Source organism: Cucurbita pepo, chromosome LG15, assembly GCF_002806865.2.
Source record: "Cucurbita pepo subsp. pepo cultivar mu-cu-16 chromosome LG15, ASM280686v2, whole genome shotgun sequence".
Classification (NCBI taxonomy): Eukaryota; Viridiplantae; Streptophyta; class Magnoliopsida; order Cucurbitales; family Cucurbitaceae; genus Cucurbita; species Cucurbita pepo.
Genome location: NC_036652.1, coordinates 6,993,157 through 7,128,321, shown reverse-complemented (window position 1 = coordinate 7,128,321; position 135,165 = coordinate 6,993,157). Strand labels below are relative to the sequence as shown.

The 135,165-nt window shown below is 37.6% G+C and overlaps 28 protein-coding genes across 42 annotated transcripts; 18 read left to right on the top strand and 10 right to left on the bottom strand.

The window, feature by feature from the left end:
- Nucleotides 1–1,073: 1,073 nt before the first annotated feature.
- On the top strand, nucleotides 1,074–4,569 carry LOC111811714 (probable serine/threonine-protein kinase PIX13). 2 transcript variants are annotated; one of them, XM_023698728.1, is made up of 7 exons: nucleotides 1,074–1,457; nucleotides 1,564–1,650; nucleotides 2,377–2,687; nucleotides 2,771–2,906; nucleotides 2,972–3,114; nucleotides 3,595–3,718; nucleotides 3,809–4,569. In XM_023698728.1, exons 2-7 carry the CDS (start codon nucleotides 1,584–1,586, stop codon nucleotides 4,258–4,260), a joined length of 1,233 nt encoding a protein of 410 aa, XP_023554496.1. In that variant the 5' UTR covers nucleotides 1,074–1,457; nucleotides 1,564–1,583; the 3' UTR covers nucleotides 4,261–4,569. The 2 variants fall into 2 exon arrangements, with proteins under 2 accessions (XP_023554496.1, XP_023554497.1); XM_023698729.1 differs by lacking the exon at nucleotides 1,074–1,457 and having other exon boundaries at nucleotides 1,566–1,650; nucleotides 2,388–2,687.
- A 647-nt stretch (nucleotides 4,570–5,216) lies between these two features.
- LOC111776435 (probable serine/threonine-protein kinase PIX13) lies at nucleotides 5,217–6,224 on the top strand. The gene is made up of 2 exons (XM_023655870.1): nucleotides 5,217–5,373; nucleotides 5,464–6,224. The coding sequence occupies exons 1-2, from the start codon at nucleotides 5,217–5,219 to the stop codon at nucleotides 5,913–5,915; spliced, it is 609 nt and encodes a 202-aa protein (XP_023511638.1). The 3' UTR covers nucleotides 5,916–6,224.
- Nucleotides 6,225–7,281: 1,057 nt separating this feature from the next.
- On the top strand, nucleotides 7,282–15,806 carry LOC111811646 (pentatricopeptide repeat-containing protein At2g17140). Of its 9 annotated transcripts, XM_023698616.1 has the most exons (10): nucleotides 7,282–9,872; nucleotides 10,490–10,719; nucleotides 11,213–11,265; nucleotides 11,827–11,885; nucleotides 11,952–12,259; nucleotides 12,886–13,112; nucleotides 13,262–13,340; nucleotides 13,654–13,766; nucleotides 14,670–14,903; nucleotides 14,999–15,806. In XM_023698616.1, exons 1-2 carry the CDS (start codon nucleotides 7,375–7,377, stop codon nucleotides 10,614–10,616), a joined length of 2,625 nt encoding a protein of 874 aa, XP_023554384.1. In that variant the 5' UTR covers nucleotides 7,282–7,374; the 3' UTR covers nucleotides 10,617–10,719; nucleotides 11,213–11,265; nucleotides 11,827–11,885; nucleotides 11,952–12,259; nucleotides 12,886–13,112; nucleotides 13,262–13,340; nucleotides 13,654–13,766; nucleotides 14,670–14,903; nucleotides 14,999–15,806. The 9 variants fall into 9 exon arrangements, with proteins under 9 accessions (XP_023554384.1, XP_023554383.1, XP_023554382.1 ...); XM_023698615.1 differs by lacking the exon at nucleotides 11,213–11,265 and having other exon boundaries at nucleotides 12,024–12,259; XM_023698614.1 differs by lacking the exon at nucleotides 11,213–11,265.
- A 1,286-nt stretch (nucleotides 15,807–17,092) lies between these two features.
- Nucleotides 17,093–18,186, bottom strand: LOC111811764 (zinc finger protein ZAT3-like). Its single transcript, XM_023698790.1, has one exon. The coding sequence runs from the start codon at nucleotides 18,063–18,065 to the stop codon at nucleotides 17,175–17,177; it is 891 nt and encodes a 296-aa protein (XP_023554558.1). The 5' UTR covers nucleotides 18,066–18,186; the 3' UTR covers nucleotides 17,093–17,174.
- A 1,030-nt stretch (nucleotides 18,187–19,216) lies between these two features.
- Nucleotides 19,217–23,778, top strand: LOC111811679 (ubiquitin domain-containing protein DSK2b-like). 2 transcript variants are annotated; one of them, XM_023698674.1, is made up of 9 exons: nucleotides 19,217–19,483; nucleotides 19,565–19,812; nucleotides 20,640–21,389; nucleotides 21,854–22,062; nucleotides 22,157–22,270; nucleotides 22,627–22,685; nucleotides 23,036–23,067; nucleotides 23,149–23,238; nucleotides 23,330–23,778. In XM_023698674.1, exons 2-9 carry the CDS (start codon nucleotides 19,569–19,571, stop codon nucleotides 23,476–23,478), a joined length of 1,647 nt encoding a protein of 548 aa, XP_023554442.1. In that variant the 5' UTR covers nucleotides 19,217–19,483; nucleotides 19,565–19,568; the 3' UTR covers nucleotides 23,479–23,778. The 2 variants fall into 2 exon arrangements, with proteins under 2 accessions (XP_023554442.1, XP_023554444.1); XM_023698676.1 differs by lacking the exon at nucleotides 19,217–19,483 and adding an exon at nucleotides 20,104–20,147 and having other exon boundaries at nucleotides 19,705–19,812.
- Nucleotides 23,779–24,470: 692 nt separating this feature from the next.
- Nucleotides 24,471–30,727, top strand: LOC111811694 (protein LAZ1-like). 3 transcript variants are annotated; one of them, XM_023698690.1, is made up of 9 exons: nucleotides 24,474–24,938; nucleotides 25,910–26,123; nucleotides 26,215–26,271; nucleotides 26,825–26,933; nucleotides 27,154–27,338; nucleotides 27,422–27,510; nucleotides 28,096–28,354; nucleotides 29,292–29,552; nucleotides 29,966–30,727. In XM_023698690.1, the coding sequence occupies exons 2-9, from the start codon at nucleotides 26,007–26,009 to the stop codon at nucleotides 30,314–30,316; spliced, it is 1,428 nt and encodes a 475-aa protein (XP_023554458.1). In that variant the 5' UTR covers nucleotides 24,474–24,938; nucleotides 25,910–26,006; the 3' UTR covers nucleotides 30,317–30,727. The 3 variants fall into 3 exon arrangements, with proteins under 3 accessions (XP_023554460.1, XP_023554458.1, XP_023554459.1); XM_023698691.1 differs by lacking the exon at nucleotides 24,474–24,938 and adding an exon at nucleotides 24,953–25,219; XM_023698692.1 differs by lacking the exon at nucleotides 29,966–30,727 and having other exon boundaries at nucleotides 24,471–24,938; nucleotides 29,287–29,486.
- A 570-nt stretch (nucleotides 30,728–31,297) lies between these two features.
- LOC111811730 (glycerol-3-phosphate acyltransferase 9) lies at nucleotides 31,298–35,669 on the bottom strand. Its single transcript, XM_023698751.1, has 11 exons — nucleotides 35,323–35,669; nucleotides 35,145–35,202; nucleotides 34,867–34,985; nucleotides 34,644–34,743; nucleotides 33,693–33,788; nucleotides 33,484–33,580; nucleotides 33,189–33,276; nucleotides 32,990–33,086; nucleotides 32,743–32,828; nucleotides 31,887–32,006; nucleotides 31,298–31,753 (listed from the first exon to the last, which is right to left on the bottom strand). The coding sequence occupies exons 1-11, from the start codon at nucleotides 35,439–35,441 to the stop codon at nucleotides 31,606–31,608; spliced, it is 1,128 nt and encodes a 375-aa protein (XP_023554519.1). The 5' UTR covers nucleotides 35,442–35,669; the 3' UTR covers nucleotides 31,298–31,605.
- An 11,960-nt stretch (nucleotides 35,670–47,629) lies between these two features.
- On the top strand, nucleotides 47,630–51,711 carry LOC111811649 (nitrate regulatory gene2 protein-like). Its single transcript, XM_023698620.1, has 4 exons — nucleotides 47,630–49,661; nucleotides 49,781–49,980; nucleotides 50,272–50,495; nucleotides 50,566–51,711. The coding sequence occupies exons 1-4, from the start codon at nucleotides 48,371–48,373 to the stop codon at nucleotides 51,308–51,310; spliced, it is 2,460 nt and encodes an 819-aa protein (XP_023554388.1). The 5' UTR covers nucleotides 47,630–48,370; the 3' UTR covers nucleotides 51,311–51,711.
- A 2,118-nt stretch (nucleotides 51,712–53,829) lies between these two features.
- LOC111811765 lies at nucleotides 53,830–55,240 on the top strand. Its single transcript, XM_023698791.1, has one exon. The coding sequence runs from the start codon at nucleotides 54,218–54,220 to the stop codon at nucleotides 55,103–55,105; it is 888 nt and encodes a 295-aa protein (XP_023554559.1). The 5' UTR covers nucleotides 53,830–54,217; the 3' UTR covers nucleotides 55,106–55,240.
- A 2,588-nt stretch (nucleotides 55,241–57,828) lies between these two features.
- On the top strand, nucleotides 57,829–58,781 carry LOC111811774. Its single transcript, XM_023698801.1, has one exon. The coding sequence runs from the start codon at nucleotides 57,957–57,959 to the stop codon at nucleotides 58,779–58,781; it is 825 nt and encodes a 274-aa protein (XP_023554569.1). The 5' UTR covers nucleotides 57,829–57,956.
- A 2,075-nt stretch (nucleotides 58,782–60,856) lies between these two features.
- Nucleotides 60,857–61,711, top strand: LOC111776434. The gene has a single exon (XM_023655869.1). The coding sequence runs from the start codon at nucleotides 60,857–60,859 to the stop codon at nucleotides 61,709–61,711; it is 855 nt and encodes a 284-aa protein (XP_023511637.1).
- Nucleotides 61,712–63,392: 1,681 nt separating this feature from the next.
- LOC111776433 lies at nucleotides 63,393–64,235 on the top strand. Its single transcript, XM_023655868.1, has one exon. The coding sequence runs from the start codon at nucleotides 63,393–63,395 to the stop codon at nucleotides 64,233–64,235; it is 843 nt and encodes a 280-aa protein (XP_023511636.1).
- A 1,414-nt stretch (nucleotides 64,236–65,649) lies between these two features.
- Nucleotides 65,650–66,504, top strand: LOC111776431. Its single transcript, XM_023655867.1, has one exon. The coding sequence runs from the start codon at nucleotides 65,650–65,652 to the stop codon at nucleotides 66,502–66,504; it is 855 nt and encodes a 284-aa protein (XP_023511635.1).
- Nucleotides 66,505–69,925: 3,421 nt separating this feature from the next.
- LOC111776429 lies at nucleotides 69,926–70,555 on the top strand. Its single transcript, XM_023655865.1, has one exon. It carries the CDS (start codon nucleotides 69,926–69,928, stop codon nucleotides 70,553–70,555), a length of 630 nt encoding a protein of 209 aa, XP_023511633.1.
- Nucleotides 70,556–73,251: 2,696 nt separating this feature from the next.
- Nucleotides 73,252–74,106, top strand: LOC111776428. Its single transcript, XM_023655864.1, has one exon. It carries the CDS (start codon nucleotides 73,252–73,254, stop codon nucleotides 74,104–74,106), a length of 855 nt encoding a protein of 284 aa, XP_023511632.1.
- Nucleotides 74,107–77,599: 3,493 nt separating this feature from the next.
- On the top strand, nucleotides 77,600–78,442 carry LOC111776427. Its single transcript, XM_023655863.1, has one exon. The coding sequence runs from the start codon at nucleotides 77,600–77,602 to the stop codon at nucleotides 78,440–78,442; it is 843 nt and encodes a 280-aa protein (XP_023511631.1).
- A 1,968-nt stretch (nucleotides 78,443–80,410) lies between these two features.
- Nucleotides 80,411–81,458, top strand: LOC111811772. Its single transcript, XM_023698798.1, has one exon. The coding sequence runs from the start codon at nucleotides 80,523–80,525 to the stop codon at nucleotides 81,372–81,374; it is 852 nt and encodes a 283-aa protein (XP_023554566.1). The 5' UTR covers nucleotides 80,411–80,522; the 3' UTR covers nucleotides 81,375–81,458.
- A 4,170-nt stretch (nucleotides 81,459–85,628) lies between these two features.
- On the top strand, nucleotides 85,629–86,519 carry LOC111776425. The gene has a single exon (XM_023655861.1). The coding sequence runs from the start codon at nucleotides 85,629–85,631 to the stop codon at nucleotides 86,517–86,519; it is 891 nt and encodes a 296-aa protein (XP_023511629.1).
- A 749-nt stretch (nucleotides 86,520–87,268) lies between these two features.
- LOC111811776 (NAC domain-containing protein 22-like) lies at nucleotides 87,269–89,229 on the bottom strand. Its single transcript, XM_023698803.1, has 3 exons — nucleotides 89,022–89,229; nucleotides 88,675–88,943; nucleotides 87,269–87,744 (listed from the first exon to the last, which is right to left on the bottom strand). Exons 1-3 carry the CDS (start codon nucleotides 89,179–89,181, stop codon nucleotides 87,352–87,354), a joined length of 822 nt encoding a protein of 273 aa, XP_023554571.1. The 5' UTR covers nucleotides 89,182–89,229; the 3' UTR covers nucleotides 87,269–87,351.
- Nucleotides 89,230–94,721: 5,492 nt separating this feature from the next.
- On the bottom strand, nucleotides 94,722–96,663 carry LOC111811809 (cytokinin riboside 5'-monophosphate phosphoribohydrolase LOG5-like). 2 transcript variants are annotated; one of them, XM_023698847.1, is made up of 6 exons: nucleotides 96,547–96,663; nucleotides 96,378–96,475; nucleotides 96,266–96,296; nucleotides 96,018–96,188; nucleotides 95,788–95,931; nucleotides 94,722–95,009 (listed from the first exon to the last, which is right to left on the bottom strand). In XM_023698847.1, the coding sequence occupies exons 1-6, from the start codon at nucleotides 96,655–96,657 to the stop codon at nucleotides 94,866–94,868; spliced, it is 699 nt and encodes a 232-aa protein (XP_023554615.1). In that variant the 5' UTR covers nucleotides 96,658–96,663; the 3' UTR covers nucleotides 94,722–94,865. The 2 variants fall into 2 exon arrangements, with proteins under 2 accessions (XP_023554615.1, XP_023554614.1); XM_023698846.1 differs by having other exon boundaries at nucleotides 94,722–94,978; nucleotides 96,547–96,657.
- A 7,075-nt stretch (nucleotides 96,664–103,738) lies between these two features.
- Nucleotides 103,739–105,181, bottom strand: LOC111811778 (expansin-like A3). The gene is made up of 5 exons (XM_023698806.1): nucleotides 105,037–105,181; nucleotides 104,804–104,916; nucleotides 104,532–104,710; nucleotides 104,245–104,377; nucleotides 103,739–104,170 (listed from the first exon to the last, which is right to left on the bottom strand). The coding sequence occupies exons 1-5, from the start codon at nucleotides 105,149–105,151 to the stop codon at nucleotides 103,910–103,912; spliced, it is 801 nt and encodes a 266-aa protein (XP_023554574.1). The 5' UTR covers nucleotides 105,152–105,181; the 3' UTR covers nucleotides 103,739–103,909.
- A 3,221-nt stretch (nucleotides 105,182–108,402) lies between these two features.
- Nucleotides 108,403–110,813, bottom strand: LOC111811782 (expansin-like A2). Its single transcript, XM_023698809.1, has 4 exons — nucleotides 110,702–110,813; nucleotides 109,955–110,067; nucleotides 109,696–109,874; nucleotides 108,403–108,864 (listed from the first exon to the last, which is right to left on the bottom strand). Exons 1-4 carry the CDS (start codon nucleotides 110,811–110,813, stop codon nucleotides 108,480–108,482), a joined length of 789 nt encoding a protein of 262 aa, XP_023554577.1. The 3' UTR covers nucleotides 108,403–108,479.
- Nucleotides 110,814–113,194: 2,381 nt separating this feature from the next.
- Nucleotides 113,195–116,172, bottom strand: LOC111811784 (expansin-like A2). The gene is made up of 5 exons (XM_023698812.1): nucleotides 116,058–116,172; nucleotides 115,814–115,926; nucleotides 114,441–114,619; nucleotides 114,228–114,360; nucleotides 113,195–113,449 (listed from the first exon to the last, which is right to left on the bottom strand). Exons 1-5 carry the CDS (start codon nucleotides 116,170–116,172, stop codon nucleotides 113,195–113,197), a joined length of 795 nt encoding a protein of 264 aa, XP_023554580.1.
- A 1,622-nt stretch (nucleotides 116,173–117,794) lies between these two features.
- LOC111811796 (expansin-like A2) lies at nucleotides 117,795–120,224 on the top strand. Its single transcript, XM_023698830.1, has 4 exons — nucleotides 117,795–117,906; nucleotides 118,665–118,777; nucleotides 118,872–119,050; nucleotides 119,840–120,224. Exons 1-4 carry the CDS (start codon nucleotides 117,795–117,797, stop codon nucleotides 120,222–120,224), a joined length of 789 nt encoding a protein of 262 aa, XP_023554598.1.
- Nucleotides 120,225–121,078: 854 nt separating this feature from the next.
- LOC111811785 (expansin-like A3) lies at nucleotides 121,079–122,351 on the bottom strand. The gene is made up of 5 exons (XM_023698813.1): nucleotides 122,237–122,351; nucleotides 122,024–122,136; nucleotides 121,755–121,933; nucleotides 121,520–121,652; nucleotides 121,079–121,407 (listed from the first exon to the last, which is right to left on the bottom strand). Exons 1-5 carry the CDS (start codon nucleotides 122,349–122,351, stop codon nucleotides 121,156–121,158), a joined length of 792 nt encoding a protein of 263 aa, XP_023554581.1. The 3' UTR covers nucleotides 121,079–121,155.
- A 1,793-nt stretch (nucleotides 122,352–124,144) lies between these two features.
- On the bottom strand, nucleotides 124,145–126,126 carry LOC111776424 (expansin-like A2). The gene is made up of 5 exons (XM_023655859.1): nucleotides 126,012–126,126; nucleotides 125,822–125,937; nucleotides 125,433–125,611; nucleotides 125,205–125,337; nucleotides 124,145–124,399 (listed from the first exon to the last, which is right to left on the bottom strand). Exons 1-5 carry the CDS (start codon nucleotides 126,124–126,126, stop codon nucleotides 124,145–124,147), a joined length of 798 nt encoding a protein of 265 aa, XP_023511627.1.
- Nucleotides 126,127–127,790: 1,664 nt separating this feature from the next.
- Nucleotides 127,791–129,261, bottom strand: LOC111811781 (expansin-like A3). Its single transcript, XM_023698808.1, has 4 exons — nucleotides 129,134–129,261; nucleotides 128,947–129,056; nucleotides 128,570–128,748; nucleotides 127,791–128,213 (listed from the first exon to the last, which is right to left on the bottom strand). The coding sequence occupies exons 1-4, from the start codon at nucleotides 129,246–129,248 to the stop codon at nucleotides 127,826–127,828; spliced, it is 792 nt and encodes a 263-aa protein (XP_023554576.1). The 5' UTR covers nucleotides 129,249–129,261; the 3' UTR covers nucleotides 127,791–127,825.
- A 290-nt stretch (nucleotides 129,262–129,551) lies between these two features.
- LOC111811749 (probable pectinesterase/pectinesterase inhibitor 41) lies at nucleotides 129,552–132,018 on the top strand. 2 transcript variants are annotated; one of them, XM_023698774.1, is made up of 3 exons: nucleotides 129,552–129,840; nucleotides 130,855–131,091; nucleotides 131,309–132,018. In XM_023698774.1, the coding sequence occupies exons 2-3, from the start codon at nucleotides 131,088–131,090 to the stop codon at nucleotides 131,989–131,991; spliced, it is 687 nt and encodes a 228-aa protein (XP_023554542.1). In that variant the 5' UTR covers nucleotides 129,552–129,840; nucleotides 130,855–131,087; the 3' UTR covers nucleotides 131,992–132,018. The 2 variants fall into 2 exon arrangements, with proteins under 2 accessions (XP_023554542.1, XP_023554541.1); XM_023698773.1 differs by lacking the exon at nucleotides 129,552–129,840 and having other exon boundaries at nucleotides 130,517–131,091.
- The last annotated feature ends 3,147 nt before the right edge of the window (nucleotides 132,019–135,165 follow it).

The window sequence follows — 135,165 nt, the reverse complement described above, 5'->3', positions numbered from 1 at the left end:
TAAGGATTAAAACTACACTATTTTAATGGAAAAATAAAATGTAAATAAAAATGGATAATATTTTTTAAATTATTAACCAAAATGGATATTTAAGAATAATTAGATATTTCAAGAATATTTCTTATTAATTTTGTATGAGTAATTTCGCTGTCATTTTAATTAAATTATAATTAAATTATGACGTGGGTGGCTTCATCTTGTCCGCTTATTCATAGATAAATAAATAAATATACCAATATATATATATATATATATATATATATATATATATATATATATATATATATATATATTAAATTTGATTTATTTAATACCAATTTAATTAGTTTAAATACGAAAAATGTCATGACCATATTAAAGAAAAAAAAATAGTAGGTTAGGACCTAAGCTTGGTGACGATTCTCAAGTGGCGCTCGTTCAACAACATGAGGACTAAGGTAGATAAGTGTTACGATACAACTAGATGCGGCGTTGTATATGAGGGACGTTAGCTTGAAGTAGAGGCAAGGTCGAGCCTAAGGACTTGACCTAGAGATGCGCAAGTCAACTATAGCTATAAATGATTGAACGTATACGCACATTCGAAGTGTGTGGTCAAATAAGCTTAGATTCTGCACGAATTATGTTTAGTTGGCGAAAGAGAAACTCACATAAGGTCCGACGAAGTCAGCCTCACTGTTTTAAAACACATCTACTACGAATAGGGTTTAGCCTTACTCCGACTAGTGTTCGCACTATTTGGTGACCTGCTTTGACACCATGTGTAACAGCTCAAACTCACCGCTAGCAAATATTGTCCGGTTTGGCTCATTATGTATCGCTGTCAGTCTCACGGTTTTAAAATGCGTCTATTGGTGAGAGATTTCCACACCCTTATAAAGAATGTCGGTTGAGATCTCACAATCCACCTTTTAGGCTCAGTGTCCTCGTTGGCACATAGTTGTGTCTAACTTTAATACTATTTGTAACAACTTAAGCCCAGTAGATATTATCCGTTTGTAGAGTTCTCCTCTTGGATCAGCATAAAAAGTAAGACTGTACGACTGCAAGACGTGGCCTCCAATGGCGGAAAATGGCTACCCCATATAAGACCTCGACCCCAACATCTCTACTTTTCAATTCTCCGTTCCCTTTCGTTATCTTTGAATTCAATTCTGCACGTAGCTCGATAGATTGAAACCAAGCAACCATCATGCACGGCAGTTGACTATAAACAAACCGACAGATTTTCAGTCTGTTATCATCTTCCTTCTTCAGTTTCCACCAAATTTTCAGTTCTGCGACTCGTTCAATCTTAAATTAATCCCAATTTTTTCCACTCCCCTGTGTTTCCACCGCAATGGCCATTCATCGCTGCTGATATTTCCATCGTATTTGCCCTAAAATCCCCATTCTTCGGATTATATTTGTGACGTTGATTGAGAGGTTTCTGAATTAATTAGTCAAAACATGTACAGGTGGGGATTCGAGAGAAATGAAGCATTGACTAAGAAGTCTGGATTGCTTTTATTTAATTTCATAAAGGCTTTCCGTAATCATCTTCTTCATTTTTGTGCTCCACAGGAAGAGATAGAGAGAGATAAATGGGGACTTGTTGGGGTTCTCCAGTTGATAATCATACCCCTAATACCACCGGACATCTCAGTTCAGGTAATCCAGCAGATTTTCTCTTATATCACTTCATTATCTTGAACTTTGTTGCTGAAATTTAGTTCTATCTCAAAGTTTGTGCTTAAAATCTGCAAGTTTTGCCCTAATAATTTTCCCCCTTTGGAATTGGAGTTCTTTGATGGAGTATTTGTTTGTTTAATCTGTTTGGAGTTTCCTAGCTTAGCTTTTGAATCTCTGGCTGGTTTTTCCTTTGAATTTTGATCTGAGACTAAGAGCTACGTGCAGATATTTCCATATAGGATATAATTGATAACTCAGATTATCCCTTTCTCGCAATAGATCTGGTTGGAAAAGTGTTACCGAATTTATACTGTCGGCTATTTCATATATGATTACAGGTCGAACAAAAACAAAATACTTTTTCTTGGTAGGTGTGATCCACTAGACATAAATCAATTTTTTCATAACCGTTAAAATATCATCACTAGCCCAATAGGGTTAAACTCAATAATTGTATGAGGTTTATTTTAGGAAAATGATTTAGGTATTTTGGGAATAAAGATCGAGAAATTTTAGGAATAAATTGTCTAGGCTCTACTATACGTACCCCTTCACCCTAACCGCACAAAGTGCAGTAGTATTCTACAAGGTGTCTTATAATCTCTTCTCGATTGATGTTAATAAAAAATGCGAGTGTTTCCCACAAAAAGTTGTGTTCAACAATAACGATGTATTGTTTATGATTTAAATCTGTGGCTATAACAGTGGTATCCCAGGCAACAGCATCGACCGTGAGCAACATCTCGAAGAACAGTCAGTTCTCGGCAGCAAGTGGAGATGAAGCTTTTCCACATGGCCAGAATTTGGTCTCTCCAAACTTGAGGGAGCATAGCTTGGCAGAGCTCAGAGCTGCAACCAAAAACTTCAGAGCTGATGCATTGCTTGGTGAAGGAGGCTTCGGCAAGGTTTATAAAGGTTGGCTCGAGGAGAAGGGCCATGGAAGGAAGGGAACTTCGATGGTTATTGCGGTCAAAAAGTTGAAATCTGATAGCTTACAAGGAATTGAGGAGTGGCAGGTAACTTAGCCTTAGGATGAGCTAAGCCTCTTTGAGTGAACCATTGACATATAATGAATGACCTTGTCTGGTTGGTTGTGCAGTCAGAAGTGGGCTTCTTGGGAAGCCTTTCACACCCAAACTTAGTGAAGCTGTTGGGTTACTGTTGGGAGGATCATGAGTTGCTTCTTACTTATGAGTTCATGCAAAAAGGAAGCTTGGAGAATCATCTATTTGGAAGTAAGGAAACTAATGGATGATATTATGCTATAATTGTTAGTGTTCTTACTTTCTGTGAAATACAGGGGGCTCAGCAGTTACACCATTAGAATGGGATACTCGGCTTAAGATCGCCATCGGTGCAGCCCGAGGGCTGGCCTTCTTGCACGCATCGGATAATCAAGTAATTTATAGAGATTTCAAGGCTTCTAATATTCTGCTTGATGGGGTAAAGTTCTGTTTATTATGAGCCTTTTAGTTATTTTTGAACTTTTGTCGACAACCTTTGTAACAATCCAAGCCTACCGCTAGAACCGCTAGAAGATATTGTTCTTTTTTGGGCTTTCCTTTTCGAGCTTCCCTTCAAGGTTTTTAAAATGTGTCTACTAGGGAGAGGTTTCCATACCCTTATAAAGAATGCTTTGTTCTCTTCTCCGACCGATGTGGAATCTCACAATGTGACGCTGGGCCCCGAAGGGAGGTGGATTGTGAGATCCCACGTTAGTTGGAGAGGGGAATGAAACATTTTTTATAAGGGTGTGGAAACTTCTCCTAATAGACGCGTTTTAAAAACTTTGAGGGGAAGCCCAAAAAAGGACAGTATCTTCTAGCGGTGAACTTGAGCTGTTACAAATGTTACAATCTTTCTCCTGATCGTCGTCTCCTTTTTTAGTATTTGTTGTAAAACCGAATCTGCCTTTACCTGCAGTCATATACAGCAAAGTTATCTGACTTTGGCTTGGCAAAATTGGGTCCTTCAGAGAGTAAATCTCATCTCACGACTCGAGTTATGGGCACTCATGGTTATGCTGCTCCGGAGTACGTTACTACAGGTAGGATAAAAACCTTTCCATATGGACTGTCTAAAAACTGGAGCCTGTTATCACGAAGATATTTCGAGTTGACGTTTATTTATGACACAGGACATCTGTACGTTAAGAGTGACGTATATGGCTTTGGAGTTGTATTGATTGAGATATTGACTGGTTTACGCGCTCTTGATGAAAACCGTCCAACCGGGCAAGAAAACCTGGTGGATTGGATAAAACCATACTTATCAGAGAGGAGGAAGCTGAAAAACGTGATGGACTTCCGGTTGGAAGGAAAATATCCATCCAGATCCGCATTCCAAGTGGCTCAACTGGCTCTACAATGTATTGAGAAAGAACAGAAAAACCGACCGCCAATGAAAGACGTCGTCGAGACCTTAGAACAGATCGAAACGAATGAGAAACCAATCGAGCCTAGACCCCGTGCTTCTCGTCTGGCATCGAACCGCAATGCTCATCAGCCTCTTCACCATAATTCTCCAATTCACGTGAAGCAATATGGAGGAATCCATGCTTATCAAACAACACCACCCAGGTTGAGATAGATTTCAGCTGTTCTTCATTTCTTCATTCATGTTTCTTATAGAATGTTAGAATGAAGTTTGTTCTCTGTGCTATAAGGTTGTAGATAAGTACTAAGTTGTGGATGTCCGGAATTAGGATAGCCTCAGCTGCTCCTATTTTCTGCTGTGAAATAGAGAGATGATAGTGTTTGGAGAGTAGCCAATATGCGCATAGCTCAACTGAATATTACATATATCCTCGATCGAATGATCAAAGTTTGAATTATTTTTAGTAGAGTATGAAGAACGTTTAGGTACGTTCTCCACGAAAAATATTCGTTTTTAATTTCATTGTAAAATCCCGGTCCTATAGTTTCTTTAATTTACTTAGTCATTGAATCATTTTTAGTATAGTATGAAGAGCGTTATGTATATTGCCCACTCCGAAATTTTAGCTCTATGTTTAGTAGGTCCATGTGACAACAAATTTTAAGATTTAAGTTACCTATTAAACTAAGTTAAGATTTTAATAATTTATTAGATATTTTATAAAACTAAGATTGGAATTTATTCCACAACTGAAAAAATTGAGGTTATTTGTATTCTTCAAAAACACCGCGTGTGTACTAGGGCCAATGTGAGTAGAAAAACCCCGCCCGTGCATTAGGGCTAATGTGAGTAGAAAAACCCTGCCCCCATTAGGGCCAATGTGAGTACGATTGAAAAAACGAGAATAAGGGAAATACATTCAGCTAAAAGTCATGCTTCGTAATTGAAAAAAACGAGAATAGTGGAAATGCATTCCACACCGCTAAACAAAGATGATTGATTGAAAAAACGAGAATAGGGGAAATACATTCCACACAGCTAAAGAAAGATGATTGAGAGTCAGCCGAAATGGACACTAAATACTTTTCGAGAAATCTCCTCCAAATCACTAGTACTGCGATCGAAATCGTGAGCATCAGCGTGAAGGTTCCAAAATCTCCTCCAAATCTATGGCTATCGAAATCGNCTGCCTTTACCTGCAGTCATATACAGCAAAGTTATCTGACTTTGGCTTGGCAAAATTGGGTCCTTCAGAGAGTAAATCTCATCTCACGACTCGAGTTATGGGCACTCATGGTTATGCTGCTCCGGAGTACGTTACTACAGGTAGGATAAAAACCTTTCCATATGGACTGTCTAAAAACTGGAGCCTGTTATCACGAAGATATTTCGAGTTGACGTTTATTTATGACACAGGACATCTGTACGTTAAGAGTGACGTATATGGCTTTGGAGTTGTATTGATTGAGATATTGACTGGTTTACGCGCTCTTGATGAAAACCGTCCAACCGGGCAAGAAAACCTGGTGGATTGGATAAAACCATACTTATCAGAGAGGAGGAAGCTGAAAAACGTGATGGACTTCCGGTTGGAAGGAAAATATCCATCCAGATCCGCATTCCAAGTGGCTCAACTGGCTCTACAATGTATTGAGAAAGAACAGAAAAACCGACCGCCAATGAAAGACGTCGTCGAGACCTTAGAACAGATCGAAACGAATGAGAAACCAATCGAGCCTAGACCCCGTGCTTCTCGTCTGGCATCGAACCGCAATGCTCATCAGCCTCTTCACCATAATTCTCCAATTCACGTGAAGCAATATGGAGGAATCCATGCTTATCAAACAACACCACCCAGGTTGAGATAGATTTCAGCTGTTCTTCATTTCTTCATTCATGTTTCTTATAGAATGTTAGAATGAAGTTTGTTCTCTGTGCTATAAGGTTGTAGATAAGTACTAAGTTGTGGATGTCCGGAATTAGGATAGCCTCAGCTGCTCCTATTTTCTGCTGTGAAATAGAGAGATGATAGTGTTTGGAGAGTAGCCAATATGCGCATAGCTCAACTGAATATTACATATATCCTCGATCGAATGATCAAAGTTTGAATTATTTTTAGTAGAGTATGAAGAACGTTTAGGTACGTTCTCCACGAAAAATATTCGTTTTTAATTTCATTGTAAAATCCCGGTCCTATAGTTTCTTTAATTTACTTAGTCATTGAATCATTTTTAGTATAGTATGAAGAGCGTTATGTATATTGCCCACTCCGAAATTTTAGCTCTATGTTTAGTAGGTCCATGTGACAACAAATTTTAAGATTTAAGTTACCTATTAAACTAAGTTAAGATTTTAATAATTTATTAGATATTTTATAAAACTAAGATTGGAATTTATTCCACAACTGAAAAAATTGAGGTTATTTGTATTCTTCAAAAACACCGCGTGTGTACTAGGGCCAATGTGAGTAGAAAAACCCCGCCCGTGCATTAGGGCTAATGTGAGTAGAAAAACCCTGCCCCCATTAGGGCCAATGTGAGTACGATTGAAAAAACGAGAATAAGGGAAATACATTCAGCTAAAAGTCATGCTTCGTAATTGAAAAAAACGAGAATAGTGGAAATGCATTCCACACCGCTAAACAAAGATGATTGATTGAAAAAACGAGAATAGGGGAAATACATTCCACACAGCTAAAGAAAGATGATTGAGAGTCAGCCGAAATGGACACTAAATACTTTTCGAGAAATCTCCTCCAAATCACTAGTACTGCGATCGAAATCGTGAGCATCAGCGTGAAGGTTCCAAAATCTCCTCCAAATCTATGGCTATCGAAATCGTGAGAGTCAGCCGAAATGGACACTAAATACTTTTCGAGAAATCTCCTCCAAATCACTAGTATTACTATTGAAATCGTGAGCATCAGCGTGAAGGTTCCAAAATCTCCTCCAAATCACTAGTATGGCTTTGGAAATTGTGAGTACCAAAAGGAAGATTCCAAATCCAAGTGATAGTATCAGCACCTTTATCTATTGTTCTCGAGAAATGATCCGATCTGGCCCATTCCTCGAAAAAGTTTTTACGAGATTCCTATCTACCAAAATTTTTGACTTAAAATCAAATAGAACGACTAATTATAATTTATAAGATGTGAACTATTAACAATTGAATTTCGAAAATAGTTACCACAAATTATGATTTAAAAAATAAATAAATGGTTTGATTCTAATAAATAATAAAAACTATTGATATTATTATCATCTTCCTCCCGCGTTTTCCACTGCAAAACGGAGCAGAATCAGCAGACACGCGCGAGAGAGCTTGTAAATGGACCGAGCAGCCATGCTCTCTAAAGCCGTTTACCTGAATTCCAAAAGCCCCGAATTAGCATGGCTTCTCTTCAAGCGAGTTCTTTCTTCCCCCATCTCTGCCTCCTCTTCCTTCTTCAAAACCTCCCTTCAATCTATACCTCTTATTGCCCGCATCCTCACCACTGCAAAAATGCACCCACAGATCGATCACCTTCACCAACTCCTCTTGTCGCAGCACCGGGATTTTGCTCATCCATCTGGATTTGCACTCGTTCGAGCCTTGGCTGATTTGGGTCTCTTCGAAAATGCCATTTCTCAGTTTCGATCGCTTCGAGCCAGGTTTCCTAATGACCCTCCAGATATTTCTTTCTATAATTTTCTGTTTCGATGCTCTTTGAAGGAGAGCCGGGTTGATTTTGTGATTTGGCTTTATAAGGATATGGTTTTTGCGAGAGTTAACCCACAGACTTATACTTTTAATCTGTTGATACGTGCGCTTTGTGAAATGGGGTACTTGGAGAATGCACGTCAAGTGTTTGATAAAATGTCTGAAAAAGGGTGTAACCCTAATGAGTTTAGTCTTGGACTTATAGTTCGTGGGTATTGTAGAGCTGGGCTCCATGATCGAGGTATTGAACTTTTGGACGAGATGAGGAGCTCTGGTGCTCTTCCCAATAGGGTTGCATACAATACTGTGATATCTTCTCTTTGTGGAGAAGGTCAGACTGGGGAGGCTGAGAAATTGGTGGAAAGGATGAGAGAGGTTGGTCTTTCTCCAGATATTGTAACTTTCAATTGCAGAATTGCTGCCCTCTGTAAATCCGGGCAAATTTTAGAAGCTTCCAGAATTTTTAGAGATATGCAAATAGATGAAGAGTTAGGGTTACCTCAGCCTAATACCGTAACATATAATTTAATGCTAGAAGGATTTTGTAATGAAGGAATGTTCGAGGAATCCAAGGCTCTCTTTGATTCTATGAAAAAATCTGAAACTCATTTGACCATGGAGAGCTATAACATATGGTTGTTAGGTTTGGTTAGAAGTGGAAAGCTCCTTGAAGCTCGTTTAATTCTTAATGAAATGGCAGAAAAGAGTATAAAACCCAATCTTTACTCCTATAACATTTTGATTTATGGCCTTTGTAAATATGGAATGTTTTCTGATGCAAGATCTATAATAGGTCTAATGAGAGAGAGTGGTGTAGCTCCAGATATTGTATCTTATAGTACCTTACTTCATGGATACTGCTGTAGAGGAAAGATACTTGAATCCAATTATGTTCTTCGCGAAATGATACAGGTTGGTTGTTTTCCCAATATGTATACTTGTAATATCCTGCTTCACAGCCTGTGGAAAGAGGGGAAAGTATCAGAGGCAGAAGAGTTGCTACAAAAGATGAATGAAAGAGGTTATGGCTTGAATAATGTAACTTGTAATACAGTGATTAAGGGCCTCTGTAAATCTGGGAATCTGGACAAAGCTATTGAAATAGTGAGTGGCATGTGGAACCATGGAAGCGCTTCTCTTGGTAATCTTGGAAACTCTTTTATTGGTCTTTTTGATATTGGCAATAATGGGATGAAGTGTTTACCTGACTCGATCACATATGCAACCATAATAAGTTGGTTATGTAAGGCGGGGCGGGTTGATGAAGCAAAAAAGAAGCTTCTGGAGATGATTGGGAAAAAGCTATCTCCGGATTCGCTAATATTTGATACTTTCATACATAGTTACTGTAAACAAGGAAAGTTGTCATCTGCTTTTAGAGTACTCAAGGAAATGGAGAAAAAAGGGTGCAACAAGAGCCTTCGAACGTATAATTCATTGATCCAGGGTTTAAGTTCCAAAAATCAAATATTTGAAATATATGGGTTGATGGAGGAGATGAAAGAAAAAGGGATTTTTCCTAATGTTTACACTTACAATAACATTATTAGCTGCCTTTCTGAAGGTGGGAAACTGAAAGATGCCACCAGTCTTTTGGATGAAATGCTGCAGAAGGGGATATCTCCTAATATATATACGTTTAGGATTTTAATTGGAGCTTTCTTTAAGGCTTGCGACTTTGGAGCCGCTCAAGAGTTATTTGAGATAGCTTTAAGCATATGTGGCCACAAGGAATCCTTGTATAGTTTTATGTTCAATGAGCTATTAACTGGAGGTGAAACATCCAAGGCTAAAGAGCTTTTTGAAGCTGCATTAGATAGATCTCTAGCCTTGAAAAATTTTCTTTACAGGGACCTAATTGAAAGGCTTTGCATGGACGGAAAGTTAGATGATGCTAGTTTCATTCTTCATAAGATGATGGATAAGCAGTATAGGTTTGACCCTGCATCATTCATGCCAGTGATTGATGGATTAGGTAAAAGTGGGAACAAGCATGCAGCCGATGAATTTGCAGAAAAAATGATGGAAATGGCTTCAGAAACTGACATCAACCAACATGAGAATAAGATTATCCGAGGAAGATCAAATAATGATGATGAAAGAGATTGGCACAAGATCGTTCACAGGTATAATTCTTTAAAAATATACTTGATGTGGTTCTTATTTATCTCCATGCTGCATAATCGAGTATTTGGTTGAGAACATTGGTTATCTGACATTATTCAAATTCAACTGAAGTGTTTCCTAATTTCCTGTTGTTCTTAATATACTGTAAGAGGAATATAAGTTAATTGGTGGCAATTTTAAGTTTTAAATACGTATCACTTATTTTGGTCCAAATATTGAATGAGTTCATCGATAGGATTTTAGCATCCAATCATTACCCTTAAGATTCTTGCAATTTGTTTATCCTAATAATCCACAAAAAGAATCATAAAGATATACTTTTTCCCTGCATGATGCATATTTTTAGGCAGTTCTTTTTTTCCACGGCAACACGTAAGATGATCCTTTGAGGGTCTTTTAATGTCACAACCTTAACTATAGAGTTAAATCCCTCTGGAGACGACCTCTAGTAGTAGATTGTAATTTCCAGTTATCAAATCAGTTGAACATTAGGCCAAGGATAGTTAAAATAATGAGGCTATTCATTAAATTAATTTATTTTGTATGGTCAATGAATGTTTAATTTTCTGTTCCATGTGTGTCATGTGCTTGGCTTGGACCTGCACAACTTCAACAGAAACGATGGCAGTGGGATTGCACAGAAGACTCTTAAGCGTGTGTTGAAAGGATGGGGTCAAGGAAGTATATCAACTTCGCAGCCACAGAAATTTAGCACACATGATTGCTGGGATGGTGTTGCTTAAAGCTTTTAAAGTTCTTGAGGAACAGGCAAATATGGGAACATGCTCGAACCTGCTGAGGCATCAAATCTTCAAGTCAGGGTGCTTAAGGACATCAGTACATCAGGTAGAGCCATTTTTTCTGGATTTTTTTAACAATGAGAAGATAGGTAGAGAACGATTAACTTTTTTCTGGGTTCTGCATGCTTAATAATTTCCAATTATTCTTCAATATTTAATCAAGGGTTTTACCTATATTAGACTTGAATTGGAGGTGGGCTCAAACTTCTAATTGTAGTGAAAGAACTAGGAATGAATGAGATTCATTTTGCTATAATGGCTGATTGATAGTTTTATTCTGTTATATACATTTTCAAGCGATAATGCAATTTTTATCTAGTGATACCATTTGGTAGAGAAGAAAAGGAATAATAAGTACACAAGCACTGAGCTTTTGTATACATTATGGAAAGTGGAAACTCGAGCACCATTTGGTAGCTTTACTCTGTCAGCTTGGAGAGCTATTAGAGAGTAGTCTGGGAATAATTTCTTCCACGTTCAAATGATTTGGAACGCTTACAAGTTTTAAACTCGAGCACGTTCTGTTATGTTATTTCTAGATCTTACAGCCTAGTACAATGGAATATGGAAGGGAGCGTCGAACTAAGAAACGGTGAGAAAGCNTTTTTTTTTTTTTTTTTTTTTTTTTTTTTTTTTTTTTTTTTTTTTTTTGAGTTTTTAGACTCTGGAACTTCACTATAGCATGAAAGAAATATAAATGCACTGGGGCCATCACATTGTTATGTGTTGACATGTAAAATATTACATTAATATCACCGTATGCACTTCGCGAAGTATGTCTATTGTGAAATACGGTATTCATTATGAAATGTTGTATAGACAAGTAATTATATGATTTTTGGAGGTGGGGAATGGTTTAAATTCACATAGAACCACTGGCCTTTCATGTAATCCCTCGACTAGGTAGATCAAAAGTTCGTTCTTATATGACACGTACCTAGCCTGAAAGTTTTACAAGCATCCCAATATGTTATATTTATTTTCTCTACTATGCCATTTATCTTCTAAAAAGGATAAAAGTAACTCTTTTTCTGCTACAAAAAGTGACTTTGATGTTAGTTTAGTCTTCAGCTGAGTATCCCACAATTAGCAACTGCTACGTTATGAAAAATAACTGATAAGTTCTCTAAAATAGTAAGTATGATGGTTTCAGGATGGACTGCTACTGCCAAAGAAAGAAATCCATTAGAGGCAGATTCGACAGTTTCACATGTGAGTAGAACTGATTCCCCATGGTTGTCGACATACCTGATATCGACTCATGTAATATTGTTCTAGCAAACCTCGAAGACCCCAATTTTGGTGCATCAACCTGATTTTTTCTTCACCAAAAGTGGCTTTCACTTTCAGCGCACCCCCATCTCGTGTTCGGGCGCCATGTAAGGGAGGTAACTATCAGGATGTTCGCTAAATGATAGGGGCTGTGAGATCTTAGAGTCTTTGGGTCCCCCCTGACATGGTGCGTACAATTGTGCTTTAATGCACGTTTTATTTAGCATTCCAACAGGCTCTTCTGACTGCCTGGACCAGAAGTCTGACTACATGAAGAGGTTCGGGATGTTAGACAAACACGACTCTCCAGAATGGTATGATATTGTCCACTTTGAGCATAAGCTCTCATGGCTTTGCTTTGGGCTTCCCCAAAAGGCCTCATGCCAATGGAGTTAGTATTCCTCACTTATAAACCCATGATCATTCCCTAAATTAGTCGATGTGGGACTTCCATCATCCAACACCTCCCCTCGAACAAAGTGCGCCTCCCCTTAATCGAGGCTCGACTCCTTTGGAGTCTTAGTCATTTTTGACTGCCTTCGAGGAGGGGCTTGGCTCCTTTTCTTTAGGAGTTCTTTGTTCGATATTTGAGGATTTGAGGATTTACCAATCTAATCTATTGGCACGACTAAGTTTAGGGCATGACTCTGATACCATGTTAGACAAACACGACTCTCCAGAATGGTATGATATTGTCCACTTTGAGCATAAGCTCTCATGGCTTTGCTTTGGGCTTCCCCAAAAGGCCTCATGCCAATGGAGTTAGTATTCCTCACTTATAAACCCATGATCATTCCCTAAATTAGTCGATGTGGGACTTCCATCATCCAACACGGGATATCGCAGGGGATCCATGGCTGAATGAGCCACTTTCAGCTTGATGGTTTATTTTACTCATGATGGTCACTCATCTTCATGGATGAATAATGGCCAATCTCAGGAAAACTGGGAGAGTTCAACTGTGAGAAGCTTTTATAGAAAGACCCATTCTGTGTTGCACCATCAGCACGTTCAACCGTGTCGATCACGAGCTGGAGTTTCCTTAGAGAATGGCCTACGTTCTTGATCTTTTGGGAAGGCCACCTTGTTATCCATGTTGCCTCCATATCATTTTCAGAGTAGTTGGACAAACTACACAAACAGGAAGTTCGAGCAGACAATGGCCAGGTAGCTAGTACATTATTACTCGATTGAAAAAAAACATAGAAAAAAATTCTAGTGGACTCATGCAATAAAAAAGTTGTCTGTGTATATATATATATATATATATATATATGTATTGTTCATATTCAAACTACTTTTTTCTGTTTAACCAGACTATTCTCTTCCAAATCAAGACATCAGTGGTACTGCAATGGATGTCTAGCATGGGACAAAGGCATCTCAATGGTGAAGGTAAACTTATTCAACTGATCATCAGCAAAAGATTGGACAGTTTTATTAATTAAACAGCTCAAAATAATTATGTTTCAAGAAATTTTATAACATTAACAAACATTAAACAAGAAACTAGACTCTTGAATTATAGTTGTTATTTATTTATCATTATTTTTTTAAAAAAGATTCCCTTCTTAGTTGATCTCAAACACTAAAACGGCTCTTTTCTTTTGAGGATCTCAACCTATCTTCACAGTAGTACGATGTCGTCTATTTTAGCCATAAACTCTTATGAATTTGCTTTTATACCATTACTCTTTTGCTTCTCCAGCCATGGTGAGACTTTATTTGCACTCCAAACATCAACATTAAGGGGGAGAAGCTGATGTTGGAGTCGTTTTGTTGCAGCAATTTCTGCCTCAAACCGTTCGTTCTTCTATTCATGTAAGAGTTTTTCAATGGCTCTCATTTTGATTTTAGCATGAACTAACTTATTTAGAGTCCAAAAATTTATGAACATCTTAGTTCATATAGTATTTAGAAGAGTAAACGAAAAATGATTAATTAGTGTCTGAAAATTCTTCCAAATTCACGAGCTGCTGTTTATGAACTAAGTTCAACCTTTTGTATTACCGGCCTCAACGACAACATATTTATATAACAGGGTAAGAAAAAAATAACAAGGTTTAAAAGGTTGATATCGATTTTTTTTTTTTTTTTTTTTAAAGTAAAAATAAAAAATAAAAGTATAAATAAGCATTTTATATTATATTCATATTTAATAATATTTTATTGATTATTTTATCATAGTGTTTTTTTTAATGTTTTTTTTTTTAATGATATATTGAACATGTCAATTTACCATTTATATTGATATCAAACTCATAAGCATAAAAATATGAAATATTGAGAAAATTTAATCATTTCAGTTAAACGAGGTTTAATATATATATATATATATATATAGATAAAAGTAGTTGATTTAATAAAATTTAAAAGAAAAATAATATAACAATAATTTTAAAATAAATAGAAACATTAGAACAGTGCAGTCTATCAGTAGTAGTAGAAGTAGTCAACAAATTCTCTAATCTCGAATACTTTAGCCATCAAATATCTAGAAAGTATAAAAACTTAACATGTCAAGAGAGCTTTTTTTTTAAAAAAGAACAGACACGAGCAAAAAATACATAATACATGAATCAAAATTATGTCTATGCCAAGAATCCTAATAAAAACTTTAGTTTCTTCGAAGTGTTTTTGTTATAATTGTCTCCTAATAAAGGCATTACGCTCGATTGAACTCTTGCTGACCCATAAGTCACAATAGCTCTTTTTTTTTTATAGCGGACTTGCGATCGTACGATACTCACTTTTCAGCAACAAGTGAGTTAGCCAATTCGTTTGCGCGCTGTACGCCTACGGCCAGACAGCGTATGCTCGGGCCTTTGACCCCGATTTAACAGGGCAGAAAATTTTTCAAAGAGTTTGAAAGCAAGATTTAAAGAGCGATTGAAAATGGTGGTATATAGCGTGCAAGCAAAGGCAACAACAACGGCTTAGCAGTATATAACTATTCGGGTAGGGGGATATGACTACTTTTACTTTCCGCTATGGCCATTGTTTTCCTAACTAGTAACTCCCTGTAATCTACTTTTTGTTGCATAATCTCAAAGTAGGTTTGATGCATATGAAGACTCAGTGCTGGCTAAGCTTGATATCTCAAACAACATTTGTCAAAGCATCAAGGATTGCAGCACAGAAGCAATTAGGATCAGTCAGACATGGAGGTTGATGTTTTTCTTTGATAATTTCAACTGTTTCTCCATGGAATCTGTGACCCCATGTTTCCAGTTGCTCAGGAGTAGGACAACCAAATCACCTATCAACAAGGATAAATGGAGGAGTGGACTTGGAGATCCAAACATCTAAACTGAGTAGCTAGAATGTTGGACTGCATTGAAACTGACTTCAGATCTTGATCTTTTATGGAACATTGTCTAATCACTTCATCTTATTTCATATGGAAGGGAGACACAGAGGGACGGTTCATGAGCGAAGCAGCTCGACTGTAAAGGAGAGGAGGCACAACGACGCAATTATCAGGGGCGTGCTTTACCACTGAGCTAATAGCCCGTTGTGCAGACCTCCCGAGGAGAAAGGAGGCTCCGCGCGAAGAGGATACCTCGTCCTCCATTTCAACCACCACGTTTTCATTATGGTCTTACAAAACGACAATTACTTAAATACGTTCGTATCGCCGGAACAAAAACACAGGTCTCTGCAAAGTCGTAAGACCACGTATATCGAATAGTCTCATGAAGCTAAAAAGATGTCTCTAAATGACAAGCTTAGATTAGTTTCCCCTTTCAGGGAAGCAGAGTAAATGCCTTAGTTGACATGTTCGAAACAATTTTCCTAGCACCAGACACTTTGATCATATCAACTATCAAATAGAACGGGCACACGGATATCAGCATCACAGAGGTTCTTGCTTCTAAATTTTGGTAAACTGAAATGTGGAGTTTCTTCATTTAGAAAGTGGCTAATAGAAATGAAGATTATTTCTACTTAGTGACCCAACTAAACTGTTCTTATCGACATGGTTTTGGTCGAACATGGTTTTGGTCAATCCATGAGGTGGATTGGATACTTGGGCTTCCTTCAAACAAATCAAGCAAATGAAGAGGTTCCTTTATATGATTGAAACTCGAAGTCCTTGGTGTGGATCTGAAAGCCATATGGTTAGGATGATTTTTGGTCAAATTGTTCTAGTAATAAAGGAAGTGACGAAGAGGGCTTAATAGCTAACTAAAGATGTGAGATCCCACATTGATTGGAGAGAAGAACGAATGCTAACGAGGACGCTGGGCCCTGAAAGAAGGTGAATTGTGAGATCTCATATCGGTTGAGGAGAAGAACGAAACATTCTTTATAAGAATATGAAAATCTATCTCTAGCGGAAGCATTTTAAAAATCTTGAAGGGAAGCGTAAAAGGGAAATCTCAAAAAAAAAAAAAAAGATAATATTTGCTAGTGGTGGGCTTGGGAAAGATGCAACCGAGTTTTTTCCATTTGGGCTTACTACATGTAACAGCCCAAGCTCACTGCTAGTAGATATTCTCCTCGTTGGGCTATCCCTTTCGGATTTTTTCTCTCCAATTAATGTGAGATCTCACAATCCACCCCCTTTCTAAGTCCAACGTCCTCACTTGCACTTGTTCCTCTCTCCAACCGATGTGGGATCTCACACTACATGTCACTCAAGATCTAGGAACACTCTAAAAATCTACTATTTTTAAGTCTATCTATTAGGAGACATCCCCTCAAGAATGGTAGAAAGGAGACTCCCATTAAGCTCACTCATGTCCAAATGACACCTAACTCACATTAGTAGACAATGTGCAATAACCACGAGTAAAGGAGGTACGAGTAAAGAATAGAAGGGATTACAACCAAAAGAAACTTCAAAAAGAACATCATACAGAGCAAACTTGAATCTAACCATATTCAGTGGATCAAAAATGGAAAGCAAACTCAAAATCAGACTCCTCAACAAGCAAGAAAATGGGGTACCTACTCAGATCTTAACTCAAAGCTAAGCATGATGAACAAAAATGAAGGAGAAACCATTCACAAATCTAAACTGCACAGCTAGGCATGGTAATTTATTAATAAAGAGAAACAGCTTCTCAATTTATGTGAAAGAAATTTGCAAATGTCTACCTAAAATGTGTAGCCAATAGAGCCAGAAACAGATATGAATGTTACAGCATATACGAAAAGCCTAAATTACAACATATCAACAAATTGTGATAAAGAGCCTAACACACAGAAGAATGAAGGTTAGTTTCAGAGGCCCAACCTAAGATCAAGAGTGAGACCTGATGAATACGAAGAAGAAGAGCCATCTTCAACAGGGGCAGGCATGTTCAAGTCCAAGTTAAGAAACCCCTCTTCTGTAGCTGCATTCTCCTCCACTCTCTCCCAATGGCATCTCATATGGCCACCAAGTGCTTGACCACTCGCAAAAACCCTCATACATACACTACACTTATGCCCTGCTGCTGTTCCTAAAATCATCGACATTTTATCCTCCAGATTGATGCTCAAATCATGACCACAATGTCCAAACAGAGCATCATGTTCTATTTCTTCATCGCTCTTCGCCATGGCGGAACAGCCTCTCACATTCTTGTGACTTGCCCTATGTCCTCCAAGCGCCTGGTGCGATCCAAACACTTTTTTACAACTCGCGCATTCGAATCGAAAATCGGAAACCCTAGCGATCGCACTAGGGCAATCGGCAAGCACTAACAAGCAATTAGCGACGTCCTGTTCCTCTTCCGTAAACGCCGATTCTTCCAAATCAGCTCTAGGTCTAAAAGGAGAAACCGAAACCGAGCGACGGAAACTAACCGGCGGATTAATCCCTCGCCATTGTCGTTCAGGATGACACCTCATATGACCAAAAAGCGCTTTATCCGACCAAAACCTCCTCCCACACTCACTACACGGAGGAGTGATCTTCGGCGCAGAAGGATCCGGCTTCTTTCTATACTTAGCCTTGGAGCCGACGACAGCAGTGGAGGCATTTTCAGTTCTTGACCGCTTCTTGCGTGGATTATGGCGGCGCTTGGAATCGAAAGTAGTTTCGACGATTCCGAGTTGAAATGGAATAGCGAGGTCCAAGGCAGAGCTGCTACTACTGGAAATGGCGAGGGAGTTGATATCTGAATTCATGATTGGAAGAAGAGAGAAGAAAGGGAGCTGAAAGTGGAAAGAAAAACAGAAAGTATAACAATGGCGGAAGGACTTTGGATTTGAAGGCTGTGAGACGGTTACAGGTTCTTCTGTCACAGACATGGCGGGTTTTTTTCTTCCTCTTCCCTTATTTCTTCAGTTAGTTATTGTGGTAGTTACAGATCTTACGGGGGGAGATAATTTATTTATTTAAAATTATTTTTTTTTTCGCGCTCTCTCAACTGACTTCAGTCTTATCTGGTCAAATTTGATCTTGACCGTTCATTTTCGTATAAAATAATCTAAAAATTATATATTTATATCAAATTAATATAAATCTTTTTCGATAATATCCTAAACTTTCAAAAGTTTCAATAATGTTTCAGACAACTTTTAAAAAAATACTCTTATCATTAGTTTTAGATAAAACCCGTTAATATTTTAGTGCTTTGAAAATATTCTTACGGTTTTCGTCCATATATTGACGATAGGAAATTGGGTCGTTGTTAATAAGTTTAATAAAGTAATAATTTATCATCGAATTACATTTTTTTAATTGGAAATGATTATGTGCTTACTCTTAGTACTATGATTATTAAACACATTAAAAAATATTTTTACGATTTTCATCCATGTATTGACGGTAAGAGATTCTGTCCTTGTTAATGAGTTTAATACAATAATAATATACCATTGAATTGCATTTTTTTTAAACGGGAAATAATCATATATTTAATTTTTTTTAAAAATTTAAATGTTACTGTTAGTACTATGATTAAAAATGTGTATTGAAAAATGTTTTGACGGTTTTCATCCATGTATTGACGGTAAGAGATCTGGTCCTTGTTAACGAGTTTAATAAAGTAATAATATACCATTAAATTGCATTTTTTTTTAAACTAAAAATAATCATATATTTAAATTTTTTAAAAATATAAATGTGACCGACTGTCAGTACTATGATTAAAAATTTATATTTTATTTTTTGTAATTTTTCATTATGGGCCTGACTAAGGCCCAATAATGTACGGGAAAATCCAAACTAAGGCCCACAGATCGAAACTCTCATCTTGTCGGACTGGAAGGAGCAAAATCCAGGCCCGAAAATAAGAAATGGAATATGGGATTCAGCTCCATTCTTACTTCATCCATTTCTCGAATCACATGATCACTTTACGCGAATTCGTCGCTGTCTTCTCAATCTCTACGCACACTTTTCCATTCATTCAATTCTCCTTTTCTTGTTGTTAATTTTTTTATACCGTAAATACTCCAAATTTGATTTTGTGTTACACAATTATTCTTTTTTCTCTTTCGTGATTGTATTGCATTAGATACTTTGTTTTCTTTCTCGCTTTTTTAATCTGCGGTTTTCGTTATCCTTTCGGGGTTTTCGATGATGTTTCTTTTGGGATAGGGTTAGTGTTGGGTTTTTCTTTTTTGTTTTGTTTTGTTTTGTTTTGTTTCGAGATTCTTTTGCTGATCGATCTGCGTTAAAGGGATATGGGTGCCGACGGTGATTCCAGCGAGCACCGGGTTCATGGCGACGGTGAAGAAGGGGGAGGTAGTGTTACAGTTAATATTCGATGTTCTAATGGTTCGAAATTTTCGGTGAGGACGAGTCTTGATTCCTCGGTTGGGACATTTAAATCAATTCTTGCTCAGAATTGTGACATTCCAGCTGATCAGCAGCGCTTGATCTACAAGGGTCGCATCTTAAAGGACGATCAAACCTTAGTCAGTTATGGTATGTTAATTCTTTTTTGTTGGGGTTATTATGTGATATAAAATTGTTTTTCTGGAACTCTGTGGACTAAATTTTGGTGGATAATTCTCGTTTTGCTTTGTTCATTATAATTGAGTTTTTTCCTCAATTTTTTGTTCTCTTTGGAAGGATATGCGAGTGTTTTTTTGGGTTGTTCTTCAAGTTTTAGCTGAGTTCATTTATTCCCAAGGAACCCCCCTGATTGATTGGATTGTAAGCACCTCCTGATTCATGTCGGCTCTTTGTCTCAAATGTTCCTTTTTTTTTGTACAGGGTTTGGCGTAAGCCAAGTATAGATCCTTTACTGGGAATTGCTGGTAAATTCTTTATATTCATATTCTGTTGGGTCTGAGTATAGTTTAATTGAAGGTATCGAGTATATTGCAAAGCTGCAGACGTTGTGTTTTGGTTTGTAATGTTTGAATCGAGTATACATTTTGGTTGATGATTCTCTCTTTCCTTGACTTTCTCAAGCTGACAAATTTGTACGATTAGCTTATCGAGATATATAGTGGGAGCTTTCGTTTTCCATTCCATTTCTAGTGTTGGAGTTCTTATGTTCATAGCGAAAATTGGCCGAGTTATACAATACAATCTATTTGTTATTTAGTGGCTATTGTGCGACGTATTACACTGATAAATTGTTCTTAGTATTTGCAAGTTGTCTGTAGACGTGTGCGCGTTTGAAGATCCCTTTAACCTCATACCATCGACACTCGCATTTTGTGCTGTAGTAATTGGCATTGAGAATATGTTTTCTTGTTGACCTGAAATTGTGTTTATATCTTTTTTCCTTTTCGTTTTTGAAGGTTTACAGGCAGATCACACTATTCACATGGTTCGAGGTTTTGCCCAAGCTTCAGCACCACCTTCTGCACCTGCTTCCAATGTTAATATTAGAAGTTCTGACACTGCTCCTGGCGTTACAAGAGGTGTTGGTTCTACTGAGAGTGGTGCTTTTGGAAATGCTGGCCTTGGTGCATCATTATTTCCTGGACTGGGTTTTAATCCTCTTGGCGGGGGTGGAGCTGGACTTCCGGAGTTCGAGCAAGTGCAACAACAGTTGACTCAAAACCCGAACATGATAAGGGAAATAATGAACATGCCTGCAATTCAGAACTTGATGAATAACCCTGACTTGATGCGGACCTTAATTACGAGCAATCCTCAGATGCGGGATATTATTGACAGGAACCCAGAGCTTGCTCACATTCTCAATGACCCTGGTATCCTTCGACAGACGTTAGAGGCTGCAAGGAATCCTGAACTCATGAGAGAGATGATGAGAAACACTGACCGAGCTATGAGTAACATTGAATCTTCCCCCGAGGGATTTAACATGCTGAGGCGGATGTATGAAAATGTTCAGGAGCCATTTCTAAATGCAACAACGATGGCTGGAAATGCTGGGAATGATTCGAGTGCAAACCCATTTGCAGCTCTCTTGGCAAACCAAGGGGGTGCACCAGCGAGGAACGAGTCTAATAATTCTTCAACTACAGGATCAGAAACAACAGGAAATGCTGCTCCAAATACAAATCCACTTCCTAATCCCTGGGGTAACAATGCTACCTTTATTGACTAGTAAAGTATTATTTTTGTTGCAATTCTATTCTATTCCTCCCATTATTTAACTAGAGGACGCTTTTGCGCCTTCAAATGATATAACTTACCTTTTTCTTTTCACATTCAAACGAGATTAGATTGAGAAATCATTTACTTTTTCTACGAATTGATATATGTTAGACAAGATTTGTAAGTTTATGTGGTTGTTACTTGAAGGTATTCTTGCTTATCGATATTCTGACGTCTTATTCTTGCTTATCGTATAATATTTCTTTGCCTAAATTAAGCGCATGACTATCTTGCTTGAGTTTACTCGAGCTTTTTTGGCTTATTCCACTGTAAATTTGAATCTATTACCATTCATTTGGAAACCTAACTTTCCCGTGTACTTCATCCTATTAACATGGTTTCATCACATCTTTACTGAATAGTGGCATATTTCAATGTTAATTTTCAGGAGGAACTCAGACAACAACCACACGGCCTACTCCAGCTGGTGATGCAAGGGCTCCTGGTATCGGAGGATTAGGAGGGGCTGGCCGTACAAATGTGGATCCTCTTGCTGGTGTTGTGCCAGACGCGGCTCAGATGAATCAGTTTCTGCAAAATCCAGCTATTTCACAGATGATGCAAAGCCTGCTCTCCAATCCTCAGTATATGAACCAGGTGCTGTGCTTATATGATGATGATTACTGCTAAATTAGTTTAAATGCCATTTGAAAGGTTTTGTAATTCCCATTTTCTTTGATTTGAACTGTAGATCCTCAATCTGAACCCACAGCTACGGAGCATGGTTGATATGAATCCTCAATTAAGAGAAATGATGCAAAATCCAGAGTTCGTTCGCCAATTAACTAATCCTGAGATGATTCAGGTACAACTACTCGGACATCCCCCGCCCCACTGCACCCGAAAGAAAACGAAAGAAACAAACACAAAATCTGTATTCTAAATTCTAATTTTGATTTCATTGTTTGGAATCAATTGGCATTCATGGTAATATGTAATGATGGTTCAAACGAAGCATTCTTTATAAGGGTGTGGAAACCTCTGTCTAGCAGACACGTTTTAAAAACCTTGAGGGAAGCCAAAAGGGAAAGTCCAAAAAGGACAATATCTGCTAGCGGTTAGCTTAGGCCGTTACATTATCGATATCATTTCCAAATTTTTGTTTTCTATTAAAATACATTTACAGTTTTCTTGGTTCATTTCTGCATTTTCTTCTTGCAGCAAATGCTATCAATTCAGCAGTCACTCCTCTCTACCTTAAATCGACAGCCGTCAGCTCAGTAAGTCCAATTTCCTCTCTAATTTATATAATTGTCCACCTTTGTAGCTCAAATACTAGGATGTTTGAAACGACCGTCAGGATCACATTTTATATTGAATGCTGCAGATTCATCGTCATATACCGAGCTGTTTTTATTCATTGTATAATCAAACTTCATCTAGAATGAATTCTGTGGCCTTATAACTGTATGGTAGTTTAGTAGTTTGATGGAATTTGACCAAGATGTTGGTTTTGTACAATTAATCCGCGTAAATTGTATGATTATTGTATAGCTAAGCAGCATTGGTTCGTTATTCACGCTGATTTTTTCGCTCCACGTCGAATATTGATTACTTGCTACTTTTGCAGAGACTCTGCTCAATCAGGTGCTGCTGCTACAGGTATGGTGAAGGATAATTTCAGATTCGATGTTCATCGTTTTCTTTTACACGACCAATGTTTCTAAGTCACCTAAGTTATAGGTGTTCCTAGCGCTGCTGGATTGGAGATGTTAATGAACCTGTTTGGTGGGCTCGGTGCTGGCGGGTTGGCTGTTTCGAACAATCCCAACGGTTCGATTATCTGCTCGCTTTGTTGTTTTCTTTTCATTGCTGCAGCTCACCTTGCTGGGGCCTTTAAATATCAAATGAACTTTCTTTGCAGTGCCCCCAGAAGAACTATACGCAACTCAACTTTCACAGCTCCAAGAGATGGGCTTCTTCGACACCCAAGAGAACATCAGAGCTCTACGCGCTACTTCCGGGAACGTTCATGCTGCTGTCGAACGACTGCTGGGAAATCTCGGGCAGTAAATCGATAAGATCTTACCTCTTTTCTTTTGAAATTTAATTGGGATTTGTCATGTAGTAGTGAAATTTTAGATCTACAGTCACAAAACAGCAGCTGCACATGCCACAGAAGAGACACACAGGTTACGTTTTGGAATCTGAATAATTGAAAGTGCCCCATGAGATAGAAATACATAGACTTTGTGGATATTGTTATGGATCACTATATTAAATTTGCCCCATCCCTCCAAAAAAGACTTGTAAATACATTTTAAACGTTTCAAATTTCATTGGAACTCGATCGGCAGCAGTTTTTTTAGTTTCTTTTTATCGAGTTATGGCTTCATTATGCTCATTTTTGTTGGATAAAAGATGTTCATTTTGGGTTCAAGTTCGTCGTTTTGACGAATATTTTATAATTTAGTCTCTAATCTTTGAGATTATTTGGTTTAAATTTTTATGAGCGTCAAGAAGTTTTTTTGGTCGATCGATGTATAAAAATGCTTGGTTTAATAAAATATGTTGTCGAATAGAGTATATTGACTATTTTTTAGGTGAAAGTCAAACTATCGACTCTTGAAATAATAGTAATAGTTGTCGTTGAGTTATTAAAAGAATAATAATTTTAATTTAAAATATTGACTATGTTTAAAGTGAAAATCGACTTGATATAATAACGATTTTAATTTAAAATATTGACTCTTGAAATAATAATAATAATTGTCTTTATTTACAGAATAATCGTTGTCTTTTATCTATAAAAATTGAAATAATAATAATTATTAAAGTTAATTAAATTTATAATTAACATTAAATCAGAATATATACGAGTACTTACCAAAATTAAATTAAATTAATTAATAGTTTGAATAGAATATCCATTTATTTGAATTAGGAATATTTTGAAAAAGAAAAAGAAAATTNATTGATAATTTTTAGGTAAAAGAGAAAAATAAAATAAATATAATTTTCTTTTTAAAAAAAAAAAAAGGATAAAAATAATTGAAAACCAGACCTTGAACACCAACTTTACCCGCGAGATCAAATTCATATCTCCCATCCCTACCTCTCCGTTCCGTTCTGATCCCAACCACTGCCGCAAATCGAGTTAACTTGCCGTTCTAGGAACGCCGGCGAGCGGTGGACGATGCGCGTCATTATGGCTGAGAGTGACCAAGATCGCTCGCTCCAACTTTGATGGTAACAGGATTTGACAGAAACAGACGGGAGCGATAGAGGTTCATTGGTGCTTAGTAATTGGCGGAATTTTCTTCCGCACGGTCGTAGTGGACGGGACGCACGGGACTCCAAAGTCACGTGCCTTCCCCGTGCTTCTGCTGCACACTTCCCTAGGGTTTATGCCAGATTCGGGCAAGAAATACCGTATTTTCGATTCTCTGGCCAATCAACTGGATGAGGCTTTACGGCGTCGTTTATTGACTGTTCTGTCGTTCTGTACTTCTGTTTCCTTCGTGCTCCTCATGGTGATTTCTTTTCTTTATTTTCTTATCCTGTTTCTTTCTCTTTTTTGTTTTTTTTTTTCCTACCCCTAATTTTTTGTGAGAAATTGCTTGCTTCTATCATCCCCATTCCCTTTGAAGTTTGAATGATTTTATTATTGCATTCAGTTTGTTTCGTAATTCCTGGTTTTCCCAAAATTTATCATTATCTTGTTAGTATTTATGAAACTTTGATTTCCATTTCTACTCCTCGATCTCCTTCCATCTGGGTTTGTGGAGTTGATTCAGTTTCTTTCTTCGTCGAGGTTAGTTGAGGCATCGGTACCCTTTTAGTTAAACAGGTGAAATGAGCATAATTTTGTGTCTGGCCATTGCCACCGAACTAAACCAATTCACTAGCTTCCATCCTTCCCTGTTTCATCGGAGTAGCTGAGGCACATGATGCCTTGTCTGAAACCAAATGATCTTATTGAAATCAACCCTTGACGTATCTATCTATCATAGCAAATTCGATTTCTTTAAGAACATTTTTTTTTAAGAAACAGGAACTTCATTGTCAAAGGGACAAACAGAGCGGGGATGAGATATCCCCATACCTCAAAGGATTAAAAAAAGAAAAAAAAAAAAAAAACAACAAGAAGCCTCCCAGCTAGTGGGTAATTGAGCTATGCTTTAATTACAAAACAAATTAGAAGTAGATCAAGTAGAAGTAAAATTTTTAACAAGTTCCCAAACTACTTCCTGTTAGATTCTTGATCATGAAAGACTTCTTATATTTATGTTGTAATTAGCAATGCAATCAGTTCTTAAAATGTTGAGTTTTCTTTAGAATTGGTAAAATTTAAGCTGAAAACTATTTAGACCTTATGACGTAAATTTTGGTCCATTCTTCAATAGCACTAGAACTTTCTTACTTGTTCCACCTTATTCTTAATCAATGATTAATTGAGAATGTTTGGTTATACATATTTCTAACACTGTCTGCATTTCAACAGGTTTTTATGTTTTCCTCCTTTCTTCCAATTGAATAAGGTAATAGATATTAGAGACGGAAGCTTTTAAGTGAAGGTATTGACTTATTTCAACATATCAATGACCTATACACCTCCAACATGGGCGACATTTGCTGCTGCTGCATTTGTTATTCTGACTCTTGTCCTTTCACTATATCTATTGTTCGAGCACCTTTCTGCATATAAGAATCCGGAGGTTCTCTTATTCCATGAAGATGCTTCCTTGTCTTGTAATTTTTCTGATTTTCTTTCAATTAGTATAACTATTCCTGGTTATCATTTCTCAGGAGCAAAAGTTTTTGATTGGTGTTATCCTAATGGTACCAACTTATGGTGTAGAATCAGTAAGTTCTTAACTGAAGGCTTCCTTATGACATGGCAAATAGTTGGAGATAAATTTCTTACTTACATTCTTTCTATACCTTATTGAGTGTTAGTAATCCAAACCTCCCTCAAACTAAAGCTTTATGATTGAAATAGCAAGTTCCAATATCCAACTCAACTATTTGTTCTTCCCTGAATATTGGATATCTAATAACCTTATTTCAAAATAGAGTTCATCGTGGAATGAGATATTGACTAGAGCAGTTGAAAAACGTAATCTTAAGGATGCATTCCATATATTTGCAGTCTAGGACTGTGAAAATATGGGACCTTGTAAATTCGAGGTTCTAATTGATTTTTTGACATATAATCAACACGATATTTTCTGCTGGTATTTGATATTATTTTTAAACATTGAAACGTGTTGGTTGACTTAATTATCAGAATTTATGATAATACGATATAGTTTTCCCTTTGTATTGAGTTTTGCTGTTCTTTCTCTGTTTTGGATGCAGCAGATATCTTGTGGAAAATTTACACCTTTTTTTCTCTTACTTGGTTTACTGTGAACAGTTTGTATCATTGGTGTACCCATCAATAAGTGTTTATCTTGAGATCCTACGCGATTGCTATGAATCCTTTGCAATGTACTGCTTTGGACGATATCTGGTTGCTTGCTTAGGTACGTTCTTTATAAAATATTTCTGAAAGTATTGTAGGATTATGACAGAGGCTATGGGTTTTAATTTTGCAGGAGTCTCAAGTTAGTTTCAGCTATATTTTCGATTAGTCATTCATTTTTATCTCTCTTGCAAAGTTCCAATTTTTTTTCTTTTTTTGCAGTTTTCTCATGGACCAAGTCATCTACTGACCCCTTTATTAATGTTTTGCGTTTTCACTAGGTGGGGAAGAAGGGACTATTGTATTTCTAGAGAGAGAAGGACGTTTAAATACCAAGACACCATTATTAGAACATAGCTCAGAGAAGGGAACAATCAAGCATGTTTTCCCTATGAACCTTTTCTTAAAGCCATGGAAAATTGGTGGATGGGTTTACCATGTTATCAAAATTGGGATCGTCCAATATGTATGCCTGCCGTTGACCATTGATGCTCTGTTATCCAATGCCTTTTAATATGATTAAAGAAGACTAATGGGTTTTCTGTGCAGATGATGATAAAGTCCCTCACTTCTATTTTAGCTGTAGTTCTTGAGAACTTTGGCGTTTATTGTGAAGGAGATTTTAATTTCAAATGCGGGTAAACCAAAATTTCAAGTATCTCTGCCGTTGCTTACTCTCCTTCATATTGGACTAACTGCATGTCAAGTTTTAAATTTTCTTTGTGGGGTTTTCTTTAATTTTCATTTTTACACGGCATTGGATGTTTGCTCATGCATATTGTTACTGTTAACTTTGAAATGCGTATGTTTTTTTTCTTTTTTCACATTCTTGATTTGAGTTATCTGTCAATTGTATGTGTGCATCTGTGGAATATATTGCTATGGATCTTTCATGTTGACATATCTTTCCTATGATCTTTCATCTTGAAGTTCTATTTTTTTCTGTTAGTTTCTATATTATTTGTTTCTGGACTGGTTTTGTTTTGCTTTAGCTGAATTAAATATCAATTAGTGTATAAGAGTGTATAAGGTAGCAGGTGGTCGTCTGAAATTTTGGAATACTCCCTCTCATTATGTTATCTTATGAAATACTTCTGGGCGGGGAGTGCTAAGTAGATTTTATAACTGCATCTGACTATTATTGCTTTTAAAAAATGACTGAAAAATATTGGAGATTTTAAAGCTGAAATTTTCGATTGATGGTTTTAGCATTTATTTTGTAGGTATCCTTATATGGCAGTGGTTTTAAATTTCAGTCAATCATGGGCATTGTACTGTCTGATTCAGTTCTATGCAGTTACGAAGAAAGAATTGATACATATAAAGCCATTCGCCAAGTTTTTTATGTTTAAATCTATAGTATTTTTGACTTGGTGGCAAGGTGTTGGAATTGCTCTCCTATCTTCCCTCGATTTGTTCAGTTCTGTAGCCCAAGGGTTACAGTTTAAGTCAAGTGTCCAAGATTTCATCATTTGTATCGAGGTAGCCATNTTTTTTTTTTTTTTTTTTTTTTTTTTTTTTTTTTTTTTTTTTTTTTTTCCTTCAACTGATTCAGATCTAATCTTGAATGGTGATGCCATTGAGTAAGCAACTGTCGTCAGACTTGTCTAATAATATTTTCTCTTTCTCAAAGTCACTTTACCCTTTAATGTGAGTTTCCTATCGTCTTTCTTTTTTGTTTTACTCTTCGCGGATGGATAAGACGACAAGTAGAATTCAAGTTTATTCTACCTTTCTTCTGCCCAAATTGTAAACTTGATTGTTGAAACTTGATACAGGAACAGCAAACTTTAGAAACCAATAGTTGAGTTTGATTTACTTTTATACATATGATGGTATAGAGATCTTTACAGGTGTAGCTGATTGAACTTGTTCATTAAATAGCGGAAGAATTGTGATGATGGTGGTGCTATATTGACGATTGGCATCCTTTAGTAATTATTTCTTGATTTCTATCTACTTTTAAAAGCGACATGTGTATTAGAATTTGACTGAGTTGATATTCTTTTTTCTTTTCCTATTACATTTTATTCGTTGTGCTGACGACTTCATCTGAAGAATCAAATAGTTGAGAACGTTATATTGTTTCTCATTTAATCGAGCACCACTTTGTCTCTTATGTTTCTCATTCTTGTTTTATGAACCATCCTTNTTTTTTTTTTTTTTTTTTTTTTTTTTTTTTTTTTTTTTTTTTTTTTTTTTTTTTCTGTTGGTAAGTGTTTCATTTCCGTGCTTTGAAGAACGCAGTTTGGAGTGATTTTTTTGTAGTGAAAACAGGTTTTTGTTGGTAAGAAATTAACAGATGTTTTCTTCTTGTGATTCACCTTTTTATTTACTCATTCCAAACGTGTCATCTGATTATTGATGTTTGTATTCACAAGACTGAATTTTAACACATCTATAAATTTATCCAGCACAGATGGCCATTGCTTCTATGATTCACTTGTATGTATTTTCTGCAAAACCCTATGAACTTATGGGGGACCGTTATCCTGGAAGTGTTTCTGTTCTTGGCGATTATGCATCTGTCGACTGTCCTTTAGATCCAGATGAGGTCAGGGATAGTGAGCGTCCTACAAAGTTACGCCTACCCCAGCCTGACCTCGAAGACCAAGACCCCAAGATGGGAATGACAATCAAAGAGAGTGTCCGAGATGTTTTTGTTGGTGGTGGGGGCTATGTAAGTTATCCCCTTCACTCTATATATTACATCCTTGACTTCTCTAATTGATGGAAATTAATATCTTGTGGTGTTTTCTGCTTCTTAAGATAACTTGCCACATTATTTTGGCACTGAATACGTACATACAAACAAAAACAATATACATGTAGGTACGCCCATATATATTCTCTCATGGGAAACTATTTTAAAGCATGCACTATGGAACATACATTTTCTCTTTTTCCATTGACCATAATGACTACTTCCGGCGGGCCAAAAGTGCCTTTGGAAGACAATAGATACTTCTTACACAAAAAGATTCTCAGTAGGTTTACATTTGAAATAATTTTTTGGGGCCTTTTATGTTCATATTTCTTCAGTAATTCCAGTTATTTCTACTACCTGATATGACCTTTTGAACTGCCTTACAGATTGTGAACGACCTGAAATTCACAGTGAACCAAGCAGTTGAACCTGTGGAAAAAGGAATAACGAAGTTCAACGAAAAACTGCATAAGCTCTCCCAAAACATTAAGAAACGAGACAAGGATAAAAAAAAAACCAAGGATGACAGTTGTATTAAGTCGCCCACACAAAAAGTCATTCGAGGAATCGATGACCCTCTTTTGAATGGGAGCTTCAGTGATAGCATGGTCGTTCGGGAAAAGAAGAACCGTCGAAAATCAGGTTATATAAGTGCAGAAAGTGGCGGAGAAAGCAGCAGCGATCAGGGTTATGGTAAGTACCAAGTTGCTGGCCGCCGATGGATCACCAGAGACTAGTAAAGAATAGGTACTTCTCTTTATAATCAAAGCAAGAAAAAGAGGAATGGCTGTGGTTCACTTATCAAGTGGAGTCCCAATAGATGAGAGATGTGCCTGAATTTTAGAGCATTCTGCTTTGTGTGAACCCTCTCCAAATGCAGTGAGGCATAGCAATGATGGGAAGATTCCATAGAAAACTCCTGGTATGATGTGCAACCAGATGCCAAGGTAATTTCTTGGTGCACAGAGGATTTTACTTTATCTATTATGGGTTAGTGTATCATGATTACAAACTATGTTGGGCTTTTACCATTCTTGTAAATAGCTGGGGCTATGATAATCAGAACTGGGATATTCTGCACAATTTATTTCTGGGGTGGACATATATATATATATATATATATAGTACAGAGATCTGTTAAAAACTTATCATTTAAATGTGCTTAACAATCTTGAGAGTAGCATGCTCCTGGAATCATGCAGTGAGGGAGCAGAGATGAAAAGCTTAATGAGTAATTTTCTTATTTGTACTTTATGTGGTAGCCTTGTATAACTTGTTTTTAAGCTTAATTTTCAAAAATAAATAATAAAAGATCAAATCGCTATCGTACTAAAACTAAGTCTCAACATGAGATTCTCGTTGTCGTTCATCAGTTTGTTAAGAAATTTTTTAACATTTTGCTTGCGTTCGCTCTTGCTACTAGCTCGTTTTTTAAATCTACGTGTTGCACTCCTTTCTCATTTTCTCCCTTTATTCTCATTCAACACAATCAATCATTGAGATTCCTTAGTTTCTTACTTCTTTTTCGACATTTTGTCTAAGAACAAGTTAGAACACTCCTCCAAAGCTCGAATCCAGCGCTCGATTCATTTTCCATTTTTGTACGTTTTAGGTTTAAATATGTTTTTTCTTTTCCATTTCCACTTCGCTTCTGTTTTTGTTTCCATTTTCAGTTTACTTTTAGTTGGTCTAGAAAAACATATTTAAACACTTCCAAACATCCAACAGCAACAAAAACTTAGGCTAATGCAGAGCAAAACCAGGAAGCTCACTTACAGGACAACAAAGAACAAGATAAGGACTCTTTTAAGAGATATTGTTCTAAAATTCTCAACGAAAACTAAACACTGCATGGCGTTCACAATCTACGTAACCCTACACGATTCCATCCCGGGAAGAAGATTCCAACTCACCAGGAGTGCATACTCGACAGTAACTCGAATCAACTCTAACCCAGAAATAGGTTCAGGGCTGGAACCTGGTATCCAAGAGTAAATGCAGTTTCAAGACTAGGTACTGGCTGACATCACTTATCTTCCAATCGCTGCAGCACTGAATCGGCGAAGCTTTGTTGCTTTCGTTCACGGTATTTAGGGCTTGGACGGGAGTGCTTCAAATATCCATCCCATGGAACCTTCTTAAGACCTGCCCGAGCACATATTATGTCCCTAACCCTGTTACAAACAATGACATCCAAAATTAGAGCAGCATAAGGCCAGTGGAACAAGAAAGGTTAGCAGAAAGATTTGATGCTGCTGATAGTAATAGTAGAACTACTACAGCATTGCAGGTGGAAACTAAGGTTACCTCTCTGCAAACTCGATGGGTGTTTCTCCAGGCTTCAAAACTTGGGGCTCCAGATACCAGACATCACAAACAACAGCCCAAGAAGTCATAAGCTGCAGCAGATGCATGGTGAAAGACTGCCTGAAAAACGATAATAGACGGTCTGGGAATCATCTACCTGATATAACGACCAATTCCATGCTAATGCATAACAAAAATACCATCATTGACAGGCACATACACTACATGTATAATTCTGTGTCAATCAAATTATAATTCCAGCCAAAAAGTGCAGATTCACAGAGTTACTCAGAAAGAGAACACCAGGATGAAGTGGTGAGACTAGATGAATCAAGACGATCTAACAAGGGAAGATGCTTGTTTTGAAATATCCATTGATTTCTTCCCAGCTATAGTTAAAGGCAGAGGAGAGTGAAACCCATGACAAACCCTGGTCTAAGCATGTGAGATCCCACATCGATTGGAGAGTGAAACGATTGCTAGCAAGGACGATGGGCCTCGAAGGGAGGTGAATTGTGAGATCCCACATCGGTTGAAAGGGGAACAAAGTTTGCTTTATAAGGGTGTGGAAACCTCTCCCTAGCAAACGCGTATTAAAAACTTTGAGGGAAAGCCCGAAAGGGAAATGCCAAAGAGGACAATATCTACTAGTGGTGGGTTTGGGCGGTTACAAAGCAAGTCTATAATTTGTTTATGTTCTTGAAGTTTCCTAAACAAATAATATGTCAAACATGTTTTCATAAATTTGAAAAGTATTTTCTGCCACTTAACTGGACAATCAAACAGGAATTAAGTTTCTAACAACAAAAATTAATCAAATAACACATGTAATATTCCTCCACAAAAAGCTCCTTACTTCCTGCTGTTCCAAAAAGCGTCGACGAAAATTTTGTTGTATTTGATTGCGATTGGACAAACAGAGCAGCCAAGTTCAAATGCACCCTGACATCATTTAGGTTAAACCAAATAAATAAAATAGGCAATCTCAAGAAACAAGCTAGAACAAAAAGTGGACTGATAGCCTTAATGTACATCAAATATTATGGTCACCAATTAGATTAAAGCCTTGGCAGCAAATTTAAGAAGTACTATAAAAGCAATACCTTCTTGAACATAACAGAGTAGTGGTTATTTACACAAGTTCCTTCAGGAAATATAAGAAGAGGATTGTTGTCAGCCCCTTGAACGTGATCATTTAACCTAAAAGAGAAGAAGTTTCAATAATCATTCATTTCTTAATCATTCCACTAACACCCAGTGTTTATTGTAATTCTTGTGCTCCCACAGTATGGGGACACTTACTTCTTTGCTACGATTTCACGGTCCTTCAACTCGGTACGGTTGAACTCTATGCATCCTATGCTCTCCAATATAGTGCTTTGCAACAGTCCTTCAACAACATATAACATACAGTAAGAAACAATATGAAGACCCTTATATGGCCTTCCTTGATTACTCACTACGCCGACCGTTCCTAATTGTAATAACTAATAGGAACGGTGACGAATATGGCAACTGGTTATTAATAGCAAGAGTTCCTCTTTCAAGCTTCAATTAAATCTTCATTTAACATCTTTTGCATAATAAATACACTCACCAACCCACCCAGGATGTTTCTGCATAATAACAGCAAAGGCAGTCATTTGCTCCAAGACTATGAAATCAATCATGGAAGTGTGGTTGGCCACAAAAACCTACACAATGGAAGGGGAAAAGAACAATATAGCACTGAAAATGATGCTCAAAATCTTGAAAAAGGAAAATATGCTATCACATTTGCAAAATGTAGCCTAGAATCCCAAATACCTGTTTTGGTCTGATGCTAGGCCGTGGCCCATGATACTTGACAACTCCAGTCCAAGATGCAACAAAGAAGCTGCAAATCAACTCCACCAAAAACCTCTAACAAAGGAAATATATAATTATTACACAGAAGAATTCTTGACAGACAGGCTAATAAGAACAGGATAAATATACTGTTGAGTAAGAAATTTTGAGGGAAGACGATATGAGCCAAGACATTAATCATTCAATGTAAACTTCAAGGAAGATGGGAAGAAAACGCTGTCAAAATTATAAAAAAAAATGTTTCAATTCATGCCACATCGAAGAAGAATCAAGTTTCATTGTTATAAGTTTTGGGTAGATCATAATTTAGAGCTATGATGTTTCATTAATACATTTTAGGACTTTTTATTTGCTTTATTTATGGCCCTAAAGTATAAATGTTACAACTCTTGAAATGCCTAATGGAGGTCAAGGGTACTTTTTATTTGCTTTATTTATGGCCATAAAGTATAAATGTTACAACTCTTGAAATGCCTAATGGAGGTCAAGGGTTTTATTTTGAGGCTATATAAAGCCATGTATGTTGTATTTGTAAGGAGACTGAAAATGTAGTAAAATGAGTATTTGTGCTTTCCTTTAGCTAACGACTAAGTTTCTTTGCAATTCTATATAGTTTAGGTTGCACGTAGAATCATTCAAGCTTGACATAATCAATCTTTCTTATGGAATAATTCGAATCTCAAACAAGTGTTCTTGTCTTGAGATATTCGATCAACAAGATAATCCGAATCTTACTTCCCTTGTAGTGATTCCTTACCAGAGGAGGATCAAACAATTGACCTTTAAAACCTTGATAGGTGTCTTATCCACTAAGTCATGCTCAGATTGGTACACAAGATATGTAATTAAAACACGTAACGGGGAGAATAAAAGAATAAGCAGACGAGATATATAATTGAGCATTCACACCTCTAACTTAGCTCTCAGCTTAGGATGCCCTTTCAGAAGTAGATTCACAGGAATGAATGTTGAAAGGAATATTATCCATCCTATTGTCAATATGAGAACCCTGCACCATTAGCTCAACAAAACTTAAGTTAGTTCCTATAACTTGAAGTAAACATGTCATTATCAGATCAACGCTGCATGTACTCAACAGTGAAACAAAAATTAAATTCCGAAACAAGCTAACCTCGCTGGGAAGAGAATCAGATACCGAACGACGACTCCAAAGCACCACAAAGGGAACAAATAAATATTCCAATTCCATGGCTCCGGTGGGTTTGATTTGAAACACCGAGTGAACGAATCCTATGCATTCATCATCAAAACAAACAAATTTTAAAGATCAAATTGGAGGGGAACTTTCAGCTCTGAAAGAATTGAATTCCAGGACGAAAAGGAAACAACCAATTAGCGATGAATGAAAATGACAAGAGAAATTGAAAACGATGAGGAGGGAAAGCTCACATCAACAATAGCACCAGCAGCTTCGGTGAGCGTCGGCGAAATATCAAGCAAATCGCGCCTAAGAAGTATCGACAAGTTAATAAGCTAATCAAATCTCTAAGAAATGACAATCAAACGAATCGGATGACACTACNAAAAAAAAAAAAAAAAAAAAAAGAGAGAGAGAATGGGAGATTACAGGCGGAGTTTCCCAGTGGGTTCTTGGATTGAGGATCCGGAAGGCAGGTAATCTTCAATATTGGGACGATCCAAGTCCAATTCAGAGCGGGAAGTGTTGAGAGAAGCAGCGCCACTCATAATTGTAGAAATCTACCTGCCCTGCTTCTTGTTCTTCTTCTTGTTCTTGTTCTTCTTCTGGGTGTTGTTGATTATGAGGGCCTGAGAATTGGTTTTGGATTGATTGGTTGGGTTGATTCAGTTACTGATATTGCTCGACACAAACCAATGGAATGGGTCCTCTTTCTTTACCTCTCTTTCTTCCATTTTGATCTCCCCTGCACACATGCCACTACTTTCCAAGGTTGCGGTATACCCTATTTATGAATCCTTACCTCTACCCTCACACCTACCTGCCATCTAAGGTTCGATTCCTATGAGACGGTTTTAATGTTTTATTTGACACCGAATTTCCACATCAACCCGAGAGGGGAGGAAACCTCTTACCAGTACACGTGTTTTAAAATTGTAAGGCTGATTGTGTTACGAAACGGCCAACAATATCTGCTAGCAGTGGGCTTTAGTTATTATGAATTGTATCAAAACCCGTCACTAGATGGTGCGAGACACTGGTTGCACTATGACTATACTCTCTCTAGAGTAGACGCGTTTTAAAATTGTGAGACTGATGACGATACGAAACAGACCAAAGCAGACAATGTCTGCTAGCAGTGAGTTTGGACCGTTACGAATGGTATCAGAGCCAGTCATCAAACGGTGCGAGGCACTAGTTGGAGTAAGGTTAGACTCTCTCCATAATAAATGTGTTTTAAAATCGTGAGGGTGACGGTGATAAATATTTGCTAGTAGTAGATTTGAACCGCTATAGTATCATATAATCACGGAGATCATATAAAATTAATTAATAATGCATTAAATGAATCAAATTAATAAATTAATTTATTGAAATATCTACATAATTAATAATCTATTATATGTGTATGACTAAATAAAGTAATTTGGTTTCAATAATTATACATTATTATTCAATTAAAATAATATATCTATTATATATGATCAATTAATGCATATAGTTTAATGTCTATTAAATTAGTCTCACAAATATCCCTTATTCTTATATAAAAAAATATATATATAATTTTACATTAAAAAAATTATAAAATAAATATAGGATAATTTAACTAATTTAGTTATAAATTTTTAAAAAATATATAATTAATTTTTTAGATGGCTTAAAATCTCAAACTAATAATTATATAAAATAAAATCTTAAAAAAACATTAATTATATGATTTTTTAGTTTTTGGTTTAAAAAATTATATGGTCTCATGGGCCCAACTTAATTTTACAAATGGGCCGACTAAAAGCCCAACAACTTAATTTCCTACTTTTGGGCTGGCCCAAACTACACCAAGTAAAGCCTCAAAAAAGCAAAAAGTTAAATATATTTATTCTTTTATTTTATTTTTCGTTGCCATATTTCAAATTGGTTTTAATTCTTATTTTATAATTTACATATAAAAATTCTCGACTACACGGGTACGTATACTTTTTCTATTTATTGTCTATCACGTCAGCGTCTTTCTAAAAACGATGAACAGCTTACTAGCATTAAAAAAAATATTAAATTTTAATAAAATGAAATACGAGCAAGTAATAAAAACCTAAATTAGAGATTAAATTTTAATAAGAATAAAATGGGTTCGAGATTAAAAGTTAAATGTTTTTTAACTTGATGGACGTGTTATGGTTAAAGAAGGTGTTATTTTGCTACCAGAAGAATATTAGTGGGGTGAAAAAGTAGGGTAGGAGTAGGTGTTTGACTTGAGACAAATTTTTACTGCGGATAATAAATGGCATTTAAAAAAGGGTAAAATAACGGTACATTCTTTTGGGCTGCAGTTAAGGAATCTACGGTTCTCTAAAATGTAAGGTAAGGAGAGGTGTCGAGTTCCCATTGGGCTGTTATAGCCCTAAATTTGTAGGGGTGGGTGACCCTTCTCCTTACGTACTTTGGGGCCTCCCCCCTCCTACGCCCGCTGCTTGTGCCACTAGCTAGGGCTACACTTGTCATTTCACCCTTNCCCCCTTTTTTTTTTTTTTTTTTCTTTCTTGGCGATGGAACGAGTAAAAATAAATAAATGACTAATTTAATTATAATTAGATTAATCGAGATAAAAAAACAAGACCCATATATACATTAAACCCTATTAATCTCTTAAATTATTGTCGTCAACCTCACGATTTTACAACGTGTTTGTTAGTGAGAAGTTTTCACACTCTTGTAAAGAATGTATTGTTTCTTTCTCCAACCGATGTGAGATTTCACAATCTACCCCTTTGAGGCTCAACGTCTTTGTTCAAAGTGGACAATATCATACCATTGTGGAGAGTCGTGTTCGTCTAACATAGTATCAGAGTCATGCCATAAACTTAGTCGTGCCAATAGATTGGTAAATTCTCAAATGTCGAACAAAGCACTCCAAAAGAAAGAGTCAGGCCTCCTCAAAGGTAGTAAAAAATGACTAAACTCTAAAGGAGTCAAACCTCGATTAAGGGGAGGCGTACTTTGTTTGAGGGGAGGTGTTGGATGATGAAAGTCCCACATCGGCTAATTTAGGGAATGATCATGGGTTTATAAGCGAGGAATACTAACCTCCATTAGTGTGAGGCCTCTTGGGGAAGTCCAAACCAAAGCCATGAGAGCTTATGGTCAAACAATATCATACCATTGTGGAGAGCTATGTTCGTCTAACATCAGTGCCTATCGTTTTGAGTCCACCACAGATGAAATATTTTTCTATAAAATTATAATAAAATCAGTCAAAAACACTAGCAAATATTGTCATATTTGGACTTTCATGAGACACTAAAGAGAGGTTTCCACACCCTTACAAGGAATGTTTCGTTTCTCTCTATAATCGTGGGATCTCACAATCCAGGGGCTCAGTCCTCATTGGCACATCATCTCTAGCTCTGATACCATTTGTAACCGTCCAAGCCCACCACTACCAGATATTGTCCTCTTTAGGCTGATACCATTTGTAACCGTCCAAACCCACCACTACTAGATATTGTCATCTTTAGGCTTTCTCTTTCACGCTTCTCCTCAAGATTTTAAAACACATCCACTGATGTCCACACCCTTATAAATAATGTTTCGTTCCCCCTCCAATTGATGTGAAATCTCACACGTCAATTACATTGTTAGTATAGGTAATAAACAACTTCATTTCTTTTAAGTCTTTCTCAACCATCCTATTATCAGGATCACTTTTATTCACATACAATCTTCTGTTCATTCATGTCCATTCCTTTCCTCGAGTTTCGCAAAAAAGTATCTTGAAGAACCCTAATTTAGGAAACGAGATAGATACAATACCGATTCATTCATGTATGATTTATGTACTCGAGCATAACCCTAATTTAGAAATCGAGATGAAAAGAAAGGGGTAAAAGGAAGTGGAAACTTTCCCATATTCCTAAAAGAGCATTATGATTGAAAATTGTTGGCAATGAATTTCATTGGAACACACAAACTCTTCATCAGATCAACTTTGGTGTTCAAAGAATATTTCAGAATTGGATATTCATTTCATTCTCTCAAAAATAATAATAATAATAATAATAATAATAATAATAAATAATAATAATAACCCAAAATCTTCTTTTCTTTTCATGCAGTTTTTCATAATTGAAGGAATATTCACAATATCTATACTCTATAAATTAAATTAAATTAAAATAAAATAAAATTGGTTTCTCTTTGTTTTAGGGTTTATAGATAATATAAAAAAAAAATTAAAAAAAAATAAAAAAAGTACTCTCAAAAGTGACAAAGATCCAACATCTTTCTAACAAGATTCTTCTGTCTAATCTCGATCTCTTGGTTAAAAAATTAATGTTTCGATAAATTTCTAAACTTTTAAAAAACGGCTCTCATCCGTTTCTAAATTTTATTTTTTAATTTTAAAATTTTTTTATCTCATAGATTTTTTACCTATAAAGATTTTGAAATTGAACTGACATAAATTTGATTTTTTTTTTTTATAATACTTGGAGCTTTTAATGATGTCTAATTGGTCAGTAAATTAAAACCCGATAAAATATGTCAAAAAAAAAAAAACTATCCATATAAAATTGAAAAATCGAGAATTAATTATATAAAAAATTAAAAGTTTAATGGCCTATTAAATTGACTATACTAAACCTTTTTTAAATTTGAAAACAATGTTTATGAATTTAAAAATTTGGTCCCTAAACTTTTATTAAAGGAATTATTTATAACAACTTAGTCCCTGTATCATAAAATTTATAACAATTAAATCCATAAATTTAATATTTGTAACGACTCAGATCCACCGCTAGCACATATTATCATCTTTGGGCTTTCACTTTCAGGTTTCTCCCCAAAGCTTTAAAACACGTTTGTTAGGGGAAGGTTTGTACACCCAGATCCATTGCTAGTAGATATTGTCCTCTTTGGACTTTCACTTTCAAGCTTCTCCTCAAGGCTTTAAAACACGTCTGTTAGGGGAAGGTTTGTACACCCAGATCCATTGCTAGTAGATATTGTCCTCTTTGGACTTTCACTTTCAAGCTTCTCCTCAAGGCTTTAAAACACGTCTGTTAGGGGAAGGTTTGTACACCCAGATCCATTGCTAGTAGATATTGTCCTCTTTGGACTTTCACTTTCAAGCTTCTCCTCAAGGCTTTAAAACACGTCTGTTAGGGGAAGGTTTGTACACCCAGATCCATTGCTAGTAGATATTGTCCTCTTTGGACTTTCACTTTCAAGCTTCTCCTCAAGGCTTTAAAACACGTCTGTTAGGGGAAGGTTTGTACACCCAGATCCATTGCTAGTAGATATTGTCCTCTTTGGACTTTCACTTTCAAGCTTCTCCTCAAGGCTTTAAAACACGTCTGTTAGGGGAAGGTTTCTACACCCAGATTCATTGTTAGTAGATATTGTCTTCTTTAGGCTTTCACTTTCAGGCTTCCTCTCAGGGTTTTAAAATACGTTTACTAGGGGGAAGATTTTCGCACCCTTATAAATGGTGATTTGTTCTCCTCTCCAAACAACCCGAGACATCACAATTTTACTTTTACAAAAGATTAGTTATATAAAGGCAAAAGTATTATTAGAGGTAAAATTAAGCGGGTAAAATAGTAATTTCTTAATAGTTAAGGGAGTAAAAGTGATATTTAAGGTAAATTTGATGAGTTTCTCTCTCTAAAGACCCTGAGCCTGAGCCTGAGACTAACCCCATCTGGTTCTTTTGTTCACCCACTTGCAGTTGAAAAGAAAAGGAAAATTCAGAAATATATTCAAAGTGTTCGTAGAAACCCAAAAAGAAAGTGAAAGTGATGGTTAAAGACTTGTCCTTCTGACTCAACTTTTTGCCAATAAAGCTACCCCTCTCTCCTTCTCTCTCTACTTTCTCTCTCTACTTTCTCTCTCTACTTTCTCTCTCCAATACGTGTCTGCATGTACTTTCCTCACATGGATACAACTACAACTACAACTGAAGGGTACCCTTTAGTTTTTAAGGGTAGAGAGAGAAAATAAAGGAAGGGTACCCTTTACTTTTGAGGGTAGTAGAGAGAGAAAATAAAGGACTTGGAGGGTACCCTTTAGGTATGAGGGTAGAGAGAGAAAAAGAAGGGTACCCTTTTGTTTTGAGGGTAGAGAGAGAAAAGAGATGGGGATTAAGGGTACCCTTTTGTTTTAAGGGTAGAGAGAGAAAGGAAAGGAAAGGACGCTCAATCCTATACTTTACTAAAGGACAGTTTTGGGAATAAAATAATAATGGAAGCCAGAGCAGAAACGTACCCTTATTGTGTGAGGCAGTGTGTCCTTAATGTGCCCTTAATGGGATGAGGTGGTTTCTTTTCAAAAGGCTCAATTTTATATTTATATTTTAAATTCTAAATTTTAATAATAAATTAAGAGTCCTTGCATGCTGCTTAGTGTCCGACTTTAATACAGCTTAAATCCAACTCTAACAGAAATTGTACTGTTTCAACTTTTCTTTCGAAGACTTTCTCTCAAAGTTTTAAAACGATTGGGATAAGTTTCACACCCTTGTCAGAAATACTTCATTTTTCTCTCCAACCGACGTGAGATCTCACATACACCTATTTGATTTGATTTTCAAAATACTTGGTAGATGACAAGAACGACCTAAAAAAAACATAGAACGAATTGTAAATTGTGGTTTTTTTTTTTTTTTTTTTTTTTGGGTTTACGACATTTTTCGTTTATGTAGATACTTTGACTTCAGATATTCTCGTGGTAGTTCAAATTTAAAGTAACGTTATTTTAATTTATAAATTTGAGCTTTTCGATCTATCGATCCATCATATAATAATAGTATAATAATAATAATAATAATAATAATAATAATAATAATAATAATAATAATAAAAGCTAAAAAGGAAAAGCTTTTAAAAAGTTGTGTTTGACTTAATTTTAAAAAATGCTTTAAAAAACTTAACCACCAAGACAATTTAACATAAACAAGATAATAAAATAAATTATTATGAAGAAAAACTTTGATATGTTGTTATTTAATGTAGTTCAAAAAATAATTATAAAAAAGAAAATAATATCTCTTTCCTATAAACTCGATCGTGGATAAGTGTATATATTTGTAAATTTTGTAACGTCTCGGATACATTATTTAGAATATAGATTTGGCATTTGATGGTCTCGACATTCTCTCGAACATGACTACATTATCTATTTGTTTTAATTGCTTATAAGAGTGAAAAGTATCATACAAATCAACACGAGTCATTTTAACATATTTTGTCTAGAGATGTCCACGGGGAGAGGCGGTGACGTCTTCCCTGTTCCATCTCCACAAAATTTCTCATTTAAAACCCTTTAAATTTTTTCAAGTACGAAACTTTTCCTATTTTTTTTTAAAAAAGAACCATAAAAATTCAAACAACTATAAAGCTATGATCTAAAATATTTTTTCACACGGCCTCAAAAGTCATAAATTAACATAATGAGAACATGTGGGACGGAAATGACATTTCACGTAACATGATAAAGTGAACTCAACCACCGAAATTATATTCGTAGACGTTTAATCTCAACTAGCTATTATGGATCTGGTCGTATTTGTTGGATGATGAAAGTCCCACATTGGCTAATTTAGGGAATGATGATGAGTTTATAAACAAACAATACTCTCTCTATTAGTATAAGGCCTTTTGGGGAAGTCCAAATCATACTATTGTGAAGAGTTGTGTTAGTAACAGTATTTACTCGAGACCCTATAAATTAATTCTTAACGGAGCAAAAATCAGATGTGAGTTGATGTATATTCAATGATCAACAAATGATGATGCACACATCATCATAACATTGGATACTCTTTTATTTTCATCATGTTTTTTTTTAATTAATTAATTTAATTTGTAGAGAGAGAAAGAGAAGATACTGTGTTTTAATATTAGGGTACAAAGAAGAAATAATAATTGGGGCCTAAGTATATGCTATGGCACACACAAATGTGCACATGATGGGTGGATCCCCCACTTATTATTATTTATTTATTTATTTTCTAATTATTATGTATTTGATTTCAATTTTCTCATCATTTTTAGATTATTGGCTAAGTTATTTCCATTTTCCATTAATATTATTATGATTTTTTGCCAAAAAATCAAAATTTGACAAAATTAATGAAAATAGTAAATTAGGGACCAAAAATAGATTGGTTCGAGTTTTTATGAGTTGACAGGGGAAGCACTGCTCAAACGCGGCTCATTGAGCTGGTCATTTTGACCTTGTTTTATGAAAGGAGTGGACCTGACTCGGACGAAAAAAACCCTTGAGAAATAAATTTAAAAAAATGTTATATTATTGGTTTTTTTTATATATATAATAAACTCATCAATAATAATAATATAACCACTCGAAAAATATGTTTTTTTTTTTTTTTTGGTAAAAAATATGTTGTTAGTAGTAAAAAAAATGCTCGAACATCATTCCGTTACAATTTATGAACACATTTAACTACATCTCTGGTTAGACCAGATGAATTGGGTAAGTTAAAGTTCTTACTTCGGTATGAATACTAAATTTTAACGAGGTACAAAATCAAATATCAGGAAAAATAAAATAAAATAAAATTAAAAGTGGTTGTGTGACAAGTTACATTAAATATAGGAAAATGCTGGGATCATCGGGCCCTAATTGAGGCACTTACAATATTTTTCAACGAAACTGTAAGGAACGTTCAAATTTGATGAATTTGACTAAAACAAGAAAACAACTTTTCTGAACGAGTTAATGACCCTCGTTTCAAACAGGAAAAAAAAAAGTGCTAATGTTAACACCTATGGAAAATGACTCGAAAATGGCCCGAAAATGAAAGTGTTTAAGTTTTGTATTTTAACTAAACATATGTGTCAAATTCATCAAATTTGAGCGTTCACAGATTTCAAATTCCTAGCTCGAACCCTAAGCTTGGAGCGTTACAGTTTGATATCATAAAGTTGATAGTTGAATATTAGTTGATTTAGACGAAGAACGTGACGATCAGTCGATATCAATATTTTTTTAATTTTTCGTTATTTTAAAAATAAGTTTAAAGGTGGGCGAGTTGGAATATCGTATGTAATTTTGAATAAAGATTAAGGTAATAAATTAGTAATTAGTGAATTAGATACAACTTTTTGGTTAAGCTTTGAATATGCAGCAATATTCATGCCTTGATGTGACCAACCTTTTTCTATACCTAACAATTGCATGTGGGCTAATTGATTGTTTAACCCAAATAATTAAATTAAATAAATATTGTTAATTAAACTCTCTCATAAACTGATCTCATCTCGAAACTTTATCTTATTTTAAGAAATTCCCACATGTAACCTAATTTTTTATATATATATATATTTCCATGCAGTGTCGTAGCTAACGTGTTAAGTATCCCGTTTGGGGAGTATGCTCGCACGAATGAAACTCAAATGAATTGACGTGGGCTCGTACAAGCGTGGACCATTTCTTTGTCGCTCGAGCTCGAAATCTTCTTCGCCCAGACTGGATTCTAGTGGTTTACTTGAAAGAAAGGGCGTTCGGGTAGGCCTTAAAAGGAGAAAGAAGACTGAAATGTCGACAGACGCTTAGTATTGAATTCACCAAAAGCACTTATACGTGTGTGTTTTTTTTTTTAATGGTTAAATCAAATTAACACAAATTTAAAAGTTCATAGATTGAACGTATAATTTAACTATTATAAATTTTAACTTTGTTATCGGGTGGATTGTGATGTCCCACATTGGTTGGGGAAGAGAACAAAACAACATTTATAAGGGTGTGGAAACCTTCCCCTAGCTGACGCGTTTTAAAGCCTTAATAATAGTAAGCTCAAAGAAGACAATATATGGAACGAGGTGGTGTGCCAGTAAAAACGCTGGGCCCCGAAGAGGGATGGAACGAGGTGGTGTGCCAGTAAAGACGCTGGTCTCTCATTTAGTAAAATTTTAAAAATTACTGAGGGTGGTTAAAAAGTAAATATTGGGAACAAGATTGTGAATTAATTCATCTGACATTGAAATCTTTACCTAAAATGGATTGAGAACCAGAAATAATGGTAAAGTTGGGTGAAAATATTTGGTGTAATTAAGGTAGAGGTTGAAGACAAAATTTCAAACAAACTTTATAATAAAAGTTTGTGGTCCAAAAAAACATGAACTCGAGTTGGTTTCTTCCATTTTAATTTTCATTTATATTGGCTCAAGATCCCATGATGATGCATTTTTTTTAATATAATATAATTTCGAACCAAATATAAAGTTAATATAACCATGGGACTGGCGGGCAATATGTAATGGGCTAATGTGTACAATATCTACTAGTAGTGGACTTGAGCCGGTATAAATGGTATTAGAGTCAAACACTAAGCGGTGTACTAGCGAGGACGTTGAAAATCTCTCTCTAGTAGACATGTTTTAAAATTGTGAGGTTGACGCAGCGATATATAACGGGTCAAAGCTAACAATATCTAGTAGCGGTGGGGAATGAAACATTCCTTTTAAGGGTGTGGAGACTTATTCCTAGCGGACCCGTTTTAAAACTGTGAGACTGATGGCGATACGTAACAGACTAAAGCGGACAAATGAGATAAGAAATTGTTATTTTTTGTCGAAGCGTGTTTATCTCACAAAACATATCTCTTTTGAATCTAGCTTTCTAAACCTTTTTTAAGTTACAGAGTTACCGAGCCTGTGACCCAAATGGCTAATAATGCGATTTCTTATTCCTATTTCGCTCTTGGCCTCACTTTATCAAACTCAATTACTCAACCCCAAATCACTTTTTTGAGCCATAGGGCCTTCTTGATCATGAATGATGGCAAACGTGGGAACCAGAGTAGAGCAGCAACTAGCTGGTTAAAGGATCCAAATTCAAAGACAGCGATGCCGAACTCTCCGCATTGGGCGCCAAAGGATCAGACATCATCATGCCAAATAGTTCCATTCTTCCCATGTTGATTTGATGTAGACTTAAAGCTCTTTCCCCTGCGCCATGGCTCTGCCGATCAACTGTTCGACGAAATGCCTGACAGAAAATAGGTTTGCGTTTTCCTTCATTTTGGCTGGCTTTTCATGAGTTAAACATCACTATTGGTATCTAGAATTAATTTGATGCATATTTCAATTCATGAATGAAGTTATGCGATTGGGTTGATAACGAAAATATATGCAGATACTTGTTTTAGGTGAAAAGGGTATGACGGTAGGATTCGATTAACTAGTTGAGTTAATTTCAATCGCATTGGGCGCCCCACTATTCTTTATGATATTTGGTCTAACTCAATAATTTTTTTTTGGGGGCATAAATAACCTATTAAAACTCGAAGATTTGATAGGCATGGCAATAATTCAAAAGGGTCTTTTATTGTATAGTGTTGTGCAAGATGCAAATGGTACCATTTGCATAGACAATGACACACCATTCCCCATTAGGGCAAAGAATTAAATGCTTGGCTAGCCTTTGGTTGCTCTCACTTTTTTGCTTCTCCCCCACACCTTGTGTGTGCGCCCTTTGCATTTGAGCCCACCACGATCACCATTCACGGGCTATTTGCTTCTCTTCTAGACAGATGACAGCTTATGTAGTGGTTGACTTTCCTACCGGGATGCCTCCTTGGTCAAAGAGCCCTTTTACTAGTACTAGTAAAGATATAGGAAGCAAAAAAATTGTGCTAGGGACGTTCTCCTCTGTCTCCTCCTCTCAAAAGATCAAGGGAGAGATTGCATCTCTTTTCTTCGGTAGCTCTCTAGGTTTCATAAAGATAGCGGTAGCTAAGGGCGTTTCCGTGGCTTTGTTTGTAAGCAAAACATGACCCGAGGTTAAATTGGGAATTTTGATATTGAAACTTTAAAAATAAATTAAAAAAACCCCTAGAATTATTATTATTATTATTATTATTTTGAAATAAAATGACATATTGGAAGGATCATAAATTCAATGATTTGGAATAGTTTTGTATTGATGAGGAATGGTCCCCTTTGGCTGTTCTTTATATCTACATTGTCTTTTCCTTCCTTCTATACCCTTTATCCCCCCTTCTTCCCTTTTCTTATTTCTTTTCTTTTCCAATAATGCCCCAAGGTTAAATTGGTAATTTACTCCTCGAACTTTAAAATTTTTGTTTATCTAGTCCTTAAAGTTTCAAAATTACAAATTTAGTCTCTGAACTTTAAATTTTTAAAATTCATAGATGTACTGACATAAAACTGAAAGTTTAAGGTTCAATTAGACATAATTGATCAATTATTTTTTAAAAAAATTAAAATGTTTCAAGAACCTTTCAAGTACAAAATGACAAGATGTTCACTTGAGGAGCTTGTGTCGGATGGTCAATGATTTATGCTGAGACCGTTGACCGATCAATATATTGTGATTTGAGGAGATTTAATCAAAAGAATTATAAGAATCTATCCGATTTTTGGAAAATCTAATGATTTGATCTGGACGTAACGGTAAGTGAATCTATGCATTAACTTGTTTTCGTAAATATAATTTAAAAATAAATAAAAGTGCATAAAATTTAAAAACAAAATATTTATATGAAGGCCAAAAAAATAAATATTAAATATTCCGGACTACAAATTATATACCCAATAAAAAAAATGAAAATTTAAAAATACTAAATTCTACGGTAACGGAAATTAAAGAAAAAATGATGAAAATAACGGCAATTTAATTTCCCAATAATAATAATAATAAGAGTTATTTTACATGAATGGCATTTTCGAAATTTTGTGGTCTATGAGGGTCAGAAAATTATCTCTCGAACGAAACACACCAAATTTCCTCTCTTTTCTCGCCCAGTGTCCGGCTGTAGTCTAGTTGAGAACTTTTGTAGCTATGGAAGAACCTCCTTTGGAGTTTGGACTGAAGAATATTTTGATTTAAACCCTAAACTGTACCCATTTGATTATAATTGAAAATCCACAAAAAGAAAAAGTTGGAAAAAGTAGAGGAAAAAAAGGGGGAAAAGGAATTGTATTATAACCCAGAATTTGGAATGGAATTGTTCTTGATCTTCTTCTTCTTCATTGTTACTGTAAATTCCAATCCCCAATATGAATTATGGAGTTTTAAAATGGGTATTAATGGCGTTCAAAACAGTACTCCCAAGATAATAGCCTTTATTTTTTAGCCCACACCGACGCATAAACAAAAAGCACACTCACTCACTCACTCTCACTCTCACTCGTACACTTCTTTCTCTCTCTACTTTCACTGGTGGAAGCGGACGACTGACGACAAACTCCGCGCTGGCAAAAGATTCCCTCACCGCCTTCTTCTTTTTTCCTTTCCTTTCTTCTTCTTCTTCTTCTTCTTCTTCTTCTTGTTGAACCCTAATTCGATTTTTTTTTGAAAAAGTTGTAAGGAAATTTTGATGGGGTTTGAGTTTTTTTGTGTTTTGAGTTGATGGGTATGATTTTCTTCAGTTTTTGGTGAAACCCATTTCAGTAATCGGTGGTTTGATTTGGTTTTATACGAGGGGTGTGTGTGGATGGGCTGTTCGAGCTCTAAGGTCGATGAGCTTCCGGCGGTGGCGCTCTGTCGGGAGCGTTGTGCGTTTCTTGATGAAGCGATTCATCTTAGATACTCACTTGCAGAGGCTCACATGGCGTATATTCAATCCCTTAAAGGGATTGGTCATTCGTTGCATAATTTCATTGAAGAGAGCGTTGTTGTTGTTGGTGTTTCTTCTGGGTCTCCTCTGTCTCCGAAGCTTAATCTTCCTCCTCATCGGAAGGGTGATCCTGCAATTGAAGAATCTGCTTCTCCTCATCACCATCTCTCTCACTCTAATTCCGGTTCCCACCTCCATTTTCACTCCGATTCCGATGATGAATCCGGTTCCGATCGCTCCCCGCCTTTCGACCTGCAGCACGGTGGCCATATGGGTTATATGCTTCCGGATCAGGGTGGTTTAGGTTCATATCCCGGCGGCGGTGGCGGTGGCGGTGGTGGTGGCGGAGGTGGAGGGTATATGCATATGAATTACATGAGGAAATCGGTGACACCCTCTGTGGTATACGAGCAGAGGCCTATGAGTCCAGAGAAGGTTTATCATGTCGGTGAATCGTCTTCTTCTTCAGGGCATTACCCTTATCCTTACCCAAACTTGCCTTATAACAATCCTTATGGTTACCCCCAAGACGGTGGTGGGTATTATGGTGGCTCTGTTTTTCCTCCTGCATATGGTTCAATGCCATCTGCCGGAGCTTCAGGTTCGTCGTCTAAGCCGCCACCGCCGCCGCCTTCACCTCCAAGAGCTTCCGCGTGGGATTTCTTGAACCCATTTGAGACTTATGACAAGTATTACAATGCTTACACGCCGAGCCGGGACTCGAAAGAGGTAAGGGAAGAAGAGGGGATTCCTGATTTGGAAGATGAGGATTACCAACATGAGGTTGTTAAGGAAGTACATGGGAATCAGAAATTTGTCGATGAAGGCGGCGGTGGCGACGGCATTGGAAAGGGTTCGAAGATAGCTGCAGAGGAAGAGCGTGGTGGTGGTGATGATCCAACGACCTCGCTTTACCAAACGAGGCCGAGTGCTGCAGTTGAGGACGATGCTGTCGAATATGAAGTTCGTATGGTTGATAAGAAGGTTGACAAGGCGGAGAAGTCTGAGGAGCAAGGCAATGGTGGTGCATTCAAGGGCAGGCCTGGCTCACGAGATGTCAATGAGGTTGCCAGAGAAATTGAGGTTCAGTTCGAGAGGGCATCCGAGTCCGGTAATGAAATCGCCAAAATGCTAGAGGCTGGCAAGCTTCCTTATCAGCGCAAACACGGTGAGTATTATAGCTTAGATCCAATAAATACTATGTTTTTGCTTGATCTGGTAGATTTGAAAAACTTTAGATGGCTATTGTTTTTCTGTTCATGAACCTAACATTTGGATTTCTGGCAGTGTCATCGAAAATGCTGCACGTTGTCGCTCCTTCGCTATCAATGGTAGCTTCCCAACCTTCGACGTCGAAGAGTGCCGATCCTTCGTCTTCTGCAGCTGAGTTAAGTTATATCGAAGAGTTCGGGATGGCCTCTGGCAACCTGTCTTCTACCTTGAGGAAGTTATATCTGTGGGAAAAGAAGCTCTACAATGAAGTTAAAGTATGATATACTCTGCCATTTGGGTTCCTTTCAAAGCTTTTGATACATACATTGCATTATTATATATAAGGAACTGCCCAGAAATGTGGACTGTTTAGCTGATTGTCGTTTTCGTAGCTCTAGGATGTTATCTGAATCTCGAGTTTCTGGAAATCCGTTTTGTTGTATCTGTGGTTCTTCAATATATATCAGCGTTTTCGTGTCAGTTTCAGTAGTTTATGTATATTGATGGGGTTTACGATTATGTTCGTCGAGGTTTAAAGTTTGTGCTTTAATGAATTGTGTTCTTAGGCGGAAGAAAAGATGCGGGTAATTCATGAAAGGAAGTGTCGAAAGCTGAAGCGTTTAGACGAGAAGGGTGCTGAAGCTCATAAAGTTGATACCACTCAAGCTTTAGTGAGGAGCTTATCTACGAAAATTCGAATCGCCATTCAGGTGGTCGACAAGATATCCATGACGATCAATAAGATTCGGGATGAAGAATTGTGGCCACAACTGAATGAATTGATTCATGGGTATGTCTAGTTCTTCGGAGCGTTCCATGTCGTCCCAAATTCTTTTCTCATTAGTTCCTTTGCATTTCAGATTAACCAGGATGTGGAGGTGTATGCTCGATTGCCATCGTGCCCAGTTCCAAGCGATCAGTGAATCGAAAAGCTTAGGTCCCATTGGATCGGGTAAAAATAACAGTGAAGCGCATCTCGGAGCGACCAAGGAGCTTGAGCACGAGCTTCTAAACTGGACAATCAGCTTCTCTAGTTGGATCAGTGCACAAAAGGGGTACGTTAGAGCCTTGAATAACTGGCTTCTGAAGTGTCTTCTGTATGAACCCGAGGAAACGCCAGACGGTATAGCTCCCTTCTCACCTGGAAGAATAGGCGCACCTCTCGTATTCGTGATCTGTAACCAATGGTCACAGGCTTTGGATAGACTCTCCGAGAAGGAAGTAGTTGATTCGATGCGTGTGTTCAGTATGAGCGTGCTTCAAATATGGGAACACGATAAGCTAGAATTGCGACAGAGAATGTTGGAAAACAAAGATTCGGAGAGAAAGGTTCGAAACTTGGACCGAGACGACCAAAAGATACAGAAACAGATTCACGCTTTGGACAAGAAGATGGTGATGGTTTCTAAAGATGAGAAGCGTGTCTCTGTTTCTGGAAACGCTGTGTATCAAAGCGAGATGAGCAATAGTAGCTTGCAGTCGAGTCTGCAACGCATTTTCGAGGCTATGGAGAGGTTCACCGCAGACTCCATGAAAGTGTATGAAGAGCTTTTACAACGGAGCGAGGAAGAAAGATTGAATCGTGAGCAGGAAAAAGTCGTATAAGGCTCTCTACTTCATCTGGTTGACGTGTTGTCGTATTCGATCGAGCAACCGTTGCTCGATGATAGAATGCTAGCGGGAAAGCTACCATTGGTGCTAACAACCGATCCAAAGCTGCTAACTAGCTAGCACACTCGCACCAGGCAGACTCCTGTGAAAAGTAGTCGTTTTTTTCTCGAGAGACTCGAATTCTCGGGTTGATGTTCGAGGAGCAGGAGTGATGGAGAAAAGTCATGAAAATGACAGAAGATGAAAGATGATACATATGTATTTTTTTTTTATTTTTATCAGAACTTTTTTGTGTTCTTTAATCTTTGAGTTATTTTTCTATGTATTCAATTATTGTACATAAGAAAAACCATTTTTGATAGCAGCAGAGTTCTATGGAAAAGCCTTGTTATTAACTATGAGCCATCACAGATACTCTTTTTTCTTCCCCCCTTTGTTGGTTTTAATATCTCTAAGCCTCACTCACTACTCACAAATGGTGCCCTTTTCCAACCAGCAGCTACTTGTTCATCTTTTGTGTATATTCGGATAGGTTTTATAATGCATCTACTAGGGATAGATTAACACTTTTATAAGGAATGTTCTGTTCTTTTTCAACCGAGGTGGGATCTCACGTTATCGGCTATGGTTAGGTTACGCTTTTTGCATAACAATTCCGTCATTAGTTTTCATGCTTGTTTTCTGGAACAACCCAAATCCCTATTAGCAGATATTCTTCTCTTTGTGCTTTTCTTCGGGTTTTTCCTCAAGGTTTGTAAAATATATTTGTTAGGAAGAGGTTTCTATACCCTTATAAACAATGTTTCGCCCAAAATCTTAAGTTAAGAGATATCAAGACTAATGTTTACATCCAATAAAGAGTAGCTTTGATGAGCGAGAATGTTAAGTTATCTCATATTGGTTGCAAAAGATGCAAGAACCTAGCTCTGGTCTTAACTTTTAGCATGAGGACACTCATTTGACATCGATAAGTGATATTAGATGTATGAAGTTTTGCCGTAAAGAGTAGCTTATGCACTTTTAGCGGCTTATATGTGGGATCCCACATTGGTTGGAGAGAGAAACGAAACATTTATTATAAAGGTGTGGAAACTTCTTCCTAGTAGATGCGCTTTAAAATTGTGAGGTTGATTGCGATACGTAATGAGTCGAAGCGGACAACATTTGTTAGCAGTTAGCTTGGGCTGTTGCAAATGGTATTAGAGCTAAACACTGGGCGGTGTGCTAGCGAGGATGTTAGGTTTCCAAGGAGGTAGATTGTGAGATCCCACATCGGTTGGAGAGAGGAACGAAACATTTATTATAAGGGCGTGGAAACTTCTTCCTAGTAGATGCGCTTTAAAACCGTGAGGTTGACTGCAATACGTAATGAGTCGAAGTGGACAACATTTGCTAGCAGTTAGCTTGGGCTGTTACAAATGGTATCAGAGCCAAACATTGGGCGGTGTGCTAACGAGGACGTTAGGCTTCCAAGGAGGTAGATTGTGAGATCCCACATTGGTCGGAGAGGGGAACGAAACATTTATTATAAGGGTGTGAAAACTTCTTCCTAGTAGATGCGTTTTAAAACCGTGAGGTTGACTGCGATACGTAACGAGTTGAAGTAGACAACATTTGCTAGTAGTTCGCTTGGGCTGTTACAAATGATATCAGAGCTAAACACCGGGCGGTGTGCTAGCGAGGACGTTGAGCATATAAGGAGGTAGATTGTGATATCCCACATCGGTTGGATAGGGGAATGAAACATTCCTTATAAGGGTGTGAAAACCTCTCCCTAGTAGATGTGTTTTAAAACCATGAGGTTGATTGCGATACTTAACGGGCCGAAACGGACAACATTTGCTAGTAGTTAGCTTGGGCTGTTACAAATGGTATTAGAGTGAGACACCGGGCGGTTTGCTAGTGAGGACGCTGGGTCTCCAAGGAGGTAGATTATGAGATCCCACATCAGTTGGAGATTGGGAACGAAATATTCCTCATAAGCGTGTGGAAACCTCTCCCTAGTAGACAAGTTTTAAAACCATGAGGTTGACTGCGATACGTAACGAGCCAAAGCGGATAATATCCGCTAGCTGTTAGCTTGAATTGTTACAAATGGTATCAAAACCAAACACCGGGCGGTATGTCAGTGAGAACACTAGGCCCCAAGGGAGGTGGATTGTGAGATCCCACATCGGTTGGAGAGAGGAACGAAACATTCCTTATAAGGGTGTGGAAACCTCTCCCTAGTAGACGCGTTTTAAACTCATAAGATTGACTGTGATACGTAACGGGCCAAAACGAACAATATCTACTAGCGGTTACAAATGGTATCATAGCCAGACACTAGACAATGTGTCAGGAAGGACGTTGGGCCTCCAAGGGAGTAGATTGTGAGATCCCACATCAGTTGGAGAGGGGAACAAAACATTCCTTATAAGAGTATAGAAACCTCTCCCTAGTAGACACATTTTAAAACCATCAAGTTGACCACGATACATAACCGACCAAAGCAGACAATATCTACCGACGGTTAGCTCGAGCTCTTACATTAATAAGTCATTAAGCAGGTACAGACACAGGCAAGACACTAAAGCTATCATCTTCATAACATTCAATGGCAATCAGATCTCTCTTATCAAGAACACTGCTAGATTCATGAACAAGTTCATTGGTTCTTTGTGTATGCAGAGAAATAAATAAGAAACAGAGAGATATTGCATTCTCTGTAAGCTATATGCATGTTAACAGCTTACAGGCCAGCTTTTAACATGGTGGAAGGGAGACATGGCAGGAACATTGCTGATATGGTGTTTCAAATCCATATTCCAATCATTTAGTTTAGGTTCCTTCTGTCCCCTTGGCCTTAGTTATATAAACTTCCCTCATGCCAGAAAGTGACCATAAACAGAAGAAAAGAAGATGGATTTCTCTGCTATGAACCAAACAGACTCTCATCATCTTCGCTCGAACAGCTTGCCTTCAAAGCCGCACCCGTTCATCGATCAAGTCGACGAGCATTTACACAGATTCAAGGAGGCTTCAGAAGCTACATCTTCTTGTTCTTCATCTGAACTAAGCCATAAACTAAATGGCCTTCAGGAGTTACATGATTGCATTGATAACTTGCTTTTGTTACCTCTCACACAACATGTTCTTGTTGAAGATAGCGATACGAAACCGTTCGACGACTTACTCGAAGGATCTATCAGACTCTTGGATTTGTGTGACATAGCTAAGGATGCATTGCTGCAGACAAAAGAATGTGTGCAAGAACTAGAATCAGTTTTGCGCAGAAGAAAGGGAAGTGAAACATTCATAGCAAGTGAGCTTCAGAAATGCCTAAGTTCTAGGAAGTTGATAAAGAAAACAATCTATAAAGCCTTAAAGACAGTTCAAACCAAAAGTTGTGAGCAAACTCAAGCCACTCCAGCCATTGTTAGCTCGTTGAAACAGGCCGAGGACGTCGGTTACAACGTCGTTGAATCCTTGTTGTCTTTCCTAGCAGGACCGAAGTTTCGATCGAATTCGAGCCGTTGGTCTCTTGTTTCCAAGCTTGTGCAATCCAAAAGGGTAGCCTGTGAAGTTGAAGAAACAAGTAGAAACGAAGTGGCATTGGTTGATGCTGCATTACATTCAGTTTGCAGTCAAAAAACAAAGAAACATGATTTCTTAGCTCAAGTTGAGAATTTGCAGAGCTCATTGAAGGTGTTTGGATCAAACATTCAAGAACTCGAAGGCGATCTCGAGGCTCTATACCGACGCCTTATTAAAACCAGAGTCTCAGTCCTTAATATCTACAACTACTAAGCTGTAGTATCATGGGCAAACCCATGAGTATCCATTTTTGTAGACTGTAAAAAACAAACAGTAAATATACAAACTTTGTTCTAAATTTATGGTTTCATGCATGTTCTTGGGCTCTAATTTTGCCATTACTTTAACCATTCCAATAACCAGGCCTGATGAACTGACAAGAACAAAATCATCAGCTTTTTCCTAGCTAAAGTTCAACTAATGATGGAAGTTTGCCAGCTATTGAGATTCTATTTGTCATAAGCCTCGAGCTATAATGATATTGTCTCTCACCTTCATGACAATTTGATCTAATAATTTGATATAATAATTTTGGATCTTCGCATCTCTTTCACCTCAACCAATCCATTATTGATTGATTAAGAAACCAAGTTTTGTTTTTGAGGGGTACCCACCAAAAACAATGCAGAGTATGTAGTTTTAAACACGAATATAATCGTGCGAAGTGATTTGATTTCATAAAATATGTTCATGAAATCAAAGTCACGGTCATGTTTGTCTAAGGCGTGTTGTCCATGGCTACATGGCAAATCCCTTGTGTTGTATCATTTTACTGCTTTCTTTTACCGCTTTCATGATGTATAGCTTCTTTTTGTCTTTCTCAAGTGTATGACGTTTCGGCATAATCATGTCTACGTCTCGTAGATCTGAGATGCCTCAAAGTGTACTATAGGAGAATGAGACTAGTCGTCAATTCTTTCTACTCGGAGTTATATGCTATCTAAGCCATTGTGTTGCCTTTCTTGATCTCTTTCGAAAATCTCTTTCCACCGTTTTCAAAAAAACCTTCTTTTCAAACAGAGCCAGAGGCTTGAGGATACGTTGATTGACCGTAGGCGACATGATTCCGAGTTGGCTGATTCACTCGGTGCTGAGAGTGAGTGCCGCACAATCGCTTATAAACGTCTCGAGAGGGTGCGATTGGTTTGTGCATGTGGGCATGTGATGTCCCACATTGGTTTGGGAGGAGAACAAATCACCCTTTATAAGGGTGTGGAAATCTTCCCCTTGCAGACGCATTTTAAAGCCTTGAGGGGAAGCCCGAAAGAGAAAGCTCAAAGAGGACAATATCTGCTAGCGGTGGATCTGGGTCGTTACAGGGCATGACCTTAACTAATAATGTAAAGGAGATGGATCAAACACATGAAAAGTTTTGTCAAGACAACTGGTGGGGCTTCATATTCTATGAATTGACTTAACATTGTAATAGCAGGAAGGTGCATAAGTTATGAGGTAAATACCTGGTCTGGGAGGCATGGCATGGAAATGGCTGTAATATCACGTGACAGTGAAGATAGAAAGTTCCTGGAACATCTCACACGTGTGTATTTGGGGAGGAAACTTCTTGTCTGAATTAAAACATGTTAAACTAGTTTATTTATGAGTTGGAATGTTGGAGAATGGAGATCTGAAACATTGCTTGAACAACGCAAAGGTTTTAAGATCCAAATCGAGCTGGACTTATATGACAGCAAGTTTAAGAAACGTCCAAGCCCACCGCTAGTAAGAAACGTCCAAGCCCACCGCTAGTAGATATTGTTCTCTTTAGCCCGTTATGTATAGCCGTCAACCTCACGATTTTAAAATGTGTCTCCTAGGGAGAGGTTTCCACACCCTTATAAAGAATGCTTTGTTCCTCTCTCCAACCGACGTGGAATCTCACAATCTACCCCCTTAGGGCTCAGCGTCCTCGTCGGTACACCGCCCAGTGTCTAACTTTGATACCATTTGTAATAGCCCAAGTCCATCTCTAGCAGATATTGTCTGCATTGGCCCGTTACGTATCGCCGTTAGCCTCACGGTTTTAAAACACGTCTTCTAGGTAGAGGTTTCCACACCCTTATAAAGAACGCTTCATTCCCCTCTCCAACCAACGTGGGATCTCACAATCCACCCCCTTGGGGGCCAGCGTCCTCGCTGGCACACCGCTCAGTGTCTAGCTCTGATACCATTTGTAACAGCCCAAGTCTATCGCTAGCAAATATTAACCACTTTGACCCGTTACGTATCGTCGTCAGCCTCACAATTTTAAAACGCGTCTGCTAGAGAAAGATTTCCACACCCTTATAAAAAAATGCTCCGTTCCCCTCTCCAATCAACGTGGGATCTCACAATCCACCCCCTTGGGGGCCAGCGTCCTCGCTGGCACACCGCTCAGTGTCTAGCTCTGATACCATTTGTAACAGCCCAAGTCTATCGCTAGCAAATATTAACCACTTTGACCCGTTACGTATCGTCGTCAGCCTCACAATTTTAAAACGCGTCTGCTAGAGAAAGATTTCCACACCCTTATAAAAAAATGCTCCGTTCCCCTCTCCAATCAACGTGGGATCTCACAATCCACCCCCTTGAGGCCCAGCGTTCTCGCTGGCATACCGCCCAATGTCTGGCTCTGATACCATTTGTAACAACCCAAGTCCACCGCTAGCAAATATTGTCCACTTCGACCCGTTACGCATCACTATTAGCCTCACAGTTTTAAAACGCATATGCTAAGGAAGGCTAGCTATTGAAAACGAAACTTCACGCGTGCACTTGTGTGTTTATGACTTTCATGAATAAGACAAGGCTGTCTCTTACAAATAGCAACAAACAAATGGATCTTTCAAACAATATCTATTAAAAAAAAGGCACATAATTGAACAAGATCCATTCGTGTGATTATAGAGAAAATACAATGAATGCCGGTGAGTAAGAACCTGGTTGGAGGGAGACATTGGTTAGACATAGCTGAGACGATGATTCCCCTTGTTTCTTCAACACTTATATATACCACCATCATTGCCAAAACATGAACCCAAATCAAAATTGCTCGACTCATTGGTAACTCAATCACAGAAGGAAGATGAGAAACTCTCAGCATGTTCGTTCAAAGAGTGTGCCTGAAAATCCAAACCCAATCATCAGCCAAGTAGATGAGCAGCTGAGCAGATTAAAGGATTCTGAAGCCACTTCTTCTCTATGCATCAGACTAGGCGCCCTTCAAGATTTGCACGAGTCCGTGGACAAGCTGCTTCTTTTGCCTCACACCCAACAAGCTCTGGTTCAAGTGAGTGACAAGGAAGGGCTGGATGACTTACTAGAAGGCTCTCTCAGGCTTCTGGATTTGTGTGACACAGCCAAGAATGCCTTGTTGCAAACAAGGGAATGCATATATGAATTAGAGATGGTTATGCGTAGAAGGAGAACTGAAATGGGGATTTCTAGTGCAGTTCAGAAGTGTTTAAGTTCCAGGAAGATGATAAAGAAAGCAGTCCATAAAGTGTTGAAAATGGAAAGAAAACAATGTCATAAAGAGAATGGATGTCAGCTAAAAGAGGTTGAAGCAGTCACATACCACAGCATAGTAGCCTTATTGTCCATCATAGCAGGAGCAAAGTTGCCTGCAAAATGGAGCTGCTGGGCTTCAGTTTCCAAGCTTGTTCAATCCAAAAAAGTGGCCTGCATAAGCGAAGAAACAAGCATAAGTGTTGTAGAAAGGTTGGATTTGGCTTTGAGTTCAATTGCCAATTACAGAACTGACAAGGAATTCCAAGTTCAAGTTGAAGATATGCAGAGCTTGCTCAGGGATTGTGGAGCAAGCGTTAAGGAAGTTCAAGAAGAGCTTGAGGGCCTTTATAGGTTCATAATCAGAACAAGAATCTCCCTTCTTAACATCTTCAACCACTAAATGGAATGGATTAGAGCCTGACGGTCTCGAATTTTGAAAAGAGTTGAACAATATCATGTAGAGCACTTGAGGATGTTTGTTGTTGAATGAATATGTATAAATATACACATATGATACTCTATTTTTAGTTTAATGAAAAGCCTTTCGCAACCCTGCTAAATTCTGAGTTTTTTCCGTCCTAGATTTCACGTCGGTTGGGGAGGAGAGTGTTAAGAATGAAGCATTCTCTATAAGGGTGTGGAAATCTCTACCTAATAGACGCGTTTTAAAAATCTTGAGGGAAAGTTCAAAAGGGAAAGCCCAAAGAGAAAATATCTACTAGCGGTGGGCTTAACTGTTACAAATGGTATCAGAGCTAGACACTAGGCGGTATGCCAGCGAGGACGTTGGGCCCTACAACGGGGGTAGATTGTGATATCTCACATCGGTTGGAGAGGAGAACTAAGCATTCCTTATAAGGTTGTGGAAACCTTTCTCTAGTAGACGCGTTTTAAAACCGTGAGGCTGACCACGATATGTAGGATCGCACAACAATGCACACACTCGATCTAGATGAACACAAAAAACAGGATAGAGAAAATGCAAGGAGAATATTGGCTACAGAATTTGTATTGATGACCTCACATATGTACCGTAGGAGAGAATACAGAGAATATAAAAATACATTTTCAAAGCTCCGGGAGGATAATGGTTTATCTTACTATATACAGCTTTACCAGATATAACCATCTACTATATATAACTATTTATCATATATAGCTTTACCAGATATAGCTTTTTACTATATTATTTACTACTTTATATCTCATTTACCAAATATAACTTTACTATGTATAACCGTTGACTCAGCTATAAATAAGCAGCATGCTCCATAACCTAATAAAAGCGGACAATATCTATTGGCAGTGGGCTTGGCTGCTAGGGGAGGTTTCTACACGCTTATGATGAATGCTTTCTTTCTCTCTCCAACCGATGTGGGATCTCACACTCCACCCCCCTTTGGGGTTTAGCGTTCTCACTGGCACTCGTTCCCTTCTCCAATCAATGTGAGACCCTCAATCCACCCCCTTCGGTGCCTAATTTCCTTGCTGGCACACTGTCTTGTGTCCACCCCCTTTGGGGCTCATCCTCCTCGGTGGCACATCGCCTAGTGTCTGAAAATGATACTATTTGCAATAGCTCAAGCCCACCACTAGTAGATATTGTCCACTTCGGTCCGTTACGTATCGTCGTTAGCCTCACGGTTTTAAACGCGTCTGCTAGGGAGAAATTTTCACACGCTTATAAAGAATGTTTCATTCCCCTCTCCACCCGGTGGGGATCTCACACCAGTGGTCTAAGGGGGGATAGACGCCGTCTACAAAATAAGATGGGCTTCAGAATAATCCATAAGGTCTAAATCTAACCAGAAAGTTTGTATAAGCAAGTAGTTCTATAAAAATCAGGCATTCGTGTGCAAGGAGGTGTGATTGATAACATAAACGAGTCAGCCTTACTTTCTGATACCAATTATGTCAACAGCACTCGTGGGCTTCAAATTTAAGCATCTCCACGGAACAAATGACAGATTATATGTATGCAATAAGGCAATAAGTACATAAATAATGAGCTAAGAACCTGGAAATGGGGTGAGATTTGGTGAACATTGCTCGACATGTCAATGAAAACAGATAGATAGCTTCCCCCAAGATTGCACGACTCCTGCAATGAATCAAAACTGAATTTTAATTAGTTTATGAGTTGGAAAGATGGTGGAGAAGAGACATCACCAAACATTACAGCTAAGAACTTTAGATCCAAACCAGAAGCACCTTACAATATAATTGAATACTCAGTAGCCATGCATGACTCTGTTCCATTTCTTTATAGCAATAAAATTTCATCATTTGGCAGATACATGCATGTGAGTATAAAGAAATCATGGAAACAAGTGGGAGGGAGGCATGGCATGGCTGTCTAACCCAAGTTGTATATATATATGCTTCCCTTGATGCCCAAAGATGAACAAAGGGTGAAATTCTCGACCCTTTTTAGAGCATTAGCTAGCCTTTTGGGTTCTCCAAGTGAGAAAGAAAATGGATTCCTTTGCTGTAAACCCAAAGAAATCACTCCACATTCGCTCAAATAGCTTACCCTCAAAGCCACATCCAATCGTTTCCCAAGTTGAAGAACATTTATGCAGATTGAAGTCCTCTGAGGCTACTTCTTCAACTTCTTTCTGCCACAGACTCAGCAGCCTTCAAGATTTGCATGATTCCATTGAGAGTTTACTTCTTCTACCATGCACCCAACAAACTCTTGTTCATGAGACTCATAATAAATGGGCTGATGACTTGCTAGAAGGATCTCTAAGGCTCTTAGATTTGTGTGATATTGCTAAGGATGCATTGTTGCAGACACAAGAATGTAGCCATGAACTTGAATCCGTTTTGCGCAGAAGAAAAAGTGAAACAGTTATCATAAGTGGTGTTCAGAAATGCTTGAATTCTAGGAAGATGATAAAGAAGACAGTCCACAAGGCCTTGAAGGGAATTAAGAGCAGAAATTCTCAAAAGAGTGAAGAAAGCTCTGCAATTGTTAGCTTGTTACAAGAAGTGGAAGCAGTCACTTATAGCACTGTTGAATCAGTGTTGTCGTTCATAGCAGGACCAAAGGTGCCATCAAAGATGAGCCGATGGTCTTTGGTGTCCAAGCTGGTACAATCCAAAAGGGTTGTCAGCAAGGAAGAAGGTGCATATGCAAACGAGGTGGAAATGTTGGATGGCATACTATATTCAATAGCTAGCCACACAACAGATGAATCCTTCAGCTTGCAGGAGTCGCTGAGGATGTTTGAGTCGAGTATTCAAGGTCTTGAAGAAGATCTAGAGAGTCTAACTAGGCATCTCATCAAAAATAGAGTGTCCCTTCTCAATATCTTGAATCACTAATGGCAATGCCATGAGAATTCAATTTTGCTAAATGTAAAGATCAAAGTGTATATATATACATTGTTATGAGAATCAACTCTTTGAATCAAATTCGGGTTTTGAGTTTAGTATAAACATTTTCTGTGTTAAGAATTACGAATCTCTACAATGGTATGATATTGTCTAAAAGGGCTCGTACCAATAAAGATGTATTCCTTGTTTATAAATTCATGATGAACTCGTTATGTTAACTAGAGGTCAACAAGACAACAACTGTGGTTACCTGATGTAGCTAAGTATCAAGATTAGCGTTGCTGTCAGATTCCAATTGCCCCAATCATGGCAGTAAGCACAAGAAGCACATGGTAAGTTGCCTTTCAACTAAGAGACAATTTGCCAATTATATATAGTAAAGCTGAACAGTTTCCTGTTAATGAAAGTCATCTTGAGCGATCATGGCGGATCTTGCCACCTCTACCACAATAATCATCATTTCAACTGATGAGGAGATGAGGACATGTGTGAGATCCCACATCGGTAAGGGAGGAGAACGAAAGATTAAGGGTGTGGAAACCTCTCCCTAGTAGACGCGTTTTAAAAACTTTGAGGGGAAGCCCGAATGAGAAAGACCAAAGAGGACAATATCTTATAGCAGTGGACTTGGGCTGTTACAAATGGTATTAGAGGCAGACACGGGGCGATGTGCTAGCGAGGAGGCTGAGCTTCGAATGGGGGTGGACATGAGGCGGTGTGCCAGTAAGGACGCCGAGCCCCAAAAGGGGTGGATTGAGAGGTCCCACATCCATTGTAGAAGGGAACGAGTGTCAGCGAGGACGATGGGCCCTGAACGGGGTGGATTGTGAGATCCCACGTAGATTGGGGAGGAGAACAAAATATTCTTTATAAGGGCGTGGAAATCTCTTCCTAACAGACACGTTTTAAAAACATTGAGGAGAAGCTCGAAATGAAAATGGTAAAGAAGATAATTTCCCAACCATTATGGATGGTTGTCTTGAAGTAATTTTGAAATGCAATAAGCCAGCACCATTCCTTTCTGGATGGTGCCAACAATGTCAACAGCACTCGTGTGCATTCATAATTTACAAGCTGTTCGACAATCTATAGCAGAATATAAAGCATATTACAAAGGGCATTGAGCAAGCGAGAGAAATACCTGGATATGGGGGAACACATCACAAACATTGCCATGATATCTCTGAAAAATAGATAATTAATTCAATGCATTGGGAGGAAGAAGATTCCCACACGCTTGCATGTGTAAATCAACATCTTGTCCTCTGCAGAAGGAGACCCAGATCAGCATTTTCAAGACGAGCCAACAAAACTGATGCCACTGCCTCGAATACAGAAAGATGCTCGCTCCTGCACCAAGAACACGTGTGAGTAAACAGGCAGACACTACTGCTAAACTTCTTGCAAATTTACAATACAGCTATGACTTTTAAAGAAATGAATCATGTGTCAGATACATCCATTTGATATAAAGAAATTAGCATTAATAATGGTGGAGATAAGGAAAGGGTGGGAGGGGAGCATGCCATGAACATTGCTGCATTATTTGTTTGTGCAGAGATGAGCCTAAGATTCCTCATGTCTCCCTCAGCCAATATAAATAGGCCTCTGAGGCCAAAACATGGAAGTCAAGTTGAAACTGCTTTAGCTGTTCTTTTGTAAAAGAAAAATGGATTCCTTTGCTACAAACGCACAGAAATCATTCCACATCCGTTCAAACAGTTTGCCTTCAAAGCCACATCCAGTTGTGGATGAGGTTGATGAACATCTCTGCAGATTGAAGGCCTGTGAAGCCACTTCTTCATCTTCTTCTTTGTGTCAAAAACTTGATGGGCTTCAAGATTTGCATGATTGCATTGAGAAGTTGCTTGTTTTGCCACTCACCCATCAAGCTATTGTTGACAACAAATCAGTTGATGAGTTGCTAGAAGGATCTCTCAAGCTCTTGGATTTGTGTACTATGGCTAAGGATATGATATCACAGATGAAAGAATGTGCACATGAACTCGAGTCATCGTTGCGCAGAAGAAGAGGAGATGACATTGTAGTTGATGTTCAAAAGTATATGAACTCAAGGAAGATGATGAAGAAGGCAATCCACAAGGCCTTGAAGGGAATGGAAAGAACAAGTTCCCAAAAAAGCAATGAAAATTCAGAGATTGTCAGTTTATTAAAAGAGACAGAAGCGGTCACATATAGCACCATTGAGTCCTTGTTGTCCTTTCTAGCTGGACCAAAGTTGGCATCAAAGATGAACAGATGGTCTTTGGTTTCTAAGTTGATGCAATCTAAGAGAGTTGCCTGCAAAGATGGAAATGAAGTAGAGATGGTGGATGCTGCATTATATTCAATCATCAATCACAAATTTGATATCCTTGTGCAAGGTGAAGATGTGCAGAACTCACTGAAGAAATTGGAGTTGTGTATTCGTGACATTGAAGAAGATCTCGAGAGTCTATATCGACGTCTTATCAAGAACAGAGTCGCTTTTCTTAACATCCTAAATTACTAAGGATGAAAGCTTAGGAAATAGTTGCATAGTCCATTCCAATGGATCCATTTTTGTCAAATGTAAACACCACAATACATATACAAATACAGTTCATAACCTTTTTGCAAAGCAAACCATCTTCTTCTGTAGTTAACTTTTTGCTATATTAGTATTGTTGATAGCTAACTATTTGAATCCAAAGAGTAAGATCATAGCCAACTTAGTCTAAAGTGAACGATATAATCATGGAGATAAGATTAGGAAAATCTACATCTACTAGGGAGAGATTTCCACACGATTATAAAGAATGCTTCGTTCTCCTTTCCAATCGATGTGAGATTTCATAATCCACCCCTCTTGGGGGCCAGCGCCCTCGCTGGCACACTATTTAGTGTCTGACTCTAATCTAATACCATTTGTAACAACTCAAGCCCACCACTAGAAGATATGGTTCTTTTTGGACTTTTCCTTCGAGGGCTTTCCCTCAAAGTTTTGAAACGCGTCGATTACGGTTTCTGGTAAGACTTAAACTGTGGTATGTTAACTAGAGGTCAATTAGTTAACCAAGGTTATGTAATGAAGCTAAGTATTTGGCATTGCTGTCAAATATTCCAATTGTCTCAACAATGGTGATGAACACAAGAATCACATGGAAGCCCAGATCTGAATACGTTTAATTTAATATAGATATGAGTTGGAGACTTGGTAGAGAGGAAACATTGCCACCGCAGTGTCCAAAACCAAATGGAAGATACGTAAACGTGCGCGGATTCCTCAAAAGTCAAAGCAGATAAAGGTTCCAATTGCCTTAAAATGTACTATAGGGGATGCGACTAGTTGTCAAATTCTCCTTATCCGAAAAATTATATACTATTTAAGCTGTTGTATTGCCTTTTGCTTATAGTTGTATAACGTTGCTTTCAAATCTTCTCTCGTTCTTACTTTCAGATTCGCTTTCGAAAATTTCTCTGTCTTGTTTTCTAAAACCTTCCCCACAAAATAAAGTTAGAAGCTTGAGCATGCGTTGCCCGGCCATAGGCGATGCAAATCCAAATTGGCTTGACTCACTCGATGTTGGAGTGAGTACCGCACAATCGCAAAGCACACAATTTCTCTACCATCTACTGCATCATATAAAGTACGAGCATCCCCAGATATCTCTGATAATTAAAAAATTAATTCAGTGCATTGGGAGGAAGAAGATTCTCACACGGCTGCATGTGTAAAGCGACAATCTTGTCCTCTACACAAAGAGGTGGGAGGGAGACAAAACATGGACATTGCTAGATCATTAATTTATTACAATTAGATGAGTCTGAGATTCCTTGTGTCTCCCTCGGTGATATAAATAGCCTCCTGAAGGCCAAAAGATGAAGTCAACTTGAAACTCCTTTGGCTGTTCTACAATTCATTGGTTTAGCCTTTTGTAAAAAAGATGGATTCCTTTGCTGCCAACTCCAAGAAATCATTCCACATCCGTTCAAACAGTTTGCCCTCAAAGCCACATCCAGTTGTGGATGAAGTTAACGAACATCTCTGTAGATTGAAGGCCTCTGAAACCACTTCTTCCTCTTCTTCTTTGTGCCAAAAACTTGATGGTCTTCAAGATTTACATGATTGCATTGATAAGTTGCTTCTTTTGCCGCTCACCCATCAAGCTATTGTTGACAACCAATCAGTCAATGACTTGCTAGAAGGATCTCTCAAGGTCTTGGACGTGTGTGCTTTGGGTAAGGATGTTTTATCACAAATGAAAGAATCTGCACATGAACTCGAGTCGACGTTGCGTAGAAGACGAGGAGACGACATCGTCGGTGACGTTCAGAAGTATTTGAACTCAAGGAAGATGATAAAGAAGACAATCCACAAGGTCTTGAAGGGAATGGAAAGGCCAAGTGCCCAAAAAAGTGATGAAAGTTCAGAAATTGTTAGCTTGTTAAAAGAGGCAGAAGCCATCACATGTAACAGCCTTGAGTCCTTGCTATCATTTGTAGCAGGACCAAAGGTGCCATCAAAGATGAGCAGATGGTCTTTGGTTTCCAAGTTGGTTCAACCCAAGAAAGTGGCTACCAAAGATGAAGACTCAAATGGAAATGAAGTACAAATGGTGGATGCTGCATTGTATTCAATCACCACTCACAAATCTGGTTTCCTTGTGCAAGTAGAAGATGTGCAGAACTTGTTGAAGAAATTGGAGTTGTGTATTCGTGACATCGAAGAAGATCTCGAGAGTCTATATCGACATCTTATCAAGAACAGAGTCTCCTTGCTTAACATCCTAAATCACTAAGGATGAGAGCTTAGAAATAGTATCATAGACAAACAGAATCCATTTTTTGGAAATGTAAACACCACAGTACATATACAATTTATACAAATACATTTCATAACTTGTGTGCAAATGCGAACCAAGATTTTGAATTCAATATCATCCTCTTCTCTAGCTAACTTCTTGCAATATCAACATTGTGTTTCTCTCTTCCAAAGTGAAACAGTGAGATCCCACATCGGTTGGAGAGGTGAGCGAAGCATTCCTTATAAGAGTGTGAAAACCTCTCTATAGTAGACGCGTTTTAAAACCTTGAGGGAAGTCCAAAGAGAAGAATATCTGCTAGTGGTGGGCTTAGCTGGTTACAAATTGTATTAGAGCCAAACATCGGGTGGTATGCCAACGAGGATGCTTGCCTCCAAGGGAGTGAATTGTGAGATCCTATATTGGTTCTCAGAGGGGAACGAAACACTCCTTATAAGGGTGTGAAAACCTCTCCTTAGTAGACGCGTTTTAAAATCTTGAGGGGAACCTCAGAAAGGAAAGCCCAAAGAAGGCAATATCTGCTTGCCGTGGGCTTGGACGGTTACAAATGGTATCAGAGCCAAACATCGGGCGGTATGCCAACGAGGACGTTGGCCCCAAGGGAGTGGATTGTGAAATCCCACATTGGTTGCAGAGGGAAATGAAACACTCCTTATAAGGGTGTGAAAATCTCTCCCTAGTAGACACATTTTAAAACCTTTAGGGTAACTCCAGAAGGGAAAGCCCCTCCCTAGTAGACACATTTTAAAACCTTTAAGGTAATTCAAGAAGGGAAAACCTAAAGAGAACGATATCTACTTGTGTTGGGCTTGGGCTATTATAGAAAATGCAAGAAAAGAAAAAAGATTGTGTTTCTCTCTTCCACCTCTAGGCTTAAACTGTGGTATGTTAACTAGAGGTCAATTGGTAAACCATGGTTACGTAATGAAGCCAAGTATTCAAATTGGCATTGCTGTCAAAGATTCCAAGTGTCCAAACAATGGTGATGAGCACAAGAATCACATGGACGCCTGAGATTAGCTTTCATGCAACGTTTTGCAGGCTGTCTTTCATCTAACAGACAACTTGATTCAATTATATTTACAATAATAAAGCTAATCAGGCTGCATATCATCACGAGGAACATTGTCGAGATATGATGCAAGATTGATTACCAATTTGATATACAAAATTGAAAAGGATTCATTATGCCCCCACAGTGGCAGACATATATCATTTTTCAGGTGTAATTTAATACAGATATGAGTTGGGGACTTGGTAGAGAGGAAACATTGCACCAGCAGTGTCTAGATCCAAGCGCCAATTCCTGAAAAGTCAAAGCAGATGAGCCTCTAAACGTCTCCCTTGCTAACTGGTATATATGTGAGCAAATTAAGAGGGGAAGAACACAGAGATAGCTTATAGAGCTTGCAGTTGGTTGGATCGTTCAGGCTGTTGGATATTTGTAGTTAAGGTATGAAGGCATGTCTGTATGAACATTGGTTGGCTGTTCACCATAGATCAGAGGCTGAAGCAACAAAGATATGACACTGCAGCTATGGTATATCCTGTTGATGGTTGTGGAATACTGCAGCCATGGTTATATATATCAGTTTGAAGGGTAACATTCTTTGTTTGTTTGAATCGTTGTTAGTTCCTTATATCTAATGCAACAAAATCCATGGATGTTGGTTGGTATTAACTGCTCATGGTGATGCGTTTGATATGGCTATTATGTGAGAACTATTGAGGTTGAGGATGCAAATAGAGCTGGGCGTTAATTAGAACTGTGGAAGATCTGTGGTGTAAAAGTAAGTACCATATTGGCTATGGGAGGGAGAGGCCCATGGTATATATGTAAGGACAACTATTTCCACTNGGATGAAAGCTTAGGAAATAGTTGCATAGTCCATTCCAATGGATCCATTTTTGTCAAATGTAAACACCACAATACATATACAAATACAGTTCATAACCTTTTTGCAAAGCAAACCATCTTCTTCTGTAGTTAACTTTTTGCTATATTAGTATTGTTGATAGCTAACTATTTGAATCCAAAGAGTAAGATCATAGCCAACTTAGTCTAAAGTGAACGATATAATCATGGAGATAAGATTAGGAAAATCTACATCTACTAGGGAGAGATTTCCACACGATTATAAAGAATGCTTCGTTCTCCTTTCCAATCGATGTGAGATTTCATAATCCACCCCTCTTGGGGGCCAGCGCCCTCGCTGGCACACTATNACTTATTCCTAAACTCTTCTTGTTAATTGGTGTAATTTGTGCTTGTGCTTGGATTGTAACAACCCAAGCCACCGCTAACAGATATTGTCCGCTTGGACCCGTTACGTATTTTCGTCAGCTTCACGGTTTNTCTGACTCTAATCTAATACCATTTGTAACAACTCAAGCCCACCACTAGAAGATATGGTTCTTTTTGGACTTTTCCTTCGAGGGCTTTCCCTCAAAGTTTTGAAACGCGTCGATTACGGTTTCTGGTAAGACTTAAACTGTGGTATGTTAACTAGAGGTCAATTAGTTAACCAAGGTTATGTAATGAAGCTAAGTATTTGGCATTGCTGTCAAATATTCCAATTGTCTCAACAATGGTGATGAACACAAGAATCACATGGAAGCCCAGATCTGAATACGTTTAATTTAATATAGATATGAGTTGGAGACTTGGTAGAGAGGAAACATTGCCACCGCAGTGTCCAAAACCAAATGGAAGATACGTAAACGTGCGCGGATTCCTCAAAAGTCAAAGCAGATAAAGGTTCCAATTGCCTTAAAATGTACTATAGGGGATGCGACTAGTTGTCAAATTCTCCTTATCCGAAAAATTATATACTATTTAAGCTGTTGTATTGCCTTTTGCTTATAGTTGTATAACGTTGCTTTCAAATCTTCTCTCGTTCTTACTTTCAGATTCGCTTTCGAAAATTTCTCTGTCTTGTTTTCTAAAACCTTCCCCACAAAATAAAGTTAGAAGCTTGAGCATGCGTTGCCCGGCCATAGGCGATGCAAATCCAAATTGGCTTGACTCACTCGATGTTGGAGTGAGTACCGCACAATCGCAAAGCACACAATTTCTCTACCATCTACTGCATCATATAAAGTACGAGCATCCCCAGATATCTCTGATAATTAAAAAATTAATTCAGTGCATTGGGAGGAAGAAGATTCTCACACGGCTGCATGTGTAAAGCGACAATCTTGTCCTCTACACAAAGAGGTGGGAGGGAGACAAAACATGGACATTGCTAGATCATTAATTTATTACAATTAGATGAGTCTGAGATTCCTTGTGTCTCCCTCGGTGATATAAATAGCCTCCTGAAGGCCAAAAGATGAAGTCAACTTGAAACTCCTTTGGCTGTTCTACAATTCATTGGTTTAGCCTTTTGTAAAAAAGATGGATTCCTTTGCTGCCAACTCCAAGAAATCATTCCACATCCGTTCAAACAGTTTGCCCTCAAAGCCACATCCAGTTGTGGATGAAGTTAACGAACATCTCTGTAGATTGAAGGCCTCTGAAACCACTTCTTCCTCTTCTTCTTTGTGCCAAAAACTTGATGGTCTTCAAGATTTACATGATTGCATTGATAAGTTGCTTCTTTTGCCGCTCACCCATCAAGCTATTGTTGACAACCAATCAGTCAATGACTTGCTAGAAGGATCTCTCAAGGTCTTGGACGTGTGTGCTTTGGGTAAGGATGTTTTATCACAAATGAAAGAATCTGCACATGAACTCGAGTCGACGTTGCGTAGAAGACGAGGAGACGACATCGTCGGTGACGTTCAGAAGTATTTGAACTCAAGGAAGATGATAAAGAAGACAATCCACAAGGTCTTGAAGGGAATGGAGAGGCCAAGTGCCCAAAAAAGTGATGAAAGTTCAGAAATTGTTAGCTTGTTAAAAGAGGCAGAAGCCATCACATGTAACAGCCTTGAGTCCTTGCTATCATTTGTAGCAGGACCAAAGGTGCCATCAAAGATGTCCCCCACAGTGGCAGACATATATCATTTTTCAGGTGTAATTTAATACAGATATGAGTTGGGGACTTGGTAGAGAGGAAACATTGCACCAGCAGTGTCTAGATCCAAGCGCCAATTCCTGAAAAGTCAAAGCAGATGAGCCTCTAAACGTCTCCCTTGCTAACTGGTATATATGTGAGCAAATTAAGAGGGGAAGAACACAGAGATAGCTTATAGAGCTTGCAGTTGGTTGGATCGTTCAGGCTGTTGGATATTTGTAGTTAAGGTATGAAGGCATGTCTGTATGAACATTGGTTGGCTGTTCACCATAGATCAGAGGCTGAAGCAACAAAGATATGACACTGCAGCTATGGTATATCCTGTTGATGGTTGTGGAATACTGCAGCCATGGTTATATATATCAGTTTGAAGGGTAACATTCTTTGTTTGTTTGAATCGTTGTTAGTTCCTTATATCTAATGCAACAAAATCCATGGATGTTGGTTGGTATTAACTGCTCATGGTGATGCGTTTGATATGGCTATTATGTGAGAACTATTGAGGTTGAGGATGCAAATAGAGCTGGGCGTTAATTAGAACTGTGGAAGATCTGTGGTGTAAAAGTAAGTACCATATTGGCTATGGGAGGGAGAGGCCCATGGTATATATGTAAGGACAACTATTTCCACTAGGAGGAGGTTTTTTTGGGGTGAAATCATCCGTAAAGAGGACTTATTCCTAAACTCTTCTTGTTAATTGGTGTAATTTGTGCTTGTGCTTGGATTGTAACAACCCAAGCCACCGCTAACAGATATTGTCCGCTTGGACCCGTTACGTATTTTCGTCAGCTTCACGGTTTTAAAACGCATTTACTAGGGAGAGGTTTCCACATCCTTATAAGGAATGCTTCGTTCTCCTCTCCAACCGAAGTGGGATCTCACATAAATATTGTCTTGATGAGGAATTGTTGTTGTGAGTGGACGTATTTGTCCGAGGGGAGAATTTTTAGGTGCCACAAAAGTTCCACATTGGCTAGAGAGAGATCCGTGGCATATAAGTGAACACAACTACCTCTATTGGCATGAGGTCTTTTATATGAAACTAAAAGCAAAACCATGAGGATTTTTTTCATCCCAAAGTAGAAAATATTATATCATTGTGGATATGTGGAATGTCTATATGAACTTCCATTCACTATTCATTTAAGACCAAGGGTTGAAAGCAGACTGGAGATTGAAATTATGAGGGGTTCGTCTTTTAATATAACCTGGGATTTAGTAAACACAAATATGCAGATGCAGATTGTTAGCTTGAAACCCGAATAGATTGTATAATGGACGGATCCAAAGTTGTAAATAGCTGAAACCAAAGGCAACCTCCCCCACGAGGATAGGCTCAGCATGCAGCATAGAAGTAGAAGAAAGCTCTGCCTCAAGAGAGATAGGTTCAGTGTTACGGTCATGCATGTCTAGAGCGTGTTGCTCATGACCGTATGCTTATGTCAATCTGAACCCTTTATTTAATTTTATGTTGTATTGCCTTACTATTATATTTTTTGTTTGTACGACTACTCGGCGAAATCATGTCTAGGCAGACCAGACCTGAATCCCCTCAAAATATACTATAGGGGTGGCTAGTTGTCAACTCCTCCCCTAATTTTGTATGACCGTTTGACGAAATCACGTTTAAGTTTACTAGACCTGAATTGCTTCAAAATGTACTATAAGGGATGTGACTAGTTGTTAAATTCTCCATGCCCGAAAAATTATATGTTATTTAAGCGGTTGTGTTTTCTGTTGCTTATAGTTATATAAAGTTACTTTCAAATCTTCTCTCCTTCTTACTTTCAAACTCGCTTTCGAAAATCTCTCTGTCCCACTTTCTAAAACCTTCTTCTCAAAACGGAGCCAGAGGATTGAGCATACGTGCACGGCCGTAGGCGGCACAAATCAAAGTTGACTTGACTTACTCGGTGTTGGGGTTGGGGTGAGTGGTGCACAATCACAAAGTCCAATCACAAAGTCCACTGTAAAAAAAAATGGATTGTGCCAAATAGAATTTGAAATCTATCATGGATTCGTCTAGTAGTTGAACTTTGTCAAATTTAAGAGGCAGAAAATGAGAGAATGAATATGGCAGCGCCCTTGCTTTCTGTATGGTGCTAACCCAACACACTCTCATGGTTCATAACTTACAAATTGCTAGACAATCTACTGCATCATATAAAGTATATAATAGAGGCATTGAGCAAGCAAGCACGAGCATCCCCAGACATCTCTGAAAATAGAAAATTAATTCAGTGCATTGGGAGGAAGAAGATTCTCACACGGCTGCATGTGTAAAGCGACAATCTTGTCCTCTACACAAAGAGGTGGGAGGGAGACAAGACGTGGACATTGCTCAATCATTTGCTCGTGCATATCATTAATTTATTACAATTAGATGAGTTTGAGATTCCTTGTGTCTCCCTAGGTGATATAAATAGCCTCCTGAAGGCCNAAAATTAATTCAGTGCATTGGGAGGAAGAAGATTCTCACACGGCTGCATGTGTAAAGCGACAATCTTGTCCTCTACACAAAGAGGTGGGAGGGAGACAAAACATGGACATTGCTAGATCATTAATTTATTACAATTAGATGAGTCTGAGATTCCTTGTGTCTCCCTCGGTGATATAAATAGCCTCCTGAAGGCCAAAAGATGAAGTCAACTTGAAACTCCTTTGGCTGTTCTACAATTCATTGGCTTAGCCTTTTGTAGAAAAGATGGATTCCTTTGCTGCCAACTCCAAGAAATCATTCCACATCCGTTCAAACAGTTTGCCTTCAAAGCCACATCCAGTTGTGGATGAAGTTAACGAACATCTCTGTAGATTGAAGGCCTCTGAAACCACTTCTTCCTCTTCTTCTTTGTGCCAAAAACTTGATGGTCTTCAAGATTTACATGATTGCATTGATAAGTTGCTTCTTTTGCCACTCACCCATCAAGCTATTGTTGACAACCAATCAGTCAATGACTTGCTAGAAGGATCTCTCAAGGTCTTGGACGTGTGTGCTTTGGCTAAGGATGTTTTATCACAAATGAAAGAATCTGCACATGAACTCGAGTCGACGTTGCGTAGAAGACGAGGAGACGACATCGTCGGTGACGTTCAGAAGTATTTGAACTCAAGGAAGATGATAAAGAAGGCAATCCACAAGACCTTGAAGGGAATGGAGAGGCCAAGTTTCCAAAAAAGTGATGAAAGTTCAGAAATTGTTAGCTTGTTAAAAGAGGCAGAAGCCATCACATGTAACAGCCTTGAGTCCTTGCTATCATTTGTAGCAGGACCAAAGGTGCCATCAAAGATGGGCAGATGGTCTCTGGTTTCCAAGTTGATTCAACCCAAGAGAGTGGCTAGCAAAGATGAAGACTCAAATGGAAATGAAGTACAAATGGTGGATGCTGCATTGTATTCAATCACCAGCCACAAATCTGGTTTCCTTGTGCAAGGTGAAGATGTGCAGAACTCACTGAAGAAATTGGAGTTGTGTATTCGTGACATCGAAGAAGATCTCGAGAGTCTATATCGAAATCTTATCAAGAATAGAGTCTCCTTGCTTAACATCCTAAATCACTAAGGATGAAAGCTTAGAAATAGTATCATAGCCAAATAGAATCCATTTTTGGGAAATGTAAACACCACAGTACATATACAATATATACAAATACATTTCATAACTTGTTTGCAAATTCGAACAAAGATTTTGAATTCAATATCATCCTCTTCTCTAGCTCACTTCTTGCAATATCAGCATTGTGTTTCTCTCTTCCAAAGTGAAACCGTGAGATCCCAGGTCGATTGGAGAGGAGAACGAAGCATTCCTTATAAGAATGTGGAAACCTTTCCCTAGTGGACGCGTTTTAAAACTTGAAGGGAAAGCTGAAAGAGGTCAATATCTGCTACCAGTGGGCTTGACCTATTACAAATGGTATCAAAGCCAAACATTGGACGGTATGCCAACGGGGACGCTAGCCCCCAAGGGGGTGGATTGTGAGATACCATATTGGTGGAAGAGGGAACGAAACACTCCTTATAAGGGTGTGAAAACCTCTCTCTAGTAGACACGTAAGGGAAAGCCCAAAGAGAACAATATCTGCTAGCAGTGGGCTTGAGCTATTACAAATGGTATCAAAGCCAAACATTGGGGGGTATGCTAGCAAGGACGCTGCCCCAAAGGAGTGGATTGTGAGATCCACGTTGGTTGGAGAGGGGAACAAAACATTTCTTATAAGGATGTGAAAACCTCTCCCTAGTAGACGCATTTTGAAATCTTGAGGGGAACCCCAAAAGGGAAAGCTCAAAGAGAACAATATCTGCTAGCGGTGGGTTTGAGATATTATAGAAAGTACGAGAAAGAAAAGAAAAAGATTGTGTTTCTCTCTTCCAAAGTGATTTTCCCCTCTAGGCTTAAACTGTGGTTTGTTAACTAGAGGTCAATTGCAAACCATGGTTACGTAATGAAGCCAAGTATTCAAATTGGCATTGCTGTCAAAGATTCCAAATGTCCAAACAATGGTGATGAGCACAAGAATCACATGGACGCCTGAGATTAGCATTCATGCAACGTTTTGCAGGCTGTCTTTCATCTAACAGACAACTTGATTCAATTATATTTACAATAATAAAGCTAATCAGGCTGCATATCATCACGAGGAACATTGTCGAGATATGATGCAAGATTGATTACCAATTTGATATACAAAATTGAAAACTATTCATTATGCCCCCCACAGTGGCAGACATATATCATTTTTCAGGTGTAATTTAATACAGATATGAGTTGGGGACTTGGTAGAGAGGAAACATTGCACCAGCAGTGTCTAGATCCAAGCAGAAGATGCCTAAACATGCGCCAACTCCTGAAAAGTCAAAGCAGATGAGCCTCTAAACGTCTCCCTTGCTAACTGGTATATATGTGAGAAAATTAAGAGGGGAGGAACACAGAGATAGCTTATAGAGCTTGCAGTTGGTTGGATCGTTCAGGCTGTTGGATATTTGTAGTTAAGGTATGAAGGAATGTCTGTATGAACATTGGTTGGCTGTTCATCAAAGATCAGAGGCTGAAGCAACAAAGATATGACACTGCAGCTATGGTTTATCCTGTTGATGGTTGTGGAATACAGCAGCCATGGTTATATGTATCAGTTTGAAGGGTAACAATCTTTGTTTGTTTGAATCATTATGAATTCCTTGTATCTAATGCAACAAAATCCATGGCTGTTGGTTGGTATTAACTGCTCATGGTGATGCGTTCCATATGGCTATTATGTGAAGAACTATTGAGGTTGAGGATGCAAATAGAGCTTGGCGTTGATTAGAACTGTGGAAGATCTGTGGTGAGAAAGTAAGTACCATATTGGCTATGGAAGAGAGAGGCTCATGGTATATATATGTAAGGACAACTATTTCCACTTGTAAGAGATTTTTTTGGGTGAAATTATGAGTGGGCTTATTCCTAAAATAGACGATATCATACCATTGCAAAAACACATGGAAGATTTGTTGTCTTTATCGATTGGTATCAAAACTATGGTCTATACCTAGTTGCGTGTTTAGAATTGCTCTGAGTTTGAGAAAAGAGAAATAGTAGGCCTAAGTTGTGCTCTATCTAGGTGTTTCCCAACTAGCCATCGTAAGAGCAAAAATAAACTCTTCTTGTTAATTGGTGTGATATGTGCTTGTGCCTGGATTGCAACAACTCAAGCTCACCGCTAACACGTATTGTCCGTTTTGATCCGTTACGTATCGCCATCAGCTTCACAGTTTTAAAACGCGTCTAGTAGGAAGAAGTTTCCACATCCTTATAAAGAATGCTTCGTTCCGCTCTCCAACCGATGTGGGATCTCACATGAATATTGTCTCGATGAGGAATTGTTGTTGTGAGTGGACATATTTGTTCAAAGGGAAGATTTTTAGGTGCAACAAAAGTTCTACATTGGCTAAGAAAGGGAAAGATCCATGGCACATAAGTGAACACAATTACCTCTATTGGTACGGGGCTTTTGGGTGAAACTAAAAGTAAAGCCACGAGAGTTTTTTTTCCATCCCAAAGTAGACAATATTATATCATTGTGAAGATTTGTGAAGGCTCGTTGTCCTTAACGATCATGCTTATTATCCTACATTACTTATCTCGACAAGAAAAGTCAATCACATCATGATGATTGAGAACATCATGAGTCAGCGTTTCTGATCTTTTCCTTCTTTGTTAGCAGAAATTAGAAAGCAAAAGGAAAAAAAATGAATTAATATGTGAGATCTCACGTTGGTTGGGGAGGAGAACGAAACATTCTTTATAAGGGTGTGGAAACCTCTCCCTAGCAGACGCGTTTTAAAACCCTTGAGGGGAAGCTCAAAAGGAAAAGTCCAAAGAAGACAATACCTGTTAGTGATGGACTCGGACCGTTACATAGGACTAAATGCCTTATGGCTCCATTCTTCCCTGATTCAAGGACCTCAAAGTACGGAAGGCTGTCTTAATGTAATTTTATCAAATGTAAAAACTCTGTCAACAGCACCATTTCTGTAAGATGCCAACTCTGTCAACAGCACTCTTGTTTTTCATAATGCACAGACTATTCAGCAATCTATTGCAGACTATGAAGTAGATAATAGAGGCATTTAGCAAGCGACTAAAGAGGGGAAAACCCTTTACATTTCAATGCATTGGGAGTAAGAAGATTCTCACAGATTTGCATGTGTAAAGCGACAGTCTTGTCCTCTGCAGAAGCAGACACAGTTCTATATTTTTATACAGCTCAATTGGCCTTGTATATGTAGGAGACACTCGATTTCAATACAGCTATGAGTTATGAACAAATGGCTTTTGTGTCAGATACATCCAATGGATTATAAAGAAATTAGTATCAATAATGGTGATAAAAAAGAGGTGGGAGGGAGACATGGCATGAACATTGCTGAATTATTAGCTTCTGCAGATTAATTACTTAATTATAATTAGATGAGCTTGAGATTCCTCATGTCTCCCTCAGCCAATATAAATAGGCCTCTGAGGCCAAAACATGGAAGTCAAGTTGAAACTGCTTTAGCTGTTCTTTTGTAAAAGAAAAATGGATTCCTTTGCTACAAACGCACAGAAATCATTCCACATCCGTTCAAACAGTTTGCCTTCAAAGCCACATCCAGTTGTGGATGAAGTTGATGAACATCTCTGCAGATTGAAGGCCTGTGAAGCCACTTCTTCATCTTCTTCTTTGTGTCAAAAACTTGATGGGCTTCAAGATTTGCATGATTGCATTGAGAAGTTGCTTGTTTTGCCACTCACCCATCAAGCTATTGTTGACAACAAATCAGTTGATGAGTTGCTAGAAGGATCTCTCAAGCTCTTGGATTTGTGTACTATGGCTAAGGATATGATATCACAGATGAAAGAATGTGCACATGAACTCGAGTCATCGTTGCGCAGAAGAAGAGGAGATGACATTGTAGTTGATGTTCAAAAGTATATGAACTCAAGGAAGATGATGAAGAAGGCAATCCACAAGGCCTTGAAGGGAATGGAAAGAACAAGTTCCCAAAAAAGCAATGAAAATTCAGAGATTGTCAGTTTATTAAAAGAGACAGAAGCGGTCACATATAGCACCATTGAGTCCTTGTTGTCCTTTCTAGCTGGACCAAAGTTGGCATCAAAGATGAACAGATGGTCTTTGGTTTCTAAGTTGATGCAATCTAAGAGAGTTGCCTGCAAAGATGGAAATGAAGTAGAGATGGTGGATGCTGCATTATATTCAATCATCAATCACAAATTTGATATCCTTGTGCAAGGTGAAGATGTGCAGAACTCACTGAAGAAATTGGAGTTGTGTATTCGTGACATTGAAGAAGATCTCGAGAGTCTATATCGACGTCTTATCAAGAACAGAGTCGCTTTTCTTAACATCCTAAATTACTAAGGATGAAAGCTTAGGAAATAGTTGCATAGTCCATTCCAATGGAATCCATTTTTGTCGAATGTAAACACCACAATACATAGATAATATATACAGATACATTTCAACCAAGATTGTGACTTCCCTATCATCTTCTTCTCTAGCTAACTTCTTGCAATATTAGTATTGTTGATATTGTTGGGAATGCGAACATAGTCATTTGTGACATAGAAGTGAGGACGATCCTTAGTATGTAAGGATACTAACTCCATTGGTACGAGACGTTTTGACTTGTATTGTAAACTTAGTCCAAAGTAAAGACTTCCCATCATCCATCTCACCATTTCGGTCTTTTAACTCTACACGTTATTTGTTTTAACCGTCGGGATTGCAAACTGTTTAAGAAAATGAAGTGTAACAGCCCAAGCCCACCACTAGTAGATATTGTTAGGAATCACGACTCTCCATAATGATACAATATTGTCCCTGTCACGGTCCAACATTTCTGACCGTGCGGCGTCGTGATCTTGACACACTCACGACTAGCCTAAAGGGGAATTAAGCCTCATATATATTTTTCGCCCCGGCTTTGTGGCTTCGTCGGACCTTAAGCGAGGTTTGTCTTCGTCAATCGAACATCGCTTGTGCGGAATCCAAGCTTGTTCGACCACACACGCTGCCTGCGCATGCATGTTCAATCGTCTGCGACACATCTGACTTGCCTCTACACTAGGCCAAGTCATTCGGCTCGACCTTGCCTCTGCTCGGGCCGAGGTCTCTCAATGCAACGTCGTATCTCATCTTGTCATCTCGATCCCCATCGACAGGGTCCATATGTCTTGACGCCATCTCGAGTCTCGGGATGTCGTCGGTCATCATAACTCGTNCACTCACCCATCAAGCTATTGTTGACAACCAATCAGTCAATGACTTGCTAGAAGGATCTCTCAAGGTCTTGGACGTGTGTGCTTTGGCTAAGGATGTTTTATCACAAATGAAAGAATCTGCACATGAACTCGAGTCGACGTTGCGTAGAAGACGAGGAGACGACATCGTCGGTGNAACTCGTTCGGTCATGCCATCGAGAATGGGCCTGCGTGTCGTTCATCTCATCAGGACTTCCCGAACATCCATCCATCCGGGTTCTATCGAGGCATAGGCCCTCCTGTGCCCATGCCAAGTCATTTACGAATACCGTACCAAATAGCGGGTGTATGTAGCAACCTCCACAACACGCAGGCTAGGGCGCAATACCGGCACACCCGTGCCGTCCGATACTGTCCTTCAAAAACCCATTTCAAAGGAAGTCACCTGAGACACTCGTCTCGGCACGCTCGCTCACATTGTGACACACGTATGTGCCACAGGGTAGCTCACTTAGGCCATAGGGCCCTCCCATGACTTTGCTTTGGGCTTCTCCAGAAGGTCTCATTCCAATGAAGATATATTCCTTACTTATAAATCCATGATCATTTCCTAAATTAGTCAACGTGGGACTCTCTCCCAACAATTCTTATCAAATATTGTCCGCTTTCACTCGTTACGTATCGTCGTCAGCCTCACGATTTTAAAACATGTTTGTTAGGGAGAGATTCCCACACCCTTATAAGGAATGCGTTCCCCTCTCCAACCGAGGTGGGATCTCACAAGAAGGGAAAAAAAAAGACTGACAGGAGGCTACTTTTTCCCTTCATATCAGACATTTCTTGTACTAAAATGTGTTTGTCTCTTCCAATGTGATTTTCCCCACTAGGCTTAAAGCCTTAAACTGAGTTTTGTTAACTAGAGGTCAATTAGTTAACCAAGGTTACCTAATGAAGCTAAGCATTGAAATCAGCATTGCTGTCAAAGATTCCAATTGTCTCAGCAATGGTGATAGGCACAAGAATCACATGGAAGCTTGTCATGAAGGTTGTCTTTTATCCAAGAGACAATTTGATTTAATTATATACAACAATAATAAATTTATTAGGTTGTATCTCATAATGAGATTCCTCATGTCTACCTCAGCCAAAGTTATATAAATATGCCTCCTTGAAGGCCAAAAGATGAAACTGCTCTATCTCTTTTGTAGTTCATAAGCTTCAGCTTTTGTAAAAACAATATGGATTCCTTTGCTGCAAACCAAAAGAAATCATTCCACATCCGTTCAAACAGTTTGCCCTCAAAGCCACACCCAGTTGTGGATGAGGTTGATGAACATCTCTGCAGATTGAAGGCCTCTGAAGCCACTTCTTCCTCTGCTTCTTTGTGTCAAAAACTTGATGGTCTTCAAGATTTGCATGATTGCATTGATAAGTTGCTTATTTTGCCACTCACCCATCAAGCTATTGTTGACAACAAATCAGTTGATGAGTTGCTAGAAGGATCTCTCAAGCTCTTGGACTTGTGTGCTATGGCTAAGGATGCATTGATGCAAACAAAAGAAAGCACACATGAACTCGAGTCGACTTTGCGTAGAAGACGAGGAGACGACATCGTTGGTGATGTTCAGAAGTATTTGAACTCAAGGAAGATGATAAAGAAGACAATCCACAAGGTCTTGAAGGGAATTGAAAGGCCAAGTGCCCAAAAAAGTGATGAAAGTTCAGAAATTGTTAGCTTGTTAAAAGAGGCAGAAGCCATCACATGTAACAGCCTTGAGTCCTTGCTATCATTTGTAGCAGGACCAAAGGTGCCATCAAAGATGAGCAGATGGTCTTTGGTTTCCAAGTTGGTTCAACCCAAGAAAGTTGCTAGCAAAGATGAAGACTCAAATGGAAATGAAGTACAAATGGTGGATGCTGCATTGTATTCAATCACCAGGAAATCTGATTTCCTTGTTCAAGTTGAAGATTTGCAAAACATGCTGAGAAACTTCGAGTCGAGTATTCATGATCTTGAAGAAGATCTCGAGCGATTATTTAGGCGTCTTATCAAGAATAGAGTCTCCTTTCTTAACATCCTAAATCACTAATAGCCAACTTCACCAAAGTTCATTTTTGTAGATGTAAACATCACAATACATGTTTAATACAAATATAGATACCTTTCTATAACTTTTTTGCAATTATGAATGTCTTTTCCCTTTTGGCTTAAACTCTCGTATGATAGCCATGTAGATTCGTTCCCATGGTTCGATCCTTCCCAGTAAAACGCGGCATGTTCGAATTCAAATTGGCACTCCTGTCAAATATTCGAGTTGTCTCAACTCTCAACGATTGGGGATAAGTATAAGAATCACATGGAAGCCTGTGATTAACTTTCATGTAGGGGTAGGCAGGTTGCCTATCATCTTAGAGACAACTTGATATAATTATATGTATAATAATAAGGCTAATCAAGTTGTATCTTCATGTGGGATTTAAGTAATCAACAACTAGCTGATCTGAACGTGTTTAGTTTTAACAATTGCGAAGCAGATCTTTTATGATATAAACAGATCTGAATAGGTTATGAGTTGGAGATTTGGTAGAGATCGTAAAAATCATGATGATTTGTGAGATCTCACATCGGTTGGAGAGGGGAACAAAGCATTGTTTATAAGGGTGTGGAAATCTCTCCCTAGTAGACGTGTTTTAAAATTGCAAGGCTAACGGCGACATGGGCCAAAGTGGACAATATCTGTTAGCGGTGGGCTTGGACTGTTACAAATGGTATCAGAGCCAGATACCGGGCAATGTGCCAGCGAGAACTCTAGGCCCCCATGGGGGGTGGATTGTGAGATCCCACATCGGTTTGAGAGGGGAAGAAGCATTCCTTGTAAGGGTCTGGAAACTTCTCCCTAAACATACGTGTTTTAAAACCGTGAGACTGATGGCGATACGTAACGTGCCAAGGTGGACAATATCTGTTAGTAATGGGCTTGGGCTGTTACAAATAGTATCGGAGCCAGATACCGGGCGGTGTGCCAGCGAGTACGCTAGTTCTCCAAGAAGGGTGGATTGTGAGATTCCACATCGATTGGAGAGAGGAACGAAGCATTTCTTGTAAGGGTGTGTAAACCTCTCTCTAACAGATGCGTTTTAAAACCGTGAGGCTGACGGTGACACGTAACAGACCAAAACAGACAATATCTACTAGTGGTGGGTTTAGGCGGTTACATGATTTGAGCTCAAAATCAACAATATCATGAAGTTATAGAGATATGGAAAGGCCCATCATCTAAAGATACACCATGCTCGCCTTGAACAAAGGAGGGTAAAAAAAAAAAAAAAACTACCCATCATCCAACTCACCATATTGGCTTAGCTTCATCAGGTAACTTTGGTTTACTAGTTGCCAGAGTTTAAGTATTCAAACTAGCCATGCTATCAAAGATTCCATTTGTCTCAACAATGTTGATAGGCACAAGAACCACAAAGAAGCCTGTGATTAAGTTTATTGTAATGTTATGCAGGCTGTGTGTCAACTAAGGGACAGTTTGATTCGATTATGCATATAATAATGAAGTTAAATAGGTTGTAACCAATCGTGTAGGATTAAACTAATGAACAATGAGCTGCAATGGCACATAACCAGTTTAATATGTAAGACAAAAGAAGATGCATTTTCAAGCTTATCACCAATATGCATATGCGAAGCAACCTTCTTGTATCCGTAGTAGCAGAACAAGTTAAATTTTTTATGCTATAAACAGATCTGAAGGGATTTATTTTAATTTAAACGTGAGTTGTAAGCTTGGTAGAGAGGAAACATTGCCACATCAGTGTCTATATGTCCCAAAGGAAAATGGCTAAACATGCACTGATTCCTAAAAAGTTGAAGCAGATGAAGTTCAAAGTTGTCTCCCTTGGTTGCTGTATATATTAAGCAGATACAGAGGGGAGAAACACACAGAGTTCTTTTCGGGTAGGTATAATGCAAACAGGCCAAGCTCGGTGCACAGAGAACTGTCTTCGGTCTTCCCAACGGACTTACTCGTGGCAACCTTCCGGCTACCTAACGACCTATAACGTTAGTCAGTACTCCCACTGGGGTTAGGAAGTAAGCCCCAAGAAATGGGTCAGCCCTGGTCCAGGTTTAAGAGATGAATAGGGTCCCAAGTAACGAGAGATAGGTAAAAGGTAGGTCCTTACGCCATCTCAAGTTCAATGTAAACCATCTCCAAAGCAAGACTCCTGTGTTCGGTGAGCCAGCAGTTGGGTAGATAGCTGAGGGTGTTGGATGTTTGTAGCTAAGGCAAGGGTAATTTCAGTGGAAATGAAGGGATGTCTGTATGAACTTGGGTTGGCCATTCACCATTGATTTGGAGCAGCAGCTGACTGTAATAAAGGTATAGCACAGCAGTCATGGCTAGCCAAGGTTGTGAAATCCGTGGTCTTGGTGTGTTTGGGTTGAATCTATAAACAAGACCATGCTGTCTTAAGCTCAAAATAGAGGATATCAGATTCTTTCTCTTGGTCTTGAAGTTGAATATTTAACTTGTCTTCAAAGTCTACGGGTATTCAAAGAAAAATTCCATCTTTAAAGCATTCTAATCTTCAAAGTATGCAGATCTTAAAGTCTTCTAATGTTCAAAGCATCTTTGGTCTTGGAAGAGTCTTTGATCTTCAAAAGTTTCAGAGTCCGTTCAAGAAGTGTTATGACTTTCTAGATGTCTTCCAAGTGCTATTGAATATCTTTGGGTTCTTAATTTGAAAATGGAGTAGATGCATGGCATATTATAGGCTTGAGCTTTGATGGGTTGGGGCTTGAATTTGTGGTTTTAAGCTTAATTAATTGGATTTGGGCTTTGAGTCGAATTGATCTTGGGCTCATTTGATCTTGAACCTAATTTCAATATATATATATATAATGACAGTTGAATTGATACTCATACGCTGCTTGAGGAATCAGAATTTTGCCCCACCTAGCTCAAGCCCACCCTAGATATTGTCCGTAAGATTTCACATCGGTTGGGGAAGAGAATGAAAATTTCTTTATAAGGGTGTGGAAACCTCTCCCTACTAGACAGGTTTTAAAAATCTTGAGGGGAAGCCCGGAAGGAAAAGCCCAAAGAGGACAATATCTGCCAGCGGTGTACTTAGGCCGTTACAAATGGTATCAAAGTCAGACATCGAGCGATGTGCTAGCGAGGAGGGTGAGCCTCGAAGGAGGTGGACACGAGGCGGTGTGCTAACAAGGACACTGGGCCTGAAGGGGAGTGGATTGGGGGGTCCCACACTGGTTGGAGAAGGGAACGAGTGTCAGCGAGGACGCTGGCCTCAAAGAGGGTGGATTGTGAGATCCCACATCGATTGGGGAGGAGAACAAAACATTCTTTATAAGGGTATGGAAACCTCTTCCTAGTCGACGCGTTTTAAAAACCATAAGGGGAAGCTCGAAAGGGAAAGCCCAAAGAGGACAATATCTGCTAGTGGTGGGCTTGGACCGTTATAGCTTTGGCCTGTTACGTATCACCGTCAACCTCACGGTTTTAAAACACCCTTATAAGGAATACTTTGTTTCTCTCTCCAACCGATGTGGGACCTCAAAATTCACCCCTCTCAAGGTCTAGCGTCCTCGCTGGCACACTGCCCAGTATCAGACCTCTGATACCATTTGTAATAGCCAAAGCCCATTACTAACAGATATTGTCACTTTAGCCCGTTATGTATCGTCGTCAGCCTCACGACGGTTTTAAAATGCATCTCCTAGGAAGAGGTTTCCACACCCTTATAAGGAACGTTTTGTTCCCCTCTCTATCCGATGTGAGACCTCACACCTACCCGAGGAGAGAAAAAAAGAGCATGTGCACATATAATTAAGATGAACAATGCAAGCATGTCATTGTTTTCCATTTGATATTAAAAAAGGCAACTCTTTCAACACCGCTCGTGCATGGCAGATTTTGCGGAATACTCAAAAGGATATTGAAGATATAAAGAAGCTATTGACATAGTGGTGGGAGACATGGCAAGAACAATGCTGAGATATCATTAATTGCACATAACCCCTTTGATAAAGAGAAGGAACATGAATTCTCAATCTTCCCCCATGTGTTCATGTGTAAAACAACCTTCTTGTCTCCATGGAGGCAGACCAGGCTGCCTTAGTTTATGTTTCTAAGAGAATCATGTATAATAATTAATCAAAATCCCAGTGGTTAGCTTGTTCATGGTGGTTTAGATCCAAATCTCGTTCATGATATCTTGTTCTTATCTCCTTCACTTACTGATATATATTGATGAACAAAGACTTGTCAATATTCATCTTCAAGCCTCTCTTTCTCTCTTGTTGAGATAGAAACATGGCTGGCTTTCCTTCAAGCAAGCAAACCAAATACCATACTCGCTCAAACAGCTTGCCATCAAGACCACACCCTCTCATTTCACAATGTGATGAGCACTTGACTAGACTAAGAGACTTCGATTCGTCGTCGTCGTCATCCTCGTCCATAAGCCAACAGCTTTGTGGCCTAGAGGATTTGCACGAATGCGTCCAAAAGTTACTCTTGCTACCCTCCATTCAAGAAGCTTTTGTTAGACAATGTGGAGAGAAATGGTTTAATGAGTTGTTGGATGGATCTCTTAGGCTGCTTGATATGTGCAGCTCAGCTAAGGATGCTTTGATCCACACAAAGGAATGTGTTCGTGAGCTTAACTCGGCGATTCGACGAAGATCCGAGACGACAAATGAGATCAAGAAATATTTAGCCTCTAGAAAAGTTGTAAAGAGAGCAATCCAAAAAGCTCTTAATACTAATCGGAGCATCGACACGAAAAGAAACACGACGGTCGGTAGTGACAACAACGTTATAGCCATGGTTAGCTTGTTGGAAGAGGTGGAAGCAATTAGTCTTGGACTTTTTGAGTCCTTACTTTTGCTTATCTCAGGGAAGAAAACAAAGACAAAGACAAAGTCTAGTTGGTCAATTCTTAGTGTAATGCATAGCAAGAGAGAAGTGTGTCCTGAAGTAGAGGCAGAACTCAATGAATTTTCCAATATGGACAATGCATTGAACTCTGTTACATACCAAAAGCCAAGCAAAGGCAAGGACACTACTCAAGCGTTTGAGAATGTCCAAAACCATCTTGAAAAGTTGGAGCTAGGCACTCGAGATTTGGAACGAACAATCGAGCGCGTGTTTCGACGATTGATCAAAACTAGAGTATCCCTCCTCAACATTCTTAGCAACTAGATAAAAACATTATGAATACTGTACATGATATCAGCAATGTTCATGGCATAGATTTTGTACAATTTTGAGTTCATAATGATACTTTTCTTTGCCATACCTCCAAATTTATGAGCAAGAATCTCTATTTTTCATCTCATAATTGTCTTGATCTGATTAAATCATGTAAGAAACATGGGGTCAGGCATGAATTTGGCCATTTTCAGGGTAAAATTTGATCCATGTTAGATAATATCTGTCAAGAATGTTGTATGCAAGTAAGATATTTGGATCTTGCTAATCAAACAATGTGTTATTATTTTCAAATGCAATAAGGCTTATACAAGTTGGATGAACTTTGAAGTTTCATGCCTACCATACATGGAGAGAATCACAAGGTAAATTTAAAAGCCAACTATTAGTCCAAACAAACAAATCGAGGGAAACGTTTGACATGAAAGGGTAGGTGTAACAGCTCAAGCCTACCGTTAGCAGATATTGTCCACTTTGGCCCGTTGGGTGTCGTTGTCAACCTCACGGTTTTAAAACGCATCTACTAGGGAAAGGTTCCCACACCCTTATAAGGTATCAGAGCCAAACACCGGACGCTGGGCTCCTAAGGGGGTGGATTGTGAGATCCCACATCGGTTGGAGTGGGGAACAAAGCATTCTTTATAAGGGTGTGGAAACCTCTCCCTAACAAACACGTTTTGAAATCTTGAGGGGAAGCCCGTAAGGAAAAGTCTAAAAAAGACAATATCGGCTAGCGGTGAACTTGAGCTGTTACGATAGGAAATTTACAGGTGATCTACAACCTATATATTTGGGGCTATGGGGCTATTGCTATGCATAAACGTTAGAAATTAAGCATGTATGGGGTCAAAGTTTGAAGCCATGGACTGTTAAGTTGACTCCAAAATAGGTCTTGGGACCAGTCCATGTCCAGTTTATCCAGCTCTGATGGGATTTGCAAAGGTGTATAGGTAAATTTTGGCTCCACTGCTTTCTCTTCCTTTGTTCTAGCCACCATGGCTGCCACTTCTAGTTCTTTCTTGAGAACTTCATGGGTTGGGATTACAGAAGGAACCATTTCTTCCTGTTGGCTGCAAAAGGAAATGGACTCAAATGGTGATGCAGGTGGTGAAGAGGAAGCCTGAAAATGCTTAGCATCTTCCTCCTCCATGGCTGCCCTTTGCTCTAGCACTTTCAAGGAAGTTGCTTTTCTATAGATTTTGCATAGTACCATGTCCTGCATTACAAACAATGTAAAACATGATGAATCATTACAAAGTTCATAATAACTTCTAAGTGAGATGAATAGCAAGACACGTTCCAGTAACAACCGAAGCTCACCGCTAACAATAAGAGCTCGTTTTCACTGGGCTTCCCCTCAAGGTTTTAAAATGCATTTACTATGGAGAGATTTCTAGACCTTTATAAGGAATGTTTCGTTCTCTTCTCCAACCGACGTGGGATCTCAGAATCCACCCCCGTGGGGACCCAGGGTCCTCGCTGGCACATCGCCCAGTGTCTGGCTCTGATACCATTTGTATCAGTCCATGTGCACCGCTAACAAATATTGTCCTCTTTGGGTTTTCCTTCTGAGTTTACCCTCAAGGTTTTAAAACGCATCTACTAGGGAGAGATTTCCACACCCTTATAAGGAATGTTTCATCACCTCTCCAACCGACGTGGGATTTCACAATCCACCCCCCTTGGAGACCCAGCATCCTCTCTGGCACACCGCCCGGTGTCTGACTCTAATACCATTTGTAACAGCCCAAGTCCACGACTAGTAGATATGGTCCTCTTTGACCTTCCCCTCAAGGTTTTAAAACGCATTTATTAGGGATAAGTTTCCACACCCTTATAAGGAATGTTTCGTTCTCCTCTCTAACCGATGTGAAATTTTACCATCCACCCCCCTTGGGGGTCCAACATCCTTGCTGGCACTCCGCCTAGTGGCTAGCTCTGATATCATTTGTAACAGCTCAAGTCTACCACTAGCAGATATTGTCCTCCTTCCTCTCAAGATTTTAAAACGCGTATACAAGGGAGAGAATTTCACACCCTTACAAGGAATGCTTCATTCTCCTCTCTAACCGATATGGGATCTCATAGTTCCTAATTCCCAAGAAATAGTTATGAAACACATTTATGTTAACAAACGCTCAGATACCTTTGACAATGGTGAGTTATCAGGAAAACGATACTCATTCATGATCCAATCAGTCTTGCTTCCTCTAGTCGCTCTTCCCGAGTAGAACACAAGCGTCTTTCTCAATCCAATGAGTTGTTTAGGATCCGATAACCGAACAATCTTTCGGTCCGATCCAGTAGCTTTCCAGTAACCATTTTTGGTGGTTCTATTAGGCCTCCCACCCCCACCAAGCTTCCTATCTCTTGGCACAAAAAAGTACCACTCTCTCTCTCCAATCCTTGCCAATCCTACACACACAAAAACACATCACATTTCAATCCATTGAATCAAACAGAGCAGTAAACAATGTTTTGAACAATGCATACCAGGCAACTCCCAAGGATCATGATGATAGATATTAAGAGTTCCAATAGGATCAAACTGCAGCCCCTTGCCAGAAACCACATGTTTCAGATAAAACTCAAGAAGCTCTTCTTCTGTGGGGTGGAATCTAAACCCAGGAAGATGATCAGTTTGGTGTGTCATTTCTGTGCTACAAATGTCTGGTTTTTAGAGTGATCAACAGTGTTTGCTTGTTTTAGTACAACGAGTTATGAAGGTATTGGCCCATGCACACATTTATAAGCCAAGTTATAGATGGTTCAAGCTACAATTTTGGGAGCTTTTCTAAAGTCTTGGCTCATAAAAGAAGACTTGAGACTTGGTCAAGAAACTCAAGAACAGAAACTTTGTGTTATTTTTGTGGCCACTTCACAACAAAAAGGGAGAAAAAAAGAAAACAAAGTAGAGCCCACACGGCTTCTTCTCATTGATTCATCAAATTTGGGCTGTTTGGTTCTTTGCCAAACNTTTTTTTTTTTTTTTTTTTTTTTTTTTTTTTTTGTCGTCGTCCTCGTCTAGATTCTATGTTAGATAAAAGCCGGTTGGTTTTCTTAGATAGGTTTACACGTATTAATTAGTTTGATTAAATATTTTCCTGTGACCATTTGATAAACACGTCGAATGGATTAACAATTTTAATGGCACACATGTAGTTGGCCACTCTACAGCATTTTGAAGATAGTTAATTGTTTAAATAGGTGAATCGGTTGACAAGAAAAAATCACCTCCTCTTTAGCAAATCAAATTGCAATTCTCTCTCTGTTATTTTTACCCCTTTTATTTTCTTCCAACGACTTTCCTCTCTCCTCCCGTCAAACGATTTCCTCTTACACCAGATATGGTCTGTTTTAGCCGTATCGTCGTTAACTTCACGATTTTTAAAATGGGTCTATTAGAAAAAGGTTTCCACATCCTTATAAGAAATGTTTCGTTCCCGAGATCTCACAATTTCTCGTGATTTTGATGATTAGAGGAATAGGAAGAAGAATATGGGAGTTTCAAATTCAAAACCCAACAAGTCTTAGTCTCTTCAATACTCTTGTTCTTGGTTGAATGAGTCTTTTGACATTTGGTCTTTGCTTGATTATATTGTTGGAATCCCAACACTTGGAAGATTGTTTGATCACTTCCTCCATGGAAAATAAGCCTCCCCATATCTTTATTTTCCAATAGTTTAAATATATTATTAAATTTTCACCTTAATGATTCAAAAAGTGAACGGCTAGATCAATAGATAATTGGGTTCTGTAAATCTTATTCGTGTCATTATGTTATCGACTCTAAATTTTGTATTAGTCGAATTTTTTTTCTAATTTTATTTTACCCTATTCATGTACATCTCTAATTTTGATAGTCAAGGAAACGATCAAAATAATTCTTCGTTTAAAAAAAAAAAAAAAAAGCTAAAGTCGAAGGATTTTTTAATCAATAGGACCAAGTCTCTAAAAGAGAGAAAGAAAAGAAAAAGGCAATAAAAAAGAAAATCACAAATAATTGACCATTTAAAAAAAAAAAAGTAAAATATAATAATAATAATTCAAAAGAAAAAATTGATGATTATTTGACTTTGGAGTCTTTCTCATCAATCCCACTAAACGATTGGCCCTCAATGTGCCAAATTGCTTTTTTTTTTATTTAATTTTAAAATCTTGTTTACAATTTTATTTAAACGGGTTGCTAGCACTCATTCTATTCTCCAATGTGCGACTCCCAATCCACCCCTTTGGTTCCCAATGACCTTGCTGACACACTCCTCGTGTCCACCCCCTTTGGAGCTCAACCTCCTCGCTGGCATATCACCCGATATCTGACTCTGATACCATTTGTAACAACTCAAGCCCACCATCAATAAATATTGTCTCTTTGGGCTTACCTCTCTCGACTCCCCTCAAGGTTTTTAAAACTCATTTGATAGGGAGAGATTTTTACATTCTTATAAAGAATGTTTCATTCTCCTTCCCAATCATTGTCGGATCTCATACATTAGGTATAGGGTTAAGCTCTATTGTATGGGGACTATATTTATGTTAAGAAAATGATTTAGAGATTTTAAGAATAAATTTATGTAAATGATTTAGATATTGTAGGAAAAAAGTTGAGAAATTTTAGGAATTGATTACTTATCATCGAGTATACCCCTCCACCCTATTTAGTTTATCATCGCAAGAAATCTCAAACAATACAAAATAGTAGTTTTTACGAGTGTCTTGTAAATCGCTTCTCGATTGGTCTTAATAAAGTGTGCGAGTATTTCCACGTAGAGTTGTGTTCAATATAAACATGATTATATCAACATAGTACATGTACAAGTAACATGTTAAATGTGTCATAGCACATATGTGTTATTCATACATCAAACAATTTCATCTAACCTAATCCGCACATATTCCAACCAGTCATTTACAGTTTCGATCTCAACTTTATGCTTTTGAAACAACCCTAGAGGTTCGTTCTTAGGTTCGGCTCAATAAAAAACGGGGCAACTTTTCAAAGGTGGTAAGCGAACCGTCGTCTAATTGGGTCGAGCTAAAACTTATGAAATGATGAGAAGGCATAGTTAAAGAGAGGAAGAGTGAAAGGAAGGTCCCAAAGGGTTTGATTTGAAGGGAGAGGGAGAGATGAATCCAAATGAATGTGGGGGTTAGAAGGAGAGGTATGTAGGGGAATGGAGGAGACAGACAAGAGGAAGAAGATGGGTTTTGTCAGTGGGGGAAGCAAAGATGTGTGGTTTGGTGGGGATGGGAATTGCCACTCTCACTCTCACTTGAGAGGAATTTGCATCATTTTCATCACCATTCACTTTTACACACTGTTTCACCATCATCATTTTCATCATCTTCTCTATTCCCCCACTTTATTTGTTAGCTGACTCGTTCGTGTTCGGCCTCCAAAAGTGTATACGGGTTGAGTTGAATTGGGTTTGAGAAATATTTCGAGCTTCAGATCAACTCGAAATTTCGAATTTGGTTGAGTTCGTGTCCTGAGCAACCCGAATAATATTCACACTTAACTCCCTGTTTTGAGAAGGGTTAAGTTTGGTTGTAACCCTATTTTCAGATTTTCGACAAAATTTTTTTAACACAACCNTTTTTTTTTTTTTTTTTTTTTTTTTTTTTTTTTTTTTTTTCAGTTTTTCGAAATTTCGAGTTGGTTGAGTTGGTGACCTAAGCCACTCGAATAGTATTCACAACTTACCCCTCAGTTTTGAGTAGATTTAGGTTGGATTGTAGCCCTATTTTCGGATTCTCGACAAAAAAAAAAATGTCTTGCCCAACCTAATATTTTTCAATTTTCAAAAAATTCAGCCCAAACAAAAAAAAATTAACCCAACCCAACATTTATGGTTTAGGTTGGGTTGGGTTGGAGTAATTCGAGTGAGTCAAGTTCTTAGGTTATAGGAACACCCTAAACCCTAATAAATATTATAACTATGATTACGTATGAAAAAGTACAATGTATAATTTCTTGCATTCAATTGAGCGCCCGAGTTAAATGTTTAGCCATTGGTGCCACATGAAAAAAAAGGAAAAATAGGGTTGTTTGAGAATCATTTGAACGAGTACAATTGAAATCAACATAAAGCAGGGTGAGATGTGAGATGTCGAACTATGAACCATTGAGATGATAATTGATATCGTTATCTACTAAGCTGCTATATACACTTTACCCTTATTCTTATGGGTTGACCCAGGTGGAGAAATGAAGTGAGTAGCAATCCCAAACATGTTAAAGGGCACCAAAGGAGACGCTACCACAGTGTGATGGATAGACATGGAGACCACCACACACAGACACACCAAGTTGACAATAAGAGACAGCCAGAGAGGAAAAAGGGTCCCCAGTTAAGGTCACGTTGCCCCAAAAAACAAGGACCCTTCTGCCTGTACATACTTTGTTAGGGTTTGATCACCCCCTCATGGAAATAGAACTTTACGTGTCTTTCATGGACCCAAAATGCAAGGATAGGGTACAACAAATACAACCCCACTTTCAGTTCCCTTTTTCCTCAAGGGCCACCCATGATAATGCTTATCAGTTATCCCTACCCACATGTTCTTAAGGTGTACCTTATCGTTTTAGATCTCCGTGTTTCAATCATATAAGTTTATATCGGTCGAAAAGGGGAACGAAACTTAAAACCTCTCTGTAACAGACACGTTTTAAAATCGTGAAATTGATGGTCATACATAAAGAGGAGTGGATTGTGTGATTGGACATCAATTGGAGAGGAGAATGCGAAAATCTCTCCCTAATAAACGCATTTGTAGCAATACATAACGAGACAAAACAGACAATATCTGTTAGTAGTAGGTTTAGGCTGTTACAAATGGTATCAGGACTAGACATCAAAAAAATTTCACTCGTATGCTCGATTGAATGGGTGTCTCGGGGCATGTCTTTATGGATAGAACTATGCTCGAAGTGGGTATCTAATAGAGATTTTGAAAGTAATGATGGTATGATGAGTTAAAAGGGGAATTGCAAATTGGGGAATGGGACAAACAAAAGAACCCAAAATTGGGCAATGAATCATCATCTCTTACGATCACTTTGAACATAAAAAGTTTGAATCTTCCTCTCTCTTGGAGTTTCCAAAACAATTACTCTCTCTCTTTCTGCAAATTTGCAGAAGAATGCTTTTTCAGAAGGGGGCAGAGAAAGCAGCCATGGGCTACAGTTTAAAAAACAAATATCTCTGTCCCTGCAAAAAATGAACCTATTGCTCTTGTGGTACTACATTTATGATCAATCATCACCTCTCAAAACCCAACACCCACATTCACTTAACCACCACACACCTAAAAAATAAAAAATAAAAATCCTAACTTTAGATGATTTACGAGAAATATGTCACGATTCAAACCTATGGCTCGTCGGCCTTGACTTGTTAGGTTGGGTAGCCGAGTTAGCACCCATCATTGCTTTGGTACACGAAACAACATGTAACCTTATTTCATCCATCCCTTCAGTAACCCATGGATGATCTACAAGAAATATGGCAAGAAACAACATGTAACCTTGTTTCATCTCTACCCTATTCCAGTCATGCCATTACCAATCGTGGGTAACATCTAGACCAGCTCCCTCTAGCCTAATTCCAGTCATGCCATTACCAATCGTGGGTAGCATCTGGATTGGCTGCCTCTAGCCTAGTTTCAATCATGTCATTACCAATCGTGGGTAACATCGGGAACGATTGCCTCTAGCCTAATGTCAGTAATACCATTACCAATCATGGGTAGCATCCGAACCGACTACCTCTAGCCTAATAAGAACACCACGTTACTTACTTCTTTAAAGATAGTTCGACAATCTCAACCAACAACTTGTTAGAAAAGTAGGGTTTAATTCAACAAAATCCAACCACAAGAGGAAAAAAAGAGATCAACTTATCATCTGGCACTATGTGATTTGAAAATCATGCTAACATCCAAGCATTACTTTTTAAAAATTATATCTCGATATACGACAAGATTACAAGACATTTTCTATAAATAAAAAGAAAAACTATTCGAGAGAGACCACCGCGGTATCAGTTAGGAATTTGTTTTGGATTCCTATATATAATATCTTTTTTTTGTACATAAAGGCATCATCAAAATACAAGGTTTAGTAAGCCATAAATACAACCAAACTACAAAACAAAAGGCACAAAAAAAAAAAAAAAAAAAAAAAAAGTGAGTGGCAATTTTCTCGTTTGGTCGATTTCTAAATTTTCGAGCTTACCATATCGGTTAAGGAATGATTGATGTGATACACAAAATGATATCAAAAGCAAAGGGTATTAATATTTAAACCCTTTTTTTTTCTTCTTCCCTTGTGTTTATTTAGAGGGCTATCTCGGTGTGCATAGTGGTGGCACTGAACCCCACTTGTGGCTGCTGTTGCTGCTGCTGCTGCGGCTGCTTCTGCTTCTGCCCAACTTCCCACATTGCCTTTGCTATCACCCCATCATGAACAGGTACATATTCCTAACTCACCCAACTTTAGTATTACTCTCATCATATATCCATACATAAAATATCATTTTCATCTCAATATTCAAACAATTCAATCTATTTTTCTTCATTGTTTTTTATGGAAAAGTTTGAAAATCAAGAAAATTTTAATATAAACTTCATTAGTGTTCTTAAAGAACTACGAAGATAATCACTAAACAATCCTACTAATAAATATAATAATGGAACAAGTCGTTCTTTTTTAACTCAAAATTACAGACGAAATTTAAGAAGATAATTTTTTCAACTCTAGTAAATTTTAAATATAAATTTAAGAACAAATTTAAATACCCACATGAAAAAAATAACTTTTACTATAAATTTACAATCAAATCTAAATACCCTCGTGAAAAAAATAACTTTTACTATAAATTTAAGAACAAATCTAAATACCCACCGGAAAAAATAACTTTTTACTATAAATTTAGTAACAAATCTAAATACCCACATGAAAAAAAAAAAAAACTTTACTATAAATTTATAAATTTATGAACAAATCTAAATACCCACATGAAAAATCTATAATAATAATAAGGATACATGTCTTGGTTGGTGTGAACTATACATGTTGTCGTTCTCCTTCCTTCAAATTCTCGCTCTCAATTTCTTTTGGTTCATCTTATCACTAACTCTAACTTCCAAATGTACTAAGATTTCCGAACTTTGAGGGTTAAAATGAAACTTTTCGAACGAACACAATTAAGAAAAAGAATGGATTTTGAATAAAAGGGGTGAAAGAGAAAGTATTAACCTCAAGCTTTTGGACAAGTTCTTTGGCATTTGGTGCAGAAACTATGATGCTTCTCTGAGATGGCTTTATAAAGCCATCATCCACAGCTTTGTCAATAAAAGTCAAAAGATAGTTATAATAACCATCAACATTCAGCAAACCGACCTAAAATGTTAACAAAAAACACATCAAAATCAATTCAAAACCAAAAAATTACAAAGATTTAAAGGCGTTTTGTTCATGTTCTTAACTGGTTTATCATGAATTCCAAGCTGAGCCCAAGTGATTACTTCCAATAACTCTTCCAAAGTCCCATAGCCACCTGGGAGAGCTATGAAACAGTCAGAATGGCGGGCCATTTCTGCCTTTCTTTCGTGCATGTCGGCCACTGGCTTTACCTCCCCAACTGTCTCGCCAGTTAACTGCAAAAACTCTTCATTTAAACCACAAACCATAACAAAAACACATACCCATTTCGATTTTGTGCTCAAAATTTTACCTCTTTGTTCATCAATGTTCTTGGGATTATCCTACAAACCAAACCCACAAACCCATTTCAGAATAAAGCATTATGAAAGGGATAGCCATAGCTTAGAGGGTTTTTGACTAACCCAATGACTTTTCTTCCACCTCTATGAACAGCTTGAGATACCAAACCCATAAGTCCTATACTTCCACCGCCATAAACAAGGTCCAATCTTCTTGAGACCTTCAAAAGAGATTCAGATATGAAAAAAGTGATGAAATTTTAGAGAGTTTGAAAAGGATTGAAGAACTCACAAGCTCTTGAGCTAATTCAATGGCGGCATCTCTATAGCAGTTCCTCTTCCCTGTACTACTCCCACAAAAGACACAAACCCTTTTGAATCTAGACTTCGCCATTGCTTCCATTCTGGTTCTTAGAGAGAGAGATGTTGGGTTTATATAAGGGAAAAGATTCTGGTAGTGAAGATGATGTTAAGGCATTTGGCTGGAAGTGGTAAAAGGGAATGAAGAGTGTAAAGAGTAGTTTTTTTTTTTCATTCTGACTTCCTGTCAAGATTTTAAAACGCGTCTAGGAGAGGTATTTCACAATCCACCTTCTTATGGATCTGGTGTCCTCACTAGTACACCGTTCAGTATCTGACTCTGATACCATTTGTAATCGTCTCAACCCTCTTTCACAATTCACCATTTGAAGGTCTAGCGTCCTTACTGATACATTGTCTAGTGTTTGGTTCTAATATCATTTGTAACCGTCTAAGCCCTATCTCACAATCCACTCCCTTGGCCCGACTTCCCTCAAGATTTTAAAACGTGTATTGCTATCTCACAATCCATCCCTTGTGGGTCCAATGTCCTCGTTGGTACACCACCTGATATCTGGCTCTAATACATTTGTAATAGCCTTAGCCCTACTCATAATTCACCCATTTGCACTACCCAACTCGTTGGCACATCATCCAGTATCTGGCTCTGATACCATTTATAACAGGCTTAGTCCTATCGCACAATTCACCCCTTGAGAGCCCAACGTTATTCATCATTTGGGAGCTCAGCGTTCTCGCAGGTACACTGCTCAGTGTCTAGTTTTGACACCATCTGTAACAACTTAAGCCCTATCTCACAATCCATCCCTTGGGATACCAGCGTCCTCGCTGAAATGCCGTCCAATGTCTGGCTTTGATACCATTTGTAAAAACCTTAGCCCTATCTCATAATCCACCCTCCTTGGGAGCCAGCGTCCTCGCTGGTACACCGCTCGCAGATATTGTCATCTTTAGACTTTTCCTTATGAACTTTCTCTCAAGATTTTAAAATAAGTTCACACGTTTATTTACTCTCAAGATTTTAAAATAACTTCACACGTTTATGAGAACGTTTATGAGAAATGTTTCGTTCTCATCTACCTTCGATTACTTTGATATAAAAAAAAAAAAAAAAAAAAAAGAGAAATTACAATCCCCATTTTCACACTTGTCACAACATGGTTAGAGAAAAAAGGTTTGGTTTTTTTTTGTGTTTTTAAAATTATGAGGCCTTGAAGAACACACCAAGAAGAAATGTGTAGGTGGGTCAGTGAGGTGATAGAGTCATCTTCTTCATTTCTCCATGTCTGAGGCCAGCCATTAATGCACGCAATCATAACTATGGTGAGCTTAGACACGTGCAGACCTCTTTTTTTTCTTTATATTTTGTGTGGAAAATCGGGATTAGATTTTTAGGGTTTTAGAATTAGGGTTTAGGGTTACAGAAAGAAACCAGCTTTTGGGAGTATGGTCCAATCAATGGAATTAGACGAAAAGGTGAAAAGGGAATGAAGAGGAAATGAAAGCTATTACTCAATCATACAATTAGGGTTTCACAACACTGGATTATACACATCCCTAATTCCTTTTTCCTTTTTTCTTTCTCTTTTTTAATTCATGGATATAAATGGTAAAAGCCATATTACCATTTTAGTCTACATCCTTCAACCTTCTTTTCTCACATGCTTTCTATTTTACCCAAAACCTCTTAGGGTCAATTTAGTCTTTTATCTACTTAGTATATATTGTCCTCTTCGAACTATCCCTGTTGGGCTCAAATGTTTCATTCTACTAATTCACCCCTTTCGAAACCCAACTATATAAACTAAGAGATATCAATCATACAATATACTTCAATGAAGATGTGAAGAAAATATTGTTGAAATTATCAAAAGATATTTCAATTCATGCTACATTGAAGAAGAATGAAGTTTCGTATTATAAATTTTGGGTGGATTACATTTTAGAGTTATTGTATTCCATTAGTGTATTTTAAGACTTTTCATTTACTTTAGTTATAATTACGTAATGGTTAATTATGACAAGTATGAATGTTACTCTTTGAATGCCTTTAATAATTTCATTTTGAGGCTAGTAAAACCATATGTGTTGTATTTGCTGGGAGACTTGGAAAATACGGTAGAATGAGCATTGTGCCTTCTTTAGCCAATGGTCAAGTTTTCAAGCTAAATATGATCGATCTTGCTTGTGGAGTAATTCGAATCTCAAACAAGTGTTCTTACGTTGAGATATTTGATCAACAAGAATCATTCAAGCTAGACATGATCGAACTTGCTTGTGGAATTATTCGAATTTCAAATAATGTTCTTACCTTGAGATATTCAATCAACAAAATAATCTGAATCTTACTCCCCTTGTAGTGATTTCCATGTATCACCAACTCGAATCTACGGGACATGAAACTAAAAGTTTAGGGTTAGGGTGGAGAAGAAGGAAGAGTTGATAGACATAGAAGAAGGGTTAAGGAAAAAAGGTAAAATAATAATAAACACATTGCCCAAATCCACTTTAAGAAGAAAAAATCAGGTGATATCTTGAGATTGAGGTTTTCCAAAAGAAAAGAAAGAAAGAAGAAGAAGGCATTGTTTCTGAAATAGGCACTGCATGAAGCTGCACCCATTGCTCTGCAAATGTTACATCATCTCTTCCTTCCTTACAATCATTAGCTATCATTACTAGATATCACCCCTCTACCTTCCTTCTACTTTCATTCATACATATCAAAAATTATAAAATCACAACCAAACATTCTCCCTATCGTGTATACGTAATATCTATTAGCGATAGATTTTGGTTGTTACAAATGCTATACCAGTAAGGATGCTGGCCTCCAAGAGGGGTGGATTGTGAGATTCCACATCGGTTAGAGAGGAGAATCAGGAAACCTCTATCTAACATGTGTGTTTAAAATATCGTGAGGCTGATATCGGTATGTAACGGTCTAAAACAGACAATATCCGTTAGTGGTAAGTTTGGGCTGTTACAAATGATATCAAAGCCAGACACTGATTGGTATGCCAGCGAGGATGTTGGCCTACAAGGGAAGTGAATTGTGAGATCCCACATCGGTTAGAGAAGAGAACGAGGAAACCTCTCCCTAACATGTGCGTTTAAAAAATCGTGAGGCTAATGTCGATACGTAACGGTCTAAAACGGACAATATCTGTTAGTGGTGAGTTTGGACTATTACAAATGATATCAAAGCCAGACACTGACTAGTATACCAACGAGGATGTTGGCCTACAAGGGGGGTGGATTGTGAGATCCCACGTCGGTTGTAGAGAATAACGAAATATTTCTTATGAGGGTATAGAAACCTCTCCCTAGCAGACGTGTTTTAAAACTGTGAGGATGACGACAATATGTAACGAGTCAAAAGCAGACAATATCTGCTAATGATGGGCTTGGACGGTTACAAATGGTATCAAAGCCAACCCTCCGGAGGTGGATTGTGAGATCTTATATTCTTTATAAAGGTGTGGAAACCTCTCCTTAGCAGACACATTTTAAAACTATGAGGCTAACGACGACACGTAACAAGCCAATGCAGCCAAAATGGATAGAATAAGCATGGTTGTAATGTTTGTGAAGGAGAAGTTTAGGGTTGAGTGAAGGGTTTTGTGTAGGGTCAAATCATTGATTAGACGAAAGAACAAGATGGCTAGAGAAAGGAAGTGGAAGTTTAAGAAGTTGATGATGGAGGGTGGAAGCAGAAGCAGAAGCAGAAGTAGAAAGAAATGGCGTAGGGTTGTTTGATTAGGTTGCTGATTGATAATCAAAATGATGACATCTGAAGCACAAGCTTTTTAATGGCTCTTAACAATGGCAGCTTTCCTTTCCTACTAGGTACGGTGGTTTCTTCATTGCATCTTCTTCCATTTTGGCATCCCTTTCATTTCGACCAAATAATAACGTTCTTCATGATGTTCATGCAAATTCAATAATGGGATAGCGATCGGAAAGTTTTCGGAAGTAACTACGATATATACGAGAATGTGAATATTTGATCTGATCTAATCTAGATAGATCAACGTTTGGCACTCAAGTGAAATATGACTTTAAATGATGAAAAAATAAATCGAGTTGAGCTCATTTGACATAACTAACCTTCAATGACGGGAACAGTCGTAAATCCGAGAATGTCACCTTTAGAACTTGTTTCTTGGTAACCAAAGCGTAGTGTTCCTCCGACCACTTTTGTACTTTGTTTATTGATTTTTTCCGCTCATGGGAATTGACATTTGATTTCCTTGCGGGTAGAAATGAACGGATTAGAGATTAAGTTTGGTTCATAGGTACGTTAGAACAAATTACTAATTTAGTTTAGATTATTAATTTTCTTATCGATATTTACAGAAAAAAATCGTATAGGGGTGTTAAAAAATTTCAATGGCTCGAAAAAATCAATCAAATTTATATGGTTTAGTTGGGTTTAGATGAATGAAAATTTATGAACTATGCTAACTTGCATGCTTGCCACTTAATCCCACAAATGAGTAAAATTTGCAAATATGACTCTATAGATAAAGTGATCAAGGTACATGAAAATTCTTCTCGAAAAACTTTGAGAAATTCTCTCAAAACTCTCTCTTTACATATACTAAATTCCTATCAAGTTTCGTCACTCACCGGATTCCACAATCTCGTTCTAAGGTCAAAGAGTAGTAGGGGAGACTAGTGGTGGTCCGAAACGGGTTCGTGCGAAAAAAAAAATTTAAACTACAAAAGGTTAGTAATGTACTTAGAATGCCTAAGATCCAAATCGCTTCCCCACGTGTTATAGTAAAATAAATAAATAAATTTTCAAAATTGAGTTGCGAATTTTAACTCAAGGTTAGACGTGTTATGTATTATCAGAAAAAGTATTTTTTTTTTTTTTTTAATAAACATATCGAATGACCTGAATCAACTCAATTCAAATGTTTTATAATCGTGTTGGTTCGGTTTATTATTTAATAAATTTAAATTTTAAAATAGGTGATAAATTATATATAATAGGATGGGGAATGTTTGATTTAGCCCCAGCACGAGGCGGGCTTCTTGTCGTTTGGTCACCATACAACTTTATCTACTTTGGGAATGTTGATATTTATAAAATATTAATAAATTACTTTATTATAAAAGTATTTCTTTTTTTAATTTTCATATCATTTCCATTATAACTTTAAATCAAATTAAAATATTATAAACTTTATGATTAATTATGTTTTACTTCAAATATTATAAAAATTTGTGATAAGCGCCAACAATGCTGGATTTTGCAAAGCTAGAGGCCATTCTAGAATACTTGCAAAACGTTCACAAAGAAAACAAACTTAACGGATTGATTTTCAACCAAGAGCTGGTTAGAAGATGAATGACTCTTAAATCGAACGTGGAATCTATGATGGTCACTCTTACGTACCAAGACAATTCACTCCAGAATTAGCTTGATCAAAACGAATTCAATGAAACGATTTAAACATCAAACCTAAGCCAGGTTTGAAAAAGAATAACACAAAAAGGTATCAAGAAAACACAAACGGTTTGTTTGTATTCAACCATTCAAACATGAATATTACATGCCTTAAAATAGGCCCAAAAGATAACCATAATATAATAAAGTTCAGGTACCAACCACAAATCACTAATAAATGTTATTAAATGCAAACGGAAGAAAATAAGGCATTCATAAATTGTCTTAATTCATAATTCAACCACCAATGACAAGTCTTCTAATCACTTTTCAATGTCAGTCACTCCATTCTTTTCTTGATTTGATACTTGAATCTTCTTTGTATTGTTTCTTGTAAATGCTCGTTCGGGTACATGGAAGTGGTCAGTTGTTGGATTCATATCAATTTGTTAAATGTTTCATGTGAATTTCTTTAAAGATTTTTTTTTTTTTAAAATAACATTTGAGCGAGAACAAATAATTTAAGACTAATAAATAATATGATCATGTCACAGAGACTATCGGAGTTTTCAAGTGTTAAACTCAAATTTCAAACATATTTTTCGAACGGGTTGGATTGGGTTGATCGAATTTTTCGAATCATCCCAATTTTAACCTTAAAAAAATATAACTTAATTGATTATTTAAAATTATAATATGAAATTAAAATGTTAAAAGAAGAAATTTAAGCCCAACACACAAGTTTTTAAAAGAAGTAAACAATCAATTTCGATGATATATATTTATATATATTTTAGTCTAACGATACGCGTTAGTTGAACTATGTTCATACTTCAATATCGAACCATAATTATTATTATTATTATTTTTTTTAAGAAAACTCGAAGAAAAAGAAGCAATATTTGGCCAACTATTTTTTTGCCCTCATTATAACCATTATTGATAACATCGGTACATTATAGCCGTTAGGAAAAGATATATCAAGAGTCAATAGTGTGGGCTTGGGTGCTTTAAAATCTCGATTTCTAATGTTAAGGAGTAGGTTAGACACGGGATTTTTTTTTAGTCCGTTAGGTATTGTCGTCAGCTTCACAATTTTAAAACGTGTCTATTAGAGAGAAGTTTTCACATCTTTTATAACAAATGTTTTGTGCTTCTCTTCAACCGATATGGAATCTCATAATCCACCTCTCTTGGGGGTCCAGCGTCATTGCCTGCACACCGCCCATGTCTGGCTCTATACTATTTGTAATAGCTCAAACACACTGCTAATAAATATTGTCCGCTTTAGCCCGTTACTTATCGCCGTCAGCTTCACAATTTTAAAACAGATCTGTTAGAGAGAGATTTCCACACTCTTATAATAAATGTTTCGTTCATCTCTCCAACAGATGTAGGATTCCCGATACATAGAACGTATTCCTTAGCCCAATATTTGAATACTCCACGAGATACCCTAATTAATTCAATTTGAATAGTTTTGACATACAATTCTACTCGTGAATTGCAAAATTCATGAATCTCTCCAAAACTCGAAAGAATCACAAAAACTATACCGATTCATCGTAATATATTTTGTACGGGATGATGATCTTATATGATTTTATCTCATACAAAATCCTAAACATAGGACAAAAATAGTTCTCTTCAATATGTCACTCGTTCATATTATGCTTTTATTACCTTTCTGTGTTCATATCCACTCGACCTGAATGTGAAAACAAGACAATTTTAAATAGAAAAAGACCATCCAATTGGAACCCATAACTAAATATTATACCATTAATAATTCATATACTTTATTATTTACTTATATTTATGATACAACACCGTTCATCTTTATTTCTCTTACGTTACGTTACGTTACATTACATGGCATTAGACATCAAATACCATAACTTTATATATAACATATATGTGATGGACCAATCAAATATACTTATCGTCGTCGCCACTGTCCATCACCACATTGCTCTGTCGGACAACCTTCCTTAGCAATATCATAGATTTGAACTCCAGTATCGTAAATGAGTCCAGGTCTCCAATCAGCAGGAAGCACATACTTAGCCCAAATCCACTTTCCATCGTATCCAGAAGTCACCACGAATCGCAACTGTAATGGCCCTTTTGGTAACGGCTTCTTGGTCTCCCACACAGCTCCGTAGTTCCTACCCATATAATCCCAATTTGAATAACCAACCTGTCGAATGTTCTCAACTCGTTAGTAACGATATGTTTGAGAGTAATGTTTTGAAATTGTAAAAATCACTCGACCTGAGCTATATCCATCCCGACAATTTCCGTTTGACCACCTTGATAAAGCAATTTAATAGCTAAGTAACTTGGATATTGACTCCATTCTTCCACTCTAATCAACAAGTTTTGGTTCTTGTATTCACAAGGAATCCTACAAAAACAGAAACCCCACTAAGAACAAACATCAAATTTGGATAAGATCATAAGATAAACCACTTTTTAATTGGTCCACATCAAGGTGGGTGATTATATTAATCAATCAAAACGGTAGGTGTAACAAAACCCATCATTGAAAACCAAGACACCTTTTGAATTCCACGTCCACAACTCCATAACTCATAAGCAATCCATCTTTCCCACTCACAGCCATTTCACCAAAAGCCTTTTGGCTAAGAACCAATCCGGTGTATGTGTTGTCATTTCGATCCGTCACGACAATTTTGGTCCCTTCTTTGGTGCAAATTTTGTCATTCTTGCACCGTACCTGCAAAAACAGAGCATTTCCGATCACGAACAAGCAAAACAGGGGAGGTGAAACAGGGGAGGCGGAAACAGGGGATTGTTTGGGAATGTTTACTTGAAAACAGGCGCCACAGCCAGCGCCGTATTTGTAAAGAGGAGGCATGATGGCGGAGAAGTAGCCATTTGCGAGCGCCGGTGTCAGATCGCCATAGCCACAGGCGCCTCTGTCTGCAAGAAATGAAACATACCCAGTTCGTTAATTGTGGAAATTTGATGTGGGTCGAGCTTGGATTTGTGTTTAAGAGCGGAAAATTGAAGAATTTAAAGCGTGGGGGATGGGAAATGTACATGCTCCGGCGGCCTCGTCCTGGTAGAAGGCGGCTTTGGCTTGATGAACACAGCGATCACAGGCGGTGGCGGCGGAGAGGAGGGAGAGGAAGAGAAGGGGGAAGAAGAAAGGCATTTTTTTTTGGGAGGATTTGGAGTGAGAGAGAAGTAAGGGGAGGGAGATGTTTTTATAGGTGCTTAATGCCAATGGTGGAATACAGGTGGAATAATGATAGATTTTTTGGATTTCTTAAATTTTTTTTTAATCAACTAATATATTAATCATAAAATTTAGATCCCACCTTGGTTCGAGAGTGAGACTAAAAATTCTTTGTGAAGATGTGAAAACTTCTACCTATTAGACTTGTTTTAAAAATCGTGAGGTACGGTACGATATCTGTCAGTGACACTGGCTTAATAGTTACCGTTAAAATTTGTTGATAGAAAAAAAATTAGTAATTTAATATTATTTATGAAAAGAAAATCGAATTGGTGAGAGATTTCACATTGACATTTCTACGTCAAGATTGGAAGGGTGGACCCAATAGGGACTTAAAAGAAATGGATAAGAATAATGGGTCTGAGTTGGAAATAGTTGTAAGTTGAAATTCCGTCGGGAAGAGACCAATGCGTAACAACTCAAAGGCACTATGTAAAAGTTCTAAGTCTACCCGCTAGTAGATATTGTCCATTTAGTTCGTTACGTATCGTCGTTAGTCTCACGATTTTAAAACCCTTCTTTTACATAGAAATTTTCGCATGTTTCGTTTTTCTCTCTAATCGAGGTAGAATTTCACAGTGCACAATTTATAAAGCAAATTCTAATAAAAATTAAGATTTATTGACAGTAGATCGACTAGGAAAGAAGATCGATTCAAACGCGTGAAGCGTGAAGGGAAGGAGATATTTTGAGGGTTGAATTTGAGTGGAGACTATATGGGCCGGCGGCAGTGGCGCACGCACCGACCCTATTTGGGCTGCGCACTAACAACTACAGCTGAGCGTGGCGCTTTTGGATGGGTTATATTATATAGCCACTTGTCCTTTTGAACGCACTATACATATAGGTAGGGCTTACTACTAGAATCAACTCAAAACCCCCCTTTTCGTGGGGGATGACTATGCACCAATATGTCCCATTTTTCTATTTTTAACGTTAGATCCGGTTGTAATTAAGAACAAAACATTTTTTTTTTATAAGAATACGTTTTAAAATCGTGAGGCTGATAACGATATATAACAAATTAAAGTGGACAACACCAGATAGTGATGGGCTTGAACTGTTGTATTTAATCTTTAACCAAATTTTTAAGTTGATATATGTTTTATTCAGTTGAACTATACTTGCGTTTATTAATAAGCTATTGTTTCATTAAAATAACGTATTTAGATTGTGGGATAGGTGTGTTGCTATAGACTTAGTGATTATTGAAGAATATAGAGTCCATCCAACGAAATTGAAGAAATAAAGAGAATTGGAAGAAAAGGAAAACAACATAGTTTGGGCAACTTCTCAATGATATGCATCGTTTTTAATAAAAATACAAATTTATGAATCGTGAGACTTCAGAAGCAACTTTGAAGCTTAGAAATATGAGTTTTAATGTGAGATCCTACCTCGGTTGAAGAGGAAAACAAAAATACAAAACTTGACCCGATATGAAATGATAGAGGCCTATCTAAGATGAAAGCATGAAAAAGGGGTTTGGAACGGGCATGCAACCATAGACAACATGCCTTGGACAAACATGACCGTAATATCCTCCCCCACTCAATTGGTTGACGTCCCTGTCAACCGACTCGAACAAGTAAGACTGTGACATTTGTCATGCAGCCATAAGCAACATGCTTTGGACAAGCATGTTCATGACATCCTCCATGTCAACAGACTCAGACAAGCAAGACAGGGACATCTGTCATGCGGCCATAAGCAACATGCTTTGGACAAGCATGACTATGACATCCTCCCTGTCAACCGACTCAGACAAGCAAAACTGGAACGTCTGTCATGCAACTATAGGTAACATGCTTTGGACAAGAATAATCGTGACATCTAACACTAAGCATTAAGCATTTTTATGCGTATCGTGTATCAAATACAAAATTAATAAATGATATATAAATGATTAGTGGGTATTTTATATGGATTCATAATGATAATTATAAAAGAGAAAGAAGTAAAATATAAGAAAGAAAAATTAGGTGAAAGACAAATATTAATGTTCTCCACTACTTGAATTTTGATTGTTTTATTAATAATGATGAAGATTTTATATTCAATATTAAGGATGCTCTTGCTTTCTATGTGCTCAAACCCATATTTTCAAAAAAATTCTCTTACATTTTATATTCAATATTACTCGATGGTCGAGCAGCACATTCGAAATAATTGAGACTTATAAAATGTGATTGAACGTTACCACATCATTACAGGTCTTAAATTTTTCTACTGTAAAGTAAATTAAAAATATTTATGAAATATAAAGAGTAATATTGTCCCGTCAATATAATGAGTAATATTGTCGGGTTTTAAAATATTTATGTTTGAAGTACAAAAAGTTGCAATTCTTTTCTTGTACTATAATGAATTTTGAATGTGTTCTTCAAGAGTAAATTTCCCTTTAAGAGTTTGCTTTAAGGATTGTTTAATTTACTTCAAAAAGTCATGAAGAGGTACAATTTTCTAGCTTCTAATTTGTCCATTTTCATTTCTTATTAATTTCATAGAACAAAAGGAAACCAATGGGCTAGGTATGCCTTTTTCGTAATCAAAAGTTGGAATAATACAAAAATAATGATAAAATGAATCAAAACTAGATCCGAATAGAAACGATCGTAAGGATAAAATGATTAAGAAATGCTTAAAAAACTGAAAGTTGCTGCTTTTAATCCGTTTCTTGGGATCATTTGCTTTTCTTGTCATTTGAATTTTTTTTTTTTTTGCTTTTAATCCCTCCGTTGGGATCATGAATTTTTTTTTCACAGTATTAGGTTACGATCTAGATAAGTTTTGCAAACGGTTTTAAGTTATTATTGTAACGGCCCAGGCTCACCAATAGACTTAGGCCAACCAATAGTAGATATTGTACTCTTTGAATTTTCCTGCAAATATTGTCCTCTTTGGACTTTCCCTCTCGAGCTTGTCTTTCAGAGTTACACAGCGGAACGCTGCTCATCCAAATACTGTCCTCTTTGGGTTTTCACCGAGCTTCCCCATTACCTAAGGAAAGGTTTCCACACTCTTACAAAGAGTGTTTTGATCTCCTCTCCAGTTAACGTGGGATATCACAACTTTCATCACACTATTCAACTACGTGACACGTACTTCAATAAATTTCCATTTAAATTCATGTCAAAGGATCAAGATCATACAAAGTGTGTATATTCAAAACATTTCATCATTTGATTATGGAATTCTATAGAATTCTTTATTAATACATAGATGAGTATATGAACATATTTGTTCATTTCCATGGCTTATCACCACATTGCCAAGGCGGGCAACTCTCTTTAGCAACGTCGTTGATTTGAACTCCAGTATCGTAAATGCCTCCGCTTTTCCAATCAGCAGGAAGCACTGATTTTGCCCAAACCCATTTTCCATCGTAGCCTGAAGTCACCACCATCCTCAATTGTAATGCTCCTTCAGGGATGTTGTTTGTTTCCCAAACAGCTCCATAATTTCTCTTCATATGGCTCCAACCTGAGGTACCCACTTCAGCTATGTCCACGGCAACCATGTCTGTTTGCCCACCTTGGTATAAGAATTTGATAGCTAGGTAATATGGGTTAGAACTTGGTTCTTCCACTTGGACTAACAAGTTCTTGTGTTTGTATTCACAAGCCACCCTACAAAAAGAGACGTTTTTTCGGGTTTCATTTCATATATTAGTGCGTTAAAAGATGATATCTGTTAGTTAAAATACCACTTTGATCTTGTACTTCACGTTTTATTAGGGATATTGAAAAAACCTGATCAACCCAATCCAATCTGTACCCATTTAGGCTGAGTTATGAACTTATTTGAGTTGAGTTGAGTTCAAATAAATGAAAATTTTATAGGTCAAGTTCGTTTATGATTTTCGTAAAACCAAACTAGGTTGAATCAAACCAACCTGATATATATCATATGGGGTTAATTTTAAAATATCTATGCACCTATTTATTTTATTTTTATTTAATTTTATAATTTATTTTTTTGATTATTTATTATGCTTTGAAGGTATTTTTTTTCCAAATATACATTCAAATTGAGTTAGCAAATTTTATTTAAATGTTTGAAGGTGAATAAATAGATATTTTACAAACTAAGGTTTTACTTTTATTAAAAACAAAAAAATTGAATAAATGATTCGAACACTGAACCAGTCCAACCCAAAGAAAAATTATAGTTGGGTTAGGTTAAGATTGTTGCTTGTGTTGGATCTAAAAAATGTTTCAATCCGACCTAACCCAACCTTGCATACCTGTAAGTTCGATTCTATCTAAGTATATCAAATTTGATAGAAAAGACGTTATGAGAACATATTTTCAAATTTTAAAAAGAAATATTTTTCTTTTGAAAAATCAACCAAAGAAACGAAAGATTTATAAAAAATATGTGAACTAAAATATAATGAAACCTGAAGTATAAGAACTAAAATGATATTTGAATATCTAACGAGTATAATAAAGCTTCACCTCTTGTATTCAACATCGACAACGCCAAGATCGAGCAGGTCGGCACCTTTACCATTGAGAGCCATGGTAAAGAAAGCTCTTTTACTAAGAACAAGGTCTGTTGCATTGTCATTGTTTTGATCTGTCAACACCACTTTAGTCCCTAATGTGTTACAAAGCCTTCTATTTTTGCATCTCACCTATAAAAATCAAAGCAAAAAAGGGTAAGCCCAGTTGCCAACTTGAATCCATGGCTTTAAACACAAAAGGATATAATCACCTGATAGCAAGCGCCACACCCAGCTCCTTGTCTGTAAAGGGAAGGCACCGCAGCTGCAAAGAAGCCATTAGAGAACTGCAAGGCCACGTTGCCATAACCACATGCTCCCCCATCTGTTCCAAATCGATAAACAAATTGATCATATTATGAAAATCGAGTTGCCCATTTAACTTCTCGAGCTGAAATCCTCATTTAAATGGAGAATGAAAGAAGGAAGAGAAGGAGAATTCTATCTGTTCACTAAATAGAATCGAGAACAGTGATTACTTTTGTCATCCCCATTCCCAACCCACTTCAATTCCTTTAAAAATAGAAAGAAATTTTTACTCATTAACTAAATAGGGTCGAGAATTGGGATTATTTTCGCTATCTCAATTCCCGACCCTGCTTTTCAATCCCTTATAAAATATTGAACAGTATTATTGAAATTTGAATTTTAGAAATTAGGTTGTAATAAATTATTCACTAAAAAATTATTTGAAAGGAATATAATTTAAGAAAATATATAAAAAATGGATAAAAAAATTCAATCTCATAGAACCGGATTCCCATGAACTCTCAGATGTGAATCGCCGTCCTATCCCGTGAAAGTAAATAAAGAATTTTATGAGGATGAAAAAATGAAATAGGAGGTGGAGATGGAGACAGAGAAGCTTCCTTGTCTCTACCCTGCTCTGTTCTACGAACATCTGTACATGCAATTATCCTAAGAACGAGAAAGAGTATAATAAGAATGAAATATTTTACATGTAGTTGGAGAATCGTAAAGATGGCTAGCCTTGGATTGATAAACACAACGATCACAAGCATTAGCAGAAGAGATGAATAAGAGGAAGAGAAAACCAAGAAACCAAGCCATTTCGAATAGGAAATTGTTTGAGGGTTGTAGGATGATGAGCGCAAAGAGTTATATAGGTGACTCAGAGTGGATATCAATTGGGGATTGACCTAATTTATGATCAAGAACCATTCATTAAACAGCTTTGTTTGGACTTAAGAGAGTAAGAATCCATCTCCTCGAGTCAGCTGATTAAGTAAAGTTTTGATCTTTAGTGCACTTCCTCCTAACCTTCAATTTTAACTATAAATTAAATAAAACTAACCATTTGCTTACATTCTATTAGTACACAATAAACAATAAACAGAGACTAGGTCTGAATAAGAACGATCTTAAAAATAGGATTACTAAGAAAGCTTAAGAGAATTGAAAGTTTTTAGTTGTATAATTTTCGGTGGCACAATCATAAAAACTCCAAAATTAAGCATATTTTGCTTCGAGCAATTATGTGTTGGGCGATCAAAATTTTTTCTTATGAAGCACGCGAGTGAGGTCAAAACATATTGAAACCAAGACTACGTCTGAATAAGAGCGATCTTGAAAATAGGATAACTAAGAAAGCTTAAGAGAATGGAAAGCTGCTACCTATACCCTTTTCAGCAACTCAATCATAGAAACTTCAGAGCTAACTGTACTTTGCTTCGATCAATTATATATTAGGTGATCTGAGAATTTTCCTATAAAGTATACGAGTGAGAACAAAATATATTAAAATGACCCGTATTGATGTATAGGGATAGTCTTCACTCTTCGTAGAGAAATGACCGGTGTAATGTCGTCACCACTTTTTAATTTTTCTTTCCATTGTTTTATACAAAAAAGCAGTGTGAAAGAAGAGAAGAACATAATAATTGATAATGTATGTTAGGCTGTCTTGTCGCAGTTTGACAATACAATGGTCTTAGTTTGTTTGTTTGTTATTATTAATAATTATTTGTTTGAACTCAGTCTTCTTATTTTATTTTCTTTAATCAAATAATAAAATGAAACTTAAATCTTCATCTCGAACGTTAAAATTTTTAAAACGGAGAATGAAGGATAGAAAATGGGTAGAAATTTCTCATCATTAGTTAAACGGGGCCAAAGAAATGATATTTTTCGTTCCTACCCCATTTTGTATATTTTTAAAATTATGTAGATAAAAATTATATTATATTTTCACTTATAAAATATTATTGAATTTATCAAAATGTTTCGAAATTATATCGAAGCTTTGGTTACGAAGGTTGGCGGGGTCTAGGTTTATGGATGGATTCAGTCAGGTCTTCCTTTGATGTGAATTCGTAGAGTAGGCGACTAGGGGAATTTCTCTAAGGAGGCATCTACAAAGAAAGCATGGCCGATGGGACTAGACTTCAAAGATGAACCAGAAGCGTCCCTTGTTTCAAAGAGAGGAGGACGGGTTATTCACATTTCATTGTCGCCGAGTCAGTTCTTATTGCCGAATCCGCAGCAAGCGAATGCCGGATTCTCTGATCAAAGTAATATAGAGATTCTTTTTCTTTTTCTGATATGTAGCTCCGCGAGCTAGGAAGACAAAATGTGGATTATTCTCTTCTATTTTCTCGGATTGGCTTGTTGTGGTACCCAAAATCAATGATTGTGATCTTCATTGTGTACATAATGAGTGTTAAGATCTACCAACAGCGACTTGATTGAACCAAGCCTCTGCCATTTAATCTCCCTGTCGAATGACCTGTTCTCCTCGGACTATTAGTTCCTTAGAGAGAGTTGTCGAATAATTTTAAAAAAAAGAAGACGGAAATCTCAGTTATTATTTAAACATATCCTCTAGTAAATAAATGTTTTACGTACTTTCATAAGTAACATTAATACCGTTAAGCTTTTTAATATTGTTCAAGGATATTTTAAAAACAAAATAGTAACAATTTTTTATCGAAAACTAACGAACAAACTTATATTTGAAATTTTAAAGTATTTTTGAGACAGAATACAAAGTTTGACTTTTAAACTATAAATTCGAATACACATAAACTCGTTTATATTTGTTTTAATGTATTTTATATATTTTATTACATATTATATACAATAAATTTTATTTCCACTCAAAATAAACTCAGGATTAGCATATATTATCCGCTTTAATCCATTACTGTATAGTTATTGGTTTTTCCACGACATTATAAGGAATGATTCGTTTCTCTCTCTAACCAATATGAGATCTCACACAAACGAACTCTTAGTAATAAATTTACGACCATAACGTTCTAAGATTCATTCACACAATATTAATATTTTATTTTATTTTATTTGGTAATAGAACTCTACTGAATTCTTACAATCCTCATTACACAAATAATAAACACCTTATTTTTTTGGGGAAATTAAGGAATAATACACACATTTATATGTAACTAAGCTCTGATGTTTATAAAGTTGCTTCATTTCCATGGTTCCTCGCCACACCGCCAAGGATTGCAATATTCAGAAGCAATATCCTTGATTTGAATCCCAGTATCGTAAATTTCTCCATTTTTCCAACCAGCAGGCAGTGCATAATCTATCACGATCCCCCTCCCATTGTTATACCCAGAAACTACGATCACCACTAGCTTAATGGCCCCTCCAGGCACATTATTGGTCTCCCAAATTGGTCCATAGTTCCTTCTCATGTACCGCCCCTCGCCCGAGCCATCCTATACCAAATTTAACCATTAGAAAAGTTTAACATGTTTGCTTTGGCTCGTTATGTATCTAAAACGCGTCTACTAGTGAGAGGTTTTCCACAATCTACCTCCTTGGGGGCCCAACGTTCCCGTTAGCACACCGCCCGGTGTATGGCTCTAATACCATTTGTAACAGCCTTGGCTAGTAGATATTATCCTCTTTGGGATTTCTCTTTCGTGTTCCCCTCAAAGTTTTTAAAACGCGTCTGCTAGGAAGAGGTTTCCACATTCTTATAAGCAATGCTTTGTTCTCCTCTCCAACCGACGTGGGATCTCATAATCTACCCCCTTAGGAGCCAGCGTTCTCGCTGGCACCCCGCCCAGTGTCAGACTCTGATATCATTTGTAACCGCTCAAGTCCACCGCTAGCAGATATTGTCCCTCAAGGTTTTAAAACATGTCTGCTAGGAAGAGGTCTCCACATCCTTATAAATAATGCTTCGTTCCCCTCTCTCAACCGATGTGGGATCTCACAATCTACCCCCTTGAGGGCTCGGCGTGCTCGCTGGCACACCGCCCAGTGTCTAGCTCTGATACCATTTATAACAGCCCAAGCTCACTGCTAGCAGATATTGTCCTATTTGAGATTTTCATTTAGAGTTTCCCTCAAAATTTTTGAAACGCGTATGCTAGGAAGAGGTTTCCACACCCTTATAAAGAATGCTCTGTTCCCCTCTTCAACCAATGTGAGACTTCACAAAAGTCATTCTAAACAGGAATGGTCACGAGAGTTCTTTTTTGAGCTAACCTGAGCTGCTATATAGACGGCGGTTATGTCGGTTTGGCCTCCTTGGTAGAGGAGTTTAATAGCCATATAGTATGGTTTGTGGCTCCATTCCACCACTTGTATTGATAAATTTTTGTTGTATTCACAAGGTATCCTGCAACGAGGGGATGCCAAAAAAATGAGTCCCTTTTGATGATATTATATGTCAAAATAGTATAAGTGTGGTTTTTTTACCTCTTGTATTCCATATCAACAATTCCAGTTTTCAAAAGTTCTTGGGATTTGCCTTTTAAAGCCATAGCAGTAAAAGCTTTTTTACTGACAACAAAATCTGTTCTGTTGTCAGAATTTTTATCTGTCAAAGTTACTTTAGTCCCCATTGTGTTGCATAGTGTTGCATTCTTGCATCTTACCTGCAAAAATAATCTGCTCATGGTCAATAATATTTTTGAGAAGCAAGTGAAAATTTGTTAAATAGACGAAGGGTTCGTTTTGATTGCTCGTGAAACAAGTGTTTTTAAATGTCAATTTACTATAAGAAACGACTATAAAACTGTGAGATCCCACGTCGGTTGGGGAGGAAAACGAAACACTTTTTATAAGGGTGTGAAAACTTCTCCCCTAGCAGACAGTTTTAAAAACCTTGAGTGGAAGTGTGGAAGAGAAAGTCCAAAGAGAACAATATCTGCTAGTGGTGGGCTTGAGCTGTTATAAATGGTAGCAAAGTCGGACACTGGGCGATGTGTCAGCGAGGAGGCTGAACCTCGAAGGGGGGGTGAACATGAGGTGATGTGCCAGCAAAGACGCTGGCCCCAAAGGGGGTGGATTGGGGAGTTCAACATCGATTGGAGAAAGAAACGAGTGCCAGCGAGAACGCTGGACTCCGAAGGGTATGGATTGTGAGATCCCACATCAGTTGAGAAGGAGAACGAGGGTGTTGAAACCTTTCCCTAGGAGACACGTTCAAAAACCTTGAGGGAAAGACAGAAAGGAAAAATCAACACCTTCAAAAACCTTGAGGGAAAGAAAGAAAGGAAAAATTCAAAAAAGACAATATGTAGGCTTAAGCTGTTACATAAACACTATGACCGAATAGTCTTGGTGGATGGCATTCGTTGTTGATGATGGTGAAGTGGCGATGGGCGGCAACAACAACGGCAACAACAATCCTCTAAAAGTGAGAATATTTTTTAAAATTTCACTAAAAAAACATATTTTCTAAAATTTGGATTCAAGGGTTTCTCATATGGTTAAACACGCTCACTTCCACCTCAAGGGCTCAGGTCTATTGACAAGGTCGAGGACGGAAGCTTGACACGAGACATAATAGGAATCAGGCTAGTCCTCGAAAATGCTTGTTCCTTTATCGTTGGGGTCCAAAATCTTCCTCATTAAGACTTGACATTCACTCGTGGGATCCGAGCAGTCTAGGAGGATCACCTCCGCCTTTGAATCTACGCTTATTTTTAACTCTTCAAAGCCGTTGTGCCCAATTTTAATCTTATTTCTCAAACTCATTTTGAGTCGAACGTTTTATTTTTCGAACATAAACCCTTAAAAAAGCAATCCAAACACATACAAATCAAAGCTAAATATGCATAATATACCTGATAACATGCACCACAACCCATCCCTTCTCGAAAAAGAGAAGGCACAGCAGCTGCAAAGTAGCCTTGGGACATCTCCAACCCCAAATTTCCATACCCACAAGCGCCTCCATCTATATCAACTCAATCACACCCAACAAATTCATCATTAGCATTGATATTAAAACTAAAACTATTTGATATCTATGACTCATTTTGGATTCAACCATTCAAGAAGTAAATAGAAAAAGACACATTTTTTTACATGAAGTGGGAGCATCCTCGTAGTAATGAGCCGCCTTGGATTGAAAAATACAACGATCACAAGCATTAGCAAAAGATGCAATAAAGAGAAGAAGAACAGTGAAAAACCAACCCATCTTTGCTCTTATTTTGGAGAAAGAAGTGTGGGAAATGATGCTTATATAGATGGTCAATATTTTCAAGAAGCCAAATTGGTTTTGAATTGATGATGATCTTTGGCACGCAGCATTTGAATTGCTTTGGAAGAGAAGGAAAAAAAGAAAAAATCCAATCCTATTAGTATATATCAATACTCTGTCGTATCAATTTGAGCATAGTTCAATAAATAAAGACACAAATTATTATTTTAAAAGATAATAGTTGGATCTTTAGGATGGGATTTCATTTTATTGTTCTAAATCCATGTCCATGGAATAAAAAAGAAAACCCATGGATTACATATGGGTTTTAAAAATTAAGATTTATGAACTTCACCAAACATGGACATGGGTTTTGAAAAGTCTACAAGAAATTGAACCTTTTTGGGATGATACGATGAGCTTGAGAATGTGATGTGTCATGATTCTTAATAAATAAATAAATAATTAAAGTTGATTGATTTAATTTTTTTTTTCTAAATTAATAAAACTACTTTTAACTCTACATTATCTCAAAAATACCTTTAAACTTTAAAAAAATAATGAAAATGTTCTTAGTTTTGGATCAAAACCGTTAACAGCTTGTTTCAAAAATATCGTTTAAACTTTCAAAACTGTTTCAAAAATACCATTTTTTTTTTAATTTTGAAAATGTTTCAAAAATATTTTGAATTTTTTTTAAAAAACTTCAAAAAACACTTAAATTTTAAAAAACATATTTCAATGTTAAAGAATAAATTAAATAAGAAGNAAAAAAAAAAAAAAAAAAAAAAAAAAAAAAAAAAAAAAAAAAAAAAAAAGAAGCAAAAGAATAAAATAAGAGACCATAGTATTGACTTAGGTCAAACCACGGCTCCCATAGGTAATTTAGTATTGTTATTATATTAGCCTAAAACATGATCTAATCTTCTTTGTTCTTTTAATTTAGTAACTTAGGGTCCAATTTGGATCAAAACCTATTGAATCCATTTTGATCTCTCCGTAATTCATATATGAACGTTATGCTTAAATAAATGTTTGTTTAGTTTGAGCATAGTTTTGTATTTGTCAGGAGGCAATTGAGAGAAATTTTATAAATGAGACTTTATAACGTGAGAGTGTGAGAGATACATTCGTAAACACTTTGATTATAGTAATTGGTTACCACCCGTGGAAGTAGGAGAATTTATTCTTTTCGAACTACGTAAATCTTTGTGTCTCTTTATTTGTTTATGTTCAGTCCGTTTTGAATATGGATGCTTTTAAGCAAGTGGTAAAGTAGAAAGGTTGTTGTTTTGTTTGACGTGGTGTTCAAATCAAATCAACTCGCCCTAGAACTTTTAGTTAATCCATTGACTCTAGAAGACGGATTGTTACTTCAAACATCAAACACCAAACATAGTTCCATATTTGGATTGCTTTATGATCAATGATTCTCACACACTCTAATCCAATCTTCAAAATCATCACTTTTCAAAACCCATCTACGCAAAAAGCAAGCCTTATTTGTGTTTAATTAGGCAATTCCCCACTATACTTGTCCACTCCTTGAGCTTCCTATATAACACTCATCCTCCTCCATCATCATCATCAAACAACCATTACACAATTTCCTTTGCAAAATGGCTTGGTTTCTTGGCTCTCTCTTTCTCGTTTTCATATCTTCTGCTACCGCTTGTGATCGTTGTGTTTTTCAATCTAAAGCTAGTCACCTTTATGAATCACCTACTACATGTAAGGGATTTCTCGTTTTTATTTTACCTTTTCTCTTTGATATATTAAAATCCTTCGGTTTAGCATTTTTTGCAGTCTACTTAGTTGTCCGACCACAGTTTATACTCTTTGTGAAATCTCACATCGGTTGGAGAGGGGAACGAAACATTCTTTATAAGAGTGTGGTAACCTCTCTCTAGTAGACGTGTTTTAAAAACCTTGAAGGGAAGCTTGGAAGGGAAAACGGTGAGAATCCCACATTTGTTAGGGAGGAGAACGAAGCACCCTTTATAAGGGTGTGGAAACTTTTCCTTACATATGTGTTTTAAAGCCTTGAGAGGAAGCCCGAGAGAGAAAGCCTAAAGAGGACAATATCGGCTAGTGGTGGACTTCGGCTGTTATAAATGGTATCAGAGCCAGACACCGGACGATGTGCTAGTGAGGAGGTTGAGGTTGTTCCCTGAGGGAGGGTAACACGAGGTGGTGTGACTAGGACGCTAGGCCCCGAAGGGGGTGGATTTAGTGGGGGTCACACATCGATTGGAGAAACGAACAAATGCCAGCGAGGACGCTGGACCCTGAAGGGGGTGGATCCCTTTGAGGGCAGGCCCAAAAGGGAAAACCCAAAAAGAACAATATCTGCTACCGGTGGACTTAGGCCGTTATACTCTTTTTTCTTCATTGTTAGAAAAAGATGGGTGCAGCAAACGATGCACATACGTCGTAGCTTGCGATTAACACGGTCAAAATATAACTTTTGTACTATTGGATTGACACAGATGGGGGAGCATGTGGTTATGGCAACTTGGCGTTGCAATTCTCTAATGGCTTCTTTGCAGCTGCTGTGCCTTCTCTCTATAAACAAGGAGCTGGTTGTGGTGCTTGCTATCAAGTATGCATCCATTGTTCTTCCCTTTGTAAACATATTTTCATATTGAAAACATGGTAATAATAGTCTTGTGTTTTCACTATATATATATTTGTAGGTAAGGTGCAAAAATAGAAGGCTTTGCAACACGGTAGGAACCAAGGTGGTACTCACGGATCAAAATAATGACAATGCAACAGACCTTGTTCTTAGTCAAAGAGCATTCTTTACCATGGCTCTCAATGGTAAAGGCGCAGATCTTTTGAATCTTGGAGTGATTGATGTTGAATATAAGAGGTGAGCTTTTAGGCTAAATCACACAAAAAAAAAAATACTCCTCCACTTTTCTCTTTCTTTTAAAACATCTCGTCATTTAGAGTCATTTAGAATGGGACCGAGATATGTATGTGTGTAACGGCCGAAGCCCACCGCTACCAGATATTGTCCTTTTTGGACTTTCTCTCTCGGGATTTCCCTCAAAGTTTTAAAACGGCTAGGGAGAGTTTTCCACACCCTTATAAAGTGTGTTTCATTCTCCTCCCACACTCCAACACACTTATAAATGGTGTTTTGTTCTCCTCCCAACCGATATGGATTCTCATAATCCACCCCCTTCAGGGCCCACCGTTCTCGTTGGCACTCGTTCCTTTCTCCAATCAATGTGGGACTCTGTGAGATCCCACATCAGTTGGGGAAAACGAAACACCCTTTATAAGGGTGTGAAAACTTTTCCCTAGCAGACCCGTTTTAAAAACCTTGAGGGAAAATCCAAAGAGGACTATCTGCTGGTGGTGGGCCTAGGCTGTTACAAACCACCAAATCCACCTCACTTCGAGACCCAGCGTCCTTGTTGGCAATATTACTTCATGTCCACCCTCCTTGAGAGCTCAGCCTCCTCGCTGACACATCGCCCGTTGTCTGGCTCTAATACCATTCTAACAGCCCAAACCCACCCTAGCAGATATTGTCCTCTTTGAACTTCCCCTCAAGAATTTTAAAACGTGTCCACACCCCTGTAAAGGGTATTTCATTTTCATCCCACAATATATTATGAAATGTAAACATTGTTGTTATATATTTTGGCAGGGTTCCATGTGAATATGCAGGTAGAAATTTGTTGGTGCGAGTGGAAGAATCAAGCTACAATCCATTCAAGCTGGCTATTAAGTTCTTCTACCAAGGTGGCCAAACAGACATGATTGCTGTGGACGTAGCTCAAGTTGGAACCTCTGATTGGAGCCATATGAAGAGAAGCTATGGCGCTGTTTGGGAGACAGACAACGTTCCCGAGGGCGCACTGCAGTTGAGAATGGTGGTCACTTCAGGATATGATGGGAAATGGGTTTGGGCGAAGTCTGTGCTTCCTGCTAATTGGGGAGTTGGAGCCATCTTCAACACTGGTGTTCAAATCAACGACATTGCCAAAGAGAGTTGCCCTCCATGGCAATGTGGTGATGGCCAATGGAAATAAGCAAAACCTCATGAATACATGTAATATAAACCATGAGAAAAATATCTCATCTATCCAATCATAAGGGATTCAGTAGAATTCTATGATTATTAAATAAATAATGAAATAATTTTAATATGGTACGTGTTTGATTCTCTTTTATCCTTTCTCCCGTCCAATAGTAAACTATTTGTGACATGCTATATCGGTTGGAGAGGGGAAGAAAATATTATTTATAAGAGTGTAGAAACTTTTCCCTAGTAAACGCGTTTTAAAACTGTGAGGCTGACGGCGATACGTAACGGGCTAAAGCGAATAATATCTACTAGCGATAGATTTGAGCTGTTGCAAATAGTATCGGTTCGAGAGGGGAACGAAACATTTCTTATAAGGGTGTGGAAACCTCTTCCTAGTAGACGTGTTATAAAATCGTGAGGCTGACGGCGTTACGTAACAGGTCAAAGCGGACAATATTAGCTAGTAGTGGGCTTGAGCTTGAGATGTTATAAATGATATCAAAAGCAGACACTGGGAGGTGTGCCAGTAATGACGTTGGGCCCCCAAGGAGAGTGGAACAAATTGTTTCTAAAATCGTAAGGCTAACGAAGATACGTAGTGGACTAAAATGGACAATATTTGTTAACGGTGGGCTTGGACTGTTACAAATGGTATCCGAACTAGCGGTGAGCTAGGGTTATTGAGCCCGATTTAATGGTGAATTAATTGAATTCTATTTATTTAGTAATGAGTGTAGACATTTCATTTATTTAGTAATAGAATTCTATTGAATTCTTTGTTGTACAATGGAACACAAAGGAGTAATAGTGCACACATTTTCCTCACTAGTGTCTAGAGGAAACTTATTGAATAATGATATCAAGAAATTTAAAGACAACCCATATGTATAGAAGCTATGCTTAAATGGGTATTAAACTCATTCAATTTGGTACATTCATTTCCATGGACGATCACCACACTCCGATGCAGGGCAACCCTCTTTGGCAATATCGTCGATTTGAACTCCAGTATCGTAAATGACTCCAGTTTTCCAATCGACAGGAAGCACATATTTTGCCCATAACCGTTTTCCATCGTAACCTGAAGTCACTACCATCCTCATTTGAAGTGCTCCTCTCGGTACTTTATTGGTATCCCACACAGCTCCGTAGCTCCTGCTCAAGCTCACCCAATCGTATGAACCAACCTGTCAGTAGCAACCAAATCTTTGAGTTTTCGAGCATATTTGAGAGTGATTTTTAATAGGTTATATTCGAAACGGTGTTTAAATACATGTTTTGAAGTGATTTTTAGCTTACCTTAGCTATGTCAACCGCCACTATCTCAGTTTGGCCACCTTGGTACAACAATTTAATGGCTAAATAGTTCGGGTTATAACTCGATTCTTCAACTCGAACGGCCAAGTTTTTGTTTTTGTATCCACAAGGTATCCTGCATCATAAAAACCCCGAAAAAGAATGAGCTCGTTTTCGTTAATTAAGTTAATAAAAATATCCATAAACTTTGTATTTTATCTATAAAAATATACTTCACCTCTTATATTCTACGTCCACAATTCCAGTGTTCAAAAGTTCTTGACCTTTTCCTTTCAAAGCCATGGTCGAAAAAGCTTTTCTACTAAGAACAAAATCGGCTCTCGTATCATAATTTTGATCAGTCAATACCACTTTCGTCCCTGCTCCATTGCATAATCTTTTGTCTTTACATCTCACCTATTAAAAACACAAATTTTCAACGATCCCATTTGATAATCATTTCGTTTAAGTTTATAAACACTACCGTGAATAAACGTATATTTGTACCTGAAAACATGCACCACACCCAGCTCCTTGTTTGTAAAGAGAAGGGATAGCAGCTGAGAAGTAGCCATTGGTAAATTCCAATGCCAAATCTCCATAACCACAGGCTCCTCCATCTATATCAAATTATCATAACAAAATCAAGAGAAAAACATTCAAGTTTTGAGCATCTTAATCTATAAAATGGAACTCGGAATAAAAATGAAATGTTTTTACATGAAGTTGGTGAATCTCCATAGTAATGAGTAGCCTTGGATCGATGAATACAACGATCACAAGCAGTAGCAGACGAGACGAGGAGGAAGAAGAAGATGCTAAGGAACCAAGCCATTTTTGGAAGAAATTGGTAGCTATGATATGATAGAGAAGGAGGAGGATGGATATTTATAGGTTAAAAAGATAAGGCAAATCCCATGAGTGTTCCATAATTGACTTTTATAATTTTAATGCTCTTTGGATTTGAATAACCAAACCTTGATGAAAAATCAAAAACATGGGATGCTTTATCACGACCCAATTTCTCGAAACCTCGAAAATACTGTGAGATCCCACATCGGTTGAAGACCCAATTTCTCGAAACATCGAAAATACTGTGAAATCCCACATCGGTTGGAGAGAGTAACGAAACATTCTTTATAAGAAGTAGAAACCTTTCCCTAGCAGACACGTTTTAAAACATTGAGGGGAAGCACGATCCTTTCGTATGGTTGGACTGTACTTGTAAATTTTAAGGTGATACCTAATTACAATTTATATTTTAATCAGCTGAACTCAAATATTTAATTTTTTTTTTTTTAAATTATATATGGACGAAGAAATAGTCAAAACTTAGGTATCTATTAATAAATGTGCCCAATGTATTTGATTTTGTTATAAAATTGAATTACCATGAAGGAATTGGTAAGAACACCAAAAATATTTAAAATTTTATTTGTTGAGTTGAAATGGTAAAATTCGTGTGTCATTGTTGACCATAGATTATTAGGAAAAACAAATGTCAGCCGTTGATTCATAAGATGGTTTGTACTTCTTCAACTTTATCTTATACCATAGGAGACTTTATTATAATTATTTTCTTAAATATAAAAATTTAAGAATATTGTAATTTTAATTAGGTCAATGATATGAAATGACTTTGTGGTCATGAAGTATATCATTGATATATAAATTCTTCAACTTGTGTCTGGAAATATTTTTGTGATACTCGAGTAAAAAAGAGGTATATGAATGAACCGAGACTGTATTTAAATGAGAGAGATCCTAAAGATAAACGATGAACAAAGACTTAAAGGAAATAAAAGTTACTATCTATACCAACGAAGTGTACCTTCCTTCTCGGTGGCTTAATTGTAGTAACTCATGTTGGTCTATGAGATTAGATTCTTACCGTTCATATTTTTAATGAAACTGGTTGAATTTGTGTTAATAGAAAATGTTAATTGTATTTAGGTGGACAAATTGATTGTGAACAAGAACATGAATAATAATCAAGAAATACATGCCAACTCACGATTACATTTCATTAGATTACACGTTCCTAAAATGAGTTCTAATAAATTATTTGAAGTGTTGTAACGAGACTGCCATTTTGGTGGTTTAGGGACACCTTCAAAGTCGTCCACGCATTCAGTTACATAGCTAGCAACACTGAGAGCTGGCAAGCCATAAATGTCTTTCCTCGTTTCGGTTAGTAATTCGTGCATTGATTATTGCAAATCAATAGTTCCTCTTTCAAAATTTTCCAAACAAGTAACGAACATCTCTTTTGTTTCACCATTTAACTTTTCTGACTTTATCTCTCTTTGAAGAAACATAATATAATCGTTGAAATTGCTGATACTATGATTAACGAATATAATTAGAATACCTGTTAAATTTGACTTCAAATCTTCACGAGAATCGGAATCAATCTCGTGTATATATCTGTTCATAATGGCAAATTTTCCATATGCCAACTATAGCCTTAAATATAGAAACGATTTTTAGGGTTTGATGTGAGAAAGTAATAGTATAATAAATAAAGTATAAGTTTTCGACCAAAAGATTAAACGTTCGAATAATAACGTTCATAAAATTTAAAAGTTTTATTAATATTTATTGAGTAAAAGAAACACATGTTTTATTTTAAATCCATGGTTGATCACCACATTCCCATGGAGGGCAAGATTCTTGAGCAATATCCTTGAATTGAGTTCCCATATCATAAGTGAGTCCACTTTTCCAATCAGCAGGAATGATGTTGTTGGCCATTATCCACTTCTCTTTGAACCCTGAAGTTACGATCTTCATCCATAGCTGCAACGCTCCTTCAGGCACTTTGTTTGTCTCCCAAATAGCTCCATATTTCCTATTTAGATACCCCCACTTTGATGAACCAACCTACAAACATGGCGTTTTTTTAGGGTTCTATCATTTTCAAAAGCTCAAGCTCACTGTTAGCAGATATTGTCTTTTGTGGATTTTTCCTTAAAACTTTTAAAAGGCTGGTAGCAAGAGGTTTTCACACATTTATGAAGAATGTTTTGTTCTCATCTTCGATCGATGTGAGATCTCACTCTATCCAATCACGGAAAACTGGTAGCTTAGGCATGTTTTAATTATTTTACGTGAGACCCCACATCGGTTGGGGAGGAGAACGAAACACCCTTTATAAGGATGTGGAAACCTCTCCTTGGCGGACGCTTTTTAAAAACCTTGAGGGAAAGTCCAAATAGGACAATATCTACTAGCGATGGACATAGACTGTTACAAATTGTATCAGAGCCAAACACCGCATGATGTGCCAGCAAGGAGGCTGAGCTCCGAAGGGATAAACACAAGGCAGTGTGCTAGTAAGTACACTGGACCCTGAAGGGATGGATTTAATGGGGTCCCACATCGTTGCCAGCGAGGAGGCTGAGCTCCGAAGGGGGTAGACACGAGGCGGTGTGCCAGTAAGTATAATGGGTCTCGAAGGGGGGTGAATTTGGTGGGGTCCCACATCGATTGGAGAAAGGAACAAGTGCTAGTAAGGACACTCGCCCCGAAGGGTGGTGGATTGTGAGATTCCACATCGGTTAGGGAGGAGAACGAAGCACAACAAACATGTTTTAAAAACCTAAAAACGTTGAGGGAAAGCTCAAACACGACAATATCCGCTAGCAATGGGCGTAGGCCGTTAGATTTTATCAATTTTTTAGGTTACCTGAGCGATCTTAACAGCGAGAATTTGTGTCTGACCACCTTGATACAAGAACTTAATGGAAAAGTAGTATGGTACTTTGCTCCAATCTTGAATAAAAATGGTCAAATTTTTATTTTTGTAGTCACATGGTATCCTGCAAGTTAAGATTGAACCCAACAAAAATGGATTTATAATGCTAAAAAGTAGAGAGAACAAAAAAAAAAAAAAAAAAAAAAAAGGAAGACAGACCTCTTGTATTCTACATCGATGCTCGTGAGGTTTAAAAGCTTTTGGATGTTACCCTTTCGAGCCATGGCTGAGAAGCCTTTCTTACTAAGAACAAAACCTGTCCTGTTGTCTTGATTTTGATCTGTCAAAACCACTTTGGTTCCTTTTGTTGTGCACAATCTTCTATCCTTGCATCTCACCTATAAACATCGTTCATATTTACTAAGCACACCCAACACAACTCTATATGGAAAACACTCGCACACATTGTAGAGTACTACTATGCTAGACAATTTATTCCTAAAATTTCTCGATCTTTTTTCATTTTTCTAAAATAAATATATAAGGGGCTCGTATAATTATTGAGCTTGACCCTGTTGAGCTAGTGATGATATTTTAACCATACGTACTTTATAACAGGCACCACATGTAGCTCCTTGTCGATAAATGGATGGCATAGCGGCGGCGTAGAAGTCTTGGGAGATTTCCATAGCCCAAAAGCCATACCTACATGCTCCCCATCCATCTGCACACACCAAATCAAAGACGCTCAATGAAATAAGAAGAAGAAGCCATTGGAAAAAGAAGTTAATGATTTACTTGAAGTAGGTGAATTGGCTGAGTAGTAGGCCGCTGTGGACTGATGGATGCAGCGATCACAAGCATTAGCATAAGAAGCAAGAAGTAGAAAGAGTAAGCCAAGAAGCCAAACCATTTTGTTTTGGGTATGTGTTTTTTGTCGTGGGTTATGAAGTATGATGGATCAGGATGATGCTTTTATAGGACCTTTTAAGTTATAACATTAGTTTTAGAAAAATGGTGGGTTTCACTTGGACTTTTGGAAACATTCTTGAATTCTTCGATTTGAATGGTTAATTTGGATAATCATGAAAACCGTGGCTCATTCGTTAGTATTATATTTAAGATTACGTTCGAGAGTGATTTTGAAATAATTAAAATCACTTTTGTGAGATTTCACGTCAATTGGAGAGGAGAACGGAACATTTTTTTATAAGAGAGTAGAAATCTTTCCCGTTTTAAAAACCTCGAGTGAAAGTACAAAAGAGAAAGTTCAAAGAGGACAATATCTGTTAGTGGTGCACTTGGACCGTTACAAATGGTATTAGAGCCAGAAACCGAGTGATTTGCCAACAAGAACATTGGGTCCTGAAGGGAATGGATTGGGGGATCCCACGTCGATTGGAGTAAGAAACGAGTGTCAGCGAGAACGCTGCCCCGAAGAGGGGATGAAATGTGAGATCCGAGAACCAAACATTATTTATAAGAGTGTGGAAATATCTCTTCAACAGACGCGTTTAAAATAACTTTGAGAGGAAGCCCGAAAGAAAACGTTCAAAAAGAACAATATCTATTAGCTGTGTATCGTTGCAACTTTTGTCGAGTTTAAACCGTTGTCGTGTAATTATCGAGCATAGTCCTAGAAAAAACTTGATATATTGATTGCTTGCTTTATTTTATTTGCGTTTGCCATCTGTTTTTGACAATAATCAAAATACTTTTATAATGAATTGTTTTGAAGAAAATCAAGGGGCAATCGTCGGTGGTCAAACTTAGTGGCCATGAAATCCTACAGCTCACAAAGCATTGGTTCATTTGCTTCGTTGACTCTATCTCTTTTGATGACGTTTTTTCATGATAAGACCAACTCTTCACTTGATCATATACATTCAATATCTCCAATGTTACCTCACTCTTGCAAGGGCGCGGAATCCTCTCCTTGCAAGATATATTTTAAATTCGTGAGACTAGCAACGATATGTAACGGGTCAAAGCAGACAATATTTGCTAGCAGTAGGGTTGAGCTGTTACAAATGATATCAAAACACCAAGGCGGATTGTGAGATCTATCATGAGGTCAACGACGATGTATAACAGCTAGCGGTGAACTTGAACAATTACATGTTTACCCATCAGAGTATAATATACGATAAAAATGAATTTGATATGAAAATTGTAATGAGTTGAAATTAGGAACCTTTTGGTGTGAATTTCTAATACACAAATACTAAAACTCTTTAATCTATTCGGTTTTCAATTTATGATCAAGAGAGGTAAGAAGAACTAGTTTCCTGCTCAAGGTTTAACACTCGAAGCAATTTGATGACACTTAATTGACTTTTAAATAGCCAATTTGATAGCTGAACTACCATTATCAATAGTGACTCCAGGAAAGAAACGCTAATTTTGTATCCAGAATATCCTTACTTAAACATGCGTGGAAAGATTCAGAAATATCAGATCATACGTCTATAAACATTATATTATAATAATAATTTTAAGTATTGTATCATTTTATTGGATAATGGAACTCTAATGAGTTCATAAAGTTATTGGATACATTGTAAGGAGGAACTAAATCACGAGTACTATATGGAACCAATAGCGTTTGGGCATTACTTCCATGGCAAATCACCACATTGCTTTGGTGGACATTTTTGGTTGACAATATCATCGATTTGAACTCCAGTATCGTACATCTCTCCATTCTTCCAATCATCGGGAAGGTCGTAGGTTGCCCAATATATGTTCTCATTGTTGTACCTTGAAGCTACAACTATTTTCAACTGCAATGCTCCCTCAAGAACCTTGTTGGTATCCCAAATGGCACCATAGTTTCTCTTCATGGATTCCCAATTATCAGAGCCAACCTCAGCTATTTCTATGCCCTTTATTTCTGTCTGCCCACCTTGGTATACCAACTTAAGTGCCAAGTAGTATGGCTTTTGGCTCCATTCCTCTACTCGTACCATCAAATTCTTGTTTTTGTACGTGCAAGGTATCCTGTTTGCAACATCAAACTCACCCAAATCAGAAAACATCCACTAAGGTGTTGAGAATAAGAAACATGCTCTGACACCATGTTAAGAATGACTGATACGATGTTAAGAATGAGAAACATAAGTGGAACTGAAAGTCCACTGTGGGATTGAAAGTCCCACTTATGTTTCTCATTCTTAACATCGTATCAGAACATGTTTCTTATTCTTAACATGATATTAGAGCATGTTTTTTTTATTCTTAACATGATATCAGAGCATTTTTCTCATTCTTAACATGGTATCAGAGCATTTTTCTCATTCTTAACATGGTATCAGAGCTTCTTATTCTTAAGATGAGGATTTAGGATAAATGATCACCTTTTATATTCCACGTCGATTGTTCCAAGATTCAAAAGTTCTTTCGTCTTATTCTTTAAAGCCATTGCGGAGTACGCTTTCTTACTAAGAACAAAATCATATCTGTTATCGTAGTTTTGATCGGTAGCAACCACTTTAGTTCCAGCAGTGCTGCAAAATCTCTTGTTCTTGCACCTTACCTTTAAAATCAACACACCCGGTTAGCAAAGAAGTCTAACGTTGGCTAATATAGAGAATGATAATATGTTTATAAGTAAAAGAATACATCTCCATTGGTACGAGACCCTTTGTGGAAGCCCAAAGCAAAGCCACAAGAGCTTAAGCTCAAAGTGGACAATATCATACCATTGTAGAGAGTCGTGATTTCTAACATGTACCTGGAAACAGGCGCCACATCCAGCTCCTTGTCTATAAAGGGAAGGCACAACGCCAGCGACATACCCATTGGACAATTCAAATGCCAAAGGGCCATATCCACACGCCCCATCTGCGCGTTAAAATCAAATGTTCTAAGTTAACAAGGGATGAAACAATGGAAAAACACAATAAAAGACGAATCTTTACGTTGAATAGGTGTATCATCGTAATAATAAGCAGATTTGGATTGATGAACACAACGATCACAAGCAGCAGCGGCGGAAGAGACGAGAAAGAAGAGAAGACCGACATAAAAAGCCATTGTTTTTCGATGAGAGCGGTGAGAAGTGAGAAAGCAAGCAACAAGGATAATATGCTTATATAGGCTTTCAAAGCTACTCATTGTTTTTCAATTCAATGGAATGTTTATCCATAGGTTAGTTCATGGTCAAAATCCTTGTAATATTGAATCTTTACCTAATTTTCAATTCCCATTATAATGCGTGACACGTGTCGACTTAGGGAGGTGACGCGTTGCGGGAAGCGCAAAACATGGATACGCGGACTTCGGGTCGGTTTACCGGATCCATAGTATATATATCCATTACCCGACGTTTTTTCAATCGTTCCCTCTCCCGCCGCCGCCGAGAAACCCTAAATATTTCCGTCATCTCCCCCGTTCATTCTTTCTCCGATGCCATTCCACCTCCCGCTGGACCTACTAAGGTTCGAATCTGAGCACATTAGAGTTGTTCTAGCATGTTCATCCTCTTGGCCGGCAAAGCTACGACACCGTTTTGGTGGTAATCGCTCGTGTGTATCGAGGCGTTGCACTATTGAAGGAAGGGGGTTTTTGTCTCACCGGAGTTTATGTCCGACGGGGTAAACCGTTCGTTTTCCGTCGTTTTCTTAAGGTCCGGTGTCGTTCTATCTCTTCTTCTTTACTCTCTCATTTATTTTAATTGTAAGTAGAAGACTTATGAGCATGAACTCCAATTTTTTCTCCTACGATTAATTTCTCAAACACTAGAAATCGAAGTTATAAAAAAATTCAATGAGTTTGTCACAATGTGACTGCATGTTGGATATGGATTCAAAATATAGTAATTGTTTCTTATTAACATTCAAAATTAATGAAACAGTAGCACATGGATTTTGACTGTCACGATTATGATAAAATCGAAGGCCACAAACCTATTTCTAGTTAATTTGGATTGAAAGGCTATCTTGTTACTAAGTAAAAGGCATTGAGAGTTAGGAGAGCTACGAAGATGAACTTTTAATAGTGATAGAAAACGGTGAAGAAAGAAAATGAAAATAACTAAAACCTCTGTGAGAATTATATGAATGTGATCAGAGTCCCATTAATGAAGACATTAGATAGTGATAGAAAACGGTGAAGTACGAAAAGGGAAATAAATAAAACCTCCTTCAGAATTATATGAATGTGAGGCTAAAAAGGGAGATGAGAGTGAATAAATGAACAATCCCCTTATGAACTTTTGGGTATTTAGAGTATGAGAGAATAATGTGGATTTAGAATATTCTGCCATTTATTTCATAATCATCCCTGCAGTTCTTCATTAATGATGCTGTATTTGGAATATTATGTTCTGTTTTAATTATGATCCTTGTTCATTCAAATACACTTAGTCCATTTTTAAATTAAAAAAACCTTTGAACTCATGCTAATTCCCTCTATAAAATGACCACCATGAAGCTGTGAAAATCACATCCTCTTGCTTGTTCTGATAACCACATCCTCTTGCTTCTTCTTTTACTTTACACCGTTCTTGTTTGTTCTTGCTCTTGTTTTCTCTTCTTCAACTTAACTTTAAAGATGGCGTTTTTCCAGCTGATTTCATGTTTCTTTTTATGCTTTTTCAACTTTCTGGCCGTTGTTGATTCCACCCATTTTAATGCAACAGTAGCATTAGATGGAACGGGAAACTTCAAAAGCATTACTGATGCAATTGCAGCCGCTCCAAACAACTCCAATACACGATTTTACATTCGTGTATCTTCCGGCATTTACCACGAACATCTTGAAATTGCATCAGCCAAGAAGTTCATTGCTTTGATTGGCGAGAATGAGTTTACAACCATTATCGTCGACAATAGAAGTAATGCCGGTGGATTCAGAACCTCTGAATCCGCAACCATGGGTAATTACTCTTATTCTTTATTTTTATGAAATAATTTGTTTGAGCAAAATAAATCTTACCTCTGATAAAATGGGGTAAGGTGTTAATATTTAGCTAAAAAACTTGAATCCATATGACAATTATTTTCTCCTTTTGAATTAGGCTTTCTTTTGGAGAATCGTATGTAGAATAATATTGTTTGAATCCTTACTAATTTCTTTATTCTTATTTGATGCAGTGGTCAAAGGTAACAACTTTATGGCCCAACATTTGAGTTTCGAGAATTCTGCAGACCATCAAGACGGCCAAGCAGTTGCTGTTCTTGACGATGCCAAATACACGGTTTATTACAAATGCAGATTCCTGAGTTTTCAAGACACCCTATATTCGAAGGGAGAATATCAATTCTTTAAGGGGTGCGACATCTATGGAACGGTGGATTTTATTTTTGGCAATGGACTTGCTATGTTCCAAGACTGTAACGTATATGCTCGGTTACCGAGCAATGACTCTACAGTCACTGCACAGTCCAAGAAACAATGGACCCAAAGTGGCTTCTCCTTTCAGAACTGTACAGTCACAGTTTCTCCGGAGATAGCTTCCTGTAAGGCCTTAGTTAAAATCTATCTTGGTCGGCCATGGAAACCATATTCAACAGTTGTGTTCATGGAGTCATTTTTGGATGACAACGTGCAACCACAGGGATGGATGTTGTGGCCAGGGGTACCAGTAAACAACCTCTTTTATGCCGAGTACAACAATAGAGGTCCTGGTGCTAACACAACACACCGAGTTAATTGGCCAGGTTTTCATGTAATCGATAGACAATTAGCTAAAAGTTGTACGGTAGAAAACTTTATTAATGGGACTTATTGGTTGCCCGAAACAAATGTACCCTATACAAGTGGACTTTATTCTTAATGAAATTGCCTCATCAACATTGATAAATATCCATATGCATGTAAAAGTTTTATTGTAGAGAACTTTATTTTTTTTAATGAGCACATCTCAGGTTTAATGAAAAGGTTAAATAAAAAATATTATTTAATTAAAAAAATATTTAAGACTTACCTTTTACCTTAAGATTCCTATTTGACCTTATGAATTGTTATATACATCCATTCCTAATTAAATGTGCCCGAATTAATTTCCTAATTAAATGTACATGAACTAATTTCCTAATTAAATGTACATGAACTAATTTCCAAAACAAGTTGGGAAATTCATTAGTTTTGCACTATAAATTTCTACTATGTCTAAATAGGATTATTGCCAAAGATGAAGAACACGTCTTCTTCCCTCACATTTCTGGGTGCTTTTACCCTTCTTTTACTATCCATTTTCAACCCTTCCATGTCAGCCAAGGTCGAAGAGACTAGAAGCACCTTTGTACATGATACTTGCAACAAATTTCAAATTGAGCAATTGTATAAGTTGTGCATTCCTGAGATTGATTCAGATTTTCGTGAAGATTTGAAGTCAAATTTGACAGGTATTTTAATTATATTTGTGAATCATAGCATCAGTAATTTCAACGACAACATTGCGTTCCTTCAAAGAGAGATAAAGTCGGGAAAGTTAAATGGTGAAACAAAAGTGATGTATAATGGGTGTTTGGAAGATTTTGAAAGAGGAAATGGTGATTTGCAAGAAACAATGCATATACTACTTACCCAAACGGGGATAGACGCGTATAATTTGCCAACAATCAATATTCCTAACTATGTAAGTGAATGCGTTGATTTTTATGAAGGTGACCCTATACCACCCGAGTGGCAGTCTCGCTACAATACTTCATGGAACTTATTGACTCTTATTGGGGTAACGTCTAATCTCATGAAATGTAATCGTGACATTGCATGTATCCCTTAATTCTTATTTATAATAAATTTGTCTACTTAAGTATTTACTATGTGCGTTTGTTTTCTATATTAACCCGAACTAAATTAAATTACCATTCTGCCCATTTAAATTTAAATTATCAATTGACAAAATTTCATTGTAATAAACAAATTACCTTTATAGTATTCTAAAAAAACAAAATCAGCTTAAATATTCACCATAATTGTCTATTTAGTTTCACCACATTGGTGGTTCTACTCTCTTTTGCCGTGGCTAACATGGTAGTCGTTTTTGGATTAACGTGCAACCACAAGGATGGATATTATGGTCATGGGTACGGGTAAACAACCTCTTTTATGCTGAATTCAATAATCGAGGTCTTGGTGCTGACACAACACACCGAGTTAAGTGACCAGGTTTTTATGTAAACGAAAGATATAAATTTTAGGAATTGATTGGTTGTCTCAAACACGTGTACCATTTAAAATTGGACTTTATTCCTAATGAAATTTTATTTTATTTTATTTTATTTTATTTTATTTTATTTTATTTTTTTTTTTTAAGTTGTGATGACCAAACATTTAACATATAAGAAATTAAATTAAAAATTCGATTGAGTTAAATGGAGAAAAAGACCTAATTATTAAAATACAAATAGTTAATTTCAAAACAAATTAGAAAATCAAATTTAATATATTTTCATGAAAGGAAGAACTAATTTTAATATTCTTTTGTTTCTCAAATAATTAATTTTGATGAGATATTCACTTCAAATACATAATTAATATATTAATTGTGGGGGAATATATACAAATAAAAAAGTAAATTAATTGGTACTTCACTCATGGGATTCGGTTGGTCCGGGAGGACCACCTCAGCTCCTCTCTTCTCGAGAATCCTTACATCCCTTATCAGTATATGGACAGCTATCTCTCGAGCACAGGTTTAGGTTCGGCCTCAATGAAAAAATAAAACGGAGAATCTAACAACGTATCTTCACAGACCAAGAACTACGAGATTGTCCCTTTCATTCTGGGTGACGGAGGGATCATACCATTCGAACCTTTTTTTTCATGCTTTTCTCGGAGGTCTTAATAGTATTACCATGTTAACTATACATAATTGTTAACTTCTAAAAAAATTTGGTAGTGGTTGTTAATAATATTACCATGTGTTCATACCATGAAAGATAGTTTTGTGGGCAATATTTAGGAGTTTTATGTATGCTTAAAAAAAACATAGCTCACGTTGGACGGAAGGTCAAATAAAAAATATGATATATGGAAAATAATAATGGTCGATTACTTATTTTATTAAGTTTTGACATGTACACCCATTCCTAATTAAATGTGCATGAACTAATTTCCTAATTTGTGATGTCCCATATTGGTTGGGAGGAGAACAAATCACCCTTTATAAGGGTGTGGAAACCTTCTATTAGTAGACGCGTTTTAAAGTTTTGAGGAGAAGTCCGTAAGGGAAAGCCGGTTGGGAGGAGAACAAATCACCCTTTATAAGGGTGTGGAAACCTTCTATTAGTAGACGCGTTTTAAAGTTTTGAGGAGAAGTCCGTAAGGGAAAGCCGGTTGGGAGGAGAACAAATCACCCTTTATAAGGGTGTGGAAACCTTCTATTAGTAGACGCGTTTTAAAGTTTTGAGGAGAAGTCCGTAAGGGAAAGCCGGTTGGGAGGAGAACAAATCACCCTTTATAAGGGTGTGGAAACCTTCTATTAGTAGACGCGTTTTAAAGTTTTGAGGAGAAGTCCGTAAGGGAAAGCCCAAAGAGGACAATATCTGCTAGCGGTGGATCTGGGTCGTTACAAATGGTATCAGAGCCAGTCACCGAACGATGTGCTGGCCTTCTCGCTGTTCCCCGAAGGGGGGTAGACACGAGGCGGTGTGCCAGTAAGGACGCTGGACCCTAAAGGGGGTGGATTTGGGGGCGGTCCCACATTCGATAAAGGAACGAGTGCCAGCGGCACTCGAGGACGCTGGGCCCCGAAGAGTAGACGCGTTTTAAAGCCTTGAGAGGAAGTCCGTAAGGGAAAGCCCAAAGATGACAATATCTACGGAGGATCTGGGTCCTTACATCATTAAAGGTATATGAATTAATTTCCAAAAATGGCTGAGGAATTCATTAGTTTTCCACTATAAATTTCTACTATGTCTAAGTATGATTATTGTCAAAGATGAAGAACACGTCTTCTTCCCTCCCATTTCTGGGTGCTTTTACCCTTCTTTTGCTATCCATT

Coding starts and splice junctions, on each gene's coding strand:
- LOC111811781 (XM_023698808.1), bottom strand. CDS start 129,248: ATGGCTTTTTATGTCGGTCTTCTCTTCTTTCTCGTCTCTTCCGCCGCT. Junction 129,057..129,133: donor CGATGATACACCTATTCAAC/GTAAAGATTCGT, acceptor TTTAACGCGCAG/ATGGGGCGTGTGGATATGGC. Junction 128,214..128,569: donor ATCGACGTGGAATATAAAAG/GTGATCATTTAT, acceptor TGTTGCAAACAG/GATACCTTGCACGTACAAAA.
- LOC111776425 (XM_023655861.1), top strand. CDS start 85,629: ATGGCTGGCTTTCCTTCAAGCAAGCAAACCAAATACCATACTCGCTCA.
- LOC111776424 (XM_023655859.1), bottom strand. CDS start 126,126: ATGGTTTGGCTTCTTGGCTTACTCTTTCTACTTCTTGCTTCTTATGCT. Junction 125,612..125,821: donor CATGTGGTGCCTGTTATAAA/GTACGTATGGTT, acceptor CGATGTTTATAG/GTGAGATGCAAGGATAGAAG. Junction 125,338..125,432: donor ATCGATGTAGAATACAAGAG/GTCTGTCTTCCT, acceptor CTTAACTTGCAG/GATACCATGTGACTACAAAA.
- LOC111776434 (XM_023655869.1), top strand. CDS start 60,857: ATGGATTCCTTTGCTGTAAACCCAAAGAAATCACTCCACATTCGCTCA.
- LOC111811764 (XM_023698790.1), bottom strand. CDS start 18,065: ATGAATTCAGATATCAACTCCCTCGCCATTTCCAGTAGTAGCAGCTCT.
- LOC111776427 (XM_023655863.1), top strand. CDS start 77,600: ATGGATTCCTTTGCTACAAACGCACAGAAATCATTCCACATCCGTTCA.
- LOC111811784 (XM_023698812.1), bottom strand. CDS start 116,172: ATGGGTTGGTTTTTCACTGTTCTTCTTCTCTTTATTGCATCTTTTGCT. Junction 115,927..116,057: donor CGAGGATGCTCCCACTTCAT/GTAAAAAAATGT, acceptor GAGTTGATATAG/ATGGAGGCGCTTGTGGGTAT. Junction 114,620..115,813: donor GTTGTGGTGCATGTTATCAG/GTATATTATGCA, acceptor TTATTTTTGCAG/GTAAGATGCAAGAATGCAAC.
- LOC111811776 (XM_023698803.1), bottom strand. CDS start 89,181: ATGACACACCAAACTGATCATCTTCCTGGGTTTAGATTCCACCCCACA. Junction 88,944..89,021: donor TGATCCTTGGGAGTTGCCTG/GTATGCATTGTT, acceptor TTGTGTGTGTAG/GATTGGCAAGGATTGGAGAG. Junction 87,745..88,674: donor ATAACTCACCATTGTCAAAG/GTATCTGAGCGT, acceptor TTTGTAATGCAG/GACATGGTACTATGCAAAAT.
- LOC111811765 (XM_023698791.1), top strand. CDS start 54,218: ATGGATTTCTCTGCTATGAACCAAACAGACTCTCATCATCTTCGCTCG.
- LOC111811785 (XM_023698813.1), bottom strand. CDS start 122,351: ATGGCTTGGTTCCTTAGCATCTTCTTCTTCCTCCTCGTCTCGTCTGCT. Junction 122,137..122,236: donor TGGAGATTCACCAACTTCAT/GTAAAAACATTT, acceptor AATTTGATATAG/ATGGAGGAGCCTGTGGTTAT. Junction 121,408..121,519: donor TGGCGGTTGACATAGCTAAG/GTAAGCTAAAAA, acceptor TGCTACTGACAG/GTTGGTTCATACGATTGGGT.
- LOC111811646 (XM_023698615.1), top strand. CDS start 7,375: ATGGACCGAGCAGCCATGCTCTCTAAAGCCGTTTACCTGAATTCCAAA. Junction 9,873..10,489: donor TGGCACAAGATCGTTCACAG/GTATAATTCTTT, acceptor CAACTTCAACAG/AAACGATGGCAGTGGGATTG.
- LOC111811749 (XM_023698773.1), top strand. CDS start 130,767: ATGGCGTTTTTCCAGCTGATTTCATGTTTCTTTTTATGCTTTTTCAAC. Junction 131,092..131,308: donor CTCTGAATCCGCAACCATGG/GTAATTACTCTT, acceptor TATTTGATGCAG/TGGTCAAAGGTAACAACTTT.
- LOC111811778 (XM_023698806.1), bottom strand. CDS start 105,151: ATGCCTTTCTTCTTCCCCCTTCTCTTCCTCTCCCTCCTCTCCGCCGCC. Junction 104,711..104,803: donor GCTGTGGCGCCTGTTTTCAA/GTAAACATTCCC, acceptor CTGTTTTTGCAG/GTACGGTGCAAGAATGACAA. Junction 104,171..104,244: donor TCGGGATGGATATAGCTCAG/GTCGAGTGATTT, acceptor AACATTCGACAG/GTTGGTTATTCAAATTGGGA.
- LOC111811774 (XM_023698801.1), top strand. CDS start 57,957: ATGAGAAACTCTCAGCATGTTCGTTCAAAGAGTGTGCCTGAAAATCCA.
- LOC111776433 (XM_023655868.1), top strand. CDS start 63,393: ATGGATTCCTTTGCTACAAACGCACAGAAATCATTCCACATCCGTTCA.
- LOC111811782 (XM_023698809.1), bottom strand. CDS start 110,813: ATGGCTTGGTTTCTTGGTTTTCTCTTCCTCTTATTCATCTCTTCTGCT. Junction 110,068..110,701: donor TTACGATTCTCCAACTACAT/GTAAAATATTTC, acceptor GATTTGGAACAG/ATGGGGGAGCATGTGGTTAT. Junction 109,875..109,954: donor GGTGTGGCGCTTGCTATCAG/GTGATTATATCC, acceptor TGATTTTTATAG/GTGAGATGCAAAAATAGAAG.
- LOC111776429 (XM_023655865.1), top strand. CDS start 69,926: ATGGATTCCTTTGCTGCCAACTCCAAGAAATCATTCCACATCCGTTCA.
- LOC111811796 (XM_023698830.1), top strand. CDS start 117,795: ATGGCTTGGTTTCTTGGCTCTCTCTTTCTCGTTTTCATATCTTCTGCT. Junction 117,907..118,664: donor TTATGAATCACCTACTACAT/GTAAGGGATTTC, acceptor GGATTGACACAG/ATGGGGGAGCATGTGGTTAT. Junction 118,778..118,871: donor GTTGTGGTGCTTGCTATCAA/GTATGCATCCAT, acceptor ATATATTTGTAG/GTAAGGTGCAAAAATAGAAG.
- LOC111811694 (XM_023698690.1), top strand. CDS start 26,007: ATGACCTATACACCTCCAACATGGGCGACATTTGCTGCTGCTGCATTT. Junction 26,124..26,214: donor CTGCATATAAGAATCCGGAG/GTTCTCTTATTC, acceptor ATCATTTCTCAG/GAGCAAAAGTTTTTGATTGG. Junction 26,272..26,824: donor CAACTTATGGTGTAGAATCA/GTAAGTTCTTAA, acceptor TACTGTGAACAG/TTTGTATCATTGGTGTACCC.
- LOC111776428 (XM_023655864.1), top strand. CDS start 73,252: ATGGATTCCTTTGCTGCCAACTCCAAGAAATCATTCCACATCCGTTCA.
- LOC111776431 (XM_023655867.1), top strand. CDS start 65,650: ATGGATTCCTTTGCTGCCAACTCCAAGAAATCATTCCACATCCGTTCA.
- LOC111811809 (XM_023698847.1), bottom strand. CDS start 96,657: ATGGAAGCAATGGCGAAGTCTAGATTCAAAAGGGTTTGTGTCTTTTGT. Junction 96,476..96,546: donor TTGAATTAGCTCAAGAGCTT/GTGAGTTCTTCA, acceptor TCTCTTTTGAAG/GTCTCAAGAAGATTGGACCT. Junction 95,010..95,787: donor AACTTGTCCAAAAGCTTGAG/GTTAATACTTTC, acceptor TGGGTGAGTTAG/GAATATGTACCTGTTCATGA.
- LOC111811679 (XM_023698674.1), top strand. CDS start 19,569: ATGGGTGCCGACGGTGATTCCAGCGAGCACCGGGTTCATGGCGACGGT. Junction 23,068..23,148: donor ATCAGGTGCTGCTGCTACAG/GTATGGTGAAGG, acceptor CCTAAGTTATAG/GTGTTCCTAGCGCTGCTGGA. Junction 23,239..23,329: donor TGTTTCGAACAATCCCAACG/GTTCGATTATCT, acceptor CTTTCTTTGCAG/TGCCCCCAGAAGAACTATAC.
- LOC111811649 (XM_023698620.1), top strand. CDS start 48,371: ATGGGCTGTTCGAGCTCTAAGGTCGATGAGCTTCCGGCGGTGGCGCTC. Junction 49,662..49,780: donor TCCTTATCAGCGCAAACACG/GTGAGTATTATA, acceptor GATTTCTGGCAG/TGTCATCGAAAATGCTGCAC. Junction 49,981..50,271: donor AGCTCTACAATGAAGTTAAA/GTATGATATACT, acceptor TTGTGTTCTTAG/GCGGAAGAAAAGATGCGGGT.
- LOC111811730 (XM_023698751.1), bottom strand. CDS start 35,441: ATGAGTGGCGCTGCTTCTCTCAACACTTCCCGCTCTGAATTGGACTTG. Junction 33,789..34,643: donor AGCTGAGAGCTAAGTTAGAG/GTGTGAATGCTC, acceptor TTCCTTTGTTAG/AGGTTTTTGGTGGAGTTGAT. Junction 31,754..31,886: donor CCCATCGAGTTTGCAGAGAG/GTAACCTTAGTT, acceptor TGTTTGTAACAG/GGTTAGGGACATAATATGTG.
- LOC111811714 (XM_023698728.1), top strand. CDS start 1,584: ATGGGGACTTGTTGGGGTTCTCCAGTTGATAATCATACCCCTAATACC. Junction 1,651..2,376: donor CACCGGACATCTCAGTTCAG/GTAATCCAGCAG, acceptor TGGCTATAACAG/TGGTATCCCAGGCAACAGCA. Junction 2,907..2,971: donor GGAGAATCATCTATTTGGAA/GTAAGGAAACTA, acceptor TGTGAAATACAG/GGGGCTCAGCAGTTACACCA.
- LOC111811772 (XM_023698798.1), top strand. CDS start 80,523: ATGGATTCCTTTGCTGCAAACCAAAAGAAATCATTCCACATCCGTTCA.